Consider the following 136,226-nt stretch of genomic DNA (forward strand, 5'->3'; position numbering starts at 1 on the left):
AGTGAATGCAATATGAATGACAGTCATCCAATGTAATAGAAATAAGGCCATGTTCATGAAAACAAATTGTCCTCCCTCATCTTAAACGGCACTGATTTTATTTATTTATATATATATATATATATATATATATATATATATATATATATATATATATATATATATATATCACACACACAAAGTATGTGGACACCCCTTCAAATTAGTGGATTCGGCTATTTCAGCCACACCTGTTGCTGATAGGTGTAGAAAATCGAGCACACAGCCATGCAATCTCCATAGACAAACATTGGCAGTAGAATGGCCTTACTGAAGAGCTCAGTGACTTTCAACGTGGCACCGTCATAGGATGCCACCTTTCCAACAAGTCAGTTTTTCACATTTCTGCCCTGCTAGAGCTGCCCCAGTCAATTGTAAGTACTGTTATTGTGAAGTGGAAACATCTAGGAGCAACAACGGCTCAGCCGCAAAGTGGTAGGCACACAAGCACACAGAACGGGACCACCGAGTGCTGAAGCGCACAACTCACTACAGAGTTCCACACTGCCTCTGGAAGCAACGTCAGCACAAGAACGGTTTGTCGGGAGCTTCATCGGGAGCTTAATGGCCGAGCATCTACACACAAGCCTATGATCAACATGCGCAATGCCAAGCATCGGCTGGAGTGGTGTAAAGCTTGCCATCATTGGAATCTGGAGCAGTGGAAACACTTTCTCTGGCGTGACGAATCACACATCACCATTTGGCAGTCTGATGGACGAATCTGGGTTTGGCGGTTAACCAAGAGAACACTTCCTACCCCAAGGCATAGTGCTAACTGTAAAGTTTGGTGGAGGAGGAATAATGGTCTGAGGCTGTTTTCCATGGTTCGGTGCTAGGCCCCTTAGTTCCAGTGAAGGGAAATCTTAACGCTACAGCATACTGTACAATGACATTCTAGACGATACTGTGCTTCCAACTTTGTGGCAACAGTTTGGGGAAGGCCCTTTCTTGTTTCAGCATGACAATGCTCCCGTTCACAAAGCAAGGTCCATACAGAAATGGTTTGTCGAGATTGGTGTGGAAGAACTTGACTGGGCTGCACAGAGCCCTAACCTCAACCCCATCGAACACCTTTGGGATGAATAGAAACGCAGATTGTGAGCCAGGCGTAATTGCCCAACATCAGTGCCGGACCTCACTAATGCTCGTGTGGCTGAATGGAAGCAAGTGCCCGCAGCAATGTTCCAACATCTAGTGGAAAGCCTTCCCAGAAGAGTGGAGGGTATTATCGCAGCAAAGGGGGGACAAACTCCATATTAATGCCGATGATTTTGTAATGAGATGTTTGACGAGCAGGTGTCCACATACTTTTGGTCATGTAGTGTATTTAGTCTAGAGACATTGGACCTCTAACCTACTTTTCTTTGTGTATCTACTCTTATCAAGGACTCTATTTTGCATATAGACACAGTTATTCATGAGTTCACCGACTTAGGGCTTTCTTGACCAAAACCGGTAATAGAGTTTCAGGGAGAAGACAATATACTTTATTCTTCACCTGATGCAGAAATACCCATTTGGATCCCTTTTTGTCAATGAAACAATGTTAACTGTGAACTATGATTGAACTCAGCTTCAAATTGAGTTCAAAATACTACTTTAAATCTACATACTGGCACCGCAAAAGTATCTCTTTAGTCATATGCTAGACATTCAATAACTGGTTTTGATAGAATGAGTACCTATTTGACACCAAGAGGGCAAATAAATAAAAGACATGGACAGATTGGTCTAAATTCGCACTTTATTCCTAACACTTACTGTTTCATTTGTCCCCCTCCCCCCAAACAACAGGTGCACCCATAGCGATGAGTAAGGGACAGTTTAACAGTTGGGAACTAAATCAAAAAATGGGTTACTAACTCAGAGAGAGAGTTGAGGTAAAAGCAGTTTACTCACAAACAGAAATGAAATGGGTCGTAACAGATACAAAGTTAGAGAGCAGTGTTTTAGTTATCAGCGTCATCATCATCAAACATTGTATTAAAGAGAACTTTTTGAGTTTTTACCATCAAAAATAAAAATTGGAATTTTTTATGTGTAAAATAAAAAAGGTTGGTGGAGTTCTTTGGTTTTCACTATTGAGGTTTTCATTAGTAAAATCTTTCTTTGCCGTACTAATGAAATTACCTTTGGATTTAAGCTGTATTGTAGAGAAAAAAAAGTTTAAAAAAGAAACAAAGAATCTGGGGCAAATTGACTGTTTGTTCTCTCTTTTACTATATCCACTTTAATTTGATGTGACATTCAGACATATTTATGTCCTCAAGGCCAAAGAAATATCTTAGTTCATGGAGACCTATAAGTTGAGGACATTCTTAATAAGCACATAAAACAAACATTCATAGCCACTTATAACTACTGTATAAAATGGTCACAATTCAAGGCGCATTGCTTCAAAGCATTAAGTGCTCTTGAAGACAGTAATATGTCTTTTGATATCAATGAAGGGTAATAAATACCATTATGTAGCATTTACAGTCTTTATGAAGACTCCTGAATGTTTATATACACATGGATTAACTGTGTGTGTTTTGTGTGTGTGGTCTCATTGTGGTGGTTTGACTTTGGTATCATTCTCGGTCCACCACAGGAGAGCCCTACACAGGCACACATACTGTACAGTATTAGCATCATGTTAATATCCCCACACACACCTTTTCAGAAGAAACATTGCCATAAACACCTCCAATACCCTCACAGCATTGTCAACAGAAGTCAAAGACCCACTGAAGGAGAGAGGATATAAAACAGAGGAAACTGCTTATAAACTGTTGTTTTTTTAAAACTGTTTTTTAAAAAGTGTTCTAAAGGCTTGTTCATCAAACTCAATAGCCAGGCCAGTTCTTGTATCCCTCTCCTGAGCCAAGACGACCATGGTCACATGTCTTATTAAAGCTTCTGTCTATTTGGTTTTTCATCCAAGAATATGAGGCATATATGACGTCGCCCTCACCTTGAAATGAAAGACAGGACCAGACAGCGAGAGAGAGAGAGAAAGAGCGAGCTGGAGAAAGTGTGAACATCTAGAGGCATCTAGACGTGTCTGAACTCCTATTGGCACTCACAGGTGTAAGCAGAAAAGCGAAAGGAGAAATCTCAGGGGCCACTATAACTCTAAAATGTACCCATTTCATGGATCAGTTTGATAGTCTCTCTCCCTCTCCCTCTCCTCCTCTCCGTTAGGTTAGGGCTTTAATCAGTTGACATGGGCTCTGAGATGACACCAACAGTCTTTACATTTGGTTTCAGTTTTTGTTTTAAAGCTCTACCTTTTTCTTTGTGTTTTAAAGCATTTTGTCTTCCTGTCTTAATCTCAAGATCACCTCTCTCCAAAATAGAACCTCAAAGGTCCCAATCCAGGAATAGAACAAATAAATTACATAAATGAATGAATCAATAAATAAACAGGTGAGAGTTCATAACGTACAAATCATTTGCAAAGAAATGTATCCTCACCCGAACATGAATAAATACATTATCTTCAAACAAAGATCCCCAGAGAGATAGTTTAAAGCTTTTGGTCTAAAATCAAGTCATTGTTATCATCAACATTTGTATCAAGGATCATTTCACAGCCTTTTATACATTAGCAATAAATAAGCAGTAGAACATATATTTTTCTTCCTACAAAATCTATTGAAGCACTAACAGATACATCCCCTCTAAAAGTGTCTGTCAACTGGTTTTCAGTTGATTTCCACCCGCCCCTCCCCACAATATTATCATTGGTTGCCTTTAATATCTGCCTATATGTGCCCAAGTATGCCTCATTTCACGTGTGAAGTTCCATGCCTTTATCAAACACTATTCTGGGGCACACTAGACAGAACAGTGTGTACTGAATCTTTATGGGTTGGTTAATATGCAAGAGAATAACTCTTTCCACACACTCATTCGGTCTCACTTTTCCTCTCCTGTCACATACACACCATCCATATCTCACACACAGGTATACGCGCAATCATGTATGGAAGCATGCCTGAATGCACACGCTCACACAGTACCTTTCTTGCTCTACCAGTCTTTCTATATATCTATCCAGAAAACCTAGCACAAACACAGTTATCCAACTGTTCCTCTCTGACAATTGTGCATTGGTTTGGTTGTTATTTGGTATGTCTGTGTGTCAAACAGTTTCGCTTTTGGTATTCAGTTTTGGCTTTTTCATGACATTCTTGATCAAAGAAAAATTTGGAAGCTACATTTTCACAGTATTATTTCCAATCACCTAATGAAAAAAGCAGAACAACAAAAAAATAACCCGGACAAGATATGAAAATAGGCAATAAATGACCCCGTCAAGTAGAAAGCAATGAGACAAAGTCATACAGCAATTGACAGACAGACCATGAAAAGCAAAAACGAAAAATATATATTTTTAAATTCAGTTCAGCGAGGTCATTAGCTATTCTGTCCAGGAAAAGGGTGAACAAAGGAGGTCACAAATGGAGGAGAGAGTGAGAGGGAAAGAGGGAGCCTCTGTCTCAGACTGTGACAGACAGACAGGGCTTGACCCCTCCCTCTCTCTTCCTCCTCCTTCTCTTCCTCCTCTTTGTCTACGACGTGTTGTATTTGGTTTTTGGTTTCTTATCTGTTCAGTTTAGTTGCTCATACGGAGGTTTTGGTAAGGTTATTTTTTGGTTTGGGTCCTCCGTTCTAGCTTTCTCCTCGGTTTTCCCCTGCAGTTTCCAACAGATCCTTTTTTTGCCTTTTGACTTCTCTGGGTAGTCTTTTTGTTTTCTTCTCTTATTTTTTTTGGCCCTTTCACCCCATCTTTCGAGGCAAAGGAGAGAGACAGAAGGGATAGAGGGCAGGGGGTTGGGGGCTGGGAGGGACGCTGTCACTTTTTTTTGGTGTGGAGTCGTCCTGTTATTGGGTGTTTGGTTTTTGACACTGCTGAGGTTTCTGTCTGAACACTTGTTTCCCGGCTCTTTCGGCCGGGAGAAACAATGCTTTGGTATCCAAGAGTGACTGACTGGAAGTGAATGATATGAAGTTGGTGGAATTATATGGAAATTATATACACTACCGTTCAAAAGTTTGGGGTCACTTTGAAATGTCCTTGTTTTTGAAAGAAAAGCAAATTATTTATCCATTAAATTAACATCAAATTGATCAGAAATAGTAGTACACAGTAGTATACAGCTTTGTTCTAGATCTTCAGTTTCTTGGCAATTTCTCACATGGAATAGCCTTCCTTTCTCAGAACAAAAATAGACTGACGAGTTTCAGAAGAAAGTGGTTTGTTTCTGGCCATTTTGAGCCTGTAATCGAACCCACAAATGCTGATGCTCCAGATGCTCAACTAGTCTAAAGGCCAGTTTTATTGCTTCTTTAATCAGAACAACAGTTTTCAGCTGTGCTAACATAATTGCAAAAGGGTTTTCTAATGATCAATCAGCCTTTTAAAATGATAAACTTGGATTAGCTAACACAACGTGCCATTGGAACACTGGAGTGATGGTTGCTGATAATGGGCCTCTGTAGATACTCCATTAAAAATCAGCTGTTTCCAACTACAATAGTCATTTACAACATTAGCAATGTCTTCACTGTATTTCTGATCAATTTGATGTTATTTTAATGGACAAAAAATTTGCTTTTCTTTCAAAAACAAGGACATTTCTAAGTGACCCCAAACTTTTAAACCGTAGTGTATTTAACAAAAAAAAAACAGGCAAACAAATATAATGAAAGGCATAAAGGATTATTTTGGTTCAACATCTCGATTCATTCTAGTGTAGTCTGGTGTGTATGTGTGTGTGTGTGTGTGTGCTTGAAGCAACAGGCAGTAGAGTACATTTTGGTGTTCATATACAGCCAGGTCCATAATTATTGGCACCCTTGATAAAGGTGATTAAAAAAAAACGGTATAAAATAAATTATAAAAATACTGAGCTATATTGTTTTTTTAAAACCTGGAGAAATTATGTTATTTTACACTAATACAATTGCTCAAGGATTTTTTTTTTTTAAACAAGTAATACAAGAAAATCTGAAAAAGATAGTGGTCAGAATGATTGTTTTTAATACTCTAGCACCCTCCCCTTGCGAGGATAACTACACTGAACCTTCAAACAACAGGTTTTCAATAGGATTCAAGTACGGAGACTGAGATGGCCATTGCAAAATGTTGATTTTGTGGTCAATTAACCATTTCTATGTCGATTTTGATTAGTGCTTGGGGTTATTGTCTTGCTGGAAGTTCCACTTGCTGCCAAGATTCAGCCTCCTGGCAGAGGCAATCAGGTTTTTGGTTAAAATGCCCTGGTACTTGGTAAAGTTCATGATGCCGTTGACCTTAAAACAAGGGCCCCAGGACCAGTGGAAGCAAAATAGCCCCATAACATCAAAGATCCACCACCATATTTTACAGTGGGTATGAGGTATTTTTATGCATATGCTTCGGTTTTTCAATACCAAACCCACCACTGGTGTGCTTGGCCAAAGAGCTCTATGTTCAGATAACATGAAAATGGATCTCTTTGGCCACGCACACCAGTGGTGAAAAAGTACTTCATACGGTAAAATATGATGGTGGATCTTTTATGTTATGGGACTATTCCAGCAAGACAATAACCCAAACCACCAATCAAAATCCGTAAAGAAATGGTTAATTGACCAGAAATCAACATTTTTGCTATGGCCATCTAAGTCTCCAGACTTGAACCCCATTGAAAACCTGTGGTTTGAATTGAAGAGGGCAGTCCATAAGCGCAGACAAAGGATATCAAGGATCTGGAAAGATTCTGTATGGAGGAATGGTCTAAGATCCCTCCCAACGTGTTCTCCAATATCATAAAACATTTTAGAAAAAGGCTCAGTGTCCTTATCCTCACAAGGGGAGGATGCTGGAGTATTGAAAACAGGGGTGCCAATAATTTTGATCGCTATCTTTTTTTAGATTTTTTTTGTATTACTTGTTAAAGAAAATCTCTTTCTCTGAGCAATTATTCGTATGACATAATTTAATTTTTTTTGCATACAATATAGCCCAGTATTTTAATAATTTATTTTATAGAGTCATTATTGCTCATCTTTATCAAGGGTGTCAATCATTTTTGACTCCACTGTATAAAATAAGTTATGAAACAAAGGAGGCAATAATATCCAGGCTGTATCACAACCGGCCGTGATTGGGAGTCCCATAGGGCGGCGCACAATTGGCCAAGCGTCATCCGGGTTTGGTCGGGGTAGGCCGTCATTGTAAATAAGATGTTGTTCTTAACTGACTTGCCTAGTTAAATAAAGTTTAAATAAAAATATCTCATCATATTAAACAAATATTGAAGATAATAGCCCTAATGATGATGATGATAATTACGATGATCATTAGAAAAATCAGAAATAAGAAAATAAACCACAAAATAAGTTGGAAAGTTACTAATTCTTATTAGTCTGAGGTGACTGCTAAATCCACAACACAGTTTAATACTGTAACTAGGTTGAAACTGTAGAGCCACTAGAGAGGTAGGTAGAGATATGTGGGAGGACTGACACTACTAAGATATCTATATCAAATAATTTGGTATGACATAACCCAAAGCTCAAATCATATAAAATACTAAAAATAAGCGTTGTAAAAGTGTTGTAAACAAAACTTTAAAAGAATATATTATGATGAAATGAATACATGTTTTTGGCCTTGTTAAGTGTGGTTGATGTGCTGATCCTGGACAGATCAGAATCATAAGTCTTTTAAGTAAAGCTTTTCTCTCCGTTTTTTTGGTTTCAGTTTTTGGTATTTCGGTTTTGGAGATTTTGGCATGTTTGTCATTTTTCTCTTTGTGTGTTTTTCCCCTGTAGGTTTTTTTTATTTGGTTTTCTTTCCATCCATCTGCTGAAGCTTGTTGAAAGTCTTTCTTTCTTTCCTTCTTTTCGTGTCCTTGCCACCCATCTCTCTCTGAGTCTTAGTTCAGTTCTCATCCCTGCCCTCTTTTTCATCAGGTTTTCAGTTCATTTGTTCTTTTCCAGAGAAAGGAGTAAATGTACATTAGCATTCACTGCGTTCCACAATTCCACCTCTCCAACTGTATAGATATATATTTTTTTGGTTTAAATCTCCACCGTTCTCCTGTTCTCTCCTCCTCTCCATTCTTCCTCGCTCTCTTCTTCCTCTTTCAATCTGTGTATTTTTTTTGGCTTTGAAAGACTCCGGGAGAGAGAGCGGAGGCGACAAATGGAGGGAGAGAGAGATGGCTTTGGTTGAAAGGTGAGGTGTTTCTGTAAAGCTCCACTAAAACTCATCCTCCTCCTTCCGATAGGATCCTTTGGGTTGTGTCGTCGTCACTCGGCCATGGCCCCGCCAAGCGGCAGCGGTGAGGCTTCGCTGAACGAGCCGAAGGAGGCGGGGCTGGAGCAGGGAGAGGCGGAGCAGGAGTCGACGTCCATGCCGCTGGCGCCGGGGGATGGAGAGGCTCCCCTGGGACCGCCGACCAATCCCACGCCGGCTTGGTGGGACGCCATAGGCAGGAGGGTGTGGCGGTTGAGGAATAGGGAGGGGCGAACCCCAGCCCCGCCCAGGATCATCTGACCTCCGGCCTCAAGACTGGAAATGGGCAGCTGCCCACCACTGGCAGCCAGAGCTGAACCATGGTAGAGTTACAGGGGATGGGGTGAGAGAGGCAGGTGGAAGGATTGGTGGGGGAAGAGAAAGGTAGAGGAGAAAGAATAAAAGTGAATACATCGGCATTGATTTGGGTGACACTAACTGATGACAGGGTGAGATGAAGGATGGTTATGATGAAGGTGAGACTTTGCAACAGATGAGAGAACGTAGTATGAGTAGAGCAAGGAGAGCTTAGCCAGTCAGAGCTTACAGAAAAACGCCTGGCACATACACACAGACACACATGACACTCCCATGATCTACTTGGTGGTGATATGGATGGAATGGGATGGTGTGAAGACATGCAATGTCAACTGATCTGAAATCGCATGTTGAAATGATGGCAAATGGAGGGACATCCTCTTTTCTGACTTGAGATCTGCACGCTTAACTCAAAATTGTATCCTATTGACACTAAGTCATGATTTACGCCAGGCAGCATTGCGCGCGCTTATCAGAAGTCAGAATACCGTCCATAATCTGGATACACACCGATTTTGGCAGACAAACACACCTTGCATTGTGGCCAGGGGATTGCTGCTGACGAGAGCCTGGTTCATCCCTGTGCTTACTCCCATCATTGTGTTCCTGGAATATGTATGGATCCATATTCCCCCATGTGCACATACACACACATTCACACATGCAGAGATAGAGAAAGGACCAAGAGGGTTAAGTGAAAGCTCATTAATCAAACACCCTCATGTTTTTCTATTAAGGATACACAACATGTTTTCAATTCATGCATTGGTCTGACTCTGGGTTGACTAGCACGTCCGTGCCTGCAGACAAATATTCATGTTTCTTCATATGTGTGTGAGAACTTTCAGATTTGCTGCAAAACAGGTGGGGTGACATGAAATTCCCCATGTAGTCCCATACCATAAATTCCCAGCAAGTCAGTAAATATGACCTCATCCAGTCTAAAAGTTGACTTTATTGGCTGCGTACACAGTTTAGCAGATGCTGAGGATTCAGTGTTAGGAGTCAGTGTTCTATTGAGCAGTAGTCGTTGAGTGTGCAAGGGACAGAGAGAGGATAGAGTAGAAGTATAATTATATAATTAGGGGACACTAACCCAGCGAATATCAAAGTGTGTTTGTTGAGTATGAGGGATTGTTCAGTGTTAGATTGAGTAAGTGTAGAGTAGTAGTTAGAGAGAGACAGAGAGAGAGAGAAGACACTCACCCAGCGTTCAGGCTGTGGGTACTGAGGGTGGGAGGAGCGGGGCTGGCTGTGCTATGTGGAGGCGGAGTCCTAGAGGAGGGGGTGGAGCTGGTGGCTGCAGAGCCACAGACGGTCAGAGGGCAGGTCACTGAGGGTAATGGACTGGTCACTGAGAAAGAGAGAGCGAACCATCAGTAGTAATATGAATGGTATACAGTACATTTGGTGACATTGCTAGGTTTTCCCAATGCCCATGGTACTGGGCATCTGCACTCGTCTCTATGTCTTAGTCCACTAAAGGGAATTTATACCTCTGGCACTTATAGCCTAGCTTCACAAAAACACAAATGTATCCAAAAATCGATTTCCTCACCTGTTGTGCTGAGGCTGGTGGCAGCCTGGTGCAGCCCCTGACTGGACACCTGGAGGGAGAGAAACAGAAAGAAAGAAAGAAAGAAAGAAAGAAAGAAAGAAAGAAAGAAAGAAAGAAAGAAAGAAAGAAAGAAAGAAAGAAAGAAAGAAAGAAAGAAAGAAAGAAAGAAAGAAAGAAAGAGCGGTGGATAGGCCGTGAGGAGGAGAGAGACAGAAGAAACATGCTCTCATGGTGTAACTGTGATGACGTGTGGGTTGGTCTGTAACATTTGGCACCTCATACAACAGTGTAGCCATTTGCACGGCGCTGAGAGTGGAGCAGTGCAGGATGGGATAGGCCACAGGGTCATGGGGTCATGCAGAGGGAGGGGGGCAAGTCCATAGATACAGAGAGTCAAAGATCTATTCCTCTCATGATGCCTGACTTGTATTTAGAGAGTTTGTTTCCAAACTAAGGAGCAGGGAGGCAAAGGACCAAAGGCCTGCCAATGAGAGGCATGGTGGGGAGGGTGGGGATGGGGTGAGTGCGGGGTCATACCATGTGCGGGCTGTAGCAGGGGGGTTTGTGCGTCATAGAGGGGGGCTGGCTGGGCAGGGGAGGGGTGGCACTGCAAGGGTTGATGCGCTTCTCTTTCTGGCGCCGGTTGCAGAACCAGACCCGGATCACCTCCTTCTCCATGTTGAGCTGCTGGCCCATCAGGAGAATCTCCTCTGAGTTAGGCTTCTGGTTCTGGAGGGAACACAGTCAAAAATCATGGTCAAGCATGTTGTCACAGGCCACAAACATTTTATATCGCATAAAGCTGACATGTTGTCAATGTTACATTCAACAGTTTCACCAGTATTTAGAAAATACCAAGCAAGGGTAAATATTTATTTACGTTAAATTAAATGTTCATCAAAGTGAAATAAACTTCAATAAACTGTTGTGGACAGAGTTGTTGGTTTATGTACTCCACTGTGAGTGCAGGGTAGGGATTAGAATGTCATTTGAGTGGGTTCCTTAGGAGTCTGTTGTGGGACGTCTCTCTTTCTCACCAAGATGAAGTTGCGCTCTAAGGCCACGCGGACGTTGGTCTCAATGCTGGTGCGTTTCTTCCTGCGGCGCCCCGTCATGCCCTCAAACCCCATCATGGGGGAGGAGAGAGAGTTCGGGCTGGGAAGCATGCTGTCTATCGCCATGGTCTCCGCGTCGTTTAGCCACTTCTCAAGCAGAGGCTTGAGCTTGCACATGTTCTTAAAGCTCAGGTTTAGAGCCTCGAAGCGAGAGATGGTGGTCTGGCTGAAGTCATTCCCATACAGTTTCCCCATCGCCATGCCTACGTCACCCTGAGGGAAGAGACAATTTGTGTTAAACGGTCATCTTCATTCTGGCCTCGAGCTCCTCCTGCTCCCCCACCCCCACTGCAAACACACATACACACTCTGACCCACGCACACACACACACCCACACACACTCTGACCCATATGAAGTCTAGCTTGATCAAATTGCTCATGGTTCTCTTGCCCTTTATCACAACACATGCACACGCACACATACAAACGTACCTGTGTGAAGCCCAGTTTGATGCGTCTCTGTTTGAAGGTGCGGGCGAACTGCTCCAGCTCCTCCAGGTCACTGGGCTCCTCGCCGTGAGGGCCAGAGGTCACTGAGGTCATGGGGGCTGCCGAGGCCCCAGAGGTCACCCCGCCGTCCCCGCTCTTGTCCCTCTGTAATGATGAGAGGCCGTCACCTTGGCGACGCTACAGTACGGGAGACATAAGCCCATATCATTCCTGCCGGAATGGTGAGGGGTGGCTGGCACACTGACATTAGCAATGTTTATACTGTGGATCAATTCAAACACACTCTGGGTTACTGGTTTGGTGTTTGATTAGATCAGCGTTTGGATCAATGCACCAGCACTGATTCCACAGAGCTCTTTGTTTTCTGCTTGTAGAGGCAGATCCCTACCCTACTTACAAGTATGTAGTACAGTATGTTATAAAGTCTCAACACACACACACACATATTTGAGGTGGTTTTCAATAATACTATACCTGTGCTTGCAGTCCCAGCCTGGGTGGAGTAGTTAGAAGACTCCCCTGGCTTTGCTGATGCTGAGGTAGCGAAATTAAATTAGGTGTCGAGAGCAAACCTGAGGAACACAACGGAGAAGCCGTTAACACTATTAACACTATTAAAGTATTGTAATTATATGAACACTACTTTATTGTATTTTAACTGTATTACTACAACTTTATTTTAACTTGTTTTAGAACAAAGCAATTAGATCATAACGCCAAGCTCTACATGATGTTTTGTGCCAAGAGGAAGTGACAGTGTTGATGATGGTGGTTCTCACTTACTTAGTAGGTCCCACTTACCCTGCTGCCCCTGTTGTCCCTGGGCCTGAGGCAGGAGGAACTGAGGAGACTGCAGGTGGTGGCCGGGCATCAGGACTAACTGCTGCAGCTGCAACAGCTGCTGGATATCCTACAGGAGGAAGAGAGAGAGAGGAAAAAGGTAAACGAGTCATGTATGATTTCTGAACAGAGCAACATACACACAATACAATGCAAAGAAATGAGCAAAGTACCAGCTTAAAGCTGGTCATATCTGATCTGTGACTGGCCGCTCCTACCTGGGCGGTGAGCTGGATAGGCTGAGAGAGGGTGAGCTGGGGCGGAGCTTGCTCCTGTTTGGTCAGCTGTTGCTGCTGCTGCTGCTGATTGGCTTGGGCGGCTGCGTGGGCGGCATGGGCAGCGTGAGCCGCGTTGGACTGCTGCACGGCGGCGGCCAGGAGCTGAGCCTGGGCCTGCTGAAGCAACAGCTGCTGCTGCGCAGGCAAGAGGGCAGCCAGCTGAGGAAGAGGCGGGAAGAAGAGGAGGTGGTGGAGGAGAGGGTAGGGTTTGCCCAAAGAGAGGAGGGGGAAAAGCAGAAGAGAAAAAGAATAGTGCGTTTGAGCAGGCAGTAAGAGGCAGAGATGGGATCAATTCCATTTTAATTCAGTCAATTCAGGAATGAGGAAGATTTGAATTTCCATTTACTTCCTTAATTGACAGAATTGAATGAAAATGGAATTCACTCCAACCTTGGTAAGATGCAAGCAAGAGCAAGAGCATGAGCGAAGCAGAAAATGCTTACTGTCCATCACCCTAACCGCCTACACACTACATCTGTGCCAGTGCTTACCCCTGCCAGCTGACTCCCTGCCAACATGAGTTGTGTGTGAGGGTGAGGCGTCTGCTGCTGGGAAGGAGGTGGCACATGGGTGGAGATCATCTCAGGTCCCGCCTCACTTTTACTCTGCAGGGTGAATAATATCAAAACATTGAATATGGTTAAAACTCAAAAGAATAATCATAAAAATGTTTTTGGGCATCTGGTACACAGGCCTCATTTTAGTTGCCAAAATGGGTCCTTTAAATGGACAGAAATATGGTCCAGAAATGACCTGATTGGAGCAAAAACATATATTTTGCCTAAAACTAAGGATTTGGGTGGTTTCTTGAGATAAAACATGTATTAATATTAGAGTACCATCTATATATATATGAACCACACAGCTAACATTCAAGCTTAAATTTGACGTATACACTGCATTCGGAGAGTATTCAGGCCCCTTGAGTTTTTCCACATTTTGTTACGTTACAGCCTTATTCTAAAATTGATCAATCTACACACAATACCCCATAATGACAAAGCAAAAACAGGTTTTTAGAAATTGTTGCAAATTTATAATAATAATTTTAAAAAATGACATTTACATTTACGTAAGTATTCAGACCCTTTACTCAGTACTTTGATGAAGCACCTTTGGCAGCGATTACAGCCTCGAGTCTTCTTGGGTATGACGCTACAAGCTTGGAACACCTGTATTTGGGGAGTTTCTCCCATTATTCTCTGCAGATCCTCTCAAGCTCTGTCAGGTTGGATGGGTAGCGTTGCTGCACAGCTATTTTCAGGTCTCTCCAGAGATGTTCGATCGGGTTCCAGTCCGGGCTCTGGCTGGGCCACTTAATTGATTGTGGCCTGTGGAATATTGTCCCACTCCTGATTAAATATTGTCCCACTCCTTTTCAATGGCTGTGCGAAGTTTCTGGATATTGGCGGGTACTTGAACACATCAATCCAGAGTATTCCAAACATGCTCAATGGATAACATGTCTGGTGAGTATGCAGGCCGTGGAAGAACTGGCACATTTTCAGCTTCCAGGAATAGTGTACAGATCCTTGCGTCATGGGGCCGTGCATTATCATGCTGAAACATGAGGTGATGGCGATGGATGAATGGCACGACAATGGGCCTCAGGATCTTGTCACGGTATCTCTGTGCATTCAAATTGCCATCGATAAAAATGCAATTTTGCTCGTTGTCCGTAGCTTATGCCTGCACATACCATAACCCCACCGCCACAATGGGGCACTCTGTTCACAACATTGACATCAGCAAACCGCTCGCCCACACGACGCCATACACGTCGCCATACACGTGGTCTGCGGTTGTGAGGCTGGTTGGATGTACTGCCAAGTTCTCTAAAACAAGGTTGGAGGTGGCTTATGGTAGAGAAATGAACATCAAATTTCCTGGAAACAGCTCTGGTGGCCATTCCTGCAGTCAGCATGGCAATTCCACTCTCCCTCAACACTTGAGACATCTGTGGCATTGTGTTGTGTGACAAAACTGCACATTTCAGTGGCCTTTTATTGTCCCCAGCACAAGGTGCACCTCTGTAATGATCAGGCTGCTTAATCAGCTTCTTGATAATGCACACCTGTCAGGTGGATGGATTATCTTGGCAAAGAAAAAATGCTCACTAAAATTAACACACGCCAAATACGTGTAGATTTAGGTATTAGCGGGTAAGAATGTCTATTTCACCAGCCACGTTGGCAGGTGGTCAATTTTCAGGGCTCTACAGTGCGAGCATTACATTTGAAATTGTGAATACATTTTTTTGTCAAAAGTCAAGTATTAGCATATGTGTGAAGCTGTTTACAAAGTATTTCTGCTGTTTTGTTTCATAGCTGCTAATCGCACAAAGAAATACAAATCCTAGATCCCACCTCGCGCAGCAACAGCTCTGTGCTGAGTGAAGAGCTGAAGCTTTGAGTGAAGAGCTGATAGAATCAATTTTGGAGGAGCTTGCACAAGCATAATAGTTGGTCTAATTTACTCAAGTCAGCAAAGTCCTCTGGTTTCTTGGCTTATTACATTGTTTTGTTCACAAGCTTGGTTGTTTTTCAAATGTTAGTTTGAATCTTCTGCTTCAACTGATAGCGAAGAGAAGCGGTCTACTACTAGTCACATCCCAAATCTCACACACACACACACACATACAGACTCGAGTGGCCCCATTACCACGGTAACCTCCCTCCCTTAAATGGGCAGCTGAATTTTTTTAATCATCTGATATTTGGGGTAAAAGACACAGGTCACAAAAAAATTTATTAAATTGAGCAAAATACCACATTACTTCTTAATAATACATTTCTTGTTTTAGAAACATTACAAAGCATGGTCATCAGTTTTGTTTATGTAATTATGGCAAAAATATGTTTGGGCTGGTAAAAAATCTGAGGGGCTGGTAGTTTTTTTTTCATCTACATGACACCGTGGCAGTGAATTTTAGGCCCTGATGTTGCATTTATATTTTTGTTTAGTGGATATGTGACTCGTTTCAGGAAACTAGGCGTAGGTCGCGCTTCACTACTTCACAGTAAAGGCATTTGAACGTAAACATGTATTTTTTTATTTAAAAAAGAAATGCCTTCTGGAACATGTGAACTTTTATTTGCCTTAATAACAAACTTGTATGTCATCTGGAAATACAAATACAATTGTTAAATTATGAGCCGAATTAGTTTAGCCACGGAAAAAGTCAGGAACCTTCCCGCTAGCCATGATTGGCTGAGACAATGGATGGGCTGGACATGTCAAGAGATGAATTCGGATTGGTCTGCCATTTAGCAAGCTTCTGTCTATAACATGAGCTGCTCAGTATGTGTAGGTAATCCTTTCTAACGCAGATTTTTTTGAAAGATATCACAAAGAACTGCAAAAGTGTTGCTAATGCTCTCCACTTTCTGGAGGACCGAGTTTTGAAATCAGTGGAATGTCCGGTGGAAGCAGAGTATGATAGCTAAGGAGATGGAGAAAATTCTGGCGTTTGACTGCAAATATGCAGGGGGAGTCGAAAAGAGAACACACAGAAAGCTGTTGAATAAAACATCTGTCTCCGGATCACATCTTCAAACTAAGGGCAACCATGGCATCCGTGGCAGAAAGAGAGAAGCGTTCATCCATGTATACAGCTTTTTTTACACCTTTTGTATGCTGTGCATGTGACAAATAAACTTTGATTTTATTTGATATATTGCATGTTTACCAGAGACGGTAATGTGAAGAACAACATGACATGCACCAAAGTCAAATTAGGATATAACGTTAGGCCAACAAGACAGTGTCTAAGTAATAAAAGTATCCCGTAGAATGTCCTGCTTTTATTTCATCACACTCACAACCCAAGCTATTTTCTGTAATTAGCTCACCATTAACTTTTAAATAATGATCTTGTTGTGAGTTTATTTTCTTATAATAATTAATACAAATGAGCTAGTTAACCTGTTTAGGATAGGGGGCAGTATTTTCACGGCCGGATAAAAAACGTACCCAATTTAATCTGGTTATTACTCCTGCCCAGAAACTAGAATATGCATTTAATTGTTTGATTTGGATAGAAAACACCCTAAAGTTTCTAAAACTGTTTGAATGGTGTCTGTGAGTATAACAGAACTCATATGGCAGGCCAAAACCTGAGAAGATTGCATACAGGAAGTGCCCTCTCTGACCATTTCTTGGCCTTCTATAGCCTCTTTATGGAAAATAGAGGATCTCTGCTGTAACGTGACATTTTCTAAGGCTCCCATAGGCTCTCAGAAGGCGCCAGAACAGGGAATGATGACTCTGCAGTCCCTGGCTGAAAAACAGTAGCGCATTTGGATAGTGGTCGATCTGAGAACAATGAAACGGGTGCGTGCGTGCACATGAAGAGTCCATTTTACACAGTCTTTGAACGAAAACGACGTCTCCCAGTCGGAATATTATCGCTATTTTACGAGAAAAATCGCATAAAAATTGATTTTAAACAGCGTTTGACATGCTTCGAAGTACGGTAATGGAATATTTTGAATTTCTTTTTTCACGATACGCGCCGGCGCGTCACCCTTCGGATAGTGTCTTGAACGCAAGAACAGAACGCCGCTATTTGGATATAACTATGGATTATTTGGAACCAAAACAACATTGGGTGTAAACTAGAAGTCCTGGGAGTGCATTCTGACGAAGAACAGCAAAGGTAATCCAATTTTTCTTATAGTAAATCTGAGTTTGGTGAGTGCCAAACTTGGTGGGTGTCAAAATAGCTACCCATGATGGCCGGGCTATCTACTCAGAATATTGCCAAATGTGCTTTTCACCGAAAAGCTATTTTAAAATCTGACACTGCGATTGCATAAAGGAGTTCTGTATCTATAATTCTTAAAATAATTGTTATGTTTTTTGTGAACGTTTATCGTGAGTAATTTAGTAAATTCACCGGAAGTTTCGGTAGATATGCTAGTTCTGAACGTCACATGCTAATGTAAAAAGCAGTTTTTTGATATAAATATGAACTTGATTGAACAAAACATGCATGTTGTTTTCGTTGTAAAGCCTTTTTGAAATCGGACAATGTGGTTAGATAAAGGAGAGTCTTGTCTTTAAAATGGTGTAAAATAGTCATATGTTTGAAAAATTGAAGTTTTGGGATTTCTGAGGTGTTTGTAATTCGCGCCACGCCCTATCATTGGATATTGGAGCGGTGTTCCGCTAGCAGAACATCTAGATGTAAGAGGTTAAGACGTTGTCAGCTATATGATATGGTCATTATTTGAACTGGCTAGCCAGCTAACTTAACATTAGCTAGCTAGCTAACTAACAAGCTATAAATGAACCAAAACATTGTTTCGAAAGTGGATTTTGGTTTGCTAGATTGACATAAAAATACAAAATTCATTTTTAAACGGATGGATTTAGTGGGGTTAAAATACAATAGTTATGCTAGTTTGGACCACCAGGCTGCTGATGTCATGCAGCCTGTCGTTTTTGTGTTTATACTTTTTCAAAATGACAATGACAAGTTTGACGTCGGACGACAATAGAATGTTCATGATGTCACTGTGACAACTGTCTACAGACATGTCGATAGATGTAGTATAAACCAGCCTTTAGTCTTGAAATATTTGGTTGTTTAGTACACTACCAACCATACTCTCTCAGCATATGGCCTCACTCAGCACATGGCCTCACATGTGAATCCTTAAAGAGATGGGTGGAGCTAAGGCTTAAGAGGGTGTGAATGATGCTGAATGGGTGTAGACAAAGAAGAGCTCGCCAGTAAGTGTACCAAAACATTCTAGGTCCATTTTCTCAAAGGTGGGGTTACAAGTTTATCAACTTCCAAAGCATAATTACTAAGGATGCACCATATATCGGCAAACATATCGGAATCAATATGTCTAGTTTAGTTTAACGCCAATGTTAAAAACCGATGTCAGCACATACCTATATAACGTAGGTACATGACGTAATAACGGCACATAAAATTTTGCCCTACACGTGCAACAGCATTCCTAACCTAGCCCACACAATGTCTGCTGTGTGGATCTAGCAATCAACAAGTCGAGCAGTCATTTGAAAGAGTAAGAAAATTTCAGCGAGACAACTCAAAGGCGAAATCCATTAAAGCCAAGATAATGGAATTCATTGCCCTTGACAATCAACCGTTCTCTGTCGTGGGTGATGTTGGCTTTCGCCGACTGGTCGAGCACCGGTACACACTACCAAGTGCGCTATTTTTCAGATGTTGCCCTACCGGAGTTACACAGTAATAGCGTCACTGCTATTAGCTTCACGACATACATACTATGGAACGCTGTTTAGGTCTTTGCGTGTCAAAAAAAGATACAGTAGCACTGTCAAAGCTGTACAAAACAATGTCTTTACAATACTGCGTTGGTAATAAAGCATCATTTGTTCGACAGTAACTTCTGGGATAGCTAGCTTTAGCTTGGTACCTAGCTAGCACCAATACAACCAGCCTGAAAACAATGACCAGTAGAAATTGCAGTCATTTTCATTATTCTTAGCAATGATTTAGGAATCCTTGTGAGTAAGTATTAGCTAGGTTGCCACTTGTTGTTCACCTATTGAAATGAACTTCAGTTCATGAAAATAAATAGCTAGCCAGCTACTTAACCCTGTTGCCCAAAGCTAAAGTTATAAGCAGCCAGCTAGCTTCATCTGGCTAGTGACGCTCGACTGGACCGGGTTATGTGTTGTGAAGCTAGCCACAATAAGGATTAGGCACAATAGTGGAATTTGCGGTTTGCCTTCAAAATAAACGTATGCCATTGACAGTGATGCAAATTAATACAAATAGTAGAATTATGCCATACTTTTATTTTGAAGGCTAACCGCAAAGTCCACTATTGTGGCTTATCCACCATTAATCAAATAAGAACTGTCTTATAAATTTGGGATATTTTAGATGATGACACCTAGCTATATAGTGTTATTTGACGTGAATCTTTTTTGACACGCAAAGACCCAAACGGCGTTCCATAGAAATCCTGGTTGAGAATGAAACGACTGAACAAATGAACAATGAAACAGCACAGCAAGTAAGTGAAATAAATAAGTTTTGATTATGTTTGACTGGTAATGGGGACATACGTAAATGCCAACAAAATAACTTTTTGGTCAGTGTGATGTGTGTGTGTGTGAACCTTTATTTAACTAGGCAAGTCAGTTAAGAACAAATTCTATTTACAATGACGGCCCGGACGATGCTGGGCCAATTGTGCGCCGCCCTATGGGACTCCCAATCACGGCCGGATGTGATACAGCCTGGATTAGAACCAGGGACTGTAGTGACGCCTCTTGCACTGAGATCCAGTGCCTTAGACCGCTGCATCCATGTGGTGTGTTAAATATTTAACTGTACTAGCATACTTAAAAAGCTGCACATTTTTTTATATCGGTTATCGGTATCGGTTATTTTTGGCAAGGAAAATATTGGATATCGGTATCGGCCAAAAATGTCATATTGGTGCATCACTAATAATTACTTTCCTATTGTTCCTCAACTGTAGTGTACCATTGTCTAGCTCTGAGTCTCTACTTTTATCCAATGTAAAATACACAATTTCAGATTTTGCTACATAAGACCGAATCAAGCCAGTCGGTCACATAAACAGTGCCTTCGGAAAGTATTAAGACCCCTTGACTTTTTCCACATTTTGTTAGGTTACAGCCTTATTCTAAAATTGATTTTTTTCTCTCGCAAAAACATTTATATTTAATTTTTTGGCTGATTTCTTAAAAATAAAAAACAGAAATATCACATTTACATTAGTATTCAAACCCTTTACTCAGTACTTTGTTGAAGCACCTTTGGCAGCGATTACAGCCTTGAGCCTTCTTGGGTATGACACTACAAGCTTGGCACACCTGTATTTGGGGAGTTTCTCCAATTCTTCTCTGCAGATCCTCTCAAGTGCTGTCACGTTGGATGGGGAGCGTTGCTGCACAGCTAATTTCAGGTCTCTCCAGAGATGTTCGATTGGGTTCAAGTCCGGGCTCTGGCTGGGCCACTCAAGGACATTGAGACTTGTCCTGAAGCCACCCCTGCGTTGTCTTAGCTGTGTGCTTAGGGACATTGTCCTGTTGGAAGGTGAACCTTCGCCCCAGTCTGAGATCCTGAGCGCTCTGGTGCAGGTTTTCATCAAGGATCTCTCTGTACTTCGCTCAGGTCATCCTTCCCTCAATCCTGACTAGTCTCCCAGTCCCTGCTGCTGAAAAACATCCCCACAGCATGATGCTGTCACCACCATGCTTCAGCGTAGGGATGGTGCCAGGTTTCCTCTAGACGTGACGCTTGGCATTCAGGCCAAAGAGTTCATTCTTGGTTTCATCAGACCAGAGAATCATGGTCTGAGAGTCTTTAGGTGCCTTTTGGTAAACTCCAAGGGGGCTGAAATGTGCCTTTTACTGAGGGGTGGCAGGTATCCTAGTGGTTAGAGCATTGGGCCAGTAACCAAAAGGTTTCTGGATCGAATCCCCAAGCTGACAAGGTAAAAATCTGTTGTTCTGCCCCTGAACAAGGCAGTTAACCCACTGTCATTATAAATAAGAATTTGTTCTTAACTGACTTGCCTAGTTAAATAAAGGTTAAAAAAAAGGCCTGATTGGTGGAGTGCTGCAGAGATGGTTGTTGTTCTGGAAGGTTCTCCTAATGTTGCATTTATAGTTTTGTTCAGTATTTATGAATTTGATCAGCATTTTAGCCCTAATGGGGGCCACAACATACAGTACAAAATATATTACCATGCATAAAATTTTGAGCTCTGTTGTCTAAATAATCTTAGAATATTCCAAGTTGGCTGAGGATTTCTGACCTGAGGAAGGTCCTATCCATCCATCTGCCCATCACCCTCTTTTTTTCCTCGATCTCCCTCAATTTCTATACATCCATGTCCATAGTCTGTCTTTCTGAAGAGAAAGGAAAAGCTAATTCCCCTCTTCTGCAGCATGTCTTTATAAAGTGGGCTGTGCAAACACACACACACTGTCTCTCTCGCATGTGAGTGCACTAATTCACTCACCTTGATGCTGCTCAAGGTAGGAGAAAGACTGAAGGGACTCGTTTTCATTGGCTGAACCTGTGATGAGACGAATGGCAACAATAAAATCCATTCAGACACAGATCTTTAAATCTATTCAACTGCGAAGCTATAAACACAGGTGCCATTCCAGATTGACAGAATACCTTAATAAAACTCATCAATTGAATCCACGTGTTTCCTAATCATTTTCATTTTTAAATTAATTCAAACCTATCCAAAAAAATACAGCAGTAGGACCTCAGGACAATTTTGTGAATTGAGGTGGTTCTGAGCACTGAAATGTCTATAACACTTTGAAATTCACCTAAAAACAGCATCAAACCTTTATACAAAATGATGATTGCGTATGTTTTAAAAAATAATTTTGCCAGATACTGTAAATATCTGATATGTTTTTACCAGATCTAAGCAACATTTCTGTTTGTCTGTAGCCTAAGATGGGTTTTTTTTTGCATTCATGTCCCGGTTTAATATTGCCCGTTGGGTTGACCGGTTAGTCCTTAACTTTGAGGTTTGGATCTTTGAGGTTCTACTATATGCACAGACAATCTTATTACAACCTTAGAGCAAACGACAGCAATACATAAAAAACACAAATAACAATAGATCAACAACAACAAACATAGTTTTACAATTACTTAAATTGAAATGACAGACCTGATCATTGGCATCAGGACTGTTCCTCTCGGAGTCTGTAAGATAAAAAAAGAGGGTGAGAAAGACAAAGACGGGTGAGAAAGAGAGAGGAGAAACGTATAAAGTGGAATTCTAATAACCCCGTCATGATCTACTTTAAATACCTCAGGCTGTAGCGAAACCTTAAACAGGTTACTTCAAATGTCAAATACTCACATTCCGCAGCCCAAGCTGTCAGCTAAATCTAGTTAAACACATAGGTGTGTGACAACATGACTCTGAGCAGTGACTTATATGGCGGTATAGTGTCACGTGCATAAGTCATACAAACAGGCTGACTAAAACATTCTCACTTTCTGTTCGGAAAATGTGAGCGACGTGACCAAAGGAGAAGATTTGAGGTCTCTTATTGTGGATGTGTTGTGTCATAGAGCGGCAGGTAGCCTAGCAGTTAAGAGCGTTGGGCCAGTATCTGAAAGGTCACTCGTTTGAATCCCTAACTAGGTGAAACATCTGTCAATGTGCCCTTGAACAAGGCACTTAACCCTAATTTCTGCTGTAAGTCGCTCTGGATAAGAGCGCCTGCTAAATGACTAAAATGTAAATACATCCAAAAACAACACACCAGATTAGCCCACTCTCCCCAATCAATACGACAACATAAACAGATGTAGACACACACACAACATCCTTTCATTCAAACATGAAATTGGCCTAATGATGGCACATGATGATAACTGATATCAAAGCAGCACATAATGCAGTCTCAAAATGGTTACCTGTGCTCTCCCCTGGAAAGTCTGCCCCAGGCTTCTCATCCTCTGCTGGTTTTGACATCCTGATATCTGCAGGGGAGAGAAGGAAGAAGGTTAAATATAACATGTTTCCAACTGACAAACATCCCCAGCACGCCCGGCGTATATGGAGGGATGTGGATGAGAGATTCACAGGGAGAAAAGCTCCCTCACCCTTTCTTCCCCTGCCCTCCATCTCCAATCCTCCTTGGCTCGCACAGTGGCTTCCCGGCTTATGAGTGTCACAGGGACATGTTCAATGTTATGCCGTAACGCATGCTATGCACACAAGGCTTGAGAGAGAGGCCACACACTATATTTCCATCAGGCTGGCTTAATGAACACAAGTGAAATGTTTATGAAACCTGGCGGCACAGATCACGAAACCTGGTGGCACAGATCATGTCTTTTCAAATCTCCCCACCATAAATCCAACTAATGTATTTGTAATAAAGTCAGCTTTGGTAAAGGAATGTGATTTTCTGGAAGTGGAATTGCAGCATGAATAACACAGTCATTGTTTTTACAGAATCGTAAAAAATAAACAATTTCACTTCAAACATAAATGTGAAAGTGGTATTCAAGATTTCCAAATACATTACATACTGTATAAATACATGCACAATACAAATGATAATAATACATATTTCACATAATTGGAGATAAGAGGAAAACTGTAACTCATTTCATATAGGCTAAGTCTATATTTTTGGGATACCTCGAGAATTTAATTGCATAACGTTAGGCCTAGACAAATGATTACAACCGGTAATTTTTCTACAATAGATTAGAAGTTCAAATGTAAGTGAATTTATTTATGCACACACGTTTTTGACAGAAATGTATTATGCTCCAAATATAGCCGTTTTTTTTTTTTAATCAAAACTATTTTCATAATCTGTCTTGAATACTAATTTTTTAAAAAAGGTTAATTTTGACCTACAATGAATGACACAAATAATGATGTATGATGGAGCGCATGCCATTTAACAAGCTAATAGGCTACGCTATTTACATGCACGTCTTATACGATTTTGTAATAGTCTACAGTTGTTTTAATTGCAGTATATTAGCTGCAATAATTATATTTCAAATAATAATACATTTTAGGCCTTATGAACCCGAAATGAACGTCGTGTCATGAAAAACAACTCCGACATCTTCCATTCGATGTGTTTACCTCTAATCTAAATATTCACATTTGAATAGATACACGTTTAGCCTAGCTGTTACGAAAGCCTAAACACTTCACATTTTCAAACAGTGATATAATTCAAGAGTTACCTGGGTTATCAACATTCATGAGAAAATAGAAATATCTATCGAAAGCGTTGGTTTTGACGGTGTCCTTCCTACTATCGAGCTATGGTTGCATATTTGCGCGTGACAAATTGTGCATACCTGCAGATTTCCTCACGAGCAATGATTATTTTCGCGCCATTTATTGGGCCAATCAATTTGCCTAAATATTTTGCGAAAGAATAAAGTGTACGCACGGTTTTATCACATTAGTGACCAACAAAGCCTACTTGAAGACGAGATCAAATAGACTGTCTACAGTAATACGCCTCTATGCATATCAGCGAAACTTTGAGTATCTTCCACCCACCCTTTCAGCCTCTTTAGGTCTACCATTTCTATGAGCTATTCTCGGATGCCTAAATTCTTCCACCCTCAATACTGAACATCATGGTGAGTCACTGGTTTAAATTTGTTACAATTCGAATGGCTCTAATTATAGACTAATAGGCCCATAATTATATGCAGCAAAAGTTGAGCCTGCTGCTCTGAGGGAAAACAACCAAACTGCAAAGAATTCCACATTTTCCAATAGCCTAGCCTAAAACTGACCTCTCTGAGTTCCTCTCCATTGTTTACGTGAAAGACACGCAATTTATTGCAGTTGAGCAAATTGAGCCTGCTCTGAGATTGTTTTACTGAAAACCAAAATCAATAAAAGTCAGTTGGCCTACTTATCTTTGTTATTCCTCCCCTATGTGTAGGGGAAAGGCAGGCAATAGGCCTACTGTATATGACTGCGTGTTAACAGCTCATTTACATTTTCGGGAAAGTGATCAGAATATTCGGGCAACCAAAACATAGTCCTAACTTGTGATTCATTTTTATGGAATAGCCTACTACTTTACATACTTGACTTTCCATCACTAGTCTTCGTATTGCATTGCCTCCATCCCCAGAAAGAGAGGGGGTGTTATAGAATAACACAAATACATGCAAATACACACCGCCAAATACACACCGCCTAACAATGGTTATACACTAGAAGTAGCGGTAAAATGTTACCCTGGTAGCCTGTACATGAGCTTATACTTTACGCGCGCAAGCGCGCACACACATATATATACACACACACACACACACACACACACACACATACACACGTTGGTCTTCTTCAGGAGAGATGACCTGACATTTCATTACAACTATCACGGGAAGAGTTCGTTTTGATGTACACTAATTAGCAACATTTGAATAGATAAACGTTTACCCTAGCTGTTATAAAAACATACACACTTCACATTTTCAAACATTGACATAATTCAAGAGTTACCTGGGTTATCGACATTCATTAGAAACTACAAATATCTATCGAAAGCTTTGGTATGGTAGTGTTCTTCCTACTATCGAGCTATGGTTGCATATTTGCGCGTGACTAATTGTGCATACCTGCAGATTTCCTCAAGAGCAATGATTCATTTCGAGCCAATTATTGGACCAATCAATTTGCCTAAATATTTTGCGAAAGAATAAAGTGTACGCACGGTTTTATTACATGAGTGACCAACAAAGCCTACTTGAAGACGAGATCAAATAGACTGTCTACAGTAATACGCCTCTATGCATATCAGCGAAACTCTGAGCATCTTCCACCCACCCTTTCAGCCTCTATAGGTCTACCATTTCAGTTAGCTATTTTTGGATGCCTAAATTATTCCACCTTCAACACTGACATCATGGCGAGTCACTGGTTTAAATTTGCTACAATTCGAATGGCTCTAATTATAGACTAATAGGCCCATAATTATATGCAGCAAAAGTTGAGCCTGCTGCTCTGAGGGAAAACAACCAAACTGCAAAGAATTCTAATAGCCTAGCCTAAAACTGACCTCTCTGGTCCCTCCCCATTGTTAACGTGAAAGACACGCAATTTATGGCAATTATGGCAGGTGGGCAAATTGAGCCTGCTCTGAGATTGTTTTACTGACAACCAAAATCAATAAAAGTCAGTAGGCCTACTTATCTTTGTTATTCCTCCCCTATGTGTAGGGGAAAGGCAGGCAATAGGCCTACTGTATATGACTGCGTGTTAACAGCTCATTTACATTTTCGGGAAAGTGATCATAATCTTCGGGCAACCAAAACATAGTCCTAACTTGTGTCTTTCTGACCTTAATGCCAATCCCTGCCTCTGTCCTGTGATTCATTTTTATGGAATAGCCTACTACTTTACATACTTGACTTTCCATCACTAGTCTTCGTATTGCATTGCCTCCATCCCCAGAAAGAGAGGGGCTGTTATAGAATAACACAAAGACATGCAAATACACACCGCCAAATACACACCGCCTAACAATGGTTATACACTAGAAGTAGCGGTAAAATGTTACCCTGGTAGCCTGTACATGAGCTTATATTTTACGCGCGCAAGCGCGCACACACACGTTGGTCCTTCTCGGGAGAGATGACCTGACATTTCATTATGACCGGCAGAGCTCGTTTTGATGTTCATTAATTAGCAGTGCTTGTTACTGACGGCAACGCTAATTACTACCCCAAAGCCTCCACCCCATGAGAGACCATTAACCAGCGCAAGACGAAGAGCGGAGTACTTACCTGCGAATCAGACATTATGTTCACCATAGCCACCATCTTACAGCAAGAAAGTCATTCTTCTGTACTGACCTTGCTGCTTTTTTCTCTCTTTTTTGCCTTTCCTCTCTTTTTATTATCTTTCTTTCCACATTCACGCTTTCACGCAAGGCCTAAGATGTAGTAGATATGAAAATAGCTACAGCTGAGCCTGAATAGTACAATTAGATAAATAATACATCGTAAATGTTAACATTAGGCCTCTTATGGTTCAGGGTTGAGCTCTGTTCTACATGCTAATATGTGAGTTTAAAGAGATGGTGATGATGAACACTACCTTATCACCTCACTCTTAATCCTTCCTCCTCCCACTTCGACTCTTTCACCGTCCCCCTCTACACCCCCATCCTCCTCCCGCCACATCCTGTAACATATGTAGTGCATGAGCGAAGGAAAGAACACTAGAAAGAGAGGGGGATATTGGTAAAAAATAAGAGTGGGAGGAGTGGAGTGTGTGTGTGTGTGGGGGGGGGCATCGGGGCAATTTTATGACAGTTTTTTTCAATCTCTTTGGCACATTTCTCTGATATAAGTGGTATATTTTCAAAATCCTAATTACAAAACACTGAACTGATAACACTTGTAATACCCACATCTTATGTTCAGAATCATTGATCCTGCATTCATTTGGGTTTAAGACATCTTTCAGCCTGAGTCATTCATGCATAATACAAGATTTTTTCCGTGAAATACCAATAGCTCATAGGCTCACCATTTAGTAATTTTAAATAACATTTAATCCAACAGCAAAAAATACAAGATACAACTCTCCTTTTTGAAGTGCTGAATGTAAAGAATCTTAGATGGTTAACATAATTTACATACAGTATTTGACTATAACTTCACATGCACGATTTCCTTATAATTTGTATCCAACGGCAGGTTGTGAGCATGCTGAGAAATATGCCAGTCTTACAGTTTCCTTATACAGTCCTTATGTAGGACAAAACATTTATATTTTCATTTTTTGCTGATTTATTAAAAATACAAAACAGAAATATCACATTTACATTAGTATTTACATTAGTTACTCAGTACTTTGTTGAAGCACCTTTGGCAGCGATTACAGCCTTGAGTCTTCTTGGGTATGACACTACAAGCTTGGCACACCTGTATTTGGGCAGTTTCTCCCATTCTTCTCTGCAGATCCTCTCAAGTGCTGTCACGTTGGATGGGGAGCGTTGCTGCACAGCTAATTTCAGGTCTCTCCAGAGATGTTAGATCGGGTTCAAGTCTGGGCTCTGGCTGGGCCACTCAAAGACATTCAGAGACTTGTCCCGAAGCCACTCCTGCGTTGTCTTGGCTGTGTGCTTAGGGTCATTGTCCTGTTGGAAGGTGAACCTTCGCCCCCAGTCTGAGGTCCTGAGCACTCTGGTGCAGGTTTTCATCAAGGATCTCTCTGTACTTTGCTCTGTTCATCTTTCCCTCAATCCTGACTAGTCTCCCAGTCCCTGCCACTGAAAAACATCCCCACAGCATGATGCTGTCACCACCATGCTTCAGCATAGAGATTGTGCCAGGTTTCCTCCAGACGTGACGTTTGGCATTCAGGCCAAAGAGTTCTTCTTTCTCATGGTCTGAGAGTTTTTAGGTGCAAACTCTAAGCGGGCTGTCATGTCCCTTTTACTGAGGAGTGGCTTCTGTCTGGCCACTCTACCATAAACACCTGATTGGTGGAGTGCTGCAGAGATGGTTGTCCTTCTGGAAGGTTATTCTGTCTCCATAGAGGAACTCTGCAGCTCTGTCAGAGTGACCATCGGGTTCTTGGTCACCTCCCTGACCAAGGCCCTTCTCCCCCGATTGCTCAGTTTGGCCGGGCGGCCAGCTCTAGTAAGAGTCTTGGTGGTTCCAAACTTCTTCCATTTAAGAATGATAGATGCCACTGTGTTCTTGGGGACCTTCAATGCTGCAGACATTTTTTGGCACCCTTCACCAGATCTGTGCCTCGACACAATCCTGTCTCAGAGCTCTACGGACAATTCCTTTGACCTCATGACTTGGTTTTTTCTCTGACATGCACTGTCAACTGTGGGACGTAATATAGACAGGTGGGTGCCTTTCAAAGTCATGTCCAATCAATTGAATTTACCACAGGTGGACTCCAATAAAGTTGTAGAAACATCTCAAGGATGATCAATGGAAACAGGATACACCTGAGCTCAATTTAGAGTCTTATAGCAAAGGGTCATTATACTTATGTAAATAATGTATTTCTGTTTTTTATTTTTAATACATTTGCACATTTTTCTAAAAACCTGTTTTCGCTTTGTCGCTATTGGGTATTGTGTGTAGATTGATGAGGGAAAATGTGTATTTAATCCATTTTAGAATAAGGCTGTAACGTATCAAAATGTGGAAAAAGTCAAGGGGTCTGAATACTTTCCAAATGCACTGTATATATGATTTGGTTTTACCTTCCAACACAAATTGATGTCAAGTTGATACAGTGTTCAGCAGTTATCAGCAGTTCTGGTCTCCGAATGAAGGCGTGGATTCATATCCCATTTCTGACACATGTTTCTGGCTACTGCGTGGCGCAGCGCTCTAAGGCACCTCATCTCAGTGCTAGAGGTGTCACTACAGACCCTGGTTCGATTCCAGGCTGTATCACAACCAGCCGTGATTGGGAGTCCCACAGGGCGGCGCACAATTGGCCCAGCATCATCCGGCTTAGGGTTTGGCCCGGGGTAGGCCGTCATTGTAAATAAGAATTTGTTCTTAACGGACTTGCCTGGTTAAATAAAATAACAAAATGATCGTATTACATACACTACCGGTCAAAAGTTTTAGAACACCTACTCATTCAAGGGTTTTTCTTTATTTTTACTATTTTCTACATTGTAGAATAATAGTGAAGACATCACAACTATGAAATAACACATATGGAATCATGTAGTAACCAAAAAAGTGTTAAACAAATCAAAATATATTTTATATTTGAGATTCTTCAAATAGCCACCCTTTGCCTTGATGACAGCTTTGCACACTCTTGGCATTCTCTCAACCAGCTTCATGAGATAGTCACATGGAATGCATTTCAATTAACAGGTGTGCATTCTTAAAAGTTAATTTGTGGAATTTCTTTCCTTCTTAATGCGTTTGAGCCAATCAGTTGTGTTGTGACAAGTTAGGGGGGTATACAGAAGATAGCCCTATTTGGTAAAATACCAAGTCCATATTATGGCAAGAACAGCAAATAAGCAAGGAGAAACGACAGTCCATCATTATTTTAAGACATGAAGGTCAGTCAGTACGGAAAAGTTCAAGAACTTTGAAAGTTTCTTCAAGTGCATTCGCAAAAACCATCAAGCACTATGATGAAACTGGAGGACCGCCACAGGAATGGAAGACCCAAAGTTACCTCTGCTGCAGAGGATAAGTTCATTAAAGTTTCCAGCCTCAGAAATTGCAGCCCAAATAAATGCTTCACAGAGTTCAAGTAACAGACACATTTCAACATCAACTGTTCAGAGGAGACTGTGTGAATCAGGCCTTCATGGTCAAATTTCTGCAAAGAAACCACTACTAAAGGACACCAATAAGAAAAAGAGACTTGCTTGGGCCAAGAAACACGCGCAATGAACATTAGACCGTTGGAAATCTGTCCTTTGGTCTGGAGTCCAAATTGGAGATTTTTGGTTCCAACCGTCGTGTCTTTGTGAGACTCGGTGTGGGTGAACAGATGTTCCCCGCATGTGTTTTTCCCCCGGAAAGCATGGAGGAAGAGACACTGTCTGAATTCAAGGCACACTTAACCAGCATGGCTACCACAGCATTCTGCAGAGATACGCCATCCCATCTGGTTTGGTCTTAGTGGGACTATCATTTGTTTTTCAACAGGACAATGACCCAACACACCTCCAGGCTCTGTAAGGGCTATTTTACCAAGAAGGAGAGTGATGGAATGCTGCATCAGATGACCTGGCCTCCACAATCCCCCGACCTCAATCAAATTGAAATGGTTTGGGATGAGTCAGACCACAGAGTGAAGGAAAAGCAGCCAACAAGTGCTCAGCATATGTGGGAACTCCTTCAAGACTGTTGGAAAAACATTGCAGGTGAAGCTAGTTGAGATAATGCCAAGAGTGCAAAGCTGTCATCAAGGCAAAGGGTGGCTATTTGAAGAATCTCAAATATAAAATATATTTTGATTTGTTTAACACTTGTGTTATGTGTTATTTCATAGTCTTGATGTCTTCACTATTATTCTACAATGTTGAAAATAGTACAAAATAAAGAAAAAGCCTTGAATGAGTAGGTGTTCTAAAACTTTTGACCGGTAGTGGACGTTAACTAGCACTACATACTTTTGGTTCAGTAGTTATCAGTTTTGAGCAGTATGATTAAGTGATAATTAATTGTATTGTAAACAAATTACCAGAAAATCAAAAGTAAAGTGAATATTGCATTTTGAAAAGCAGATACTTTTATTGAATATGTATACAAATTGAAAGAGTGATTTGGTGCAGTGAACACGTTTGTGAATTTGTTTCTTGTACTCAGTCAATTGAAAATGTGCTTCGAGTTTTCAAACATGAGACATTTTGATGATCTGTTTAGATTTTTGTGCTTAGAGTTGTGAAAATGTAGCACATACTTGTACAAATTGAAAGAAAGTAATAGAAAAAAAGGGTATTAGGGTCAGTATCAAGTTCAATGTCTGAGAAGGAGGGGGAGGAAGAAAGGAAAGGTGGTTTCAGAACGTACAGAGTGGGAGAAAGAAAGTGGCAGGCTGGGCAGAAGAAGAGAAAACAGCAAGCCCAAAGACGAAAAGGAAAGAACGAGTGAACGACTGAAAGTGTCGCAGTTGGAAAGTGCTTGGGGTGGCTGATGGAAACTACTGGTCATACGAGGAGAAATATCCTTCCGCTCGCCTTCACTCACCCCATGCCTCGCTCTTCTTTTCCAATTTCGTATTCTCACTTCTTCACAGTCGCCTATGTAGGCAGATACAGTACTTTCTTATCATTACATACTGTGTGTAATAAAAATTTCGACCAGAAATTCCGTTTCGTTTGAGAATCTGTTGGATCAGTTTATAAGGTATTGAGGAAATTGCAGTAGCTAAATACCACCACATGGTGGCAGTACTAACCTGCTGATTCTGAGGGAGGTCACCGACTGCTGTAGGACACATCATATCACACTGTATTTTCTCATAACAGCAGCACATACACTCTCACAATTCAACTACCTTAGATTACGTTTGATTACATAGACAGTATTGCCTGCTTCTGGCATGGTAAGAGCTCGGACAGTCTGTAACTTTGAAAATCACAAAACCACCAAAACACTGCTCACTGCTCAAAGTGTATGCTGTCAAGTATATGGTTCAAGTCCATTGCATCTCCACAACATTTATTTAAAAAGAAGAGCTGGAAATACTGGAAGATGAAAGATGTAAAACTGCTTTCACACACACACATTCACACAATCACCTCATCCACACAATACATGAAAATAGTCATGTAAAAAGTGTTTTTAACAGTCATACTCCCCCACTTCCCCCATCATCACCCCTCTGACCAGGGGTCCAATTTCCCCCTAGCCCATCCCTACCCCCCAGCCCATCCCTATATACCTCGGCCAGCAAGCTGCGAGGGCCCCCAGTCTATCAGTGCTAATGGGAGTGGGGGGCCTCTCGGCAGATGATGTATCTGTCTTTGGGCGGCGAGGGACGCTGACCGGGGCCGAGGCGGGGGATGGGAGCGATGCTCAGGGTCACTGACAGGGAATTAGGAGGAGAGGGGGAGCGGATAGGAGGGAGGGTGAGTAAAGGGGTCTTGCTCCCCCTGGTTCACGCCTGTCTGGGGACCGTGACAGATGAAGTGTGTGTTGTATGTGGAGGGGGGCAGTGTGAGGGGGTTCAGGGGGCGACAGGGGGGCCTTTTTGGGGAGAGCGGAGGGTCCAGGCAGGCGTGTGGATGTCAAGAGGTCAGCCACATGGCCCCGACCAACAGCAAACACCCTATTCACCCCGTGCCTCCTGCCTCGCTTGGCCCTGGCCCCAACCCCCCCATATCTCGCTCTCTAGCACACACACACACACACACACACACACACACACACACACACACACACACACACACACACACACACACACACACACACACACACACACAGAGGAGTCATCTGGTGACCCTCTGTGGGGACCCTGTGGTCTATGGGGCTCACTTGTGCTCTGCCCCCACAGGATCCAATGTTACTGCTAACTGCTATTCCCCATGTATGCGCTATCATTGTCCTGAGGACCAATATATAATTATAGGATCTGTGTTCTAAGAATTCCAACTGTCAGAGAGATAGGTAAATCAGTGTAAAGGCTTACTGAATTGCATCTGAGCAGGCCCACTGAGGAGATGGAGAAAAAGACATGACCTTTGCATTATCCATTGACGAGAACCTATACTGCTACTGCTGCTAATGCACTGCCAAGCTGCCTCACACTGACACACAAGTGACCAATGTAACTCAGTACCTGATGCAAGGAGTTGCAGCGCTACCTGGTTACATGTTGACCTGGCTTACAGACATTGGAACGGAACAATGGCTGTTTTTACAGAGGGGAGCTAAAGGTTTAAAGGTAGAACGCAGTCTCTTCTAAAGACATACGACCGACCGTACGGTCTTAAAGGGGAGTTGATCGTAAGCGGAGTTGTTAGGAGTCGATGACCACACGCACACATTCAGCAATTTCTACCACTGCTTTTCACAACTTCAGATGTAGACTATTCTGGATGTTTTATATAAAAGAAAATACATTTCTGTAAATAGATTAATCTCTGGAAAAATATATATGAAAAAAACAGGGCATTTCTGAGGATATACTACTTGACAAGGATTGATGCAGCGTTAGGCCACTTCTTTGTAGACTTAATAAGATTCATCGGAAAAGCTTGGATTGTAAAGCAACATTGAAAGCTGCTCATCTATCACTTTTCCCCCTCTAATTCTGCACCTATCACTGCTTTCCTCTACTCCGCTCTCTCTTTCATTATCTCTCTATCCGTCTATCTTTCCCTATACCGTGTTCCTTATCTCCTTTCCTATTCGTCCGTGGTTCACAGAGCTACAGGGTGCAGCAACACTGGTCAGCAGCGTTGGTCATGACATCACTGGTCAGCAGCGTTGGTCATGACATCACTGGTCAGCAGCGTTGGTCATGACATCACTGGTCAGCAGCGTTGGTCATGACATCACTGGTCAGCAGCGTTGGTCATGACATCACTGGTCAGCAGCGTTGATCATGACATCACTGGTCAGCAGCGTTGGTCATGACATCACTGGTCAGCAGCGTTGATCATGACATCACTGGTCAGCAGCGTTGGTCATGACATCACTGGACAGCAGCATTGGTCATGACATCACTGGTCAGCAGCGTTGATCATGACATCACTGGTCAGCAGCGTTGGTCATGACATCACTGGACAGCAGCGTTGGTCATGACATCACTGGTCAGCAGCGTTGGTCATGACATCACTGGTCAGCAGCGTTGATCATGACATCACTGGACAGCTCTGTGCTCCAATAGGACACATAGGCACGTTGCCAGGCAACAGCAGTGAAAGATCACTGTGTATGGCCTGTGTGTGTGTGTATGTGCCTGTGTGTGAGTGTGTGTGTAGAAGTGTGTGAGTGTGTGTTTCGGTGCGTGCTAATCATTAAGTATGAGTATGTTTTTCAATCCATTAGCCCAACTCATTGATAAGCCTGAATAGGAAGAAAACATAACTCTGAATGACGAAAGGTTGTTTAGACATTCTGAAACCATTGGAAGGTGTCTTCACATATTTGGATGGCTTTGAAAAAATCCTTAAGGACTGTGTCTTTCTTTTGCTTCTCTTACAGCAATGTGGAGTTTCTTTCAGTGGCTCTCAAGAGTGAGTGTGTGCAGGTAGGCAATTATTTGTGCAGATGTATGTTTGTATGTGTCGTGTGTGTGTGTGTGTGTGTGTGTGTGTGTGTGTGTGCGAATGCATCTCTCTGGAGTGTTTATTATATCCGATACAGTACCTCTTTCTCGCACCACATATTTCTGGGCCGATCGATCGCTCTGACTCCCAACAAGACAATAATCGCACCTCCCTCCCTCACTTCGTCTCCACCATTATTACTGACCTCCCCAGGGAGCGGGATGGAGGGATGAAGATAAACAAAGAAATGGAGGGAGAGGGGGGGAGGAGAAGGGGAAATAGCCTCTGCATGTTACTTTCCTCCCTTCATCCTTTCATCCTTTCCTTCGTTGGGGTGGACGCCTGGAGGCAAAAAGATGGAGGGAGAGGAAGAGGTGGAGAGAGGGAGGGAGGAAGGAAAGCTGGTGTTGGGACAATGGCGGAGACAGAATGGAAAGAGAAGGGAAAGAGGGATGACCAGAGTATTAGAGGGAGAGAGAGAGAGAGAGAGAGAAAGAGAGGGAGGGAGAGGAGGAGAGAGAGGGAGAGAGAGAGAGGGAGAAAGAGAGAGACAGAGAAAGCGAGAGAGTGCAGGAGACTTGGGATGAAGGGATGAAGGGACCAATTCACAAGGATGGAGAGAAGTGGCAGTAGTGCATTGGGCTTTTCCAATAAAAGGAGAATGACAGAAGGAAGAGGGGGTGACAATGTGGGTAACAAAGACACAGTGCCTCTTCAGAATAGAGAGGGAACAGATAGGACTCAAGAGAATAAAATGACAAGACAGACAGGCCGACGGACATACAGTCCAGAGAGAGAGAGGGAGAAAAAGAGATGTGGATGTGGCCAAAATGAAAGTGTAAAGGCTTCAGATATAAGAATGTCGAGCGACACTCTTGTCTTGACAACAAGGGGCGATAAATGTAGGAATAGAATTACTTGAATGAATAGATTCTATTTCTATGGACATAAACTGCTGTGAATATCCATCAGCATCAAAAGTGTGATGAAAGCGCAGACAGCCAGTCATTCGACATGACAGCGCCTCCTAACCAACAAAACAATGTGATCTACGGTATGTGTTATGGTCTGCGTTAGATTGCTCGGTTTATAGGTCTATCGATTGTCCTAGACTTAAATTGGCTCTGAATTAAATATCTCTCTCTCTCTCTCTCTCTCTCTCTCTCTCTCTCTCTCTCTCAGCGTTTCACCTTTCCTTTGGACCCACACTTGCTCAGTTCCGTCTTCTGCTCTATCAATCTCTTTAAAATCACAGTGATGAATTATTGAGTCTATTTATTCAAACACCATTAATTATATAACACGTGATGTAAGTGGGCATGAAGAGCTGTGGAAAAACTGAGGGGAAAAGAAGGGTCTGAAAGAGAGAGAGGAAGAAGGTGGTGGTTTGGGGATGGAGGGGGGGGGTTAGGAAATTGGTCTGGCTAGCGGAACAGTTTTTCACCCCCCCTTCTCCCTTCCTTCCCCATTCTGCGGAGATGACAGGGAGAAAGCTTTATTGCTCTGAGTTTGTATCGATCGGGGCCCCTCACAGGGGTTGCACCGACCCGCGCGCTTCGGAGGCACTTTCGCAACGTCCGCTGCCTCCACTCTGCACCCTCCTCCTCTTCCCCGCTCCCCCCTTTCTTTCCTTCCCCCCTATCTCCTCTCTCTCTGGCTCGGCTCACTGGGGGATTCAAATTTGCATCTCCCTGTTTTCAGAGGTTAAGAGGCAGACCGCCCAGCTTTTTATTTACCTAACCGCACTCCAAACACAACGCCCGAGTCACACACATAAACCCCAGAGGCCAGGGAATATAAATGCGAATGGAAACATGAGCATACGTGTCCATATATTCACACCCACTGGTCTTCCATATTCCCTCTGTTCCTCCTTTGTCATTCCCTCCCCTCATATTTTTGTTATTCTAGCAAGTGCCAGTAAAAATGACCCTCGGCAAAAGCACAATATATATATATATGTAGAAAAGTCATCTTTTTTTACACGTGTGAAACAGATACATATATTTATTATGAAAGCTGCTGGATTCGGTCCAGAAATCCCTGAGCTTGAAGCGTGACCGCTCACAGTAGGACTAGGGCTAAAAGGGGAAGATTCAGAATTTGGGGATAACAGGGGAATCAAACGGGTGTACAACAAATTCCACGGGGAGTGAGATTGGACGATCGGTTCTCTTGCAACATCGCAGTGTGTCGCCCTTGGGCCTGTGATCCGCACCCACAATTCCCTGAGGCAGACTAGCCCGAGTTACGCAGACTACAGACAGAAGACTGCCTTGTCTTATAACACTGTCTTGTCGTTCAGTTAACAAGCTCCATTTTGGGTTGGCGGGATGGCTGATTCTGAGGGCCGTAGTTCCTTTTGTAGCTGCGACTGTTGCTGGCCACAGCCCCCCAGTCAAGTGTGTCTCTTATCTCTCTATTTTTACCTTCCCTCCATCGGCGGACCCTCTTACCATCTCGCCACCACTTAATTCACTCACCAAATGACACACACAAAGGTCCTTCTCCTCTCTCAGATGGTGAACGTTGTGCTGCCATGTCCGCACTGTATGGTCGTCAAGCACGGCAATTGTCGCCAAGGACAAAAAAACAACGTGTTTGAATGAGCGTGAGTGTGTGTTGGCAAGGATTCGAGTTGGCCGAAAGTCCTATGGAAAATACATTGCTGTTATTTGACCTGCTTTGTTCCGTTTGGTAAAATGCTCAAACGGGCCAATTGTTTAGAGAGCAGGCTTGTATACTTCTTAAGTTTTGACTACATTAATAATCACATGAGGTCAAATGCAAATGTATCAGACAAATAAAATCTGTTTGAATTATCAAACATAATACAAATTGATTAAATGATTTCTGCAGATTCAGGTTTTTTCAGGGTAACCTAAAAAGCAGGATGTAGGATCTTAATTTGATCCCCCTGTTGCAGGAGAACTTTCCTGCAATGCAGGACATTTAAAACATGTAGTGTATTTGAGGTTTAAAAAGCCTTCTGAAGTTTGTAAATTACACTTTGAAATTTCAGACTTGATTTTCCCTTACAAAAAAATGGATCAACCCCTACAAAAATGTCCCTTAATTATAATCAACATAATAATTAACATTTCCTGTTGCTGCAGGATTGGCTCAAATTAAAATCCTACATCTGTAATGACTAGCACAATAGGAGATGATGTAGGAATAATCTAGCTAAATTCTCAGATGATCTAAACAATTACTACTTATAGCTTGAAACCAGAAAATATATATTTTATGAGCATTATTATCAAGGCTTCAAGACTTACAAGATATAAACCATTATACCTGCAGGTAAATAAGGTACTGTAAGATAAGGTAAATAAAGTGTTACCATGGTTTTTCAAGCATATCCATGTTCGTATTGTCATCTCTTCAGCTCATATCCATGGAAATCCATTTTGTGAGGAATAGAAATTGTCAAAGTGGAACATAACTGTGTAAGAACATAGCAACTGCCCGTTGGAGCAATCATACAATCACTGATTGTACTGGTCAAAAATGTTTCCTTATATACTGGTAGTCTGTGTAATGCTGCAGCAATTGTGTGTGTGTGTGTGTGTGTGTGTGTGTGTGTGTGTGTGTGTGTGTGTGTTCGTTTTTTGAATTAGTTGAAACCGCAGGGGAGACTATAACAATGATAACCTCAATGGAAAAAAGAAAAAATGATTCCATATATAGGACGGAGGTTTGAACTTGTTACAAAACAACAGGGGCCACATACAATACAGGAGTATAGAGGTTTCGAGAGATCTGTGTGTGTGTGTGTGTCCTGTCCATGTGCCGCGGCTCTAGGCATGCTGGTAGGCTACATACTGGACCAGCACAGTGTCATATTCATCTATGGGCAGTTAAACACAGCTGCAACGAGGCCCGAGTGGCTGGAGAGCCCTTCGTATCCCCGGCTGACCGCCATTTCACACCACTGACCAGTATAAATTGGATCAAGGTTCGTTCACATTGCAGGCGGCAAAACAAGAGAAACAAAATGGCCGCAATGTCTCTCCACTGTCTCTCTGTTTCACTCAAGTTGTTGAAAGGAGTGAGAAGAAGCACAGATCATAACAGCTAGGGGACAGAGAACAGGATGTGCTTTAATTCAAGGGGCGAAGGACTCTGGGAAAAATCTTAAAGCATATACTACATTTGTATTGTTTACAGGAAGTACAACCTGTAAAAATACATGCACTGTAAAAATACATCTACTGTAAAAATATATGTACTGTAAAATACATGTACTGTAAAAAATACATGTAAAAATACATTCAACTCTATAATGGTCCTTGAGGTAGTTATTTTTCTATTCATGCTTTTGTTGTAGTTTCATATGACATTTCTATAGACCTACTCTTGCTAAATATGCTGCTAGGTTGGACTTGCGCATACATTTGTAACATTTTCACTTTGCACGTTCGTATGTTGTGTGCTCTAGTTCCTCTATGTTCTGTATATGTTGGCCTTGCATACCATGCCTAATGCATGTCTGGAATGTTCATAGCCTTTCACCTTCTATTCATATCCCCGTTGCATGCTATTCATACTATTCATTCCAGAGTTTTGTATGTGGTGTGCCGGATCACATTGCAGCCCAGTGTCTAGTTCTTTTGAGATGATTTGAGGGGCTTTGCGTATAGACCATGTCATTAAAGAGTGACCTTGCCCCTACTGTATGAAGCTAGCTAGGTAATAATTCTATTGCATGATTGGGCCCATGCTATATTATGTATTATGTGTGTTTAGTTGGACTTATCGGACTGTTTTCCATTCATAGTATCGGTTTTGTGTTTGTCAAGTTAGCAAAGAGCACATCAAGTCTATCATTTTGTACAACTTTTTTTATGATCATAAAAGTGAACTTTGACCATCAAACTCGAATTTTAACAGGAACGTTTCTGGACAATGTTGACTATTCAAGGTAAAAAAATAAATAAATGGGTGAATAAAACTAGAACACTTTCAGTGAATATGTGTGTACCTGACAGGCAAAAGTTGATTGAAGTGCACAATGTTGAGTCAAGCTCAACAGAAGTCTCAGAACACATGTTAATCACAGCAGAGTCCATTGGCACTTAGTAAAGTCACTTAACTGCCTAAACAGTCGCGTAGCCTATAAACATGTTCCAGGCTTGATGTACGTGCAAAGTGAGGCATGATGGGGCCTGGGCCTAGCTGATATGAAGTGTGTGTGTTGTGTGTGTGTGTGTGTGTGTGTGTGTGTGTAACCAAGTGTATGTTTGTACTCACAAACGCCACGTGTTCGTCGTGTTTACATTCGTAGACGGGGCACGAGGGGTGATATCTCACGCCGATCGATGAACGAGGGAGCAGGGGTGGAGGAGGGAGGGGGAGAAAATCGGTAAGGAAAGCAGGTTATCTCCTGTCATTAACGGAGGGATTCCCGGGCGAGGGGAGCGGGGAGGGGTGCGGAGGGGAAAGACCTGGATTCATTGAGAAAAAACACAGACTGTTTGGCATCGGGAGAAAGCAGACAATTATCTGTATTGATTAAAGCCAGCTAGCCAGCACAGTGAAGACGGAAAACTATGACTAGATCAATAGAGAGAGAGATAGAGGGAGGGAGAGAGAGGGGGAGGGAGGGAGAGAGAGAGAGACAGGGCAGGGGAGTTGTAAACGGGAGGTTGAGAGTTTGAAAACAATTTGAAGCGCAACAGTTGTGGCGGCAGAGGGAGAAAAAGTTGAAATGGGAGCGAAAGAGGGGAGGGCCCGGGGGAAACAGAGTATCAGAGTTCATAAAACTGGCCTAAAAATGGCCTATTTCCACTCCTCGACTCCACCACTGTTGATGCTAAATATCTCAGACTACGAGACCCACCCCACCACAGCGAATCAGAGAGCAGCGAACTTAACTCATTGAGATATTTTTCTCGGGCAGTAAGAGAAAAAGAACATGGCAACGGCCCAGGGTGAGGAGTCAAGCTGATCCCTTAAGACATGGGTAGTTACACATGTAGCGTGATGTACTACAGTACCCATAATGCTCTGACAACATATCCGGTTTTATCTTAGTAAAGATGAAGCTAAAATAATGGTGTCCCATCTGCTCAGAAGTAGGATCTTCTTACCAGTATGCAGTCACTGCCTACTGAGGACCCTAGAAACGAACCAAAAGGCAAAACAAACACGTCTACACTATCATAATAAAATACATATGAATAAACACATTGATAACGGAGTATGTGACTGAAATCAATCCTCTGCACACAAAATATTTAGCCCTCAGAAAGTAGTTCCTTTGAGCTGAGTTGATGTTCTATGGTTATAACTTACATGGTTATGAGATGGACTGCTGTAAGTGGGAAAGGAGGCTGAGCACCAAAGCGGAGGGATACGGGTAGGGAGGGATGAAATGAAGGAGGAAGAAAGCAGTAGCAGCTACAGGTGTATCGTTATGCATGCCGAACATCACAAGTCCCCTCCCCTGGCCCTGGGGAATGAGCACCTTGGAAACGGTCGCTAAGGGAACAGACGGGCCTAAGAGCAAGTTGTGAGTGTGTGTGAGAGAGAGAGGGAGGGTTTGCTTTTGGGGGTGTTATCGAGGATGAAACTAGAAGACATAGACACCTCATAAGTGTATGGGATGTGTGATGTGCTTGTGTGTACCCATAAACTACATGTTAACACGCAACATAACAACTATATGTCAACACGCACAATAACTACTATATGTTAATACAAACAATAACTACTATATGTTAAATGTAACGCCCTGGCCATAGAGAGGGGTTTTTGTTCTTTATTTTGGTTAGGCCAGGGTGTTACATTGGGTGGGCGTTCTATGTTCCTTTTTCTATGTTTTTGTATTTCTTTGTTTTGGGCCGTGTGTGGCTCCAAATCAGGCACAGCTGAAGCTCGTTGTTGCTGATTGGGAGTCACACATAAGGAGCATGTTTTTCCTTTGGGTTTTGTGGGTAATCGTTTCTGTTTTGAGTATTTTCCTAACAGGACTGTTTGCTAGTCGTTTTTTTGGTTTCTTTTGTATAGTGTTCGTTGATCATTAAAACCTTTTATGATGAACACTAACTCCGCTGCACCTTGGTCTCTCCCCCACGACAGCCCTTACATTAACACGCACAATAACTACTAGATGTTAATACAAACAATAACTACTATATGTCAACACGCACAATAACTACTATATGTTAATACAAACAATAACTACTATATGTTAACACAAACAATAACTACTATGTGTTAACACAAACAATAACTACTGTATGTTAACACGCACAATAACTACTATATGTTAACACGCACAATAACTACTATATGTTAACACGCACAATAACAACTATATGTTAAAATGCACTTTAACTGCTATATGGTAATACTCACAATAATTACTATATGTTAACATGCACAATAACTACTATATGTTAACACGCACAATAACAACTATATGTTAAAATGCACTTTAACTGCTATATGTTAACACAAACAATAACTACTATATGTTAACACAAACAATAACTACTATATGTTAACATGCACAATAACTACTATATGTTAACACGCACAATAACAACTATATGTTAAAATGCACTTTAACTGCTATATGGTAATACTCACAATAATTACTATATGTTAACATGCACAATAACTACTATATGTTAACACGCACAATAACTACTATTTGTTAAAATGCACTTTAACTGCTATATGGTAATACTCACAATAATTACTATATGTTAACATGCACAATAACTACTATATGGTAACACTCACACTAACTACTATATGTTAACATGCACAATAACTACTATATGTTAACACGCACAACAACTCCTATATGTTACCACGCAACATAACTACTATATGGTAACACTCACAATAACTACTATATGTTAACACGCACAATACCGACTATATGTTAAAACTCACAATAACTACTATATGTTAACATACACAATAACTACTATATGTTAACACAAACAATAACTATAATATATTAACACGCAACATAACTACTATTTGTTAAAACACACAATAACTCCTATATGTTAACACAAACAATAACTACTGTATGTTAATAACTACTAGACGTTAACACAAACAATAACTACTATATGATAAATCGTAACATAACTACTATATGTTAACACACACAATAACTACTATATGTTAACACGCACAATAACTACTATTATGTTAACACGCAACATAACTACTAACGCAAACAAAAACTACTATATGTTAACACGCAACATAACTACTAACGCAAACAATAACTACAATATGTTACCACGCAACATAACTACTATATGGTAACACTCACAATAAATACTATATGTTAACACAAACAAAAACATCTCTTTGTTAACACAAACAATAACAACTATATCTTAACACGAACAATAACTACTATATGTTAACACAAACAAAAACTACTATATGTTAAAACGCACAATAACTCCTATATGGTAACACTCACAATGATTACAATATGTTTACATGCACAATAACTACTATATGTTAACACAAACAATAACTACTATATATTAACACACAACATAACTACTCTATGTTAACACACACAATAAGTACTATATTTTAACACTTAACATAACTCCTATATGTTAACACGCATAATAACTACTGTATGTTATCACAAACAATAACTACGAACATAGACAGGGCTCTAACTCCCCTAGCTCCACAATGAGATAGGGTGCAGGCCAGGCAGCAGGCTGTTAGCCAGCCTGTCAGCTTAGTGGAGTCTGCCACTAACACAGTCAGTGTAGTCAGCTCAGCTATCCCCATTTAGATTGTGTCTGTGCTTCGACCTAGGTTGGGCAAAACTAATCATGGCGCTGTTCGCCTTAGCAATCTCACTAGAATAAAGACCTCCTCCATTCCTGCCATTATTGAAAGAGATCGTGATACCTCACATCTCAAAATAGGGCTACTTAATGTTAGATCCCTCACTTCAAAGGCAGTTATAGTCAATGAACTAATCACTGATCATAATCTTTATGTGATTGGCCTGACTGAAACATGTCTTAAGCCTGATGAATTTACTGTGTTAAATGAGGCCTCACCTCCTGGTTACACTAGTGACCATATCCCCCGCGCATCCCGCAAAGGCGGAGGTGTTGCTAACATTTACGATAGCAAATTTCAATTTACAAAAAAAAAAAAAAAGTCATGAAATCTATGCAGCTACTCAATCACTTTTTATAGCTACTGTTTACAGGCCTCCTGGACCATATACAGCATTCCTCACTGAGTTCCCTGAATTCCTATCGGACATTGTAGTCATACCAGATAATATTCTATTTTTTGGTGACTTTAATATTCACATGGAAAAGTCCACAGACCCACTCCAAAAGACTTTCGGAGCCATCATCGACTCAGTGGGTTTTGTCTGAGTCAGTGGGTTTTGTCTCTGGACCTACTCACTGCCACAGTCATACTCTGGACCTAGTTTTGTCCCGTGGAATAAATGTTGTGGATCTTAATGTTTTTCCCCATAATCCTGGACTATCGGACCACCATTTTATTACGTTTGTAATCGCAACAAATAATCTACTCAGATCCCAACCAAGGAGCATCAAAAGTCGTGCTATAAATTCTCAGACAACCCAAAGATTCCTTGATGCCCTTCCAGACTCCCTCTGCCTACCCAAGGACGTCAGAGGACAAAAATCAGTTAACCACCTATCTGAGGAACTCAATTTAACCTTGCGCAATAGCCTAGATGCAGTTGCACCCCTAAAAACATTTGTCATAAGAAACTAGCTCCCTGGTATACAGAAAATACACGAGCTCTGAAGCAAGCTTCCAGAAAATTGGAACGGAAATGCCGCCACACCAAACTGGAAGTCTTCCGACTAGCTTGGAAAGACAGTACCGTGCAGTATCGAAGAGCCCTCACTGCTGCTTGATCATCCTATTTTTCCAACTTAATTGAGGAAAATAAGAACAATCCAAAATGTATTTTTTATACTGTCACAAAGCTAACTAAAAAGCAGCATTCCCCAAGAGAGGACGGCTTTCACTTCAGCAGTAATAAATTCATGAACTTCTTTGAGGAAAAGATCATGATCATTAGAAAGCAAATTACGGACTCCTCTTTAAATCTGCGTATTCCTCCAAAGCTCCGTTGTCCTGAGTCTGCACAACTCTGCCAGGACCTAGGATCAAGGGAGACACTAAAGTGTTTTAGTACTATATCTCTTGACACAATGATGAAAATAATCATGGCCTCTAAACCTTCAAGCTGCATACTGGACCCTATTCCAACTAAAGTACTGAAAGAGCTGCTTCCTGTGCTTGGCCCTCCTATGTTGAACATAATAAACGGCTCTCTATCCACCGGATGTGTACCAAACTCACTAAAAGTGGCAGTAATAAAGCCTCTCTTGAAAAAGCCAAATCTTGACCCAGAAAATATAAAAAACTATCGGCCTATATCGAATCATCCATTCCTCTCAAAACATTTTGAAAAAGCTGTTGCACAGCAACTCACTGCCTTCCTAAAGACAAAAAATGTATACGAAACGCTTCAGTCTGGTTTTAGACCCCATCATAGCACTGAGACTGCACTTGTGAAGGTGGTAAATTACCTTTTAACTTGTTGGGGCTAGGGGGCAGTATTTGCACAGCCGGATAAAAAACGTACCCGATTTAAACTGGTTACTACTCTTGCCCAGAAACGAGAATATGCATATAATTACTAGATTTCGATATAAAACACTCTAAAGTTTCTAAAACTGTTTGAATGGTGTCTGTGAGTATAACAGAACTCATATGGCAGGCCAAAACCTGAGAAGATTCCATACAGGAAGTGCCCTGTCTGACAATTTGTTGTCCTTCTGTTGCATCGCTATCGAAAATACAGCATCTGTGCTGTAACGTGACACTTTCTAAGGCTCCCATTGGCTCTCTAAAGCCGCCAGAAAGTGGAATGGGGTGTCTGCTGTCTCTGGGCAAAGAACAGCAGAGTTTGTGAGTGGTAAGCCTGGGGACAGTGAGACTGAGATGCGCATTCACGAGACTACTCCATTTTTTTCTTTCAGCCTTTGAATGAATACAACATTGCACGGTTGGAATATTATCGCTATTTTACGAGAAAAATAGCATAAAAATTGATTTTAAACAGCGTTTGACATGCTTCTAAGTACGGTAATGGAATATTTTGAAATGTTTTGTCACGAAATGCGCTCGCGCGTCACCCTTCGGATAGTGACCTGAACGCACGAACAAAATGGAGCTATTTGAATATAACTATGGATTATTTGGAACCAAAACAACATTTGTTGTTGAAGTAGAAGTCCTGGGAGTGCATTCTGACGAAGAACAGCAAAGGTAATCCAATTTTTCTAATAGTAATTCTGAGTTTAGTGAGTCCCAAACTTGGTGGGTGTCAAAATAGCTAGCCGTGATGGCCGAGCTATGTACTCAGAATATTGCAAAATGTGCTTTCGCCGAAAAGCTATTTTAAAATCTGACACCGCGATTGCATAAAGGAGTTCTTTTTCTATAATTCTTAAAATAATTGTTATGTATTTTGTGAACGTTTATCATGAGTAATTTAGTAAATTCACCGGAAGTTTTCGGTGGGTATGCTAGTTCTGAACATCACATGCTAATGTAAAAAGCAGTTTTTTGATATAAATATGAACTTGATTGAACAAAACATGCATGTATTGTATAACATAATGTCCTAGGAGTGTCATCTGATGAAGATCATCAAAGGTTAGTGCTGCATTTTGCTGTGGTTTTGGTTTTTGTGACATATATGCTTGCTTTGAAAATGGCTGTGTGATTATTTTTGGCAGGGTACTCTCCTGACATAATCTAATGTTTTGCTTTCGCTGTAAAGCCTTTTTGAAATCGGACAATGTGGTTAGATTAACGAGAGTCTTGTCTTTAAAATTGTGTAAAATAGTCATATGTTTGAGAAATTGAAGTTATAGCATTTTTGAGGTATTTGTATTTCGCGCCACGCGATTCCACTGGCTGTTGACTAGCCCATAGAAGTTAATGGCATCAGACCGAGGCTCTGCATCTGTCCTCGTGCTCCTAGATCTTAGTGCTGCTTTTGATACCATCGATCACCATATTCTTTTGGAGAGATTGGAAACCCAAATTGGTCTACACAGACAAGTTCTGGCCTGTCTTATCTGTCGGAAAGATATCAGTTTGTCTCTGTGAATGGTTTGTCCTCTGACAAATCAACAGTAAATTTCGGTGTTCCTCAAGGTTCCGTTTTAGGACCACTATTGTTTTCACTATATATTTTACCTCTTGGGGATGTCATTCAAAAACATAATGTTAAATTTCACTGCTATGCAGATGACACACAGCTGTACATTTCAATGAAACATGGTGAAGCCCCAAAATTGCCCTCGCTAGAAGCCTGTTTTTCAGACATAAGGAAGTGGATGGCTGCAAAATGTCTACTTTTAAACTCAGACAAAACAGAGATGCTTGTTCTAGGTCCCAAGAAACAAAGAGATCTTCTGTTGAATCTGACAATTAATCTTGATGTTTGTACAGTCGTCTCAAATAAAACTGTGAAGGACCTCGGCGTTACTCTGGACCCTGATCTCTCTTTTGAAGAACATATCAAGACTGTTTCAAGGACAGCTTTTTTCCATCTACGTAACATTGCAAAAATCAGAAACATTCCGTCCAAAAATGATGCAGAAAAATTAATCCATGCTTTTGTTACTTCTAGGTTGGACTACTGCAATGCTCTACTTTCCGGCTACCCGGATAAAGCACTAAATAAACTTCAGTTAGTGCTAAACACGGCTGCTAGAATCTTGACTAGAACCAAACAATTTGATCATATTAGTCCAGTGCTAGCCTCTCTACACTGGCTTCCTGTTAAAGCAAGGGCTGATGTCAAGGTTTTACTGCTAACCTACAAAGCATTACATGGGCTTGCTCCTACCTATCTTTCCGATTTGGTCCTGCCGTACATACCTACACATACGCTACGGTCACAAGACGCAGGCCTCCTAATTTCTAAGCAAACAGCTGGAGGCAGGGCTTTCTCCTATAGCTCCATTTTTATGGAATGGTCTGCCTACCCATGTGAGAGACGCAGACTCGGTCTCAACCTTTATGTCTTTACTGAAGACTCATCTTTTCAGTAGGTCCTATGATTGAGTGTAGTCTGGCCCAGGAGTGTGAAGGTGAACGGAAAGGCTCTGGAACAACGAACCGCCCTTGTTGTCTCTGCCTGGCCGGTTCCCCTCTCTCCACTGGGATTCTCTGCCTCTAACCCTATTACAGGGGTTGAGTCACTGGCTTACTTGGTGACCTTCCATGCCGTCCCTAGGAGGGGTGCGTCACTTGAGTGGGTTGAGTCACCGACGTGGTCTTTCTGTCTGGGTTGGTTCCCCCCCCCTTGGGTTGTGCCGTGGCGGAGCTCTTTGCGGGCTATTCTCGGCTTTGTCTCAGGATGGTAAGTTGGTGAAAGAAGATATCCCTCTAGTGGTGTGGGGGCTGTGCTTTGGCAAAGTGGGTGGGGTTATATCCTACCTGTTTGGCCCTGTCCGGGGGTATCATCGGATGGGGCCACAGTGTCTCCTGACCCCTCATGTCTCAGCCTCCAGTATTTATGCTGCAGTAGTTTATGTGTCGGGGGGCTAGGGTCAGTCTGTTATATCTGGAGTATTTCTCCTGTCTTATCCGGTGTCCTGTGTGAATTTAAGTATGCTTTCTTTAATTCTTTCTTTCTTTCTCTCTCTCAGAGGAACTGAGCCCTAGGACCATGCCTCAGGACTACCTGGCATGATGACTCCTTGCTGTCCCCAGTCCACCTGGCCGTGCTGCTGCTCCAGTTTCAACTGTTCTGCCTGCGGCTATAGAACCCTGACCTGTTCACCGGACATGCTACCTGTCCCAGACCTGCTGTTTTCAACTCTCTCTCGAGACAGCAGGAGCGGTAGAGATACTCTCAATGATCGGCTATGAAAAGCCAACTGACATTTACTCTTGAGGTGCTGACTTGTTGCACCCTCGACAACTACTGTGATTATTATTATTTGACCATGCTGGTCATTTATGAACATTTGAACATCTTGGCCATGTTCTGTTATAATCTCCACCCGGCACAGCCAGAAGAGGACTGGCCACCCCTCATGGCCTGGTTCCTCTCTAGGTTTCTTCCTAGGTTTTGGCCTTTCGAGGGAGTTTTTCCTAGCCACCGTGCTTCTACACCTGCATTACTTGCTGTTTGGGGTTTTAGGCTGGGTTTCTGTACAACACTTTGAGATATCAGCTGATGTAAGAAGGGCTATATAAATACATTTGATTTGATTTAAACTACTATATGTTAACACAAACAATGACTACTATATGGTAACACTCACAATAACTACTATATGTTAACACGCACAATAACTACTATATGTTAACACGCACAATAACTACTATATGTTACCACGCAACATAACTACTATATGGTAACACTCACAATAACTACTATATGTTAACACGCACAATAACTGCTATATGTTAACACAAACAATAACTACTGTATGTAAACACAAACAATAACTACTATATGTTAACACGCACAATAAATACTATATGTTAACACGCACAATAACTACTATTGTCACGATTGTCGTAAGGAGTGGACCAAAACGCAGCGGGAAAATGTATACTCATCTTCTTTTTAACTTGAAGAAGAAAAAACTAAATAAACACGTATACAAAACAAACGACTCCAAACAGTCCCGTCAGGTGCAACAAACACTAAACCAGGAAATAACTACCCACCAACCCCCATAGAACAAACACCCCTATAAATAGGACCTTCAATCAGAGGCAACGAGAAGCAGCTGCCTCCAATTGAAGGTCAACCCAATAAACACCACATAGAAATAGACCAACTAGAAAAAACATAGAAATACACTAACATAGAACATAACCCAAACAACCCCGAAACACCCTAAACAAATACCCCCTGCCACGCCCTGACCAAACTACAATAACAAACAGCCCCTTTACTGGTCAGGACGTGACAACTATATGTTAACACGCACAATAACTACTATATGTTAACACAAACAATAACTTCCATATGTTAACACTAACAATAACTATGATATATTATCACGTAACATAACTACTATAAGTTAACACAAACAATAACTACTATATGTTAACACGCACAATAACAACTTTATGTTAACACAAACAATAACTACTATATTTTCACATAAACAATAACTAATATATGTTAACACAAACAATAACTACTATATGTCTACACAAACAATAACTACTATATGTTAACACAAACAATAACTACTATATGTTAAAATGCAACATAACTACTATATGTTAACACGCACAAGAACTACTATATGTTAACACGCACAATAACTACTATATGTTAACACGCACAATAACTACTATATGTTAACACAAACAATACCTACTATATGTTACCACTCAACATAACTACAATATGGTAATACTCACAATAACTACTATATGTTAACATGCACAATAAAACCTATATGTTAACCCAAACAATAACTACTATGTGATAACACAAACAATAACTACTATATGTTAACACAAACAATAACTACTATATGTTAACACGCACAATAATACCATATGTTAACACAAACAATAACCACAATATGTCAACACGCACAATAACTACTATGTGTTACCACGCAACATAACTACTACATCGTAACACTCACAATAACTACTACATGTTAATGCGCACAATAACTACTATATGTTAACACAAACAATAACTACTGTATGTAAACAAAAACAATAACTACAATATGTTAACATGCACAATAACTACTATATGGTAACACGCACAATAACTACTATATGTTAACACAAACAATAACTTCTATATGTTAACACAAACAATAACTAGTATATATTATCACATAACATAACTACTATAAGTTAACACAATCAGTAACTACTATATGTTAACATGCACAATAACTACTATATGTTAACACAAACAATAACTTCTATATGTTAACAGAAACAATAACAACTATATGTTAACACAAACAATAACTACTATATGATAACACACACAATAACTACTATATGTTAACCTCTCTGGGGTATGTGGGACGGTAGCGAGTGAAATAGCAGATCGCCAAATTCAAACAACAAAAACCTCATAATTCAAATTTCTCACACATACAAGTATTATACACCATTTTAAAGATAAACTTCTCATTAATCCAACCACAGTGTCCGATTTCAAAAAGGCTTTACGGCGAAAGCATACCATTAGATTATGTTAGGACAGAACCTAGACAAGAAAAATCACACAGCCATTTTCCAAGCAAGGAGAGGCGTCACAAAAAACAGAAATACAGCTAGAATTAATCACTAACCTTTGATGATCTTCATCAGATGGCACTCATAGGACTTCATGTTACACAATACATGTATGTTTTGCTCGATAAAGTTCATATTTATATCCAAAAACACCATTTTACATTGGCGTGTAATCTTCAGAAATGTTTTGCCTCCAAAACCTTCGGTGAATGAGCACATCATTTGTAAGAAATACTCATCATAAACGTTGATAAAATATACAACTGTTATGCACAGAATTAAAGATAAACTTCTCCTTAATGCAACCACTGTGTCAGATTTCAAAAAAGCTTTACGGCAAAAGCACACCTTGCAATAATCTGAGTACAGCGCTCAGTCACCAAACAAGCCATACAGATACCCGCCATGTTGTGGAGTCAACAGAAGTCAGAAATAGCATTATAAATATTCACTTACCTTTGATGATCTTCATCGGAATGCACTCCCAGGAATCCCAGTTCCACAATAAATGTTTGTTTTGTTCGATAAAGTTAATCTTTATGTCCAAATACCTCCATGTTGTTCGCGCGTCAGGTTCACTATTCCAAATGCAGAAGGCTTGCGCACTAAAGTCCAGACGGAAAGTCTAAAAAGTTCTATTACAGTTTGTAGAAACATGTCAAACGATGTGTAGAATCAATCTTTAGGATGTTTTTATCATAAATCTTCAAAAATATTCCAACCGGACAATTCCTTTGTCTTCATAAAGGAAAGAAAACTGAGCTCGTGCTCATGGCTGCGCGCGTGACTAAACTAATGGCCTACTGCCAGACACCTGACTCAAACAGCTCTTATTCTCTCCCCATTCACAGTAGAAGCCTGAAACAACGTTCTAAAGACTGTTGACATCTAGTGGAAGCAGTAGGAAGTGCAATATGACCCCATAGACACTGTATATTGGATAGGCAATCACTTGAAAAACTACAAACCTCAGATTTCCACACTTCCCGGTTGGATTTTTTCTCAGGTTTTTGCCTGCCATATGAGTTCTGTTATACTCACACACATCATTCAAACAGTTTTAGAAACTTCAGAGTGTTTTCTATCCACATCTACTAATTATATGCATATTCTAGCTTTTGGGCCTGAGTAGCAGGCAGTTTACTCTGGGCACGCTTTTCATCCGAATGTGAAAATACTGCCCCCTACCCCACACAAACAATAACTACTATATGTTAACATGCACAATAACTACTATATGTTAACACACACAATAACTACTATATGGTAAAACTCACAATAACTACTATATGTTAACATTCACAATGGAGCCCTCCAGCGACGCACCTCAGCCCGAGGTCTCCAGCGACGCACCTCAGCCCAGGGCCTTCAGCAGTGGTCTACAGCCCTGAGCCTTCAGCGGGGGTGGGCAGGTTAGAATGGGGACTAAGGCCGGAGCCATAGCCACCTCCGTAGTTTAAGGATTTGGGGGGGGGTGTAGCACGGGAGCCGTCGTTGACGGTGGCCACCCTCACTTCCCTCCCTTTAAGTTTGGGGTTAATTTTTGTGGTGTTTTTGTTTTGAGGTGCATTTGGGGTCTGCACCTTTGGGGGAGGAGGAGTACTGTCAAGTCCTGACCAGTAAAAGGGGTTATTTGTTATTATAGTTTGGTCAGGGCGTGGCAGGAGGTGTTTGTTTTGTGTGTTTCGGGGTTTTTGATTTATGTTCTATATTTTCTATTTCTATGTTTATTCTAGTTTTCTATTTCTATGTTGTGTTTTTCAATGACCTCCAATTAGAGGCAGCTGGTTGTCATTGTCTCTAATTGGAGGCCATATTTAAGTGTGTTCGTTTTTCACTTGTGTTTGTGGGTGGTTGTTTCCGGTATAGTCTGTGCACCTTACTGGACTGTTTTCGTTGTTTGTTTTGTTTAAGTGTTTTTCTTTAATAAAGTAAAGAAGATTATCAACATACCCGCTGCATTTTGGTCCACTCCTTGCGACGCCCATGACATACAGTGGGGGAAAAAAGTATTTGATCCCATGCTGATTTTGTACGTTTGCCCACAGACAAAGAAATGATTAGTCTATAATTTTAATGGTAGGTTTATTTGAACAGAGACAGAATAACAACAAATATATCGAGAAAAACGCATGTCAAAAATGTTATAAATTGATTTGCATTTTAATGAGGGAAATAAGTATTTCACCCCCTCTCAATCAGAAAGATTTCTGGCTCCCAGGTGTCTTTTATACAGGTAACGAGCTGAGATTAGGAGCACACTCTTAAAGGGTGTGCTCCTAACCGCAGCTTGTTACCTGTATAAAAGACACCTGTCCACAGAAGCAATCAATCAATCAGATTCCAAACTCTCCACCATGGCCAAGACCAAAGAGCTCTCCAAGGATGTCAGGGACAAGATTGTAGACCTACACAAGGCTGAAATGGGCTACAAGACCATCGTCAAGCAGCTTGGTGAGAAGGTGACAACATTTGGTGCGATTATTCGCAAAAGGAAGAAACACAAAAGAACTGTCAATATCCCTCGGCCTGGGGCTCCATGCAAGATCTCACCTCGTGGAGTTGCAATGAGCATGAGAATGGTGAGGAATCAGCCCAGAACTACACAGGAGGATCTTGTCAATGATCTCAAGGCAGCTGGGACCATAGTCACTAAGAAAACAATTGGTAACACACTACGCCGTGAAGGACTGAAATCCTGCAGCGCCCGCAAGGTCCCCCTGCTCAAGAATACATATACATGCCCGTCTGAAGTTTGCCAATGACCATCTGAATGATTCAGAGGACAACTGGTGAAAATGTTGTGGTCAGATGAGACCAAAATGGAGCTCTTTGGCATCAACTCAACTCGCCGTGTTTGGAGGAGGAGGAATGCTGCCTATGACCCCAAGAACACCATCTCCACCGTCAAACATGGAGGTGGAAACATTATGCTTTGGGGGTGTTTTTCTGCTAAGGGGACAGGACAACTTCACCGCATCATTTGACGGGGCCATGTACTGTCAAATCTTGGGTGAGAACCTCCTTCCCTCAGCCAGGGCATTGAAAATGGGTTGTGGATGGGTATTCCAGCATGACAATGACCCAAAACACACGGCCAAGGCAACAAAAGAGTGGCTCAAGAAGAAGCACATTAAGGTCCTGGAGTGGCCTAGCCAGTCTCCAGACCTTAATCCCATAGAAAATCTGTGGAGGGAGCTGAAGGTTTGAGTTGCCAAACGTCAGCCTCGAAACCTTAATGACTTGGAGAAGATCTGCAAAGAGGAGTGGGACAAAATCCCTCCTGAGATGTGTGCAAACCTGGTGGCCAACTACAAGAAACGTCTGACCTCTGTGATTGCCAACAAGGGTTTTGCCACCAAGTACTAAGTCATGTTTTGCAGAGGGGTCAAATACTTATTTCCCTCATTAAAATGCAAATCAATTTATAACATTTTTGACATGCGTTTTTCAGGATTTTTTGTTGTTATTCTGTCTCTCACTGTTCATATAAACCTACCATTAAAATTATACACTGATCATTTCTTTGTAAGTGGGCAAACGTACAAATCAGCAGGGGATCAAATACTTTTTTCCCCCACTGTATATATTAACACGCACAACAACTCCTATATGTTACCACGCACAAAAACTACTATAAGTTAACACGCACAATAACTCCAATATGTTAACACAAACAATAACTACTAATGTTAACACGCACAATAACTACTATATGTTAACATGCACAACAACTACTATATGGTAACACAAACAATAACTACTGTATGTAAACACAAACAATAACTACTATATGTTAACATGCACAATAAATACAGTACGTTAACACGCACTATTACTACTATACGTTAACACGCACAATAACTACAATATGTTAACACAAACAATAACTACTATATCTTCACATAAACAATAACTATGATAAGTTAACACAAACAATAACTAGTATATGTCTACACAAACAATAACTACTGTATGTTAAAACAAACAATAACTAATATATATTAAATGTCACGTCCTGGCCAGTATAAGGGTTAATTGTCATTTTAGTTTGGTCAGGACGTGGCAGAGGGTATTTGTTTTATGTGGTTCAGGGTGGTGTGTTAGTTAGGAGGGCGTTTGATTTATTATTTCCGGGTTTTGAGTTATGGTCTATGTTGATGTATTTCTATGTGTAGTCTGGTTGATCTGTTTCTATGTTGAGTTAATTGGGGTGGACTTCCAATTGAAGGCAGCTGTGTGCTGTTGCCTTTGATTGGAAGTCCTATATTAGTTGGGTGTGTTTGTCTGTGTATTTTGTGGGAGATTGTTCTGAGTTTAGCCTTGTGCCTTGCTAGACTGTTTTGTTGTTCGTGAGTTCGTGTTTGTTATTTTTGGTGTTCATTTTGGAATGTATTAAAAGTCAAGATGAGCATACATATACCTGCGGCATTTTGGTCCTCCTTAAACAACGACAACCGTGACAGAATCTCCCACCAAACCAGGACCAAGCAGCAGAGGAATTTTGATTTGGACAAACGGGAGAGATGGACATGGGAGCAGGTTATGGCCGGAGAAGGCCCATGGAGTAAGGCTGGTATGGACCGGGAACGTTTCCGAGGGACACGACTGGCGTTGAAGCACGAGAGGCACCCCCAATAATTTTTTTTGGGGGGGCACACGGGTAGTTTGGCTAGGCCTAGGAAGAGCCGGAAGCCAGCTACCCGTGGTTATATGGAGGAGCGTATGAGGTGGAGAGCGCCATGTTTCGCTGAGGAGCGCATGATCTCACCCATACGCACGCACAGTCCGGTGCGCGTTATTCCAGCCCCTCGCAGCGCCGTGCTAGAGCGGGCATCCAGCCTGGTAGGAGGATGCCTGCGCAGCGCATCTGGTCGCCGGTACGCCTCCGAGGACCAGGCTACCCAACTCCCGCTCTACGCACGGCTACCATCAGGCCCCTGCACAACCCAGTCCGCCCTGTACAAGCACCCCGCTCGTGCAGGGCTACTAGTTCTATCCAGCCAGGACGGGTTGTGCAGGAGGTAAGATCAAGACCGACTGTGCGCCTCCATAGCCCTAGGTTTCCAGCTCCTGTCTCTCGTGCGGACCCGGAAGTACGTCAGCCCAGTCTGACTCGTTCTGTTCCCGCTCCCCGCACTAGCCTGGAGGTGCGTGTTCCCAGTCTGGTACGCCCAGTACCAGCACCACGCACAAGGCATCTAGTGCGTAAACCCAGCCTCGCCAGTCTAAAGTCGCCAGAGCTGCCTGCCAGTCAACAATCGCCAGAACTGCCCGTCAGTCAAGAGTCGCCAGAACTGCCCGTCAGTCAAGAGTCGCCAGAACTGCCCGTCAGTCAAGAGTCGCCAGAACTGCCCGTCAGTCAAGAGTCGCCAGAACTGCCCGTCAGTCAAGAGTCGCCAGAACTGCCCGTCAGTCAGGAATCGCCAGAGCCGCCCGTCAGTCAAGAGTCGCCAGAACTGCCCGTCAGTCAGGAGTCGCCAGAGCCGCCCGTCAGTGAGGAATCGCCAGAGCCGCCCGTCAGTGAAGAGTCGCCAGAGCCACCCACTAGTCAGGAGCTGCCAGAGTGTCCAGACTGCCCCGAGCTGCCAGAGTGTCCAGACTGCCCCGAGCTGCCAGAGTGTCCAGACTGCCCCGAGCTGCCAGAGTGTCCAGACTGCCCCGAGCTGCCAGAGTGTCCAGACTGCCCCGAGCTGCCAGAGTGTCCAGACTGCCCCGAGCTGCCAGAGTGTCCAGACTGCCCCGAGCTGCCAGAGTGGCCAGACTGCCCCGAGCTGCCAGAGTGGCCAGACTGCCCCGAGCTGCCAGAGTGGCCAGACTGCCCCGAGCTGCCAGAGTGGCCAGACTGCCCCGAGCTGCCAGAGTGGCCAGACTGCCCCGAGCTGCCAGAGTGGCCAGACTGCCCCGAGCTGCCAGAGCTGCCAGACTGCCCCGAGCTGCCAGACTGCCCCGAGCTGCCAGACTGCCCCGAGCTGCCAGGCTGCCCCGAGCTGCCCCGAGCTGCCAGACTGCCCCGAGCTGCCAGACTGCCCCGAGCTGCCAGACTGCCCCGAGCTGCCAGAGTGGCCAGACTGCCCCCCGGCGATGCCAGAGCGGCCGACTGCCCCCCGGCGATGCCAGAGTGGCCCGACTGCCTGGAACGGCCAGAACCGGAGCCAACTCCAGATATAGGTGGGTTGGGGAGGGGGGGTGTAGCACAGTGCCGTCGTTGACGGCAGCCACCCTCCCTTCCCTCCCTTTAGTAGGGGGGAATTTTTGTTTTGTTGTTGTTTGGGGTTGTTTTTTTTTTTTTAAGGTGCTTCCGGGGTTAGCACCTTTAAGGGGGGGGTACTGTCACGTCCTGGCCAGTATAAGGGTTAATTGTCATTTTAGTTTGGTCAGGACGTGGCAGGGGGTATTTGTTTTATGTGGTTCAGGGTGGTGTGTTAGTTAGGAGGGCGTTTGATTTATTATTTCCGGGTTTTGAGTTATGGTCTATGCTGATGTATTTCTATGTGTAGTCTGGTTGATCTGTTTCTATGTTGAGTTAATTGGGGTGGACTTCCAATTGAAGGCAGCTGTGTGGTGTTGCCTTTGATTGGAAGTCCTATATTAGTTGGGTGTGTTTGTCTGTGTATTTTGTGGGAGATTGTTCTGAGTTTAGCCTTGTGCCTTGCTAGACTGTTTTGTTGTTCGTGAGTTCGTGTTTGTTATTTTTGGTGTTCATTTTGGAATTTATTAAAAGTCAAGATGAGCATACATATACCTGCGGCATTTTGGTCCTCCTTAAACAACGACAACCGTGACATTAAAAGGCACAATAACTACTATATGTTAAAACACACATAAACACTATATGGTAACACTCACAATAATTACTATATGTTAACATGCACAATAACTACTATATGTTAACACAAACAATAACTCCTATATGTTAACACAAACAATAACTACTATGTGTTAACACTCACAATTACTACTATATGTTAACATGCACAACAACTCCAATATGTTAACACGCACAAAAACTACTATATGTTAACACAGAACATAACTACTATATGGTAACACTCACAATAACTACTATAAGTTAACACAAACAATAACTACTGTATGTGTCACGCCCAGACCGTAGAGAGCCTTTTTATTTCTCTATTTGGTTAAGTCAGGGTGTGATTTGGGTGGGCATTCTAGATGATGTACATCTATGTTTTGTATTTCTATGTTGGCCTGATATGGTTCCCAATCAGAGGCAGTCTTTTGTTGTCTCTGATTGGGGATCATATTTAGGCAGCCTTTTCCCAATGGGTTTTTGTGGGATCTTGTGTTTGTATAGCTGCTTTGAAGCCTGCAGAACTTTACGTTCCTTTTTTTGTATTTTGTTGTTTTGACGGTGTTCATTTTTAATAAAGGAAAAATGTTCGCCTACCACGCTGCACCTTGGTCTCATCCTTCAGATGAACGTAACAATATGTGAACACAAACAGTACCTACATGTTAACATGCAACGTAACTACTATATGTTAACACGCACAATAACAACAATATGTTACCACACAACATAACTACTATATGGTAACACTCACAATAAATACTATATGTTCACACAAACAATAACAACTATATGTTAACACAAATAATACCTACTATATGTGAAAACGCACATTAACTACTATATGTTACCATAAACAATAACTACCATATGTTAACACAAACAATGACTACTATATGGTAACACTCACAATAACTACTATATGATTAACATAAACAATAACTACAATATGTTAACACAAACAATGACTACTATATGGTAACACTCACAATAACTACTATATGTTAACATAAACAATAACTACAATATGTTAACGCGCAACAAAACGACTATATGTTAACACACACAATAACAAAAATATGTTAACACGCAACATAACTACTATATGTTAAAACGCATAATAACTACTATATGTTACCACAAACAATAACTTCCATATGTTAACAGAAACAATGACTACTATATGGTAACACTCAAAATATCTACTATATTTTAACATGCACAATAACTAATATGTGTTAACACAAACAATAACTACAATATGTTAAATCCGCACAATTACTACTATATGTTAACAGGCACAAAAACTACTATTTGTTAACACACACAATAAATAATATATTTTAACACAAACAGTACCTACTGTATGTTAACACAAACATTAACTACTATATGTTAACACGCACAATAACTACTATATGTTACCACGCAAAATAACTACTTTATGGTAATACTCACAAAAACGACTATATATTAACACGCAACATAACTACTATATGTAAACACGCACAATAACTACTATATTTTCTCACGCAAAACAACTTCTATATGGTAACACTCACAATAACTACCATATGTTAACACACACAATAAATACTATATGTTAACACAAACAATAACTACTATATGTTAACACAAATAATACCTACTATATGGTAACACTCACAATAACTACTATATGTTAACATAAACAATAACTACAATATGTTAACACGCAACAAAACGACTATATGTTAAAACGCATAATAACTACTATATGTTACCACAAACAATAACTTCCATATGTTAACAGAAACAATGACTACTATATGGTAACACTCAAAATAACTACTATATTTTAACATGCACAATAACTACTATATGTTAACACAAACAATAACTACAATATGTTAAATCTGCACAATTACTACTATATGTTAACAAGCACAACAACTCCTATATGTTAACAGGCACAAAAACTACTATATGTTAACACACACAATAACTACTATATGTTAACACAAACAGTACCTACCATATGTTAACACGCACAATAACTACTATATGTTAAAACGCAACATAACTACTTTATGTTAACACAAACAATAAGTACTGCATGTAAACACAAACAATAACTATTATATGTTAACATGCACAATAACTACTATATGTGAACACGCACAATAACTACTATATGTTAACACAAACAATAACTACTATATATTAACACGCAACATAACTACTACATTATAACACGCACAAAAACTACTATATGTTGAAAAGCAGAATAACTACCTAATGTTAATTAACACAAACAATAACTGCTATATGTTAACACAAACAACATCTACTATATGTTAACAATCACAATAACTACTAAATGTTAACACACACAATAACTGCTGTATGTTAACACAAACAATAAGTACTATATGTTAACACAAACAATAACTACTATATGTTAACACGCAACATAACTACTATATGTAAACACAAACAATAACTACTATATGTTACCATGCACAATAACTACTATATGTGAACACGCATAATAACTACTATATGTTAACACAAACAATAACTACTATATATTACCTCGCAACATTACTACTACATGATAACACGCACAAAAACTACAATATGTTAAAAAGCACAATAACTACTATATGTTAACACAAACAACAACTACTATATGTTAACATGCACAATAACTGCTATATGTTAACACAACATTAAGTACTATATGTTAACACAAACAATAACTACGATGTGATAACACGCACAATAACTACTATATGTTAATACAAACAATATCTACTATTTCTTCACATTAACAATAACTAATATGTGTTAACACAAACAACAACATACATAACTACTTTATGTTAACACAAACAATAAATACTGTATTTTAAAACAAACAATAATAACTATACGTTAACATGCACAATAAACACTATATGTTAACACAAACAATAACTACTATATGTTAACATGCACAATAACTACCACATGTTAACACAAACAATAACTACCATTTGTTAACACACAAAATAACTACAATACATTAACAAGCACAATAACTACTATATTTTAACACGCACAATAAATACCATATGTTAACACAAACAATAACTACTATATGTTAACACGTACAATAACTACTATATGGTAACACTCAGAATAACTACTATATGTTAACGCACACAATAACTATTATATGTTAACACAAACAATAACTACTGTATGTTAACACGCACAATAACTACTATATGTTAACACGCACAATAACTACTATATGTTAACACGCACAATAACTACTATATGTTAACACGCACAATAACTTCAAAATGTTGACACTAACAATAACTATGATACGTTAACAGACATAATAACTACTATATGGTAACGTGCACAATAAATACTATATGTTAACATAAACAATAACTACTATATGTTAACATACACAATAACTACCGTATGTTAACACAAACGATGACTACTATATGGTAACACTCACAATAACTACTATTTGTTAACATGCACAATAACTACTACATGTTAACACACACAATAACTACTATATGTTAACAAGCAACATAACTACTATATGTTAACATGCACAATAACAACTATATGTTAACACAAACAATAACTACAATATGTTAAATCTGCACAATTACTACTATATGTTAACAAGCACAACAACTCCTATATGTTAACAGGCACAAAAACTACTATATGTTAACACACACAATAACTACTATATGTTAACACAAACAGTACCTACCATATGTTAACACGCACAATAACTACTATATGTTAACACGCAACATAACTACTTTATGTTAACACAAACAATAAGTACTGCATGTAAACACAAACAATAACTATTATATGTTAACATGCACAATAACTACTATATGTGAACACGCACAATAACTACTATATGTTAACACAAACAATAACTACTATATATTAACACGCAACATAACTACTACATTATAACACGCACAAAAACTACTATATGTTGAAAAGCAGAATAACTACCTAATGTTAATTAACACAAACAATAACTGCTATATGTTAACACAAACAACATCTACTATATGTTAACAATCACAATAACTACTAAATGTTAACACACACAATAACTGCTGTATGTTAACACAAACAATAAGTACTATATGTTAACACAAACAATAACTACTATATGTTAACACAAACAATAACTACAATGTGATAACACAAACAATAACTACTATATGTTAACACGCAACATAACTACTATATGGTAACACTCACAATAACTACTATATGTAAACACAAACAATAACTACTATATGTTACCATGCACAATAACTACTATATGTGAACACGCATAATAACTACTATATGTTAACACAAACAATAACTACTATATATTACCTCGCAACATTACTACTACATGATAACACGCACAAAAACTACAATATGTTAAAAAGCACAATAACTACTATATGTTAACACAAACAACAACTACTATATGTTAACATGCACAATAACTGCTATATGTTAACACAACATTAAGTACTATATGTTAACACAAACAATAACTACGATGTGATAACACGCACAATAACTACTATATGTTAATACAAACAATAACTACTATATCTTCACATTAACAATAACTAATATGTGTTAACACAAACAACAACATACATAACTACTTTATGTTAACACAAACAATAAATACTGTATTTTAAAACAAACAATAATAACTATACGTTAACATGCACAATAAACACTATATGTTAACACAAACAATAACTACTATATGTTAACATGCACAATAACTACCACATGTTAACACAAACAATAACTACCATTTGTTAACACACAAAATAACTACAATACATTAACAAGCACAATAGCTACTATATTTTAACACGCACAATAAATACCATATGTTAACACAAACAATAACTACTATATGTTAACACGTACAATAACTACTATATGTTACCACGCAACATAACTACTATATGGTAACACTCAGAATAACTACTATATGTTAACGCACACAATAACTACTATATGTTAACACAAACAATAACTACTGTATGTAAACACAAACAATAACAACAATATGTTAACATCCACAATAACTACTGTATGTTAACACGCACAATAACTACTACATGTTAACACGCACAATAACTACTATATGTTAACACGCACAATAACTACTATATGTTAACACGCACAATAACTTCAAAATGTTGACACTAACAATAACTATGATACGTTAACAGACATAATAACTACTATATGGTAACATGCACAATAAATACTATATGTTAACATAAACAATAACTACTATATGTTAACATACACAATAACTACCGTATGTTAACACAAACAATGACTACTATATGGTAACACTCACAATAACTACTATTTGTTAACATGCACAATAACTACTACATGTTAACACACACAATAACTACTATATGTTAACACGCAACATAACTACTATATGTTAACATGCACAATAACAACTATATGTTAACACAAACAATAACTGCAATATGTTAAATCCGCACAATAACTACTATATGTTAACAAGCACAACAACTCCTACATGTTAACACGCACAAAACTACTTTATGTTAACACACACAATAACTACTACATGTTAACACAAACAGTACCTACTGTATGTATACACAAACAATAACTACTATATGTTAACATGCACAATAAATACCATATGTTAAAACGCAACATAACTACGATATGTTAACACGCATATTAACTACTAGATGTTAACATTCACAATAACTACTATATGTTATCACAAACATTAACTATATGTTAAAATGCAACATAACTCTATATGTTAACACGCACAATAACTACTATATGTTAACATGCACGATAACTACTACATTGTAACACTCACAATAACTACTATATGTTAACACGCACAACAAATACCATATGTTAACACAAACAATAACTACTATATGTTAACACGTACAATAACTACTATATGTTAACACGCACAACAAATACCATATGTTAACACAAACAATAACTACTATATGTTAACAAGTACAATAACTACTATATGTTAACACGCACAACAAATACCATATGTTAACACAAACAATAACTACTATATGTTAACACGCACAATAACTACTATATGTTACCACGCAACATAATTACTATATGTTAACACGCACAATAACTACTATATGTTAACACAAACAATAACTACTATATGTTAACATGCACAATAACTACTATATGTTAACACGCACAATAACTACTATATGTTAACACGTACAACAACTACTATATGTTAACATGCACAATAACTACTATATGTTAACACGCACAATAACTACTATATGTTAACACAAACAATACCTACTATATGTGAACACGCACATTAACTACTATACGTTAACACAAACAATAACGGCTTTATATTAAATCGCAACACAACTACTACATGATAACACGCACAAAAACTACTGTATGTTAACGCAAACAATAACTACTATATGTCTACACAAACAATAACTACTATATGTTAACACAAACAATAACTACTATATGTCTACACAAACAATAACTAGTATATGTTAACACAAACAATACCTACTATATGTGAACACGCACAATAACTACTATATGTTAACACGCACAATAACTACTATATATTAACACGCAACATAACTACAATATGTTAACACGCACAATAACCACTAAATGTTAACACGCAGAATAACTTCTATATGTTAATACAAACAATAACTTCTATATGTTAACACAAATAATAACTAGTATCTATTATCACGTAACATGACTACTATATGTTAACATGCACAATAACTACTATATGTTACCACACACAATAACTACTATATGTTAACACAAACAGTACCTACCATATGTTAACACGCACAATAACTACTATATGTTAACACGCAACATAACTACTTTATGTTAACACTAACAATAACTACTGCATGTAAACACAAACAATAACTATTATATGTTGCCATGCACAATAACTACTATATGTGAACACGCACAATAAATACTATTTGTTAACACAAACAATAACTACTATATATTAACACGCAACATAACTACTACATTATAACACGCACAAAAACTACTATATGTTGAAAAGCAGAATAACTACCTAATGTTAATTAACACAAACAATAACTGCTATATGTTAACACAAACAACATCTACTATATGTTAACAATCACAATAACTACTATATGTTAACACACACAATAACTGCTATATGTTAACACGTACAATAACTACTATATGTTACCACGCAACATAACTACTATATGTTAACACGCACAATAACTACTATATGTTAACACGCACAATAACTACTATATGTTAACACGTACAATAACTACTATATGTTAACACGCACAACAAATACCATATGTTAACACAAACAATAACTACTACATGTTAACACGTACAATAACTACTATATGTTACCACGCAACATAACTACTATATGTTAACACGCACAATAACTACTATATGTTAACACAAACAATAACTACTATATGTTAACATGCACAATAACTACTATATGTTAACACGCACAATAACTACTATATGTTAACACGTACAATAACTACTATATATTAACATGCACAATAACTGCTGTATGTTAACACGCACAATAACTACTATATGTTAACACGTACAATAACTACTATATATTAACATGCACAATAACTACTATATGTGAACACGCACATTAACTACTATATGTTAACATACACAATTACTGCTTTATATTAAATCGCAACACAACTACTACATGATAACACGCACAAAAACTACTATATGTTAACGCAAACAATAACTTGTATATGTTAACACAAATAATAACTAGTATCTATTATCACGTAACATAACTACTATATGTTAACATGCACAATAACTACTATATCTTCACATAAACAATAACTAAGATATGTTAACACAAACCATAACTACTATATGTCTACACAAATAATAAATACTGTACGTTAATAAAACAAACAATAACTACTATATGTTAAAATGCACAATAACTACTATATGTTAACACAAACAATAACTAGTATATGTTAACACAAACAATAACTACTATATGTCTACACAAACAATAACTACTATATGTTAACACAAACAATAACTACTATATGTCTACACAAATAATAACTACTATATGTTAACACAAACAATAACTACTATATGTCTACACAAACAATAACTAGTATATGTTAACACAAACAATACCTACTATATGTGAACACGCACAATAACTACTATATGTTAACACAAACAATAACTACTATATATTAACACGCAACATAACTACAATATGTTAACACGCACAATAACTACTATATGTTAACACGCACAATAACTGCTATATGTTAACACAAACAATAAGTACTATATGTTAACACAAACAATAACAACTATATGTTAACACTAACAATAACAACTATATGTTAACACTCACAATAACTACAATGTGATAACACGCACAAAAACTACTATATGTTAACACACACAATTACTACTATATGTTAACACGCACAATAACTACTATATGTTAACACTCAACCTAACTACTATATGTAAACACAAACAATAACTACTATATGTTAACATGCACAATAACTACTACATGATAACACGCACAAAAACTACTATATGTTAAAAAGCAGAATAACTACTATATGTTAACACAAACAATAACTACTATATGTCTACACAAATAATAAATACTGTATGTTAATAAAACAAACAATAGAAAATAAAGGAAAGCCGCACACTCTAAGAGCTCAGATGCAAAAATGTAATAACCAACGTTTCGACAGCGAAGCTGTCTTCATCAGGGTATCATCACAAACACTGCGAGATGAGTCATTTATATAGTGTCAAGAGACACACAGGTGTTTGTAATCATGGCCAAGTATGGCCTAATATCATTTGTTAACTCAAATATTTAAAAAAAATGGCATACAAAGAACATACAAAAAGGCAAACAAATGGATAGCATACGATCATAGCACATTTGTAGTCTAAAATGTATCTAACAAACAATTACAATGGCAAAATCACAATAATCACAAGAATGGCTTCAGATCAAAGTCTATGTTGAGACCGAAGGGAGCAAGGGTCTTTAAATTAAAGATCCAGGCAGCCTCTCGTTTTAACAATAAATTATCAAGGTCACCCCCTCTCCTCGGGAGGAATGACATGTTCGATGCCAATATAACGCAGAGACGAAATCGAATGGTTTGCTTCCAAAAAGTGGGCCGCAACTGGGTAAGTCAAGTTTTTGTACCTAATGGTGCTACGATACTCTGAGATACGTACTTTTAATTCACGCTTTGTTTTACCCACATAATTTTTACCACAGGGACAAGTTATAAGATAAATAACTGCCTTAGTGGAACACGTAATAACACCTTTAATTGGGATAGATTTCCCTGTTTGAGGGTGATTGAAGGATCTACATTTATAAGTGCCATTGCATTGAGCACAGCCATTACACTTGTAATTTCCATCCAGTATGGGCGCAAATAGGCGTTGTTCAGGAATATCTTGGGGTGGTAAACCAGAGTGTACCAATTGGTCTCTGAGATTTCTGCCCCGCGAGAATACGACCAGGGGAAGATCAGAAAACACATTACCGAGACTATCATCATATTTCAAAATGTGCCAATGTTTGTGAACGATTCCTTTAATTTGTTCAGAGCACTTAGAATAGCGGGTAGTGAGAACGCAAGAATGCGTCTTTTTGCGAGACTGACCTTGAAAAAGGTCATGTCTCGTTTTGTTTTGAATTTTCTCAATGGCAATATTAATCTGATCATTGTTGTACCCCCTCTCCTTGAACTTATCCTGAGTCTCAGCCATATTTCTGTCGAAATCTGATTGTTTAGTACAAATTCTTTTGATTCGACAGAATTGGCTGTAGGGCAAACTATTTTTCAAGGGAAGTGGGTGACAACTATCAGCCCTCAACAAACTGTTACGATCAGTAGGTTTCCTGTAAAGATCAGTGTATAAAACATTATTTTCACACAAGATCAGAAGATCAAGAAAACTGATTTGACGTGTAGCAGATTGCATAGTAAATCTCAAATGTTCAGAACAGGAGTTAAGAAAAGCATAAAACGCTTGAAGCAGTTCTGCATCACCCCTCCATAGAACAAAAATATCGTCAATATACCGTTTCCAAATAATGATGTTAGGCAAGAAAACATTTTTGAGAGGGTTGAAAATTGATTGTTTCTCCATGTAACCCACATACAAATTAGCATAGTTAGGAGCCATGGGGGATCCCATAGCAGTACCCTTCGTCTGAATAAAGAAATCATTTACAAACATGAAATAGTTATGTGTGAGTAGTATTTCAGCCAACGTTACAATGCAGGCACTGGAAGGTAGCTCATTAGGGTCAGGTTGCAGAAGAAAATGTTCCAAACAATAACTACTATATGTTAACACAAACAATAACTACTATATGTCTACACAAACAATAACTAGTATATGTTAACACAAACAATACCTACTATATGTGAACACGCACAATAACTACTATATGTTAACACAAACAATAACTACTATATATTAACACGCAACATAACTACAATATGTTAACACGCACAATAACCACTAAATGTTAACACGCAGAATAACTTCTATATGTTAATACAAACAATAACTTCTATATGTTAACACAAATAATAACTAGTATCTATTATCACGTAACATGACTACTATATGTTAACATGCACAATAACTACTATATGTTACCACACACAATAACTACTATATGTTAACACAAACAGTACCTACCATATGTTAACACGCACAATAACTACTATATGTTAACACGCAACATAACTACTTTATGTTAACACTAACAATAACTACTGCATGTAAACACAAACAATAACTATTATATGTTGCCATGCACAATAACTACTATATGTGAACACGCACAATAAATACTATTTGTTAACACAAACAATAACTACTATATATTAACACGCAACATAACTACTACATTATAACACGCACAAAAACTACTATATGTTGAAAAGCAGAATAACTACCTAATGTTAATTAACACAAACAATAACTGCTATATGTTAACACAAACAACATCTACTATATGTTAACAATCACAATAACTACTATATGTTAACACGCACAACAAATACCATATGTTAACACAAACAATAACTGCTATATGTTAACACGTACAATAACTACTATATGTTACCACGCAACATAACTACTATATGTTAACACGCACAATAACTACTATATGTTAACACGCACAATAACTACTATATGTTAACACGTACAATAACTACTATATGTTAACACGCACAACAAATACCATATGTTAACACAAACAATAACTACTACATGTTAACACGTACAATAACTACTATATGTTACCACGCAACATAACTACTATATGTTAACACGCACAATAACTACTATATGTTAACACAAACAATAACTACTATATGTTAACATGCACAATAACTACTATATGTTAACACGCACAATAACTACTATATGTTAACACGTACAATAACTACTATATATTAACATGCACAATAACTACTATATGTTAACACGCACAATAACTACTATATGTTAACACAAACAATACCTACTATATGTTAACACGCACAATAACTACTATATGTTAACACGTACAATAACTACTATATATTAACATGCACAATAACTACTGTATGTTAACACGCACAATAACTACTATATGTTAACACGTACAATAACTACTATTTATTAACATGCACAATAACTGCTGTATGTTAACACGCACAATAACTACTATATGTTAACACGTACAATAACTACTATATATTAACATGCACAATAACTACTATATGTGAACACGCACATTAACTACTATATGTTAACATACACAATTACTGCTTTATATTAAATCGCAACACAACTACTACATGATAACACGCACAAAAACTACTATATGTTAACGCAAACAATAACTTGTATATGTTAACACAAATAATAACTAGTATCTATTATCACGTAACATAACTACTATATGTTAACATGCACAATAACTACTATATCTTCACATAAACAATAACTAAGATATGTTAACACAAACCATAACTACTATATGTCTACACAAATAATAAATACTGTACGTTAATAAAACAAACAATAACTACTATATGTTAAAATGCACAATAACTACTATATGTTAACACAAACAATAACTAGTATATGTTAACACAAACAATAACTACTATATGTCTACACAAACAATAACTACTATATGTTAACACAAACAATAACTACTATATGTCTACACAAATAATAACTACTATATGTTAACACAAACAATAACTACTATATGTCTACACAAACAATAACTAGTATATGTTAACACAAACAATACCTACTATATGTGAACACGCACAATAACTACTATATGTTAACACAAACAATAACTACTATATATTAACACGCAACATAACTACAATATGTTAACACGCACAATAACTACTATATGTTAACACGCACAATAACTGCTATATGTTAACACAAACAATAAGTACTATATGTTAACACAAACAATAACAACTATATGTTAACACTAACAATAACAACTATATGTTAACACTCACAATAACTACAATGTGATAACACGCACAAAAACTACTATATGTTAACACACACAATTACTACTATATGTTAACACGCACAATAACTACTATATGTTAACACTCAACCTAACTACTATATGTAAACACGCACAATAACTACTATATGTTAACATGCACAATAACTACTACATGATAACACGCACAAAAACTACTATATGTTAAAAAGCAGAATAACTACTATATGTTAACACAAACAATAACTACTATATGTCTACACAAATAATAAATACTGTATGTTAATAAAACAAACAATAGAAAATAAAGGAAAGCCGCACACTCTAAGAGCTCAGATGCAAAAATGTAATAACCAACGTTTCGACAGCGAAGCTGTCTTCATCAGGGTATCATCACAAACACTGCGAGATGAGTCATTTATATAGTGTCAAGAGACACACAGGTGTTTGTAATCATGGCCAAGTATGGCCTAATATCATTTGTTAACTCAAATATTTAAAAAAAATGGCATACAAAGAACATACAAAAAGGCAAACAAATGGATAGCATACGATCATAGCACATTTGTAGTCTAAAATGTATCTAACAAACAATTACAATGGCAAAGTCACATAATCACAAGAATGGCTTCAGATCAAAGTCTCCGTTGAGACCGAAGGGTGCGTGGGTCTTTAAATTAAAGATCCAGGCAGCCTCTCGTTTTAACAATAAATTATCAAGGTCACCCCCTCTCCTCGGGAGGAATGACATGTTCGATGCCAATATAACGCAGAGACGAAATCGAATGGTTTGCTTCCAAAAAGTGGGCCGCAACTGGGTAAGTCAAGTTTTTGTACCTAATGGTGCTACGGTGCTCTGAGATACGTACTTTTAATTCACGCTTTGTTTTACCCACATAATTTTTACCACAGGGACAAGTTATAAGATAAATAACTGCCTTAGTGGAACACGTAATAACACCTTTAATTGGGATAGATTTCCCTGTTTGAGGGTGATTGAAGGATCTACATTTATAAGTGCCATTGCATTGAGCACAGCCATTACACTTGTAATTTCCATCCAGTATGGGCGCAAATAGGCGTTGTTCAGGAATATCTTGGGGTGGTAAACCAGAGTGTACCAATTGGTCTCTGAGATTTCTGCCCCGCGAGAATACGACCAGGGGAAGATCAGAAAACACATTACCGAGACTATCATCATATTTCAAAATGTGCCAATGTTTGTGAACGATTCCTTTAATTTGTTCAGAGCACTTAGAATAGCGGGTAGTGAGAACGCAAGAATGCGTCTTTTGCGAGACTGACCTTGAAAAAGGTCATGTCTCGTTTTGTTTTGAATTTTCTCAATGGCAATATTAATCTGATCATTGTTGTACCCCCTCTCCTTGAACTTATCCTGAGTCTCAGCCATATTTCTGTCGAAATCTGATTGTTTAGTACAAATTCTTTTGATTCGACAGAATTGGCTGTAGGGCAAACTATTTTTCAAGGGAAGTGGGTGACAACTATCAGCCCTCAACAAACTGTTACGATCAGTAGGTTTCCTGTAAAGATCAGTGTATAAAACATTATTTTCACACAAGATCAGAAGATCAAGAAAACTGATTTGACGTGTAGCAGATTGCATAGTAAATCTCAAATGTTCAGAACAGGAGTTAAGAAAAGCATAAAACGCTTGAAGCAGTTCTGCATCACCCCTCCATAGAACAAAAATATCGTCAATATACCGTTTCCAAATAATGATGTTAGGCAAGAAAACATTTTTGAGAGGGTTGAAAATTGATTGTTTCTCCATGTAACCCACATACAAATTAGCATAGTTAGGAGCCATGGTGGATCCCATAGCAGTACCCTTCGTCTGAATAAAGAAATCATTTACAAACATGAAATAGTTATGTGTGAGTAGTATTTCAGCCAACGTTACAATGCAGGCACTGGAAGGTAGCTCATTAGGGTCACGTTGCAGAAGAAAATGTTCCAAACAATAACTACTATATGTTAAAATGCACAATAACTACTATATGTCTACACAAACAATAACTACTATATGGTAACACGCACAATAACTTCCATATGTTAACACAAACAATAACTACTATATGTTAACACAAACAATACCTACTATATGTGAACACGCACAATAACTACTATATGTTAACACAAACAATAACTACTATATGTTAACACAAACAACAACTACTATATGTTAACACGCACAATAACTGCTATATGTTAACACAAACAACAACTACTATATGTTAACACAAACAATAACTACTATATGTTAACACACACAATAACTATAATATATTAACACGCAAAATAACTACTATTTGTTAAAACACAAAATAACTACTATATGTTAACACGCACAGTAACTACTATATAGTCTTCCCTGTGGCTCAGTTGGTAGAGCATGGTGTGTGCAATGCCAGGGTTGTGGGTTTGATTCCCATGGGGGGCCAGTACAACAAAAAAAATGCATAAAATGAAATGTTTGCATTCACTACTGTAAGTCGCTCTGGATAAGAGTGTCTGCTAAGTGACTAAATTGTAAAATATGTTAACACGCACAACAACTCCTATATGTTAACACGCACAAAAACTCCTACTTGTTAACACGATCAATAACTACTATAATGTCACAACGTCCACAGGTGGCGGCGCTTGTCGTCGCTAGCCTATTAGCTGCCACCGATTTCTGTTTAGTTTGGTAATGTCTGCTTAGGGTAGCACCTGTTTTGTGTTTAGTAATTAGTGGGGTATTGTCACGATTCCCACTGACGGTGGCGCCCCCTCCTGCTCGGGTGTCGCTCGGCGGTCGTCGTCACCGGCCTATTAGCTACCACTGATTCCCTTTTTGTTGTTCCCCTGTTTGTGATTGTGTGCACCTGTTCTGAGTGGGGGTGATTAGCGGGGCTATTTATATTAGCTGGTCCGCCTTTTCTTTGTGCGGGATTGTATTTACTGTTGAGGCTTGTGTTTACGCTTGTGCGTTAGTTTTGCGCCACATTGTTTTTCCCCTGTGTTTGGGGCACGTTATTTTGTGTGCGCGTATTTTCACTGTTTGGGGTGGCTTGTGTTTACTCGCCTGTTGAACATTATTAAAGCCACTACCCTGTGATCGCTGCTTCCTGCGTTTGATTCCACCTACGACGCCCGAGCCTTACAGGTATTTAATCTGTCTGTTTTGTGTTTGGGGTTGTGCGGGATTGTTCCGTGTCTGTTGTTGTAGGTTGGGGAATTTATTTTCTTGTCCTTAAGAATACGTTACGCGTTTTGGCATTAGGGTTGCTGGGCTGCGTCCCGCTACATTCCAAGACTGTGTTTGTCTTGTTTTGGAATTATTTTTTCCCTGCCTTGTCGGTTCGGTTCTTTGGACTTGCATTCTTCATTAAACGTGTTTCACGCACCTGAGTCTCCTGCGCCTGACTTCACCCCTGCTGCAGAACTACTTTTGACAATACATGTTAACACCCAACATAACTACTATATGTTAACATGCACAATACATAACGTATGTTAACACAAACAATAACTACTATATGTTAACACGCACAACAACTCCTATATGTTAACACGCACAATAACTACTATATGTTAACATGCACAATAACTATTATATGTTAAAACAAACAATAACTACTATATGTTAACACGCACAACAACTCCTATATGTTAACACGCACAATAACAACTCTTTGTTAACATGCACAATAACTACTATATGTTAAAACAAACAATAACTACTATATGTTAACACAAACAATAACTACTATGTGTTAACAAGCACAATAACAACTCTTTGTTAACACAAATAATAACTACAATTTGTTAACACGAAAAATAACTACTCTTTGTAAGAATAAATAATAGCTACTATTTGTTAAAACAAACAATAACTACTATATGTTAACACGAACAAGACCTACCATATGTTAACACGAACAATAACTACTATATGTTACCACGCAACATAACTACTATATGGCAACACTCACAATAACGACTATATGTTAACATGTACAAAAACAACTACATGTTAACACAGACAATAACTACATTATGTGAAAACAAACAATAACTAAATGTTAACACGCACAATAACTGCTATATGTTAACACAAACAATAACTACTATATGATAAATCGCAACTTAACTCCTATATGTTAACACGCAGAATACCTACTGTATGTTACCACAAACAATAGCTACTATATGTCAACACAAACAATGACTATTATATGTTAACACGCACAATAACTACTATAAGTTAACACAAACAAAAACTATTACATGTTAACACCCACAATAACTATTACATGTTAACAAAAAAAATAACTACTATATGTTAACACAAACAATGACAACTATATGTTAACACGCACAATAACTACTATATGTTAACACAAACAATAACTACTATATCTTCACGTAAACAATAACTAATATATGTTAACACTAACAATAACTATGATACATTAACACACATAATAACTACTATATGGTAACACGCACAATAACTACTATATGATTAACACGCACAATAACTACTATATGTTAACACGCACAATAACTACTATATGTAAACACAAACAATACCTAATATATGTGACACGCACAACAACTACTATAAGTTAAAACAAACAATAACTACAATATATTAACACACAACATAACTACTACATGTTAACACGCAGAATAACTACTATATGTTAACACGTACAATAACAACTATATGTTAACACAAACAACTACTGTAAGTAAAAACAAACAATAACTACAAAATAATAACACGCAACATAACTACTATATGTTAACATGCACAATAAATACTATATGTTAACAGAAACAATAACTACTATATGTGAACACAAATAAGAACTACTATATGAACACTCACAATAACTACTATATGTTAACACAAATAATAACTACTATATGTTAACACAAACAATAACTACTATATGTTAACATAAACAATGACTACTATATGTTAACATAAACAATGACTACTATCTGGTAACACTCACAATAACTACTATATGTTCACATGCACAATAACTACTATATGTTAACACAAACAATAACTACTATATATTATCACGTAACATAGCTACCATATGTTAATTCAAATAATACCTACATTATGTTAACATGCACAATAACAACTATGTGTAGACACAAAAAATAACAACTCTATGTTAACACGCACAATAACTACTATATGTTAACAGGCACTACCACTTCTATATGTTAACACAAACAATAACTACTATATGTCAAACCGCACAACAGCTCCTATATGGTAACACGCACAATAACTACTATACGTTAACACAAAACAATAACTACTATATGTTAACACGCACAATAACTACTATATGTTAACACAAACAATAACTACAATATGTTAAAATGCAAAATAACTACTATATGTTAACACGCACAATAACTTCTATATGTTAACACAAACAATTACTACTATATGTTAACATAAACAATACCTACTATATGTGAACACGCACAATAACTACTATATGTTAACACAAACAGTAACTACTTTATATTAACGTGCAACATAACTACTATATGTTAACACGCACAATTACCAATATATGTTAACACACAGAATAACTACTATATGTTAAGTCAAATAATAACTACTATATGTTAACACAAACAATAACTACTATATGTTAACACTCACAATAACTACTATACGTTAACAGAAACAATAATTACTATATGTCAACACCCAACATAACTGCTATATAAATCGCAACATAACTACTATATGTTACCGCTCACACTAACTGCTATATGTGAACACAAACAATAACTACTATATGTTACCGCTCACACTAACTACTATATGTGAACACAAACAGTATCTACTATATGTTACCGCTCACACTAACTACTATATGTGAACACAAACAGTATCTACTATATGTTACCGCTCACACTAACTACTATATGTGAACACAAATAAGAACTACTATATGAACACGCACAATAATTACTATATGTTAACACAAACAATAACTACTATATGTTAACACAAACAATAACTACTGTATGTTAACACAAACAATAACTACTATGTGTTAACATGCACAATAACTACTATATTTAAATACAAACAATAACTGCTATATATTATCTCGTAACATTCAAATAATTCAAATAATACCTACATTATGTTAACATGCACAATAACAACTGTGTTAACACAAACAATAACAACTCTATGTTTACACGCACAATAACTACTATATGTTAACACACACAATTACTACTATATGTTAACACGCAGAATAACTACTATATGTTAACACAAACAATAACTACTGTATGTAAACACAAACAATAACTACTATATGGTAACATGCACAATAACTACTATGTGTTTAGACACACAACAACAACTCTTTGTTAATCACAAATAATAACTACAATATCTTCACATGAACAATAACTACTCTTTGTTAACACAGACAATAACTACTATATGTTAACATGCACAATAACTGCTATATGTTAAGACAAACAATAACTACTAGATGTTAACACAAACAATAGCAACTATATGTTAACACAAACAATAACTGCTATATGGTAACACTCACAATAACTCCTATATGTTAACATACACAATAACTACTATATGTTAACACCCACAATAACTACTATATGTTAACATGCACAATAACTACTATATGTTAACACAAACAACAACTACTATATGTTAACACAAACAATAGCAACTATATGTTAACACAAACAATAACTGCTATATGGTAACATGCACAATAACTACTATATGTTAACACAAACAATAACAACTCTACGTTCACACTAACAATAAATACTATATGATAAACGGCAACATAACTACTATATGTTAACACTCACAATAACTACTATATGTTAACACAAACAATAACTACTATATTCCAACACAAACAATAACTTCTATATATTATCACGTAACATAGCTACTACACTGCGTGCACAACTATTAGGCAAATTGTATTCCTCTGGATTAATTTTATTGTTGAACAAACACAATGCTCTCAGTCAATCCAAAATTTTATTGAACCTCAAACCTGAATGTTTAACAAAGGAAAAGTGAGTTTTGTCTTTCTCAGGGAAATATATAAGTGTGCACAATTATTAGGCAACTATTAGTGTGCAGAATTATTAGGCAACTAAATTACAAAAATAATTTCTCTCAACTCACAATTTTTAGAGTAAGTGTAACAGATAAGTAACACAAAATGACAATTATATAACATTTTGGGGCTTTCAAAAATATTCAGTGACCAATATAGCAACCCTTATTTTCAATAACTGCCATGAGCCTTCCATCCATGGAGTCCGTCAGTTTCTTGATCTGTTCACGATCAATTTTCGCTGAAGCAGCAACCACAGCCTCCCAAATGCTGTTCAAAAAGGTGTATTGTCTTCCATCACTGTAAATCTCACGTTTGAGAAGGGCCCACAAGTTTTCAATAGGATTTAAGTCAGGTGAGGAAGGGGGCCAGGTCATTATTGAGGCATCTTTGAGGCCCTTGCTGGCTAGCCAAGCAGTGGAGTACTTGGATGCATGTGATGGAGCATTGTCCTGCATAAAGATCATGGCCTTCTAGAATGCTGAGGACTCCTTCCTGTACCACTGTTTGACGAAATAATCTTCCAGAAACTGGCAGTAGGTTTGGGAGTTGAGTTTCAGTCCATCTTCAACCCGAAAAGGTCCAACTACCTCATCCTCAATGATAGCAGCCCATACCAGTACCCCTCCTTCACCTTGCTGGCACCTGACTCAAAGTGGTGCCCTGTGTCCATTACTGATCCAGCCACGGGCCCATCCATTTGGTCCATCAAGAGTCACTTTCATTTCATCTGTCCATAAAACCTTTGAAAAATCTGTCTTCAGGTATTTCTTTGCCCAATCTTGATGCTTCAACTTGTGAATCTTATTCAGTGGTGGTCTTGTTTCAGTCTTCTTGACCTTGGCCATGTCTCTGAGCACTTGACACCTTGTACTTCTGAACACTCCAGGTAGGTTGCAGTTTTGGAATACGGTGGCACTGGAGGATAATGGGTTCCTGGTAGTTTGATGTTTAATTCTTCTCAAGTCTTTTGCAGTTAATTTGCTCCTTTTCTTCCCCATGCGTTTTTTGCGCCCCAGTTGACTATTTGCAACAAAACGTTTGAATGTCCGGTGGTCACACCTCAATAGTTTAGCTATTTAAAGAGTGTCGCATCCGTCTGAAAGGCAATTCACATTTTTGGCTTTTCAGTGTCAGTTAAATTTCTTTTTTGGGCCATTTTACCTGAGGTAATGAGGCTGCCTAATAATTATGCACACCTTGATATAAGGTGTTATTCACTTTCGCCACACCCTCCCTCATTACGAAAATACATATCACCTGAAAATGATTAAATCCAATAAGGATTCAAGTTTATATGGTTTGGAGTTCGAAAATGTGAATAGAAACAATGATAAGATCAGAATACTCACTTGCCTAATAATTGTGCACGCAGTGTATATGTTCATTCAAACAAGAATTACTATATGTTAACACCCAACAGAACTACTATATGTTAACACAAACAATAACTACTATATGTCAACACAAACAATAACTACTATATATTATCACGTAACATAGCTACTATATGTTAAGTCAAATAATAACTACTATATGTTAACATGCACAATGATTACTATATGTTAACACCCAACATAACTACTATATGTTAACACGCACAATAACTACAATATGTTAACACGCACAATAACTACTATATGTTAACATGCACAATAACAACTATATGTTAACACAAACAATAACTACTTTATATTAACGTGCAACATAACTACTATATGTTAACACAAACAATAACTACTATATGTTAACACAAACAATAACTACTATATGTTAACACGCACAATAACTACTATATGTTAACACGCACAATAACTACTATATGTTAACACGCACAATAACTACTATATGTTAACACAAACAATAGCAACTATATGTTAACACAAGCAATAACTACTATATGGTACCACTCACAATAACTACTATATGTTAACACAAACAATAACTACTATATGTTAACATGCACAATAACTGCTATATGTAAACACAAACAAAAACAACTGTACGTTAACACAAACAACAAATACTACTATATGATAAATCGCAACATAACTACTATATGGTAACACTCACAATAACTACTATATGTTAACACAATAACTACCATATGTTAACACAAACAATAGCAACTATATGTTAACACAAACAATAACTACTATATGTTCACTCAAACAATAACTATTCTTTGTTAACACGCACGACAACTACTATATGTTAACACAAACAATAACTACTATATGGTAACATGCACAATAACTACTATATGATAAATCGCAACATAACTACTTTATGTTAACACTCAAATTAACTATGTTAACATGCACAATAACTGCTATATGTAAACACAAACAAAAACAACTGTACGTTAACACAAACAACAAATACTACTATATGATAAATCGCAACATAACTACTATATGGTAACACTCACAATAACTACTATATGTTAACACAAACAATAACTACTATATGTTAACACAAACAATAACTACTATATGTTAACTCAAACAATAACTACTATATGTTAACACGCACAATAACTACTATATGTTAACACAAACAATAACTACTATATATTATCACGTAACATAGCTACTATATGTTAAGTCAAATAATAACTACTATATGTTAACACAAACAATAACTACTATATGTTAACACAAACAATAACTACTATATGTCAACACAAACAATAACTACTATATATTATCACGTAACATAGCTACTATATGTTAAGTCAAATAATAACTACTATATGTTAACATGCACAATAACTAATATGTGTTAACTCAAACACTAACTTCTATATGTTAACATGCACAATGATTACTATATGTTAACACCCGACATAACTACTATATGTTAACATGCACAATATATACTATATGTTAACACCCAACATAACTACTATATGTTAACATGCACAATATATACTATATGTTAACACTCAACATAACAAATATATGTCAGCACGCACAATAACTACTATGTTAACACGCAGAATAACTACTATATGTTACCACAAACAATAACAACTATATGTTAACACAAACAATAACTTCTATATATTAACACAAACAATAACTACGATATGTTAACACAAACAACAACTACTATATGTTAACACAAACAATAACTACTATATGTTAATACAAACAATAACTACTATATGTTAACACAAACAACAACTACTATATATTAACACAAACAATAACTACTATATGTTAACACGCAGAATAACTACTATATGTGAACACAAACAATAATTACTATATGTTAACACAAACAACAACTATTATATATTAACACAAACAATAACTACTATATGTTCATACAAACAATAACTACTATATGTTAGCACGCAGAATAACTACTATATGTGAACACAAACAATAACTACCATATGTTAACACAAACAATATTTACTATATGTTAACACAAACCATAAATATGATCTGTTAACATGCAACATAACTACTAAATGGTAACACGCACAATAACTACTATATGTTAAACACACAATAACTACTATACCTTAACACAAACAATAACTACTATGTTTTAACACGCACAATAACAACTTTTTGTTAGCACAAATAATAACTACAATATGTTAACGCAAACAATAACTACTCTTTGTTTTCACAAACAATAACTACTCTTTGTTAACACAAACAATAACTTCTATATGTTAACACGAACATTAACTACTATAGATTAACACAAACAAGAACAACTATATGTTAACACAAACAATAACTATGATACATTAACACGCATAATAACTACTATATGGTAACACGCACAACAACTACTATATGTTAACATGCACAATATCTACTATATGTTAACACAAACAATAACTACTATATGTTAACACGCACAACTACTATATGTTAACATGCACAATAACTACTATATGTTAACACAAACAATAACTACTATATATAAACAAGCAACATAACTACTATATGTTAACATATAGTAGTTATTCTACGTGTTAACACAAACAATAACTACCATATGTTAACACGCACAATTACTACTATATGTTAACACGTAGAATAACTACTATATGTTAACACAAACAATAACTTCTTTATGTGAACACAAACCATAACTATGATCTGTTAACACGCAACATAACTACTATATGTTAACAGAAACAATAACTTCCATGTGTTAACACGCACAATAACAACTCTTTGTTAACACAAATAATAACTACAATATGTTAACACGAACAATAATTACTCTTTGTTAACACGAACCAAAGCTACACTTTGTTAACACAAACAATAACTACTATATGTTAACACAAACAATAACTACTATATGTTAACACAAACAATAACTAGTATATATTATCACGTAACATAACTACTATAAGTTAACACAAACAATAACTACTATATGTTAACACGCACAATAACTACTATATGTTAACACGCACAATAACTACTATATGTTAACACAAACAATAACTACTAGGTAGAGGGGAAAAAAAGAAATGAGGAACTTATTCAAGAAAGATCCAGTGTAATATATTATAAAAATAAAGCGAACTGGATGGAATATGGGGAAAAAATGCACCAAATTCTTTCTCAATCTTCAATATAGAAATGCTACCAAAAATGTTTTATTAAAACTTGTTACAAATGATGGAGTCACGCATGATTCAGTAAATTATATTTTGAAAGAGGAAGTAAAGTACTTTAAGAATATGTTTTTGTTTCAGCCTCCTCCATCTCCTCTAACTGAAACTAATTGTATGGCTTTTTTTCCTAATAATAATGTAAAATTAACATCTGTACAGAAAGACTCATGTGAAGGCCAAATTACAGAGGAGGAACTGCTTGATGAAATTGGGGCCTTTAAGGATGGGAAAACTCCAGGGCTGGATGGCATACCAGTGGAAGTATACAAAACTTTTTTGATATACTCAAAGGACCATTATTAGCATGTTTTAACCACTCCTATATAAATGGTAGATTATCAGACACGCAACAAGAAGGTCTGATATCATTATTACTGAAACAGGACCCAAATGGTATATATAAAGATCCAGTCCATTTAAAACATTGGAGACCTCTTACACTTCAGTGTTGTGGTGCAAAAATCCTAGCAAAATGCTTGGCGCATAGAATTAAAAAAGTATTGTCAGATATTATTCATCCTAATCAGACAGGTTTTTTACATGGACGATACATTGGAGATAATATAAGACAAGTACTGGAAACAATAGAATACTATGAAATATCGGGGACACCAGGCCTGGTTTTCATAGCTGATTTTGAAAAGGCTTTTGATAAAGTACGACTGGAGTTTATATATAAATGCCTAGAATATTTCAATTTTGGGGAATCTCTTATAAAATGGGTTAAAGTTATGTATAGTAACCCTAGGTGTAAAATAGTAAATAATGGCTACATCTCAGAAAGTTTTAAACTATCTAGAGGAGTAAAACAAGGTTGTCCACTATCGGCATATTTATTTATTATTGCCATCAAAATGTTAGCTGTTAAGATTAGATCAAACAATAATATTAAGGGATTAGAAATCCGTGGCTTAAAAACTAAGGTGTCATTGTACGCCGATGATTCATGTTTTCTATTAAAACCACAATTAGAGTCTCTCCACGGCCTCATAGAGGATCTAGATACTTTTGCTATTCTCTCTGGATTAAAACCAAATTATATTACGTATTGGATCACAAAAAAATGCACATTTTACATTACCATGTAGTTTACCAATTAAATGGTCTGACGGAGATGTGGACATACTCGGTATACAAATCCCAAAAGACAGAAATGATCTCACTCCATTACATTTTTATAGAAAGTTAGCAAAAATAGATAAGATCTTGCTACCATGGAAAGGAAAATACCTGTCTATTTGTGGAAAAATCACCCTGATTAAATCTTTAGTCATATCACAGTTTACTTATTTGCTTATGGTTTTGCCTACTGTCACGTCCTGACCAGTATAAGGGTTATTTGTTATTGTAGTTTGGTCAGGACGTGGCAGAGGGTATTTGTTTTATGTGGTTCGGGGTGGTGGTTTATTTAGTAGGGCATTTGATTTATTATTTCTGGGTTTTTGGGTAATTTTCTATGTTTGTATTTCTATGTCTGGTTTATTGGGGTTGGACTCTCAATTGGAGGCAGGTGTTTTCTCGTTGCCTCTGATTGGGAGTCCTATATATGGGTATGTGTTTGGTTTTGTGTTTGTGGGAGATTGTTTCTTGTTTTGCATGTGTGAGCCTGACAAGACTGTTTTGTTGTTCGTGCGTTCTTCGTTTGTTATTTTGGTGTTCTCATTATTTAAAATAAATACAAGATGAGCATCCACATTCCTGCTGCGTTTTGGTCCTCCATTCCCGACGACAACCGTTACACCTACACCTAGTGACCTACTTTTTAAATTATATGAACAAAAAATATTCAATTTTATTTGGAACGGCAAGCCAGATAAAATTAAAAGGGCCTATTTATATAACAAATATGAATTCGGAGGGCAGAAATCTTTAAATATTAAAGCATCAGACCTCTCACTAAAGGCATCAGTCATACCAAAGTTATACTTAAATCCAAACTGGTTTTCTAATAAATTGGTACGAATGTCTCATCCTATGTTCAAGAAGGGCCTTTTTCCCTTTATTCAGATTACACCTGCCCACTTTCGGTTGTTTGAAAAGGAAATAATATCCAAAATATCGTAATTTTTTAAACAAGCCTTAGAAAGTTGGTTGCAATTTCAGTTTAATCCACCTGAAAAGACAGAACAAATAATACAACAAATATTGTGGTTAAATTCAAATATAGTAATTGATAAAAAAAACTGTATTTTTCGAAGAAATGTTTAAAAAAGGTATAATTTTAGTGAATGATATTATAAATAGGACTGGTGGAGTGATGTCACACATGCAGCTAACACAGACATATGGAAATGTCTGCTCTACCCAAAATTACAACCAATTAATTGCAGCATTACCACAAAAATGGAAGAGGCAAGTAGAAGGGGAAAAAAGTGAGGAACTTGTATGTCAGCCCTGTATTAAAGAACATAAATGGTTAAAGAAAAGTGTGATAAATAAAAACATATACCAATTTCATTTAAGGACCAAAAAACTGACAGCTGTGCCATATAAATTGCAAAATAGTTGGGAAGAGATTTTCGATGTACCCATTCCATGGCACATGGTTTATGAACTGATACGCACAACAACGCCGGATTCAAAACTTCACATTTTTAAATTTAAATTACTATTCAAAATACTTGCAACTAATAGAATGTTATATATATGGGGGATACAATCTTCCCAGCTCTGCAGATTCTGCTGTGAGGAGGCAGAGTCATTAGAGCATTTATTTTGATATTGTCCATATGTAGCTCGTTTTTGGTCATAGGTCCAGGAACGCCTGAAGAATTGCAACATTTGCCTAGAACTAACGCTGCAGATAGCAATACTGGGTGATTTGAAAAGCCATAGTCAATCAATCAATAATGTAATAATTATTTTAGCAAAAATGTTTATTTTTAATTTACAATCTGTAGAATCTATGAGAATATAAAGGTTCAATTGTTTTGTGAAGCATCACAGCACAGTTGGAAAATATATGGCAAATAGAAATCCGAAATGGATGATGTTGAGAAATAGATGGGAGGGGTTGAATGGAGCTGAAGGGTGGGACTAATAACAAGATAAACAATGTAAAACATACGGGGTCTGTAAAATGTATGTAGGTTCAGAACTTTTGTGAAATAGCACAGTTACAAATAGAAATCAAACTGGATGGACACCAGAAATAGAGGAAGGACAAAAAACAAACAAAATATAACTATTGTAAAATAGACTGTGTCTGTAAAATGTGTATAAGATGAATAAATTGAAGGTAAAAGCCGAAGTGTTTATTAGTTTACTCCAATTGGGGGATCGGTGGTAGGGTTTGCGGGGAATAATAATAAAGGTATATTCTTTAAAAAAGTATGTATGTCTATATAGGTATGTGTATGTATATATGTGTATATGTATGCATGCATGTATGGATATATATATATTTACCCCCAAAATATATGGGGGATTGGAAATTATGCAGACAATTACATTGATGGAAGCAATATTCTTTCCGCAATATTAAAGCTGATTAACCCCTAAGAAAAAAAAGGAAAAAAAGAAAAAACAATAACTACTATGTGTTAACACGTATTATAAAAACTCTTTGTTAACACAAATAATAACTACAATTTGTTAACACGCATAATAACCACTATATGGTAACACGCACAATAACTACTATATGGTAACACGCACAATAACTACTATATTTTATATTATTTCACATAATGAGACACTTCTATCTATGCAAGTCATTAGTTGCACACACACACACACACACACACACACACACACACACACACACACACACACACACACAACAGCACCATCCCCTGCAGTATAGTGTTAATGCAGGCTGTGCTATACCACCTCCGTGGTTCTAATTTGGTGGTGGGTCACGGCGGGGTCCAGGGGAGTGCTGTTGCACCTGAGACAAATGGACCTTCAATGGCTTTCAAACTCCAGTTGGCTTTATTGATGCCCTGGCCTGCTGCCAACCAGAGACATTGCCACTTCAAATGGTTCCTCCCATTCACGACATCCATCTTGCACCTGCCTAGACTGGACTCCTATTTATTAGCCTACTTATTAGCCTACTTATTCGCTGATTCAATACGCAGACGGAGTCTGAGACTCTGACTCTGTGCACTTTGCATTCTCGGGGAGCTAAGTGGACCATACTCTGGTACATAGAGAAATAGCCAATGCTATTGGCATTATCTAGCTGTGGATACTGTCCTCCTAATATAGTGCCCACACAGTTATGCACCACATGCAAGCATGCAGGCACACATGCATTCACACCGCATACATCCTATATGACATTTCTTTCACTCCAACTCCCAAGCGCCCTAAAAATTCATATATGTCCAACCTTCACTCAAATATTCCTATACTATGATGCTCAAAATGTCTCCACATACCAACTCTCTCTCAGTCATATTGAGTTAGCTGTCTCATCCATATTCTGACTGAATATCCAGCTCATTTCTTCAGCTGACGTTGGCATGTTTCTCCTGAGGACACACCTGAGTATGAAGGCTATATATGAGTCCAACCCAGAAAATATATATAAATAATGATTCATATTTATCAAAATTGATAAATAATGTTACTGTAAGTTAATTATTCTATTCTAAAATGTATTTTATATCTGTTATTGGGATAAAGAGTTAGAATGCTGTGAGATTCAATATAATTACATAAAGATATGAAAATTTATTTTCCAGCTTTTCACTTTGCATAAAATTTTCTAACTGCTGCCAAATCAATTACGTTTGGAAAATATTACGCATAAGACATTCTAGTTACTAGTTGTCACTTTGATATTGCTTTGGCACCCAATTCATGAGTGACTGAATTTAATAAACCCTTATCTATTCTAGTTGACCTGTTGAGGAAATTTCAAATGCAAACGTATGTAAATGGAAAACACACGTGTGCAGGGATGATACTTATGAAAAATACATTTTCAAAAAGCCAATTTTACCCAACATGCCAGAGGTGCACCCCTTTGCATTTCAATGTGGATCCATTATTTATGACGGTTTACGCCTCAAAACCACCGGCCCTAGCTCACACCTATCGCCATAGTAACCACCGGTCCTCATCCTATATATATATATATGTGCAGCGGAGATCTTCCCTCTAGCTCACCACTACCACCACTACAGAACGGCAAGGAACGTTGTTTCAAAGCATGCCGACTTACATGTATATGTATGCACATGTATAATCCTATATGGTCATCTGTCAGGGCTGGAGAGTGGCTGGATTTTGTGTGGGTGCTGTTTGGTGTGTCCTGATGCTCAGACAATAGGGCCTGTTGTGCAGCCAACACCGTTGGTCAGACTTAATGAACCCTTGGTTCCCCTCCCCCACCATTGTCCAGCCCTATTTTTACCTTGGCCTGCAGTGGCTGTGTCACTGGTAATATTGACGACCCCCCCACTCTCCTCCACTCCTCTCTCCCTCCCTCCCTGGCCCGCAACCACTTTTGTCCACTGTTCACCTCATCCATAGTAGACAGTATTGATTTTCAGCACAGAAAATAAAAAAGGCCATGAATTTTAATGCCTTCCGTCTGTCCCCCTTCATCCGACCCATCCCTCTACCCCTCTCTTCTCTTTCTCTCATTCTTTCCTGGGGGAAGGATCAAGGAGAGGAGTGTTGGAGGGGGGTCATTTCTCATTTCCTAGCCTGTTATCCTACCTACACCCCCTGTTAAGTACAGTAGTACTCATTACATGAGCGAGAGAGTGTGCAAGAGAAATGAGAGATAGGATTATGTACATGCATGTGAAAAACATAATTCATCATATTCAATAAATATATAGTGATAAGATGGAAGTGTAAAGGAAAACTGCACGTTATTTGTCACGGATCACCCCGGTACTGATGCTCATTCTGTTCACCAGTTCTGGAGGTCTATGTCACCGGCTTTCTAGGCTTCACTGAATGGGATCCATTATCATCAACCCCGGACTGTCTTGTCTGATTACACACACCTGGTTCCCATTTCCCCTGATTAGTATGTTATATATGTGCCCTCTGTTCCCTCTGTCTTTGTCGGTTATTGTTCCCATGTCCATTGGTGGTGTGAGTACCTATGCAGCTGTTATGCTGCATTCTATATATAGTGTGTATTACGGGTATCGTCCCGTGTCGTTCAACGAGGTTTACCCTCGCTCTTTTATTTGGGTACTGCCCAGTGTTTTTGTATACGTGTTTGTTTTGGGTGTATTAAAAACCCCTATTGTGTATTCCTGCGCCTGTCTCCAAAATTCTTTATACCAGCGTGATATCATTAGTCTTAGTGAAAGATACCTAGTCTATTACAGTCATTTCAGCACCCTGTCTCTCTAGTCATTTCAGCACCCTGTCTCTCTAGTCATTTCAGCACCATGTCTCTCTAGTCATTTCAGCACCCTGTCCCTCTAGTCATTTCAGCACCATGTCTCTCTAGTCATTTCAGCACCCTGTCCCTCTAGTCATTTCAGCACCCTGTCCCTCTAGTCATTTCAGCACCCTGTCCCTCTAGTCATTTCAGCACCCTGTCCCTCTAGTCATTTCAGCACCCTGTCCCTCTAGTCATTTCAGCACCATGTCTCTCTAGTCATTTCAGCTCCCTGTCCCTCTAGTCATTTCAGCACCCTGTCCCTCTAGTCATTTCAGCACCCTGTCCCTCTAGTCATTTCAGCACCCTGTCCCTCTAGTCATTTCAGCACCCTGTCTCTCTAGTCATTTCAGCACCATGTCTCTCTAGTCATTTCAGCTCCCTGTCTCTCTAGTCATTTCAGCACCATGTCTCTCTAGTCATTTCAGCACCATGTCTCTAGTCATTTCAGCACCCTGTCCCTCTAGTCATTTCAGCACCCTGTCCCTCTAGTCATTTCAGCACCCTGTCTCTCTAGTCATTTCAGCTCCCTGTCCCTCTAGTCATTTCAGCACCATGTCTCTCTAGTCATTTCAGCACCCTGTCCCTCTAGTCATTTCAGCACCCTGTCCCTCTAGTCATTTCAGCACCCTGTCCCTCTAGTCATTTCAGCACCCTGTCCCTCTAGTCATTTCAGCACCCTGTCCCTCTAGTCATTTCAGCACCATGTCTCTAGTTATTTCAGCACCCTGTCTCTCTAGTCATTTCATCACCCTGTCCCTCTAGTCATTTCAGCACCATGTCTCGCTAGTCATTTCAGCACCCTGTCCCTCTAGTCATTTCAGCACCCTGTCCCTCTAGTCATTTCAGCACCCTGTCCCTCTAGTCATTTCAGCACCCTGTCCCTAGTCATTTCAGTACCCTGTCCCTCTAGTCATTTCAGTACCCTGTCCCTCTAGTCATTTCAGTACCCTGTCCCTCTAGTCATTTCAGCACCCTGTCCCTCTAGTCATTTCATTACCCTGTCCCTCTAGTCATTTCAGCACCCTGTCCCTCTAGTCATTTCAGCACCCTGTCCCTCTAGTCATTTCAGCACCATGTCTTTCTAGTAATTTCAGCACCCTGTCGGGACTAATATATACCCCTCACATCTGCAGTCATAATATGTATATACTGTATGTGCAAATATTAGGACAACTCTGCTCCCCAATGAGATGAGTCATTTCTATACGGCTGCGAGTCTTGCTGCCTTTTATTTGACAGTTCACAATTCATCAACAATTCCTACACATAGAATCCCCTTTTCTCCAACTCTTCTTCTATCAGTCATAGGTCACAAGTTCATCCTACTCTGCACTCTACAGACTCTCTTTGAAAGGTGACACGGAAGAGAAAGAAGATGGAGGGTAATAGCGGTGACCAAGGCCATGGTTAAGTTACCGAACCACGACATAAAAAAGATGTAACAGGTTACCTAAAGAGTATCATCTTCTCCTATGTGATCTGAGAGACAACACTGTCTGAAATACAGTCGTATAGTGCCGGGGACTCGTATAGTATAAGTGCTGCCGACCCTGGACTGTATATGCCCCCCCCCCAGCGGTGGGGGTTTGATCCCTGCTTACGCCTTCTTTCTCTACTGCTCTCGCCCACCCCCTTTAAATAATTTACAACGAAGCATTAAAAAAAATGAGTTTAAATTTTATTTTAAATACAGTCGTATTGTCGGCCGGAGACCATGCTTTGCGGCCTCCATGCTTTGTGGGATTTGTAGGATGCGGTGTGACACTTCCACCACGACTGGAAGCTCTTGAACCACGGACCGACTCAGTCATACAGCAGGAGCACAACCTGGAGTTCACCTTAATAATCATTCAATTATGCTGCTCGGCGCTCCATTATGACCAGGAATACCATGAACACAGTCATTTGCTAACTCTCGGAAGTGCCACAAATTGCTTCCCACAATGCGTTCAGACGGGCATCCTTGGGAGATGTGTGGCCGCAATTTCCACAAAGAACGCACGATGTGGGTTTTACCCAATGGCCATTTTCATTCATTGCAATCATTTGGCTTCTTCTTCCAGTGTGGGTCCACAATAGAGACATTTTCTCAGAATGGTTTTACATTTGGTCCTCATGTTATGTTCAATGTCAATGAGAACCATAGAAGTACTAGCATTGGCAATGGAGTGTGTGCTTTTGCACAAACATTAGTGTGTGTGTGTACATGAGTTTTTATTTTTGTCATTTAGCAAATGCTCTTTACACTGTGAGTGACTGTGAGAGCATATATTTTCCAACTTTTTGTTTCTTCTTCATACTGGTCCCGCGTGGGAATCAAACCCACAACCCTTGGTGTTGCAAGTGCCATGCTCTACCAACTGAGCCACACGGGACCGGAAAGCTCGTATGTAAAACATTAGCAAATCTAATAAAGAAAATACCAAACTAACCATCTGACTAAAAACTGATATCACAAAACAAACTGGTCTTAGTGGATATCCAACTAATCTGGATCCCATCTGCTCATTATCTATCTGTTCAGAAAGCCTTTTCAACATCAGTTCCATTTATATTGCACTTTTAGTCCATAATGAAAATGTAATAGAATTTCTTAATTTCAAAGCCCCCTTAATACAAAGATCACTTCTAACCCCAATGTCTAAATATCTTCATCAGTGTCTTTAATGTGAAGAGTAGCCAGCTAATTCACTCAATGTCATGGCCAGCATAGCCCGGCTACTGCGGAGCTCCGGGCCTTGAACTTGAGACGTGACACAACAGATAGGCCAGGCGTGGACAGATGAAAGAGGAGAATAGAATGGGGGTTGATGGGACGGCTGCATATGAATTAGCAGAAGGAGGGATGACAGAGGGAGGGCAGTGAGGAGGGGGAAAGGGTTAGAGGTCAGGTTAGACCCCCCCTGCACCCCTCACGGTGAGACAAAAGAGGGCAGAGGGGTTAAGGCCACAGACTTTGTTCCAAGAGGGGGGCTGGTAAAAACACACACACACTTAGCCCATTTCATCTAAACGCATACTCACGCCTCAGCTCATGTGAATTAAGCACATAACATCTGAGGATATTAGCATTCACATTTTAGCATAGCTAAATTCAAAAGCTAATATTTGTGCATATCTAGCAGGGTGAAATGGGGATTGAAGCATATTTAGGGAACATCTGTACGGACAACACACGTTATTTCTCCATTCATTAAATAAAATATGAATTCGTAAATAGATAGTCAGACTCATTATACATTATATTGAGACATTTTCGAATAGACCCGTTTAGTCTAGCACAGATTCACCCATCTATAAAAGGTCAAGAGTGAGTAGGCAATAATTCTAAGCTAATTCCAGTGGAAATGTTAAGAATGCAAATGATCTGTTTAAAATCCTCAGTGCCTGACCGTGGTCTTTACTGCCTTATAGGCAATATGCTGTGATGAGAAGAAAGGCGGGAAAGGGGCCTCTAAATACCTATTTTCACACTAGGGGCCTTCAAAATGATGTAGCCTTTAAAAAGTATTGCTGCTGCATTGGTGAGGCACACAGATTTATAACCATGTGTTTGATTGAAGCCCCCCGGAGAAAAGGCCAGAGAATGGTTTGTCTGTGTGTGTGTGTGTGTGTGTGTGTGTGTGTGTGTGTGTGTGTGTGTGTGTTGTGTGTGCGTGCGTGCGTGCGCATGTGTGTGTGAACATGCAAGTGTAAATGTGTGTGTGGATTAGGGCTCTCGGAGTGTTACTGCAAGAGTGAGGCTGGCTAAAAGATTCATATCCAATATGGAGAGGTTAAAGTGACGACTTCAACCCTCCCCATAGTGTAAAGAGAGAATGACATTGAGCTGGGGGTAGGGGGTAAGAGGGGGAAAGAGGGGGAGAGAGAGAGGGAGCGAGGTGGGGAGAGGAGGAGGCGGTGTACTACAACAGATTCATTTCATTTCAGGACGGAGCACTCCTCTCCTGGAGCAAAACGAGAGGACGAAAAAGAACAGAGGGGGACTGTGATAAGGCGGCGGGCACGGAACAGAGAAAAGGACTTTTTCCTTCTGATAAGCAAATGTATGTCCGTGTTAAAGGCAGACTACCCTTTGTGAGCACACTCAGTAGACACTAAAACTCCTCAATGGCCTATTGGTATCTGATTATTCATACACCAGCATGAGTTTGGTGTGTCTGTACCATCTGTGTGTCTGTACTCTTGTCTATAGCCTCCGGGTACTATGGTCCAACCAAGTGGTCATAAATCCCTGTGTATGTACATACATACATACGGCGTGTGTGAGTGTAAACATGTGAGGGTGGTGTGTATCTAAAGTGCATATGTATTTGAGAACGGGAGGGGCTGGGGTGGGGTTGGATGGGGGCGTGGGGTTGTGAAAGCCCACAGCCGAAGAGGTTGAAGCGCCCGACCACTCAGATTTATTAAAAGCCGGACGCAGAGCCGCCGGACGCAGAGCCTCCGCTCCATTGTTGTCGCGTTACTTCTGTCCGCTGCACGCATACATTTGTGGGTGCGTGATATTACATTTTTCACTCAAACCCCTGGCAGTCACCCCTTGCACTCGCAATGGCAGGAGGGAGGAAGGAGGGAGGAAGGACAGAGTGTCCCTGAGGTAAATAAGGGGACCCACCCCTCCCTCCTTCCCCCCCTCCACCCATCCCTCCAACCCCCCCCCACTTCCATCCGTTCATTATCATAACTCCCATCCGCTAAATTAAATTGGGGGGCCTGAATCTCTCCCAAAACGGCCCTAGCCTACACCAGTGGAGGGGAATGGGGGGAGGGGGCGGAATTCAATCAAACAGGATCAAGTCCCCATTATTACCTAAAAGTATCAACCGCCGCAACGTTCTGCCCGCCAAGGTACACACAAACACATGAAATGGCCACACAAAGGACACGTTGCTGAGGACTATTCAATCCAACTATACGGCTTGTTGTTGCCAACATGTCTCTATGTGTGCAGAGGAGTGGAGTAACATTACACACACACACACACACACTCACCGTGCATCCTTCTTTTTCCTTTAAATCTCACCCTAACTAAAGTTGAATTCATCAGCAAAGTGCTTTAGCCCTGGTGCTATTCGCTTACTAAAACAGAAAAAAGTCCCACATTCTTCCTCGTTATGATAAGCCCCCTGGAATCAAAAGAGCAGGCCCTTTTTTCCTTCAGGGTGCTATTCCCTCTTTTCATTCCAGGCCTCATTGAGAAGCACAGAAGAGGGGATGGGATAACAGCCTGGCGTGTGTCACAAAGGGCCAAATCACCACCCTCCTCTCTCCCAGTGTTATGTTGCTGTACAGTGTGAAATCAAATTATTCTGTTTAATTAAGAGGTGGCTAACCCTGACCCCAGATCAGCCGCTAATCAGCAGAAAAGCCTGCAGGTTTTTCACTATGGCGTAGTCGGCGGGGCTAGCTCGCTAGTCTATTCATCTCCAGTACTATTGCAGGGCCAAGGCAATGTATTGTGGGAGGGAGAGGGGAGTGCAGTATGAGATGTGGGTACAAACATTACTTACTCCCCCTACAACGTGCCTGCTTGTACGCTATTTGTTTGTTTGAGAAAAGGGGCCTGTGACCAAGTGAATTCGATTAAGGGTTGAGAATGAGTTCCATTCCACGGGCGTACAGACACTGACCATTGAACACTGAGAGGTTTGTGCATTGGAAAAGGAGGCCCTGCTGTGCTTGGTGATCCTTTGGGTAATGTGCGATGGACACTGGCACTCACACACTCTCAAAAGATTCCACACACGCACAAACACACAAAGATGCACAAAGACACTTGCATAGAGACACACACACAAAGATGTACAAGGACGCGCACACACCGATACACAAATTCACTCAGGCTAGTCAAATATAGCATTGTGTCCTGAATAAGGCCAATTTGGCTCCTAATGGTCTCTGTGACCATCAAGGCTCCGAAGGGAAGCTGAGTGGAGGAGGGAGAGAGAGAAGAGAGACAGTGTTCACCTTTATTACTATATGTATCTAATGGCCTATGAATGTATCCATGGTAACATGGGCAGTAGGAGCCAAGCTAGGGAGCCGAAATCTGCCCCCCCCCCATATCTAGAGTAGTGTTTCCCCCACCCTGGCCCTCCAATATCCCCAACAGTACACATTTGTATTGTAACCCTGGACAAGCACACCTGATTCAACTCGTCAACTAATCATCAAGCCCTCAATGAGCTGTTTGTCCAGGGCTACAACGAAGATGTGTAATGATGGAGATACTCGAGGACCAGGGTTGGGAAACACTGATCTAGAGGTCCATTTATAGTTCTCATCTCTACAGCTAGTCTACATCAGTGGTCTGCAGTGAGCTCATTATCGTCAGACCTAAACAAAAACAAAAAAAGTGTGTGTGTGTGACTGTGTGTGTTTAAGAGAGAGGCGGATAGAGACAGATAGAGTGGGTCGGTGTTAGGGGCAGGGATGGGAGAGGTGGCTTAATGCAATAAAGCATGTTGTATTGACATCTCTGTTGTGTTTATTGATTCCCCATTATGTCCCTAACAAACCCTGGTGGACATATTGTCATTCGCAATCATGTTAGCACTGGGACTTGCTGAAGTTCCGCTTAAATCCGATCTATACACACACACACGCACACACGCACCCGCACACACACACAGTACATACACACACAGTACATACACACTGCACACTGCACACACACAGGCAGTGAGTAGTCAATGAAGCTTGATCAATAGCAGAGCGAGGTTAAAACCACTCGCACAATATGTACCTGTGAATTCATACTGGTTCGGATAAAACACAACTCTATAATTTCCCTCAATGGGCAGTTATCAAGTACACAACCTGTCCGCCCTCTCTCGCAGACCCAAGCTCTCTCACACACACACACACACACACACACAATACTAGCCAATTAATGTAGGCCTCCAAGCCTTCACCCATCCACCCCCCTCTCTCCCCTCGCCAAGCTCAGGTGCACAGCCTCCTCCTGGACAGAGAGAGGTGAGGAGTTGGGGTGTGGGCATGGTGGTAACAGTGTGTGGTGGTGGAGTGGTCGGGTAGCTGGACCAGAAATCTGCCTGTTAGATACTATGCTTCTGCAACTGTGAACTCTACAAATAAACTATTCCCACTGGGCGCACACTGGTTGAATCAACGTTGTTTCCACGTCATTTCGATGAAAAGCTGCAAGCATTCACAGTTTCTCACCAGACAGACAGACTCACTCTGAATTTGATGGCTTTTTATGGGCAAAAAGAACTCTGGAGCTTTTAAAGCCAAATAAAACAGCATTTTCTTTTCTTTGTTCTGGCTGCGACCAACGTCAAAGCCAAAGGCACTAACGGGGTAATGGCAGGTCAAGTACCTGAGAAACGAGACGTTTTGTAGACTTATTTCTGCCAAAACCATCTATTTCAATTAGACTTCAGTAACAATTCCCTCATCTTTCTATGGATATAATAACATATGCTATTACTATTAATATGGTATTACTTCTTCTAAACTTCTAAACTTGGAAACTACCCTTAAACCAATTCCAAATGCATTTCAAACCAAATCTGAACCCCAAATCTGAGCCAATCTCATTTTTCCTAATGCGGTGTTTGCTGACTGGACATGCACATCCGGACAAAAACACCATGATAATTACAAACTGCCGTCAAAATGGTGTCAGGAAAAACCCTTTTATGGGGTTTGTGGGTTTGCCATATATACAGTATTCAACGCCACAGTCAACGGAACCCATAAGCTCTTAGCTTAGATCCACTCGGTAGCCCAATAACCCATCTTTGCTAACATATGTTGTTTGTACCCTCTCTCTCCCTCCTTCTCCAGTTATTTCACTCCTTAACACCCCCACTTTAGCCTCTATCTCTCTCTCCCTAAGCATGCTGGGATTGAACCCCCAGCAGCCCCCTCCCTCTCCATCATCTGGTCCTTAGATCAGAAGGCCAGGCAACGAGAGAGAGAGAGAGAGAGAGAGAGATGCTCTTTACTAGCTGACCGACCATCTTTGTGTTATGTTTTTACCCATTTCCTCATGGGACTTGGAGGAATGAAAGAAGACAGAAGAAAAAGAGGGGGTATATTCACTTTTCTAGCCCTCATGTTTTAGATGAGTATTGACTTATACCCTTCTATTCAAGTATGCATATAGGAGTAATGTTCACTTGATATGCTACTCACACCTCTATACTGGAATAAGCTACTAAATGTGTTACCTAGGGATGTGTGGGTTAACCTTGAACATTAGGGGTAAATACGCGGGTAAACCGATAAGCGAATTCAATTATTATCTAGCATTTTTAACCCCTATTCACATAATAAAAAGGTGCAAACTACCCTCAACTACATCACTAATGTTATCATTTGTTTTATCCTATTTTAAACATCTTCCATAATGTGTTCATTATTATTCACTCTTAACCTATACCTTTTCCTTTCATTTAATGACCTATAATGGTTGTCCCCCTCTTCCCACCCCTCTCTGTCACAGCAAAAGCAATGGGCATACAGGGCACCTGTCAAGCCATCCTCCTGGTTACCACCATCAGCACTCATTAAAAATGTCAACCGTTTTTCTCCTGGTGACATGTAGTTAAGGAGAGCCTGCATGATCATCACAACCCGAGAGAGGTGCATATAATCGGTCCCATCTGTCATTTGAAATTTCCACTTGGATGGAGACGGGGACAGCCTCACCTTCCCGCCCCCCTTCCCTCGCTCTTGTCGTTAGATAGAACCACCACTACCAAAAAAGTGACAAAGATGTTTCAAGACAAGATAGTTATTATACTCCATAGGTTGTTGCAACAACAAAACAGTCAACAACAACAACAAAAAATCCTAATTTTATTCATAGATAACATGAATTCTCATATTCTCATATTCTGCGTAAAGTTGATATTCCTAGTCAATATAAGTAGAATGGCCTGTAATTCGTTCAATCTTTTCCACTCCCAGCCTTGTCGCAAGGTTTCTCACCCTCTGTCCCTCTTTTTTCCGCGGCTCTGGGATCGATCTCCGCCAGATCGATAAATTAACATGAATAATCCCTTAACCGTCCATGAGACGAAAACCGGAGAGACGGGTGCATAGACAGAGGCAGACGGAGCAGAGAAGACAGATGGGGATGGAAGTGGGGAGAGAAAAAGGGTCTTGGAACAGCGTGGAACACCGCACATAGGCAACTGTTTAAAGGATGTAAATAATGAACCACATTTCCTTGAAAACATTTTTGGGATAAAATGTTTTTTTGCGCTTTGGATTTTTATACAAACATTCTAATGTCTTTTGGGTGGAGGGAGTGCGGGGGATTCGACTCGGAGAGAATAAACAATTCAAGCTAAATGTTCTCTTCCTTTTTAATAATTCAAGAGGTGGTCTAAGGACTTGCTAGTTCAGTGGACAGGTCTTTCCTGACTCTGTTTTTTCATGCATGTGGAATATAAAGGAGCCCGGCCAATGAAACAACCATAGCGGGATAAGCAAAGGTCTTACCGGAGCTGGAGCGTAGAGCCAGCGGTGACTTGAGACGCCAGGCGCTGAAGTCGGAAGCAGTTCTCTGAAAGACGAACGGCACCGGCAAGGGAACAAACATGATCCGCTGTCGTCTTGGTTTTTATTTGCAGTTTTCTTCGAATTGCGCTTGTCTTCTGTTCTTCTTTGCTTTTCTTCGTATGCTTTCCAGGTAGACGTTTCAAAATATGTTCAGCAGTAAGAATATTTGGTTGAGTTGGTATCTAGCCTATGCTACATTCACATTTTTGGTTTTGTGCCTCTGTCATATCGATGTGGATATATGGTCCCTTCATAGATCTGACAACGGTCATCACTTGAGAATAACACACAGACGGATAGTCGGGACACGAGGCCAGCTATATGTAAAATAGGCTTCTGTTGATATTCATTGACAGAATACGTAGGGTGACTCTCTAACGCTGGTATTTTCTCATTGGTAAAAGTTAGGTCTGTATGTAGCTACAAAACATCCTAGATATCAACTGTATCGAATATTATTTTCTTATATTCTTGAAGGTATTTCCATATGCTTTGCTTATCAAGACAGGTGTGCGGCCTCCTTTTCCTCGATCGGTTTTGCTTTGGTTTAAGCGTCTAAATAAATATCTCTCCAGTTTTACTTTCATGAAAAACTTATTTTTCACTTACTGTTATAGCAGGTGTATTGTCGGAATAGAAAAGCTTAACAACTGTTCACTGTGAAGTTGTTATTTTGGTTTCTTTATATTTGGTTATATTTGGTTATATTTGGTTATTAGCAGTCTTGCTATCAGTCAGCTCACGAATACATGCACACAAAGCAGCATTATGATAAAGTATAGCCTACAATAAAATTATTTGATACATTTAAATAATTCAATAATAAGTAAGGCTACACAGGGACCCCCATTTGGTTTTTGCTCTTCCCCCTCTCTCTTTCACAGTCCGGTAATTAAAACGCAATCAATCGATAAATAAAATATAAATATATAAACCTGCTTTTTTTTTTTACTAAAGAAAGCTCAACGAAAAACAAACACGGTACCCGTTATGCGGTATATTTTCTTTGGCTCTGTCCCGCCATCCGTCTGTGTGTCTGTCTCTATGTTCCCGTTATTTGGGAACCCCAGTTCGTTCGGTCCGACTCCCTCCAGTCTGAAAGCGCTCTGACACCGCTGCTCGCAACATTGAGGCGAGAGAGCACCCGCGGTACAGCCTACACTCCCCCACCCCCTTTCTCTCCCCCTCTCTCTTTTCATCCCCCCGCTTCCTTTTACCCCTGCTCTCTCCCTTTCCTTAGTAATCCCATATACGACTTGTTATTCTCTGTATTGATCTCTTGATTACCCTTCATTATAATGACGGCAATAATCGCGGTGGTCACCTAATCGATTAGATTACACAATAGACACGTATTCTGAGTTGGTCTTTGATATATTTTTCAGCAGGTGATTTTTTTTCGCACTTCTCATACATGTACGTATGCTATATTTACGCAATGCAAGGTCACGGCCAGCATTGCCAGCATAGTAATACCGTGTTATGGTATGAGTAATTGAACTAGAGATATAGAGATGCTAAATGGGGGGACATTTGTTAACTGCATGTGTTTTGGTCAGTTTAATGGTGAACTTCTACAGCTGTAGCCCAGCGTGTGCAGTGTGTACATCCGAGGATAGGCATCCATTCCCACAGCCACACCCCCTCCCAACCCTCCGCCGATACATTGTATGCTGTCATTTATAAAGCCACAATCTGTGCCGCGCACTTACACTCAAGATTATTGCCCGACATAGATTTTTTTAAATTGAAAAATCTATACGCTAAACATCGCAGTCAATACGGGAAAATCGAAAGCGCTGAGCCTGATCTCTCTTTCTCTCCCCCGCTCTCTCTCTCCCTCTCCCTCGCAGTGCTTCTGTGGTGGGAGCTGTTGTTAATGAGTTATCGATCAATTATGGGCCTATATCATAAAAAGCCTGAGGCATTTCCAATGCTAATAACCAAACTGGAGGGTGAAAAAGTCATAAAATGTATATCACCTCGGTTGTGGATAAAGCGTAATTACTATTTCCTAGTTTTATACATATAGTTATCAAGCCTAAGAATGTAGACGGGGATCTGTTCCGGACGTGCTTTTGATTTCATCTCCGCATAGACACCACAATGGTGCCGTGAGGTTTATTGTCCCCGTTCTCTACTTCTCCCCCGTTTACGCCCCTCTCCATTTGACAGATGACATCCGCATGTCCAACGAACGAGGGAGAGGGAGAAAAAAAGAAGCGACAAGTTGTCCTTCACGAACCCCCCTTGCAGAGAGGGCACGCGCTGAGAACCCCCGGTCCCCCATCCAAACTCCTTCCAGACAAAAGCAATTATTTCTGGTAGAATATAGTATGTTATGCGCGTCTGAGTAAGGAAGGAGTGTGGATTTGAAGGAGAGGAAGATTTTGGTAGACCCATCAAGGGATTCCTTTAATTTTCTGACATTTTATAACCATTTTTTAACATGCATGTGGTTTGCCACCATCTTAGTCTCCTGGCCATAATCACCAATGAAACAATGGCCAAACATAGGTTACACAAACATTACGCACAATTATGCACTCACGCACGCAAGCGTGCGCACATAAAGAGCAAAGCAAACAAACATTGGTGCACATAATACAGGACTAAGATACTGGACGAAGATCGAATCGTACTACACCGGCTCCGACGCTCGTCGGATGTGGCAGGGCTTGCAAACTATTACAGACTACAAAGGAAATCACAGCCGAGAGCTGCCCAGTGAAACAAGCCAACCAGACGAGCTAAATAACTTCTACGATCACTTTGAGCCAAGTAACACTGAAACATGCATGAGAGCATCAGCTGTTCCGGACGACTGTGTGATCACGCACTCCATAGCCGATGTGAGTAAGACCTTTAAACAGGTGAACATTCACAAGGCCACAGAGCCAGACGGATTACCAGGACGTGTACTCCGAGCATGCACTGACCAACTGGCAAGTGTCTTCACTGACATTTTCAACCTCTCCCTGTCTGAGTCTGTAATATCAACATGTTTCAAGCAGACCACCATAGTCCCTGTGCCGAAGAACACTAAGGTCACCTGCCTAAATTACCACCAACCCGTAGCACTCACGTCTGCAGCCATGAAATGCTTTGAAAGGCTGGTCATGGTTCACATCAACACCATTATCCCAGAAACCCTAGACCCACTCCAATTTGCATACAGCCCCCAACAGATCCACAGATGATGCAATCTCTATGAACAAAAGAAACACCTATGTGAGAATGCTATTCATTGACTACAGCTCAGCATTCAACACCATAGTGCCCTCAATCACTAAGCTAAAGACTCTGGGACTAAACACCTCCCTCTGCAACTGGATCCTGGACTTCCTGACGGGCCGCCCGCAGGTGGTAAGGGTGGGTAACAACACATCTGCCACGCTGATCCTCAACTTGGGGGCCCCTCAGGGGTGCGTGAACAATCCCCTCCTGTACTCCCTGTTCACTCATGACTGCACGGCCAATCACGACTCTAACACCATCATTCATTTTGCCTATGACACAACAGTGGTAGGCCTGATCACCGACAACGATAAGACAGCCTATAGGGAGGAGGTCGGAGAGCTGACCATGTGGTGCAAGGACAACAACCTCTCCCTCAACATGATCAAGACAAAGGAGATGATTGTGGATTACAGGAAAAGGAGGACCGAGCACGCCCCCATTCTCATCGACGGGGCTGTAGTGGAGCAGGTTGAGAGCTTCAAGTTCCTTTGGCGTCCACATCACCAACAAACTAACATGGTCCAAGCACACCAAGACAGTCGTGAAGAGGGCACAACAAAACCTATTCCCCCTCAGGAGACTGAAAAGATTTGGCATGGGTCCTCAGATCCTCAAAATGTTTTTCAGCTGCACCATTGAGAGCATCCTGACTGGTTGTATCACTGCCTGTTATGGCAACTGCTCGGCCTTCGACCGCAAGGCACTACAGAGGGTAGTGCGTACGGCCCAGTACATTACCGGGGCCAAGCTTCCTGCCATCCAGGACCTCTATACCAGGCAGTGTCAGAGGAAGGCCCTAAAAATTGTCAAAGACTCCTGCCACCCTAGTCATAGACTGTTCTCTCTGCAACCGCACGTCATGCGGTACCGGAGCGCCAAGTCTAGGTCCAAGAGGCTTCTAAACAGCTTCTACCCCCAAGCCATAAGACTCCTGAACAGCTAATCAAATGGCTACCCAGACTATTTGCATTGCCCCCCCTCCCCTTCTACGCTGCTGTTATCTATGCATAGTCACTTTAATAACTCTACATATTACCTCAATTACCTCGACACCGGTTACCCCGCACATTGACTCTGTACTGGTACCTCCTGTATATAGCCCAGCTATTGTTATTTACTGCTGCCCTTTAATGATTTATTATTCTTATCTCTTACTTTTTTTAGGTATGTTCTTAAAACTGCATTGTTGGTTAAGGGCTTGTAAGTAAGCATTTCACTGTAAGGGCTAAACCTGTTGTATTCTGCGCATGTGACAAATACAATTTCATTTGGTTTGATTTGATAACAGAGAATATCCCCCACACACAGGCCTGAACAGAATGGTCCCATAGACTAGACATAACATAGTTAACTTGAAACCGAAACACTCAAATGAGTATGATATGTTATGTTTGGAATGGTTACATAAGATAGGTTACTTTAGGAAAAAACTAAAGAAGGGTGGATTGGTGGGCATATAACACGAAGTCTAGCAATCCAAAAGTTGCGTTTTGAATCTCCTTGGACAACTTTAGCATTTTAGCTACTTGGCAACTACCTAGCATGTTAGCTAACCCTTCCCCTAAGCAGTGTTTCCCAAACTCAGTCCTCGGGACCCCAAGTGGTGAATGTTTAGTTTTTTGCCCTAGTACTACACAGCTGATTCAAATAATCAACTAATCATCAAGCTTCAATGATTTTATTCAGCTGTGTAGTGTTAGGGCAAAAACCAAAACGTGCACCTCGTGGGGTCCCAAGAACCGAGTTTTGGAAACAGTGGCCTAACCCTTCCCCTAACCTTAAATCTTTAACCTAACTCCTAACCTTAACCCTAAATTAGCATTAGCCAACTAGCCACCTAACTAACGTTAGCCACAAGAAATTGGAATTTGTAACATATCATAAATTTAGCAAATTCGTAACATATTGTACATTTGACATATTTGTAACATATTGTACAAAATGCAATTCGTAACATACAGTACCTTCAGAAAGTATTCACACCCCTTGACTTTTTCCACATTTTGTTGTGTTACAGTTACAATCAATTTAAAATGTATTACATTGAGATGTTGTATCACTGGCATACACACAATACCCCATGATGTCAACGTGGAATTATGTTTGAATTTTTTTAACAAATTAATAAAAAATGAAACGCTCAAATGTCTTGAGTCAATAAGTATTCAACCCCTTATTTTGGCAAGTCTAAATAAGTCCAGGGGTAAAAATGTGCTTAACAAGTCATATAATAAGTTGCATGGAATCTCTCTGTGTGCAATAATAGTGTTTAACATGATTTTTGAATGACTACGTCATCTCTGTACCCCACACATAAAATGATCTGTAAGGTTCCTCAGTCGAGCAGTGAAATTCAAACACAGATTCAACCACGAAGACCAGGGAAGTTCTCCAATGCCTCGGAGGGAAGGGCACCTACTGGTAAAAAAAGCATACATTGAATATCTCTTTGAACATGGTGAAGTTATTAATTACACTTTGGTTAGTGTATCAATACACCCAATCACTACAAAGATACAGGCGACCTTCCTAACTCAGTTGCCGGAGAGGAAGGAAACCGCTCGGAGATTTCACCATGAGGCCAATAGTGACTTTAAAACACTTACAGAGTTTAATGGATGTGATAGGATAAAACTGAGGATGGATCAACAACATTGTAGTTACTCCACAACACTAACCTAAATGACATATTGAAAAGAAGGAAGCCAGTACAATTTGTTTTTCTTCTTCAAAACGTGCATCCTGTTTGCAATAAGGTACTAAAGTAAAACTGCAACAAAAAAATTGGCAAAGAAATGAACTTTATGTCCAGAATACAAAGCCTTATGTTTAGGACAAATTCAAAACAACACATCACTGAGTACCAACCTTCGTATTTTTAAGCATGGTAGTGGCAGCATCCTGTTTTGGGTATGCTAGGGAGTTTTTTTGTAGATAAAAAGAAACGTGATAGAGTTAAGCACACAAAAAAACCTAGAGGGAAACCTGGTTTAGTCTGCTTTCCAACAGACACTGGGAGACAAATTCACCTTTCAGCAAGACAATAATCTAAAACAAAAGCCATAAAGAGTTGCTTACCAAGACAACATTGAATGTTCCTGAGTGGCATAGTTACAATTTTGACTTAAATCGGCTTGAAAATCTATAACAAAATGCCTGTCTAGCAATGATCCACAACCAACTTGACAAATCATGAAGAATTTTAAGAAGAATAATGTGCAAATATTGTACAATCCAGTTGTTCAAAGCTGTAATCGCTGCCAAAGGTGATTGTAGCATGTATTGACTCAGGGGTGTGAATAATTATGTAAATGAGACATTTCTGTATTTCATATTCAATCAATTTGTAAACATTTCTAAAAACATGTTTTCACTTTGTCATTATGGGCTACTTTGTGGAGATGGGTGAGACAAAAGTCAATTTAATCAATTTAGAATGTAACACAACAAAATGTGGAATAAGTCAAGGGGTATGAATAATTTCTGAAGGCACTGTATTGTACAAATTGCCAATCGTAACATATCATACAAATTGTAATTTGTAACATGTCATACGAAATGGATGACGGATTAATACATACCATACGAAACGTAACATATCATACTAAATGTAGTGTTGCGGATATACGTACAGAATAATACCAAATGCTCTGAGACCATGTTGGCCTGAAAGAAGCCAAGCAGTGGTCCCCTTAAACTCATGTAATTTGGGCACACGTGCTAATCATGTCTGCAGACGGTCTGTCAACATCATACAAACTAAAGCAGGTTGAAGTAGACACACACACAGGCTACAGTAGAGTAGTAGACCACAGTATGTTGCCTGCCTTCAGCCTTCTCTTTCACACTGCCAGAGTCGGCTAGCTGGCCCAGGTTCAGTAACGCTGATTGCTCGCAGGGGAAACCGGACGCTTTTGTGCTGGATCATTTTCGCATCATGGAAGAAAGAGCTTGGGAAATGCGGACAATACATGTTATTGTAAAAGGGGAGTGAACATATAGGCATGTGTAGCCTATCATAATCATCATCTTCATCACCACCATTTGACTCTTCTTCTCCATAATCTGTTTATTTGAAATCATATCAAGATGATATATGACACTGAATCCCAATATGCAATGATAAGTATTCTGGTTTAAATTATTTTTTTAAATAATGTTTATTATAGGCGGCAGCTAGCCTAGCAGTTAAAGCGTTGGGCAAGTAACTGAAAGGTTGCTGGTTCGAATTCCAAGGCTCTGTCAATGTGCCTTTGAGCAAGGCACTCACCCCTAATTGCTCCTGTAAGTCGCTCTGGATAAGAGCGTCTGCTAAATGACTAAAATGAAAAAATATATAAAAATCAGTGAATTAATATTTTGGCACATAGAAAAATATGCTACTCTTTTTGCAGCTATTTTATATGCGTTAATTGTATATTTGTAAGTCTTGTGAGAATGCATTGACAATGTGTGTGTGTGTGTGTGTGTGTGTGTGTGTGGCACAAGGGAAGCCAAGGAAGAAAGAAAAACACTCCAATAATTTATCTGTCATCTCTCTGTGTTTTCATAGTTTTCCATCAATTTGCAAGAGGCTAAATGTATTTCACCGGAGAAAGCATCCGAGCGAGCGAAACAGAGCCCCTCTGTATGTGTAGGCCATCTATCTGATGCTGTCTGGTCATAAAGATGTTGACGTTGTAGCCACCCGTAGCATTGAATGCAAGGGAAGCCAGCGAGCATTTGGCATAATAGCCCATCAGTATTGAGCTGAGTGAGACGGAGTGAGTTCAACTGTGAATGGTCCTGGCGCACCAAAAAAAAGTGTCTAGGGAAGCGAGTTTGGATTTGGCTTCACTCCTATCACATTGCATCAAGAGAAATAGATCATTGACAGAAACAACTTGGAATGTTGCATCTTGTTGTGTTGCTGTCCTCTGGTGGCTAGTCCCTTTCCTAAATTAGCCATGGATGGAGACAGGGATTTGGACCTGTGCTTTTAATTAATTCACCGTACTGGCCTATGATTATAACGGGGATTCTGATCCAAACATACATTCCTACATTGTGCCCCTTGCCTGAGAGGATGGAAGTTCAATATGTATCTAGATGTAGTAGGCTAGTGTTAACTAGCTAACGTTCAACATTAATGGAAGTTAGACTAGCGAGTTAACGTTTTAGCCAGGTAGCCTAGGACAACAAAAAATAAAAGCGTGTACTGTATGATAGAGTGATAGACCGTTTCGTCAACATGAAAGAGAGGAGGATGGCATTGACGTTTCTCTACAAGTAGGGTGAGTCAACATGTTTCTTCTACTTGCACAAACACACACACACACACACACACACAAATCGGAACCATGGACAGCCACATCATATTTAGCTTACATTGATTGGACTAAATTGCATTAGTCTAAGCGTGAGGTGATTTGACGATGTTGAAATGTTGAAATGGTGCTGGAATAGTGGAAGCAGCTCCTGTTTACTTTGCGACTTGCTCTCCGTGGTTCTGAATCAATAGTTGTTTAGTAGTCCGAAAACGTCGGAAACATTAACTTACTTGACCATGCTGTAGGTCATGTTTGGTGCATGCAACATGCTTTGTGGACTTCACCGGACAGAGGTTGCTCTCCGGTTTTGTGATGAAACAAAGGTGTGGTTGAGTTTATTCTGCTACTGTGTCTTCTTATTGTCTCGGCCTTTAGACCTATGTATCACAGTCACATGGCATATGAACTAACGGGTTATAGAGAAAACAACACAATTATCACAACACATAGGTTGTAATATGGCTTTTTTTTGTGGGGCTTGGCTTCCCCAGTGATTTGGCCCACACACCGCTCATGCCTGTGTGTGAGAGAGAGAGTTCATTATTAAATGGCAATGTCATGTTGACAAACGAGTTGGCCGAATTAAATTCTCTCTCATCAATAACAAGGCGCTCCCAATCAATACCAGCTTACAATTATATCCCCACCTTGTTCGCTACTCTAACAAGCCCCTAATACAGAGAAACAGAGCTCTATTGTCCCTGACACACACACACACACACACACACACACACACACACACACACACACACACACACACACAAGCGTTTCTAAGTAAAACAATTCAATTATAAATCTCAAGCTCTTGTCATTTCCTTATTATCTGTACTGTTGACATTTTATCTACCACCATCTCTCTCTCTCTCTCTCTCTCTCTCTCTCTCTCTTTCTCTTTCGCTCTCTCTGTCTCTCTGTCCTTGCAGCTTTGACTAAATGATCAATGCTGACACATTGTCAATAGGCCCTGCCAATAGTCCCCCTACATATCCGTTATTATACTTACACCGGCGGAAGACAGATAAAGATGGCCGTAAAACATTAGCAGTCAATACGGCACAAGTAGTATGATCATTGCTGCAGCAACGCCATGAGCCCACCAGTACCAGTACTTACAGGTTACAAGCTCAGCTGATCCAATGGAATACATGGCAAAGTCATAGTAAGAATATGTGTCAAATGTGGGCTTTGGCTCGGCCTTCATTTCACACGTAGCCTGCTGTTCTTATCCTTCAAGTACTGTTCAAGTAATTTCATACATATTCTGCGCACATCCGTATTTCACAGTCACACACACACACATTCTTATTCTTATTGTGCCTGTTTTCTCTCACATTTCCCCCCCACCCCTGTCTACATTTCACACATATTCTGCATCCCATTTCATCCCTGTGTTGGGGTGTAATGGATTGAAGACATGTAAAGGGACTTTTCGTGGCCACACCTGGTGGAGCCTTTATGCTGCCGGAGCCTATGCCTAGTCCTGTGAGCCAGGGGTCCTAATAGCTTAGCTAACAGAGCATCAAGGCTCCATCTAATGCAATGACATGCAGACTGGCCTGCTCACAGAGTAGATCCCCCCTCCCTCGATCACAGCCATTGTGGAGGGGGGTTTGTGAGCCTTAGCTACTCTCAGGGGATAAGAGCCGCTATTGCCAAATCTGGTGGGAGACCGAAGCTATGGGTGAAAGTGTGTGTGTGTGTGGTATTTTCCTCTGAAATCTTTCGCTCAAATCCACTCTTTACATGAATCTACTTTAAACACAGACGAGTTATTTTCATTCTACTGTATGTAATCGGGTCAACTACTCTCTCTAACCTCTCTCCTCTATCTCTTGCACTCCCTCTGTTTCACCCTCTCTCTCTCTCTCTCTCTCCATCTCTCATTCACTCTGTGCTGTGGCCATGTGCACTGAGACTGTGTGTGTGGGTAGATTTAGAACCGGGATCAATAAGAAATGTAGGAATCAATGCACTTAGCACTGGGAAATCAATGAGCCCTAATCGGGATGCCAGTGGCACAAGTCAAAACAATTAAGAGAGAAGAAAAATGTTTAACAACCTCTCTCTTGCTTACACAGAGAGAGAGGGAGAGAGAGCGAGAGGTAGGGAGGGAGAGAGATAAGATGAGAGTACTGTTGGGAATCAGTGAGAGTGAAAGGAGAGAGGAAGGAGAGGAAGGACATGTTGAGTGAGGAAGGAAGGAAGGAGGGGGGAATAGAGAGATGGAAAGAAGAACAGAATAGAGAGATGGAGAGAAGAACAGAATAGAGAGATGGAGAGAAGAACAGAATAGAGAGATGGAGAGAAGAACAGAATAGAGAGATGGAGAGAAGAACAGAATAGAGAGATGGAGAGAAGAACAGAATAGAGAGATGGAGAGAAGAACAGAATAGAGAGATGGAGAGAAGAATAGAGAGGTGGAGAGAAGAACAGAATAGAGAGATGAGAGAAGAACAGAATAGAGAGAAGAATAGAGAGGTGGAGAGAAGAATAGAGAGGTGGAGAGAAGAACAGAATAGAGAGATGGAGAGAAGAACAGAATAGAGAGATGGAGAGAAGAACAGAATAGAGAGATGGAGAGAAGAACAGAATAGAGAGATGGAGAGAAGAACAGAATAGAGAGATGGAGAGAAGAACAGAATAGAGAGATGGAGAGAAGAACAGAATAGAGAGATGGAGAGAAGAACAGAATAGAGAGATGAGAGAAGAACAGAATAGAGAGATGGAGAGAAGAACAGAATAGAGAGATGGAGAGAAGAACAGAATAGAGAGATGGAGAGAAGAACAGAATAGAGAGATGGAGAGAAGAACAGAATAGAGAGATGAGAGAAGAACAGAATAGAGAGATGGAGAGAAGAATAGAGAGGTGGAGAGAAGAACAGAATAGAGAGGCGGCGAGAGGTGGAGAGAAGAACAGAATAGAGAGGTGGAGAGAAGAACAGAATAGAGAGATGGAGAGAAGAACAGAATAGAGAGATGGAGAGAAGAACAGAATAGAGAGATGAGAGAAGAACAGAAGTATCCATCTGAGAGAAACGAGGACATTGTCAATAAAAGAGACGTCTTAAGGACTGAGAGATTCAATTTACTCAAGCTGTTTCACAATATGTGGCAGATGTTGGGCTCTCAAACCAAAACAGAGAAACGCCGTACCGCTGCTCAAGGGGATCTTCAGAGAGAAAGAACCAAAATGGTGGTCGTTCACTCCTTTAATTAATGGTCGCTGTGTGAATAAAGTGACGTCTGCCTGCTGCGTGTTGGTTGGTCCTCATGGCCAGTTGGCTCAACGGTCCATCAGATGGCCAAATGAAGGGTCACTCATCCATGTGTGACCATGTGAGTCCACCTGTCAATCAACACGTCCAACTAATACATCATCAGTTATTACACCCCAAACGCTATGACCAACCAATAGGGTTCCGGCTTTCTGCCACAGTATCTACTAGTATCCAATCAGGAAAATAGAGAGAGGTGCTGCAGGGTGGTTGAGGGGGGGCGTGCAGGTTTTTTTGGGGGTCGATCAATAGTTACACCCCCTCGCCGAACCCCAGCTTTTCCTGGCATTACTTGTGGTGCAAAAATCAATGGTGAGACCAATAACTCCTCACTTGTTGGTGGATTAGTGAACTGACAACTAATCAGGGAGTTATTGAATCTGACACTGGGGCTATTAACCTATCGATATGACACTTGCCCCCATACACACACACACACACACACACACACACACACACACACACACACACACACACACACACACACACACACACACACACACACACACACTTGCATAATCACGTCCATACCCTGAAACCTAGCTGAACCCATAGGTATTTTAATCCGATCCACACACAGAGAGAAAGAGAGAAAGAAGAAAAGAGAAGAGAGAAAGAGAAGAGAGGAGAGAGAGACAGAGACAGAGACAAAGACAGAATAAAGACCTAAATACAAACACAAACACATGAGCAAAAGGTTCAGTAACAACTATAGAAATAATTTCATGAAAACACTGCACCTTGTGCAGACTAAACAGTCTTTTTTTGGATTTGTTTTTAAAGAGTAAATACGAATGACATCAATTGAGTTTAGCCTGTTTAGAATGTATTCACTTAGTTCAACTTTTTTTTTTTTTTTTTTTTACATGTTATATGGAATCCTGATATTGACAACTAACTACCAATGGCCAGAACATATCCAGCCAGTTCAATAGAATTCACTTAGTTAAACCTTTTATATTGTTTATAAGACGGATGTCAATGACATTTAACAGATTCAAAATAGTTGTTATTTCGTCAAGATCATTATGAGATGAATAATACATTATATGGGATTATGAAGTCTTACAGTGCATTGTAATAACCACATCATAACGTATTATACCTATATTATTTGAATACAATTTTACAAAAATGTATATTGCTTGTTATACATCGGTATATTCATGTCTATTACTGCATGCATAATAGACAAACATAGGGGCACATCATTTTCGGCTATAAAAATGGAAGAGGGCCAGCGACCAGTTTCTCTCCACTCTCAGCATTCCACCGTATAAATAAATGTACTCAGCATCGAACACCTGTTCAGAGAGAAAATGGGGTGCAATTGCTTCTACTTCAGAATGGTAGTCTCAGAACATTATGTCTGTACATCGGATTAAGAGACATCTACTCGCATGACTTAATGGCCCCGCTGAGGCACCGTAGCGTCGTTTTTTGTTTTTGGACAAGGACGTTAATTAAGCAGGTATTTTAAGAGTGTTGGTGAGAGGCGGTACACCAGCCGGGTATAGGGAACTGTGTACAATAAAAATGTGAAGATTTATTGTGCTTATTCTGTTATTTTGTCTTTTCTGTTCTCCTTTGATAGGGAGAGATACTTTCCAAGTAAATCACTTGACAAGGGTCTTTGAAATAACATGTTCGAGCATCGCTTGACAAAAGCTCTGGGAATTCTGTTCAACAATAGGAAAGTACAGGGGTTGGATAAAGTGTGTGTGTGTGTGTGTGTGTGTGTGTGTGCGTGAGTGCGACCATGAACCAACGCGTACAAACGTGTTCTAGCAACCGCAAAAACGGCGAGAGAGAACGACAACAGCGCGAGAGAGAAATGGAAGGAAACTGAAATATGTCAGAGAAAGAGAGATTTAAAAAAAAAAAGCAGAGATGAAGAGGTGCTGTGAGGAATGGGGAGAGGCATGGACAGGACATGCTGAGAGTGTTGGGCAGTGATAAAAGGGCGCGCCAGAGTCCAGCCCAGAGAGGAATCAAGGGAGGTTACGAAATTATAAACACAAAGAAGGCAGACTGTGGGTCCTATACATTTGGGATTAAGGAACATATGCAGGGGAGGAGGAAGGGATTCGAGTCAAAATTGAGGTAGAAAAAGAGAGTGGGGTGTTTTGGGGGGGAGAGAGTGGATATCGAGACACAAGTGCTTCGTGAGGCGTATTTCCACCCTCCTTTCATCATTGGCTCGCCCCTCCAAAACCGCCCCCCTTACCTTTCTATATGATCCCCTGGGCTGGTGAGATTGGTGGGGAAGTTAAGAGAGAGCGGCAGGCGCTCGCTGGCGCCATCCATTTGACTGTGGTCTCTCACTGCACTGCAGTTCCCGTGCCAAGAGAATCAGCACCAAAAACATCCTGGTTGTGTCAACTCTTTTGACTGACAAACGAGTCTGGGTCTTCTGTGTCGACAATGGAAAACATCTACATCCAATGGTGTGACTGGGAGGGGAAGGAATCGCCACTAGTATACTACAGAGATGTGGGTTTGTCAAAGGGGTCTCGAGGGCACATGTTTGACTCAACATGTGTCTCTCTCAATCTTACAGTTTTTCAGTAAAGGGAGTAATTGTGAATTTACATTATTGTATTTTTTTAAGTGTTTGAAAGGATAATATAACAACAGTTAGAAAACAATATAATTGTGAGTTTAGCAAAATTGTGAGTTTTTACACTATTCAATTATCGTCATAGAATCAAAACTCCTAATCTGAAGATCACAAATGTAGCCGTCTGAAAAGGGTCTGTGTGTGTATGTGAGTGTGTTTTACTGCAGAGTGAACATGTGTCATAAAGATGGAATTCTTGTATTAAAGGAGTAGGGGATGAGGGGGTGTGGGGTGTGAGGAGGGTCAGGGATGAGGGGTGTGAGGAGGGTCAGGGATGAGGGGTGTGGGGTGTGAGGAGGGTCAGGGCCTGAGGGGAGTGAGGAGAGTCAGGGGCTGAGGAATGAGGGGTATGAGGAGAGTCAGGGGCTGAGGAATGAGGGGTGTGAGGAGAGTCAGGGGCTGAGGAATGAGGGGTGTGAGGAGAGTCAGGGGCTGAGGAATGAGGGGTGTGAGGAGAGTCAGGGGCTGAGGAATGAGGGGTGTGAGGAGAGTCAGGGGCTGAGGACTGAGGGGTGTGAGGAGAGTCAGGGGCTGAGGAATGAGGGGTGTGAGGAGAGTCAGGGACTGAGGAATGAGGGGTGTGAGGAGAGTCAGGGGCTGAGGAATGAGGGGTGTGAGGAGAGTCAGGGGCTGAGGAATGAGGGGTGTGAGGAGAGTCAGGGGCTGAGGAATGAGGGGTGTGAGGAGAGTCAGGGACTGAGGAATGAGGGGTGTGAGGAGAGTCAGGGGCTGAGGAATGAGGGGTGTGAGGAGAGTCAGGGGCTGAGTAATGAGGGGTGTGAGGAGAGTCAGGGGCTGAGGAATGAGGGGTGTGAGGAGAGTCAGGGGCTGAGGTATGAGGGGTGTGAGGAGAGTCAGGGGCTGAGGAATGAGGGGTGTGAGGAGAGTCAGGGGCTGAGTAATGAGGGGTGTGAGGAGAGTCAGGGGCTGAGTAATGAGGGGTGTGAGGAGAGTCAGGGGCTGAGGAATGAGGGGTGTGAGGAGAGTCAGGGACTGAGGAATGAGGGGTGTGAGGAGAGTCAGGGACTGAGGAATGAGGGGTGTGAGGAGAGTCAGGGGCTGAGGAATGAGGGGTGTGAGGAGAGTCAGGGGCTGAGGAATGAGGGGTGTGAGGAGAGTCAGGGGCTGAGGACTGAGGGGTGTGAGGAGAGTCAGGGACTGAGGAATGAGGGGTGTGAGGAGAGTCAGGGACTGAGGAATGAGGGGTGTGAGGAGAGTCAGGGGCTGAGGAATGAGGGGTGTGAGGAGAGTCAGGGGCTGAGGGTTGAGGGGTGTGAGGAGGGTCAGGCATGAGGTATTGAGGAGTGTGTGGAGTGTGAGGAGGGTCAGGCATGAGGTATTGAGGAGTGTGTGGAGTGTGAGGAGGGTCAGGGGCTGAGGGATGAGGAGTGTGTGGAGTGTGAAAAGTACAAAAATGTACTGTAAGTCATTCTTGATAAGAGCGTCTGCTAAATGATTAAAATGTTTAAAAAGTACTGCGAGGAGGGTCAGGGGCTGAGGGAGTAGGCCGGGGTACACCAGTCAAGGTCAAGAGTTAATTCGCCACACAGAGAGGGATGTAGTAGGGAGAGTGGACTGAACAAGGGAGGGAGAGGAAGGGGTGGCTGAGCTACAGGAGCAGTCCAGGGGGAGCAAGTTAGATGTTCACCCCTTCCCTCCCTCCCCCCTCTCTCTCTCCCTCTTTACTCCACATCCCCCTTGACCACAGGGGTCAGCCTCAGTCGAATGAGGTCAGCCGTCTGGGATGAAATTGAACCTTGACCCCCCCTGCTTGATCGCCTGCTTGCATCCCGATCACCTGGACAATGAACCCTGCAGACAGTGGTGGCTATGGGTTTGAGATTGTGTGTGTGTGTGTGTACAAGATACTACATTATTTATTCACCACTTTGTATAGATGGGGCTACTTGTTAAAATCAATGTTTAACACAATATTGACTTTCCGTTTCTCATTCGGAATTATTTCCTCACTGCGGATTTTCCGCGACAGCCATTTTCTTTGGTCAGAAGTCCTATCTGGTGCTTTCACTATTACCCTCTGGTTACTAATACGAATCATCAGTACATAGGGACGTTGACTACTCAATGTGGCATACTATCGCACGTCCGGTCCATTCGTGGTCTGACAACCGATGCCCATGTCAAACTCTTTCCATCGGGTTATTCATATGTATCTGACTTTGCTTTTGATAGTGTTTCCACGATTCAACGAGTAACACTAGCGACTGTAGAATCATTGAGTATATGGATGCTGCAGGGAATTAAGGCTATATGTAGCTGTTTATTAGGGAGTTTATAAAACACATAATAACTCCCTTATTAAACATAATAACTCCCTTATTAAACAAAATCACTCCCGTATTAAACATAATAACTCCCTTATTAAACAGAATCTCTCCCGTATTAAACATAATAACTCCCGTATTAAACAGAATCTATCCCGTATTAAACATAATAACTCCCTTATTAAACGTAACTCCTTGCGTATGTGAGAAATTAAATTCTGAAATGGTATAAAATAAATGACAAAGATTCAAATTCTGCAGAATTCATGTATAAAAGCAAACACATTTACCTTGTAATCTAACATATATTTTGGGGAAAAGCTGCCCGTTTTCTACCTATTCCAGTATGATATTCCTTTACTGAAGCGCAATAGTTTTCCCCAAAAACTTTATTTACGTGTGAAAATAAACTTGAACAAGGTCAATATTGATATTCGTTAGTGACGCCGATAGTATTTGTGTTTGTATTTACTAAGGATCCGCAGCGGCTAATCTTCCTGGGGTCCAGCAACATTAAGGCAGTTATATACAATTTAAAATATTACATGACATTATATGTGTTCCCTCAGGCCACTACTCAACTACCACATATCTACAATACAAAATCCATACAAAAAAATGTATATTGTCCACATAGCACAAAGCGTCGTTATAGCACAATGGGGATGCGATATGGGCTGCCTGCCTACGTTGCAGTTGCGGTCTGTCGTCAATCGCGAGAGTGACCACCTGCCCTTTGACACCGGGTCCCTCTAATGGGCTGGCTCTGGCTGCGGTAGGTGACAGACGCTCTCCAAACATGTATGAAACAGGCAATACTCATAAAGACACCCTCTTTCGGTAATAACAACACACGTCTACCATGACAAGTTAGATATTTAGTGTGTTCCTGCAAGCTATAAGACTCTTGTAAATTTAGAAAAATAGTTTCAGAAATGATTTACCGGTTTGTTTTTGATGTTTCCTAGTGTTAAATGTAGGCTCATTAGTTTCTGCAGTTCTATTGCAGTGGGTAGGCTATATCTCGATGCGTGTTATTCTGCGGTACTGTCGTTCTTGTGAAACCTTGACTTCTGGGACAATAGGTTGGCCTACATTCAGTAGAGGCCTACTTCAAGATACAAAAATGTTGATTCATAGCTTGTATAAAGGGCATGCAGGTTATTTTCATGCATGTTAAAGCTATAAATGAAATGTCCGTAACGCATTAATATGTTAATTTAAACAACAGTATTATATTATTCTTTAACTATTATATTTATATTATTATGATTATTATGATGGTGATTGTTATTATTATTGTTATTGGTTAATATGCATTTGACACAGTTGTGGATTGGGAAATCAATGGTATATTTTCAGCAGAATGATGAAACAGTTGTCATTTCATTCCGACCTTTACAACACTGAAGAAGAGGACAAAAGTAAGGACCATTACCTATACAGAATATGAATATACATCATTCAGAGGCAATATTCATATGCAAATAATAAGCAATGTAAATTAAATTCGAACATGCTTTGACGGTAATTTCCAACTAAATCCAATGAGGTTTTACCTTTTCCCACATATTACCTCGTCAAATGAATGTTAAAACGTGGAGCAACTAACTATATGTGTTGCTTTGTAAAAAGAAAAGCGTACTCGTTCTCTTTCTATGTCCATCTAACTGAGTCATGAAGGACATTCTCGTTCATAGGCATTAGCCAAACTCTGACCAATGAAGCCGCATTTCCGAGTGCATGACAAATTCATTCAAATCGCCTATTCATTGATCAGAACGAATACACGATGACAAATAGCCTGTTGTCTACAGCTACACTGCATTGCATTTTAATAAAATATTTAAAAACAAATCTGAGATAATAAAATACAGCCCACTTCATTCAATGAATAATTGTTTAAATAAAACCGTATTGGCTTTATACTTTGCTAGAGAACTTTAATAATGAATTCATAGGATGAATTGCATGTGAGCATATGCACACTTCGGTAGCCTACAATATGAATATAAATATTAACGTAATTTGGCATATCTACTTGAGAGACATTTTAAATGCCGAAACATTGAAATGTATATATATATCAAATATGAATGTAGCAGTCGAAATACATGAAGCAGGCTAACTTCCAATAGGGCTCGTTAAAAAAAAAAACACGCTCACATTAGGTTTATTTGTATTTCTATAATTGATATCCAACCAATTGTACTTACGTCAGCTTTTTCAAATTTCTATAGAATAGCTGCGCAAACTCGTCACTGACTATGGATGAAACCGGATAAAACTGAGATCAAAGCAAATTATGTAAAGTAGGTCGACAGTTAATTCATCTACAACCATGTAACTTTTACATGAGTTAAAAGTTAATAATAATAATAGTGGTAACTCTTTACTTTCTTAAAGCCTGGAGGTATAATGCGTTATGCTATGTATGGGCCTTTATAATGTCTTATTACAAGTGTTGTTATGTCTTCAACATTTTAACTGACTAAAAATGTTTGCCATGTAGTATTAATAATAATAATAAGAACAATAATCAGAATAATACAAACAAAAACAGCCTGAAGAATTTGTGAATTAGTGAGTTCGATCTTTGCATTGTTTTTTTGCGAGTAAAATGAAAAGTGCAAATGTGTTTCTGGCTGTGTTATTTACCCAGTTTCTAATTAGGGGTGAAACCCTATGGCCCTTGTGGGGCACACCCTTGGCCGATAGGATTTCCATTTTATTCTCCGCCTATAGCTTCTGCTTGAAATGAAATGATTCTGAAATGTGTAGTGACCACAAGGCACTACTGTGTGTTCTACCTGATATGTGTTATTATCACGACAGCTGTGATGTCAGAGAGACTATGTAAGGCCTATGACAATGTAATGACTGTGCGTGTGCGTGTGTGAGAGAGAGAGACACACAGGAGAATATAATGGCGTTCACATTGCCAACAAATGAACACGAAGCAATTGACATTAAATAATACCATGAACACGTTTAATTAGGTTTCAATCAACTGCCAAGTGTCATACAACAGAAACACAGGATTCCCATGTTCCTCCCATTGTGCCTCACATAAACCGAGAGAACGTACAGTTGACGCGCGGGTGAGAACGATACAGGAGCTTTGAACTGCATGCGAGCCAAGTGAGTCGCTTCCTCTCCTTCGTCTTTGTCAATGTATAAATGGCTGCGCGCTCTTCTAAAGGGACAATTCCCTCCTCTTAATTGATTTCTCATAATTAACTCAGTGTGTTCATCGATTTTCCCATGACAGCGTATCGGCCTTGGATATCCGCTAACACACCGGTCCGCTCGTTGAGCCTTATTATTTTCATGTTTACCGAAGTCATCTGGAGTGCTCCCGAATAAATATTGGCCACATTCGATAACAATTACGTCTCAATAGCAGTAAATAATCCAATTTCCGGGATAAAGGCACCTCGACCGGCAGTGCGACTTGGAGGCATCATTAAATAGCTTATCTTTAGAATCTACCAGTAAAACCGCTTCTATTTAAATCGAATACATTTTGATTATGTACGTAGCCTTCCTCGTGAAATGTCAAGCTTTACAAAACGTTGTTGCAGGGAGGAATGTGCTCTCTCCATGGTGGCGTGGAGCACCTGCAGGTCAGAGCCTGTGGCGTGGGCAGTGTCCAAATGAGTGGCCTACAGCGGCAGTTTACCCCCATGGCTGACTGATCATCTTCTGTGCGTTGCCATGGGTCACAAGTCAGCTCAAAGTGGCAGAATTATAACACGAGGATAAATATATAGTTTATAAAGGCGTACGCATTGAGCTAAATAGCGGTAACTCATATCTCATAGTCTTCTGTCGTATTGTCGATCTTCTTTGCAATGTTGATGAATAGCAGTTGATGAAAATGATGAAATTTATGAAAATATCAAGCATTTTCTGTGTTATAGGAATGGAATTTTCTAGTAGCTGGACTTTGTATATGTAGCCTATTTCATATGGTCTAAAATATATATGTTTTCTAACGACATGCTCCTACTGATAGATCGTTTCAATTTTCAGAGAAGGTCTCTGGATGCTGTGGATTCAACAGGACGGCCCTGAACGTCTATAAAATCGAATCCATAACAAATACAGGAGAGCATTTCTGTTCTTTTTCATTCACCATAGTTTGCTATGTGGTAGCTAACCTTCATCTTAGAATATATAACCTGAATCCACGTAAAGTACACACAGAAACTGAGCTGCGTACAACCACAACATACGTTTTACAAAGATAAAACACACAGTATTTGGAATGCCTCTTCATGAAAATGTTGAAAGCTGTGTTGAAAGCTCCACTTTGGGAGGGACTACAGATAGCTAGTAACTTTACTCTTAGTTTTTAGATAGCCAGATTGCAATTCAATGTTGCAATCCCCCCCACACACCAGCCAACATCCTCTCCCAGCTAACAGCATGGCGAATCAGTGATTGGTCTAGCCTTTTGCACTGTCAAAGGGGAGAGAGAGACAGAAAGAGAGAGAATGTGTGTGTGTGTGTGTGTGTGTGTGTGTGCGTGCGTGCGTGCGTGTGTAAGAGAGTGAGAGAGAGAGGGAGGATGTTTGGGGCCTCCCTTGTAAGGAAGGAAGGAGAGGGGGGGGCTGTCTCATGAATTAAACGCTTTAAGGTGTTCTATCCGAGGCACGTGCATGAGGCCCCTTGTGAATAAAAGGGCCTCTGTCCATCTGGCTTTTTCAGAGAGAGAAAGAGAAACAGAGAGAATGAGAGAAAGCAGGTGAGAGAGGAAAGTGGTGAAACTAATACACAAGACAGCAGTGCAAAGGTGTGGAAGGGGTTTGAGAGAGAGAGAGGCAGCTTTGTGGGAAAAGCAGATGTAGGAAAGTTGAGTGTTGCTGTGTGTGTGTGTGGGGGGGGGGCACAGCCACTGAGGTAGTTTCATTGAACAGCCACAGTTTAAGACCTGGTGGGTTAAAAGGGGACCGCCAAATACGTAAGTAGCCTTCAAAAAAACATTATGTACATGTACTTCAGCCACATTTTCTACACCTCTTGTGCTCCATCTCGCCCTCGTCGTCCTCCCTCTCGCTCTTACTCGGCATCTTGGCTGTTTCCATGACGACTGAGTTGCCGGCTCTGCAGAGAGAAAGGGGGAAAGGGGGCACGTGTGTGTGTGTGTGTGTGTGTGTGCTGGGTCTGGGTGTGTGTGGACAGAGGGAGCTTAAAGCGGGGGCAGCAGGTGATGGTCATCAGCTCATGACCCAACCACTACGTGGGCCTAAGCTTTAAAGTAAGGTTTCATTCAACAATAACCATGCATTGTTCTTTGATAATGAAAGTTCAAGACTAGAATATAATGTGAACGTCAATATAGTGCTTTTTATTTATTTACTTTGAATTCATTTAACCAGATAAGCAAATTATTACAGCATTGAATATGAGACAGTGACAATTGAATCTATGACATTCACACATTGTTTATTTTTTATTTCAGTGGAACACAAATTCAATGTCAAAAAGATGGGGTAGGCCCACTGAAAATGGAGTATGAAGCCTGTGATAGGAAATAGCCTAGGAAGGTGAATATATAGTCAAATGCATATTTTATGGATTGTTAATTTCTGCGATATGCAGGTTCACGAGAGAAACTATATGAAAAAGATAGATGTTTCAGCTCAGTAGATAATCTTCCCTAGACTACACCTGTGATCTTTTCGAACCCCAGAACCAAATTCTTGTGTGAAGGCTAGCCTCAGGTGCTACACGTTTCGCCGCTCGGGACGAGAGCTGTGTCCTGCATTGCTCTCCGGAGCAGAGCACCACTGAAAGGAGTGATAACTAGGGTGGTGTTGAGTTGGAGCAACAGAAGTTGAGGAAGCAACTGAAGATGCAGACCCAGTGGCGACTGCGAGACTGAGGAGACCTGTCTGTCCTGAGTTTTGATACAGAGTGTTTGCTGGATAAGGTCATGCTAGGGTATGTACGTTATCCTGTGAGAGCTTTTGTTCCTAACCCACTACAGTGTTTCAGGTGCCAAGTTTATGGTCATGTTGCAGCAGTATGTAGGAGGGAGATTCTGAGGTGTTAGAAGTGTGCAGGAGGGCATGGGGAAAAAAGTGTGTCGTTTTATTTCAGTTGTGGGTGTGGCTATGTTGCTGGGGATCAGAAATGTCCTGTGCGAGTGAGACAGATTGAAGTTTCCACGGTGAGAGCAGTGCAGAAAGTTATCAAGGCACAAGGCGAGACCCAGATGCAAACACAGGAGGCAGATGGTTGGAGTCTTACAATGTTTATTAATCCAAAGGGGTAGGCAAGAGAATGGTCGTGGACAAGCAAAAAGGTCAAAACCAGATCAGAGTCTAGAAGGTACAGAGTGGCAGACACCCTCGTGGTCAAGGCAGGCAGAATGGTCAGGCAGGCGGGTACAAAGTCCAGAAACAGGCAAGGGTCAAAACTGGCAGGACTAGAAAAAGGAGAATGTAAAAAGCAGGAGAACGGGAAAACCGCTGGTTGACTTGGAAACATGCAAGACGAACTGGCACAGAGAGACAGGAAACACAGGGATAAATACACTGGGAAAACAAGCGACACCTGGAACGGGTGGAGACAATCACAAGGATAGGTGAAACAGATCAGGGCGTGACAGAGGGTGTCATATGCTGAGGCAGTTAGGAAAGTAGAGGATGGTGGACTAAGTGGGAGGGAGCCTGAGAGGATCCCTGTGATTAGTAGACCAGTACAGAGTGACCCAAACAGTTTGTGCGTTATTAACGTTGGCTTCTTGGCATTCATTTTTGTGGTCATTGATTGTAACGCACAGATGGAAAGGAAATCCCAGGAGATTGAATTTGTAGTAGCAGCAGCAGAGAAGTTTTTGGATGTCAGAGATTTTAGTGTAGAAGAACTACAGGGGGTTTAGAGGAGGGGCTCCAGCCTCCCAGGCCGATGACCAATGACATGGTTTAGGATCTCTTAGGCCCAAGTAGTGGTTGGGGATAGTGGTATATATACAGTATGTAGGGTTAGATGGTGGTATATATACAATATCTAGGGTTAGATGGTGGTATATATACAATATCTAGGGTCAGATGGTGGTCAGTATGTAGGGTTAGATGGAGGTATATATACAGTATGTATGGTTAGATGGGATATATATATATAGTATGTAGGGTCAGATGGTGGTATATATACAGTATGTAGGGTTAGATGGGGGTATATATACAGTATGTAGGGTTAGATCGTGGTATATATACAGTATGTAGGGTTAGATGGGATATATATAAACAGTATGTAGGGTTAGATGGGATATATATATAGTATGTAGGGTTAGATGGTGGTATATATACAGCATGTAGGGTTAGATGGAGATATATATACAGTATGTAGGGATATATGGTGGTATACATACAGTATGTGGGGTTAGATGGTGGTATATATACAGTATGTAGGGTTAGATGTGGTATATATACAGTATGTAGGGTTAGGTGGTGGTATACATTCAGTATGTAGGGTTAGATGGTAGTATATATACAGTATGTAGGGTTAGATGGTAGTATATATACAGTATGTAGGGTTAGGTGGTGGTATACATTCAGTATGTAGGGTTAGATGGTAGTATATATACAAAATGTAGGGTTAGATGGTGGCATATATGCAGTATGTAGGGTTAGATGGGAGTATATATACAAAATGTAGGGTTAGATGGTGGCATATATGCAGTATGTAGGGTTAGATGGGAGTATATATACAGTATGTAGGGTTAGATGGTGGTATATATACAGTATGTAGGGTTAGATGGGATATATATATACAGTATGTAGGGTTAGATGGTGGTATATATAGTATGTAGGGTTAGATGGTGGTATATATACAGTATGTAGGGTTAGATGGAGGTATATATACAGTATGTATGGTTAGATGGGATATATATATATAGTATGTAGGGTTAGATGGTGGTATATATATAGTATGTAGGGTTAGATGGTGGTATATATACAGTATGTAGGGTTAGATGGAGGTATATATACAGTATGTAGGGATAGATGGTGGTATACATACAGTATGTAGGGTTAGATGGTAGTATATATACAGTATGTAGGGTTAGATGGTAGTATATATACAGTATGTAGGGTTAGATGGTGGTATATATACAGTATGTAGGGTTAGATGGTGGTATATATACAGTATGTAGGGTTAGATGGGGTATATATACAGTATGTAGTGTTAGATGGTGGTATATATACAGAATGTAAGGTTAAATGGTGGTATATATATAGTATGTAGGGTTCAATGGTGGTATATATACAGTATGTAGTGTTAGGTGGTAGTATATATTCAGTATGTAGGGTTAGATGGTGGTATATATACAGTATGTAGGGTTAGATGGGGGTATATATACAGTATGTAGGGTCAGATGGTGGTATATATACAGTATGTAGGGTTAGATGGGGGTATATATACAGTATGTAGGGTTAGATCGTGGTATATATACAGTATGTAGGGTTAGATGGGATATATATATACAGTATGTACGGTTAGAGGGTGGTATATATATAGTATGTAGGGTTAGATGGTGGTATATATACAGCATGTAGGGTTAGATGGAGATATATATACAGTATGTAGGGATATATGGTGGTATACATACAGTATGTGGGGTTAGATGGTGGTATATATACAGTATGTAGGGTTAGATGTGGTATATATACAGTATGTAGGGTTAGGTGGTGGTATACATTCAGTATGTAGGGTTAGATGGTAGTATATATATACAGTATGTAGGGTTAGATGGGGTATATATACAGTATGTAGGGTTAGGTGGTGGTATACATTCAGTATGTAGGGTTAGATGGTAGTATATATACAAAATGTAGGGTTAGATGGTGGCATATATGCAGTATGTAGGGTTAGATGGGAGTATATATACAAAATGTAGGGTTAGATGGTGGCATATATGCAGTATGTAGGGTTAGATGGGAGTATATATACAGTATGTAGGGTTAGATGGTGGTATATATACAGTATGTAGGGTTAGATGGGATATATATATACAGTATGTAGGGTTAGATGGTGGTATATATAGTATGTAGGGTTAGATGGTGGTATATATACAGTATGTAGGGTTAGATGGAGGTATATATACAGTATGTATGGTTAGATGGGATATATATATATATAGTATGTAGGGTTAGATGGTGGTATATATTCAGTATGTAGGGTTAGATGGTAGTATATATACAGTATGTAGGGTTAGATGGTGGTATATATACAGTATGTAGGGTTAGATGGTGGTATATATACAGTATGTAGGGTTAGATGGGGTATATATACAGTATGTAGTGTTAGATGGTGGTATATATACAGAATGTAAGGTTAAATGGTGGTATATATATAGTATGTAGGGTTCAATGGTGGTATATATACAGTATGTAGTGTTAGGTGGTAGTATATATTCAGTATGTAGGGTTAGATGGTGGTATATATACAGTATGTAGGGTTAGATGGGGGTATATATACAGTATGTAGGGTCAGATGGTGGTATATATACAGTATGTAGGGTTAGATGGGGGTATATATACAGTATGTAGGGTTAGATCGTGGTATATATACAGTATGTAGGGTTAGATGGGATATATATATACAGTATGTACGGTTAGAGGGTGGTATATATATAGTATGTAGGGTTAGATGGTGGTATATATACAGCATGTAGGGTTAGATGGAGATATATATACAGTATGTAGGGATATATGGTGGTATACATACAGTATGTGGGGTTAGATGGTGGTATATATACAGTATGTAGGGTTAGATGTGGTATATATACAGTATGTAGGGTTAGGTGGTGGTATACATTCAGTATGTAGGGTTAGATGGTAGTATATATATACAGTATGTAGGGTTAGATGGGGTATATATACAGTATGTAGGGTTAGGTGGTGGTATACATTCAGTATGTAGGGTTAGATGGTAGTATATATACAAAATGTAGGGTTAGATGGTGGCATATATGCAGTATGTAGGGTTAGATGGGAGTATATATACAAAATGTAGGGTTAGATGGTGGCATATATGCAGTATGTAGGGTTAGATGGGAGTATATATACAGTATGTAGGGTTAGATGGTGGTATATATACAGTATGTAGGGTTAGATGGGATATATATATACAGTATGTAGGGTTAGATGGTGGTATATATAGTATGTAGGGTTAGATGGTGGTATATATACAGTATGTAGGGTTAGATGGAGGTATATATACAGTATGTATGGTTAGATGGGATATATATATATAGTATGTAGGGTTAGATGGTGGTATATATATAGTATGTAGGGTTAGATGGAGGTATATATACAGTATGTAGGGTTAGATGGAGGTATATATACAGTATGTAGGGATAGATGGTGGTATACATACAGTATGTAGGGTTAGATGGTAGTATATATACAGTATGTAGGGTTAGATGGTGGCATATATGCAGTATGTAGGGTTAGATGGTGGTATACATACAGTATGTAGGGTTAGATGGTAGTATATATACAGTATGTAGGGTTAGATGGTGGTATATATACAGTATGTAGTGTTAGATAGTGGTATATATACAGTATGTAGGGTTAGATGGTGGTATATATACAGTATGTAGTGTTAGATGGTGATATATATACTGTATGTAGGGTTAAATGGTGGTATATATACAGAATATATTGTTAGATGGTGGTATATATACAGTATGTAGGGTTAGATGGGTATATATAAACAGTATGTAGGGTGAGATGGTGGTATATATACAGTATGTAGGGTGAGATGGTGGTGTATATACAGTATGTTGGGTTAGATGGGGTATATATACAGTATGTAGTGTTAGATGGGGTATATATACAGTATGTAGGGTTAGATGGTGGTATAGATACAGAATATAGAGCTAAATGGTGGTATATATATAGTATGTAGGGTTCAATGGTGGTATATATACAGTATGTAGGGTTAGGTGGTGGTATATATTCAGTATGTAGGGTTAGATGGTGGTATATATATACAGTATGTAGGGTTTGATGGTGGTATATATATACAGTATGTAGGGTTTGATGGTGGTATATATACAGTATGGAGTGTTAGATGTGGGTATATTTACAGTATGTAGGGTTAGATGGTGGTATATATACAGTATGTAGGGTTAGATGGGGGTATATATACAGTATGTAGGGTTAGATGGGGGTATATATACAGTATGTAGGGTTAGATCGTGGTATATATACAGTATGTAGCGTTAGATGGGATATATATAAACAGTATGTAGGGTTAGATGGTAGTATATATGCAGTATGTAGGGTTAGATGGTGGTATACATACAGTATGTAGGGTTAGATGGTGGTATATATACAGTATGTAGGGTTAGATGGGGTATATATACAGTATGTAGGGTTAGGTGGTGGTATACATTCATTATGCAGGGTTAGATGGTAGTATATATACAAAATGTAGGGTTAGATGGTGTCTTATATGCAGTATGTAGGGTTAGATGGGAGTATATATACAGTATGTAGGGTTAGATGGTGGTATATATACAGTATGTAGGGTTAAATGGGGTATATATACAGTATGTAGGGTTAGATGGGGGTATATATACAGTATGTAGGGTTAGATCGTGGTATATATACAGTATGTAGGGATAGATGGTGGTATACATACAGTATGTAGGGTTAGATGGTGGTATATATACAGTATGTAGGGTTAGATGGGGTATATATACAGTATGTAGGGTTAGGTGGCGGTATACATTCAGTATGTAGGGTTAGATGGTAGTATATATACAGTATGTAGGGTTAGATGGAGGTATATATACAGTATGTAGGGATAGATGGTCGTATACATACAGTATGTAGGGTTAGATGGTGGTATATATACAGTATGTAGGGTTAGATGGGGTATATATACAGTATGTAGGGTTAGGTGGTGGTATACATTCAGTATGTAGGGTTAGATGGTAGTATATATACAAAATGTAGGGTTAGATGGTGGCATGTATACAGTATGTAGGGTTAGATGGGAGAATATATACAGAATGTAGGGTTAGATGGTGGTATATATACAGTATGTAGGGTTAGATGGGGTATATATACAGTATGTAGGGTTAGATGGTGGTATATATACAGAATGTAAGGTTAAATTGTGGTATATATATAGTATGTAGGGTTCAATGGTGGTATATATACAGTATGTAGTGTTAGATGGTGGTGTATATACAGTATGTAGGGTTAGATGGTGGTATATATACAGTATGTAGGGTTAGATGGGTATATATACAGTATGTAGGGTGAGATGGTGGTATATATACAGTATGTAGGGTGAGATGGTGGTATCTATACAGTATGTAGGGTTAGATGGGGTATATATACAGTATGTAGGGTTAGATGGTGGTATAGATACAGAATGTAGAGCTAAATGGTGGTATATATATAGTATGTAGGGTTCAATGGTGGTATATATACAGTATGTAGGGTTAGGTGGTGGTATATATTCAGTATGTAGGGTTAGGTGGTGGTATATATATATACAGTATGTAGGGTTTGATGGTGGTATATATACCTTATGGAGTGTTAGATGTGGGTATATATACAGTATGTAGGGTTAGATGGTGGTATATATACAGTATGTAGGGTTAGATGGGGCTATATATACAGCATGTAGGGTTAGATCGTGGTATATATACAGTATGTAGGGTTAGATGGGATATATATAAACAGTATGTAGGGTTAGATGGTAGTATATATACAGTATGTAGGGTTAGATGGAGGTATATATACAGTATGTAGGGATAGATGGTGGTATACATACAGTATGTAGGGTTAGATGGTGGTATATATACAGTATGTAGGGTTAGATGGGGTATACATACAGTATGTAGGGTTAGGTGGTGGTATACATACAGTATGTAGGGTTAGATGGTAGTATATATACAAAATGTAGGGTTAGATGGTGGCATATATGCAGTATGTAGGGTTAGATGGGAGTATATATACAGTATGTAGGGTTAGATGGTGGTATATATACAGTATGTAGGGTTAGATGGGGTATATATACAGTATGTAGGGTTAGATGGTGGTATATATACAGAATGTAAGGTTAAATTGTGGTATATATATAGTATGTAGGGTTCAATGGTGGTATATATACAGTATGTAGTGTATATACAGTATGTAGTGTTAGATGGGGTATATATACAGTATGTAGGGTTAGATGGTGGTATATATACAGAATGTAAGGTTAAATTGTGGTATATATATAGTATGTAGGGTTCAATGGTGGTATATATACAGTATGTAGTGTTAGATGGTGGTGTATATACAGAATGTAGGGTTAGATGGTGGTATATATACAGTATGTAGTCTTAGATGGGGGTATATAAACAGTATGTAGTGTTAGACGGTGGTATATAAACAGAATGTATTGTTAGATGGTTATATATATACAGTATGTAGGGTTAGATGGTGGTATATATACAGTATGTAGGGTTAGATAGTGGTATATATACAGTATGTAGGGTTAGATGGTGGCATATATACAGTATGTAGTGTTAGATGTGGTATATATACAGTATGTAGGGTTAGATGGTGGTATATATACAGAATATATTGTTAGATGGTGGTATATATACAGTATGTAGGGTTAGATGGGTATATATACAGTATGTAGGGTGAGATGGTGGTATATATATACAGTATGTAGGGTTTGATGGTGGTATATATACAGTATGGAGTGTTAGATGTGGGTATATATACAGTATGTAGGGTTAGATGGTGGTATATATACAGTATGTAGGGTTAGATGGGGGTATATATACAGTATGTAGGGTTAGATCGTGGTATATATACAGTATGGAGTGTTAGATGTGGGTATATATACAGTATGTAGGGTTAGATGGTGGTATATATACAGTATGTAGGGTTAGATGGGATATATATAAACAGTATGTAGAGTTAGATGGTGGTATACATACAGGATGTAGGGTTAGATGGTGGTATATATACAGTGTGTAGGGTTAGATGGGGGATATATACAGTATGTAGTGTTAGATGGAGTATATATACAGTAAGTAGGGTTAGATGGTGGTATATATACAGAATTTAGGGTTAAATGGTGGTATAGATATATAGTATGTAGGGTTCAATGCTGGTATATATTCAGTATGTTGGGTTAGGTGGTTGTATATATTCAGTATGTAGGGTTCAACGGTGGTATATATACAGTGTGTATGGTTAGGTGGTGGTATATATTCAGTATGTAGGGTTAGATGGTGGTATATATATTAGAGTATGAAGGGTTAGATGGTTAGATGGGGTAAATATACATTATGTAGGGTTAGATGTTGGTATATATACAGTATGTATTGTTAGATGGTGGTATATATACAGTATGTAGTGTTAGATGGTGGTTTATATACAGAATGTAGTGTTAGATGGTGGTATATATACAGTCTGTAGGGTTAGATGGTGGTATATATACTGTATTTAGTGTTAGATGGTGGTATACATCCAGTATGTAGTGTAGGATGGTGGTATATATACAATATGTAGGGTTAGATGGTGGTATATATACAGTACGTAGGGATAGATGGTGGTATATATACGGTATATAGGATTAGATGGTAGTATATATACAGTATGTAGGGTTAGATGGTGGTATATATACGGTATGTAGTGTTAGATGGTGGTATATACACTGCTCAAAAAAATAAAGGGAACACTTAAACAACACAATGTAACTCCAAGTCAATCACACTTCTGTGAAATCAAACTGTCCACTTAGGAAGCAACACTGATTGACAACAAATTTCACATGCTGTTGTGCAAATGGAATAGACAACAGGTGGAAATTATAGGCAATTAGCAAGACACCGCCAATAAAGGAGTGGTTGTGCAGGTGGTGACCACAGACCACTTCTCAGTTCCTATGCTTCCTGGCTGATGTTTTGGTCACTTTTGAATGCTGGCGGTGTAGCATGGTAGCATGAGACGGAGTCTACAACCCACACAAGTGGCTCAGGTAGTGCAGCTCATCCAGGATGGCACATCAATGCGAGCTGTGGCAAGAAGGTTTGCTGTGTCTGTCAGCGTAGTGTCCAGAGCATGGAGGCGCTACCAGGAGACAGGCCAGTACATCAGGAGACGTGGAGGAGGCCGTAGGAGGGCAACAACCCAGCAGCAGGACCGCTACCTCCGCCTTTGTGCAAGGAGGAGCAGGAGAAGCACTGCCAGAGCCCTGCAAAATGACCTCCAGCAGGCCACAAATGTGCATGTGTCTGCTCAAACGGTCAGAAACAGACTCCATGAGGGTGGTATGAGGGCCCGACGTCCACAGGTGAGGGTTGTGCTTACAGCCCAACACCGTGCAGGATGTTTGGCATTTGCCAGAGAACACCAAGATTGTCAAATTCGCCACTGGCGCCCTGTGCTCTTCACAGATGAAAGCAGGTTCACACTGAGCATGTGACAGACGTGACAGTGTCTGGAGACGCCGTGGAGAACATTCTGCTGCCTGCAACATCCTCCAGCATGACCGGTTTGGCGGTGAGTCAGTCATGGTGTGGGGTGGCATTTCTTTGGGGGGGCGCACAGCCCTCCATGTGCTTGCGAGAGGTAGCCTGACTGCCATTAGGTACCGAGATGAGATCCTCAGACCCCTTGTGAGACCATATGCTGATGCGGTTGGCCCTAGGTTCCTCCTAATGCAAGACAATGCTAGACCTCATGTGGCTGGAGTGTGTCAGCAGTTCGTGCAAGAGGAAGGCATTGATGCTATGGACTGGCCCGCCCATTCCCCAGACCTGAATCCAATTGAGCACATCTGGGACATCATGTCTCGCTCCATCCACCAACGCCACGTTGCACCACAGACTGTCCAGGAGTTGGCAGATGCTTTAGTCCAGGTCTGGGAGGAGATCCCTCAGGAGACCATCTGCCACCTCATCAGGAGCATGCCCAGGCGTTGTAGGGAGGTCATACAGGCACGTGGAGGCCACACACACTACTGAGCCTCATTTTGACTTGTTTTAAGGACTTTACATCAAAGTTGGATCAGCCTGTAGTGTGGTTTTCCACTTTAATTTTGAGTGTGACTCCAAATCCAGACCTCCATGGGTTGATAAATTGGATTTCCATTGATTATTTTTGTGTGATTTTGTTGTCAGCACATTCAACTATGTAAAGAAAAAAGTATTTAATAAGATTATTTCTTTCATTCAAATCTAGGATGTGTTGTTTAAGTGTTCCCTTTATTTTTTTGAGCAGTATATATAGTATGAAGGGTTAGATGGTAGTATATATACAGTATGTAGGGTTAGATGGTAGTATATATACAGTATGTAGGGTTAGATGGTGGTATATATACAGTATGTAGGGTTAGATGGTGGTATATATACAGTATGTAGGGTTAGATGGTAGTATATATACAGTATGTAGGGTTAGATAGTGGTATATATACAGTATGTAGGGTTAGATGGTGGTATATATACAGTATGTAGGGTTAGATGGTGGTATATATACAGTATGTAGGGTTAGATGGTGGTATGTATACAGTACGTAGGGTTAGATGGTGTTATATATACAGTATGTAGGGTTAGATGGTGGTATATATACAGTATGTAGTGTTAGATGGAGGTATATATACAGTATGTAGTGTTAGATGGTGGTATATATACAGTATGTAGTGTTAGATGGAGGTATATATACAGTATGTAGTGTTAGATGGTGGTATATATACAGTATGTAGGGTTAGATGGTGGTATATATACAGAATGTAAGGTTAAATTGTGGTATATATATAGTATGTAGGGTTCAATGGTGGTATATATACAGTATGTAGTGTTAGATGGTGGTGTATATACAGTATGTAGTGTTAGATGGGGTATATATACAGTATGTAGGGTTAGATGGTGGTATATATAATACAGTTTGTAGTGTTAGATGGTTGTATATAATCAGTATGTAGGGTTAGATGTGGTATATATATATATATATATATATATACAGTATGTAGGGTTAGATGGTGGTATATATACAGTATGTAGGGTTTGATGGTGGTATATATACAGTATGTAGTGTTAGATGGTGGTATATATACAGTATGTAGGGTTAGATGGTGGTATATATACAGATTGTAGGGTTAGATGGTGGTATATATACAGATTGTAGGGTTAGATGGGGTAGTTACACAGATTGTAGGGTTAGATGGGGTATATATATAGAGTATGTAGGGTTAGATGGGGTATATATTCAGTATGTAAGGTTAGATGGTGGTATATATACAGTATGTAGGGTTAGATGGTGGTATATATATAGTATGTAGGGTTAGATGGGGTATATATACAGTATGTAGGGTTAGATGGGGTATATATTGAGTATGTAGGGTAAGATGGTGGTATATATATACAGTATGTAGTGTTAGATTACATTTAGGGTTAGATGGTGGTATATATACAGTATGTAGGGTTAGATGGTGGTATATATACAGTATGTAGGGTTAGATGGTGGTATATATACAGTATGTAGGGTTAGATGGTGGTATATATACAGTATGTAGGGTTAGATGGTGGTATACATACAGTATGTAGGGTTAGATGGTGGTATACATACAGTATGTAGGGTTAGATGGTGGTATATATACAGTATGTAGGGTTAGATGGTGGTATATACAGTATGTAGGGTTAGATGGTGGTATATATACAGTATGTAGGGTTAGATGGGGTATATATACAGTATGTAGGTTTAGATGGTGGTATATATACAGTATATAGTGTTAGACGTAGGTGCAAATTCCTTTTTTCCCTTTTTTGTGAACAAATTTGAATTGCACTTTCCAAACAGTGAAAGAGAGCAATACTCAACAAAGCATCCAGTCGGACTGGAAATCAGCAGAAGAAGGAGACTACTACACCTATGATAGCATATTAGGAGCATACCTACAGACAGAAATACTGAACACAATTTAAAATGGAGACAGGAAATTGTTTTAGGCTAGGCTACCATCACAACTGAGAGAAAAGTCAAATGTATCTTAATTGGTCTGTGGTGTCAATTGAGGGGGAAACTAAGCGTTTGGTAGAGCAGATTGCCTGCGATAGCCGAGGGGGAAAACGTTAAATGTTTGGTGGTTAATTTGGCAAACGCAAACTGTCATAACCAATTGTCTAACAACACAAAGAAAGTTAAATCTGTGGCAATGTTACCTTTCTTCTCGTTTTTTGAATGAAGAAACTTTGACCCGACGAGCCAAACTCCAGCAGCCAGACACCTTGCAAAAGTTGCTCAAGAGACACTCCGCGCGCTCGAGACATTCAAATATACATCCTATCACCATATCTGGAGCAATCAGCCAGGTATTGGTCGTGTTCCCCTGCTCAGACTTTGTATGCCTCAACCAATGGTTGCGTGCCATGTCATTGACTGTGCCATCGGACACCCGATTGCTATACACCCTATTGCTCAAATAACCTTGGTTTTGAACTGTTAATCTTATCTAGTTTCTGTCCTGTTTTGTGGAGAAGCTATTAGAATGTATTTCGTATAAGATTCAGTTTTGTATATCAAAATGTAGGTTCTGATAGTAAGTCTATCAGAGGAATACCTTGTATAATTTCTCTCTAATAAGTCAATATTTGTGCAATGATTTAAATAGCAACTATGCAACTCTTATAGCCTACATTTGGAATTAACAGTCATTAGTTTCCTACTATGTAACTACTTTCACTTGTTACGATGTAGTTTCATCAATGACTCCTCTGTTATTACCCTGGAACAATGAATAATGTAAAGCGCTGCCTTTTTGGGGGGGGTGGACTGAGAATGAACAGGTGATTGTTCAGAGTTCTTACTAGGAGTCTCAAAGCAAGAGGAGGTTTGGGATTAGGACTGCCAGTGCCATCTTCTGGCTGCAGACCCTCTCTGCAATCTGACTGGACGAATCTAACAGCTTAGATGCTTGGCATCGTGATCATTGTGATGCTGGAGAAACTGGACACTTTTCACGACTTATTACCTGTTCTTGTTCTTATTTTTTTCTCATAAATAAGGTCCTAGTTATGAACTGCTATGGTTTGGGGTTTATTGGTATGACGACAGATGAATTGTCATTTACCCTCATGCATGGAATGGATGATCTCTCTTTATCGTTTCTATTTCATAGGTTCACTTACCCCATACGGCTGGCAACATTAGTGAGCGCTTTTTATTTATCCCCTCCGTCTACAAAAAGTACCCTTCAATCTTAGATGTCATCCAAGAAAAGGTAGCTGTCCAGGGTTCTGTCTGTTGCTTTTGACATGATTTTCTTTTAAACCATTTTAGGATGGAATACGTTTTCAGAGAAGTTAACTCCATGCGTGTTGGTATCTGTACAATGCTAACACCTAAATTCTGCTGTGTCTAAGCAAATTATACGTTATGTATGTATATGGTCTGAGCTTTAGAGAAATAGCTTCTTTTTTTCATCCTCAGGGTCATTATTGCGGGCACATAATTGTGCAGCTATGGATAGTCATGCGTTTCACCCTGTTAGCCATGTTGGCTTGTTCCCCCAGCATCCCCTATTCCTTTTATACCTACTGTCCAAATGAGGGGTTCCACCTTTTGTCATTAATGTCCTTCCGTACTCATAAGACAAACCACAATCCTGATTTTGTAAACCTAAAAAAAAATATGTACACACCCTTATTACATATCAGGATTTAACCACTTTGAGTATCCACATTTGATTTGTCTCTCTTGTTTCTCTTGTCTCGTTCACAACCCCGAACAGTTACCCTTACTTGGATCCCATTTTGCAGTGGTTGCGCTGTGCTGTGCTCTCTATAGAACGGAGCAGGGTCGTCCCTTTAGAAATAGAAGAAGTCACAGCGAAAACCGTGAACTTTCACATTTGTGTCTGAAAATGGTCCTCATACACTGATGAAAGCTCTTCAGCCAAAATCCACAGCCACGAGACTTCATTAGCAGCACCATAACATCGAAAGTTACGGGTTTTTTTTCAGTCGTTGTGCATGCAAATGAGGTTGTAATACTAAATTGTGAAAATAAAAAATTATATTTGTATACTGTTCCGATGCTTGCTCTAAAAGCGTTTACTGTAAATCACGTGTGGCCATTGTCTTGTCTTGTTATACACTTCACACCTGTAAAATATGCTGGCTATATACAGATGTAGGATCTTAATTTGATCACCCTGTTGCAGAAGAACTTTTCTCTAATGCAGGACGTTTAAAACGTGTAGAGTATTTGAGGTTTAAAAATGCTTCTGAAGTTTGTATTTTCCATTCCGAAAAATATATCACCCCCAACAAAAATGTCCATTAATTATTATTCACATAATAATTCACATTTCCTGTTGTTGCAGATAAATGTTACAGCTGTAGCGAATTGGCTAAAATTAAGATCCTACATCTGTATGCGTCAGATTACTTTGAACTATGTCCATATTCTGTATATATTTTCCTGTGTTTGTGTGTGTGTGTGTGCCTACACTGTAATATGTACATGACAGTGTCACACCCTGTATCCACACATTCATTACCAACACTGCAATATTGCAGGAGCTCTCCCCAACACCAACCTCCCTTACCCATTAACTGACACCCAAACAGATTTGGCCGACCCACTGACCCCTCCCCCACCACCTGACCCCGGCGACCTAGGAGCCATGGCAACACTCTGACCCATCCTCCTGTTGCCAAGGAAACAACCTTGGAGCATGTCTGACCATACCCTCCCTTTTTCCCCCCTCAATGACGCGCCGAGGCGA

At 39.7% G+C, this 136,226-nt stretch overlaps 1 protein-coding gene across 6 annotated transcripts; it reads right to left on the bottom strand.

Annotated features, from left to right (window-relative positions):
• Positions 1 to 6,969: 6,969 nt before the first annotated feature.
• On the bottom strand, positions 6,970 to 98,852 carry LOC106588415 (POU domain, class 2, transcription factor 2). 6 transcript variants are annotated; one of them, XM_045709654.1, is made up of 15 exons: positions 98,675 to 98,852; positions 23,319 to 23,384; positions 22,561 to 22,595; positions 21,883 to 21,939; positions 13,369 to 13,482; positions 12,818 to 13,036; positions 12,561 to 12,669; positions 12,234 to 12,331; positions 11,742 to 11,903; positions 11,231 to 11,521; positions 10,731 to 10,922; positions 10,194 to 10,242; positions 9,842 to 9,989; positions 9,168 to 9,241; positions 6,970 to 8,630 (listed from the first exon to the last, which is right to left on the bottom strand). In XM_045709654.1, exons 1-15 carry the CDS (start codon positions 98,772 to 98,774, stop codon positions 8,332 to 8,334), a joined length of 2,013 nt encoding a protein of 670 aa, XP_045565610.1. In that variant the 5' UTR covers positions 98,775 to 98,852; the 3' UTR covers positions 6,970 to 8,331. The 6 variants fall into 6 exon arrangements, with proteins under 6 accessions (XP_045565610.1, XP_014032840.2, XP_014032841.2 ...); XM_014177365.2 differs by having other exon boundaries at positions 11,742 to 11,936; XM_014177366.2 differs by having other exon boundaries at positions 12,543 to 12,669.
• Positions 98,853 to 136,226: the final 37,374 nt, after the last annotated feature.

Source organism: Salmo salar, chromosome ssa27 (assembly GCF_905237065.1).
Source record: "Salmo salar chromosome ssa27, Ssal_v3.1, whole genome shotgun sequence".
NCBI lineage: Eukaryota > Metazoa > Chordata > Actinopteri > Salmoniformes > Salmonidae > Salmo > Salmo salar.

What these genes read in the sequence shown, in the direction of transcription:
- LOC106588415 (XM_014177364.2), bottom strand. Translation starts at nt 98,774, where the DNA reads ATGTTTGTTCCCTTGCCGGTGCCGTTCGTCTTTCAGAGAACTGCTTCC. An exon ending in TAGAGCGCAACTTCATCTTG is followed by an intron (nt 10,923 to 11,230) that starts GTGAGAAAGAGA and finishes TGTTCCCTCCAG; the next exon opens with AACCAGAAGCCTAACTCAGA. An exon ending in ACCCACAGCCTGAACGCTGG is followed by an intron (nt 9,242 to 9,841) that starts GTGAGTGTCTTC and finishes TACATATTCCAG; the next exon opens with GAACACAATGATGGGAGTAA.